Raw genomic sequence first — 144179 nt, 5'->3', positions numbered from 1 at the left:
CCGTCACAGCTCCAACTTTAGCCTCTACTTAATCGTGTCTCTAGGCGCTATCTCCTTAACATTTCTAGTGGCTATCATCGTCATTGTTACTGTGAGGAGGCTGAAGGACAGCGTATCCAACAAAGAGTCCAACTTCCCCTCCACCAACATCTGCTGCTGCTGCTGCTGTCGCTCGGTTTCACCCAGCAGCGCTGACATCTTCAAAAAGTCCAATTTGAGCATCAGGATGTCAACAGACTCAGCGGGATGCGCCGAGGCAAGCGGCAATGGCGCGCTGCCACAAGCTTACTGCTACAAAATGTGTCTGACGCCAGAATCCTCCAAAAGCGACTTCATGTTCCTCAAGCCCTGCAGCCCGGTGTTGTCTGTTCGACAGAATAATGCCAAGAGCACAGACTACCTGACGTCTGGTTGGAGCGCGCTGGACCGTAATGAGCTGGCCAACAACACAAGTTCGACCCAAAAAGAGGTAACAACTACTGCGCACAAAATACACTCACTTCATCCAGTGACACAGAATACAAGACATTTTCGATACTGCTTATCTTGTTCGGAGTTATGGTAATGGCTAGTCACTGCATGGTCACCAGTCAATCATGGTAGAGTGTGTTGAGTGGGAATTCCAAAGTCACCTATTTTCCAACGCCATAGTAGAAGTGTCTCTAATAAGTCCCTGTCAAGTTGATCTTTTTTTTTTCTTTGGAGAGCTCAGTATTGTTCATTCGGTAATTTTACCGATTTAACATATCATCATCATTGCTCTTTTTTTATTTTTTATTTTTATTTTTTTTGTATGTGGGTGAGAATCTGTATGTGCGTGTGTGCGTGCGAGTGTGTGTGTATTCATTAGTTCACCTAAAACCTATTAAAAAATTCCATACCGTTCACCTAAACCGAACACTTCCAGCCAGAGTCGTGAGGCCGTCAGGAGACCCGAGGAAGGACCAAAGAAAAGAAGTTGATCATTATCTCTTTGACTGCCAAAAACGTTAAATAACGTTTCGTAAAATCCTATGGAGGAGTGCCAAAGACGTTAAAAGACGTTTTTTTTTTTTTTCAAAACAGGTGAAACTAAGCATTTTCTATTGTTGATTACTCAAAAACGGAATAAGGTAGAAACAAACTTTTTTTTTTCTGATGAAAGATGAGAGTCCAATCTTGTTTTGGCAGTATGTGTGTTTCCATAGTCCAAACACATAATTTTCTATGGACCTTGAAAGATCAGTCAAAATGCTTAAAATCGACTGGCACCCACGGCATCCCTTTTCTGAAAACGTCTGGCAGTCAAAGAGTTAACTCTATGTGATTAGACTGTGTTGATTGAATTTATAAATATAAGTAAGTTAAATATATATCCCGTATTTTTTCACTTAAGAGACAGTGTGTAGAACTATTTGCCACCTAGGGGTGAACTAAGAGAATGCAATGACCTAAGTTGCATGAATTTTGACGCAAGCGCACCGCGGTGACCAGAGAGACCACACTTTGCAAATCTAACACGTTCGCTAAGTTTGTCTCCCTCGGGTAGCCGTAGCAGAAAGATGGTGGCGAAACATGTTAGGCTTCTGTAAGGTGTGGCGTGACCAATTTAATATAATTAGTAGTTACTGGACCTACGATTATAGGTTTAAAAAAAAAAAAAGTATGTTGATGTGATACACAATATTTTTTTTGCATCTTATTGAAACTAAGAGTGGGATTTTAAAATGAATGAACATTAAAAAAATATATATGCAGCCATACTAATGTATACACGACATTCTGATTAATATTTTGTTTGTGGAATATGAATTAAGCAGCAACTGTGATGTCATTTTCAGTTGACAGCAAATGGCAAAATGTTTTTTTTCTTGATCAATACTTTATTAGTATTTTTTTTTTTGTAAACATTGTAAACAGTGAAATATATGGTGACAACAAAAAATAATTAACACAAAACAGACCTTACAACATATAAACACCTGCCCCCAATCCAAACCCAACAACTGGACCGTAAAAATTCAAATAATGTAGCAAAATGTGTTTTTAAAGTTATTAATTGTACATGTAACATAATGACGTTATCACGAAATAATTATGGACAAAATGTTGTCTTTTTATTTGTAAAAATGGTTAAATGAGTCAAGTATGACTTCAAGGCCTTCAAAGTGCTTTTATGTGACATAACATTCTCCTACTGATGGCGCAGCATCGGGTCCAAATGGGGGTTCCGTATCTTACTCAAAAACACTTCTATTTAGTCAGAAGGGTGTGGGATTGAACCCTCTTGGTTGGAAGATAAGCACTCTACCAGTGAGCCATGCTGCTCCCGGAATGATCATTTTTGGGTTGAGTTCCGCTTTAAAAGTGCATGAAATTAATGGCAATTTTCAATTATTCAAAAAAAAAAAATTTTTTTTTTTTTAAATAAGGCTGGATATTGGCCTGATTCCGTCAAAGTTTTGTGCACTTGATGATAAGCTTAAAGATGCATAAACGTTTATGGTCCTGGCAGACATTGAATCTCTTACCTTGAAGCTCATCAACGTGTCCTCTGTATGGAATACTTAGTATTGGTGCTTATCTTGGGGAACTGGATTTAGAAAGCGCGGGGGGGGGGGGGGGGGGGTCTACATGGTGAGGCGACAAAATTACAGTATGACTCAGAGTTTAACAACGATATGGCTGAAGTAGGGGAAAAAAAAAAACCTAATTGTTGTTGGATCTGCGCATACCTCATATACAGCACTGTGTATAATGAACTTCCATGTGTGTGTGTGTAAATGTCATCAGCGGGATGCATCACATTGTTGAATTGTCGCTGATTAGCTGCTAACTGCTAAATTTGCAACAACATTCATTATTCATTCCATTAGTCATTCCATGCACCCCAAGTAGTGCGATACTTCACACTGAATCAATTTGTCCCTCATTACCTCATGATGATCTCGTTAGGGTTTGTTTTTTTCCTGACTCCTCAGGCGTGTACGGCAAATTATAAACCTGGAAAAAGTTTTGGCCTTTTTTTTTCTCCTTCAACTCAATTCTAGAGCAGATTGCTATCAAATTGTAATTTACATATTTGTAGTTGGGCATGCAGCCACGGAATTAACTTTTTTTATGATTTAGAAGTTCCCAATATCATAAACGGAGTTAGTAATAGGTAATACGACCCACATAAGCTATTGAATGTCAATGTAAACAAAGGAGAAAAAGGCACACCAGTCAAGCAGAAAACGCATTCGCTCTACATGAGCAAGTTATTGATTTGCATTTGGTATGTTTCGTCCATGCAGCTTAAGTATTCTAGCAAGGACTGGACTTGGACCAAGAATCAACGGAATTCGGCATACAAGAGGTGAATAGGGCATTAGAAAATCAAAAAATACACATGCCAGCATGTATACATTTACACTGAACTTGCATTTTTAACTCTTCAGGTACAGTTCTGGAAACATGGAAGGCACACTATCACGTCCACAGTACGACGCTGATGAGTATTTCTGCTCTGTGGCACCACAGTATTGGACCTGGGGAAACCATATGAGGGGTGAGTGTCAATTCTTAAAGTGGAAGTCAATAATAACTCATTCACTGCCATTGACGGGTAAAGACGTCAAAAAATCATTTTAACTATTTCTATTAGTTTCACATTTTTTCCCACTTTTGTTAACAAGAGTATGAAAACCTATAAAAAATATATATATTGTACATTTAGAACATGTATAACATTTTTGATTAATCGTGAGTTAACTATTGAAGTCATGCGATTAATTACAATTAAAAAAATTTAATCGTTTGACGCCCCTAATTTTTAATAATCTTTTTGAATTAGGGGCATCAGGCGATTAAAAATTTTAATTGTAATTAATGACATGACTTCACTAGTTAACTCATGATTAATGACAACTTTTATCTGTTCTAAAGCCACAATTAAAAAAAAGGTTTTCATACTCATTTTTTACGTCTATAGCCGTCAATGGCAGTGAATGAGTTAATAATAAATTAATTAATTAATTAAATTTAATAGATATTTCTTGACAGTAATATGCTATATGTGACCTCACTAGTCTAAACATGACATTCTGATTAATATTACATTTGTGAAATATGAGCTATGAAGCAAAATCCAGCTGTTTTCATCCATCTCGGGCAACGACCAATCACAGCTCACCCGTTTTCTGAAGCTGCTCTGTGATTGGTTGTTATCTGAGACCTGAGCAACTGTTATGTCATCTTCAGTCGACAGCAAGTGGCAAAATGGCCGCCCCCCTGAGATGGGGAAAAAAAAAAGGCTGGATTTTGACTGCCAAAAACGTTAAATAACGTTTAGTAAAATCCTATGGAGGAGTGCCAAAGACGTTAAAAGACGTTTGTTTCAAAACAGAGGTGAAACTAACCATTTTCTATTGTTGATTACTGAAAAATGGAATAAGGTAGAAACAAACTTTTTTTTTCTAATGAAAGATGAGAGTCCAATCTTTCATTTGGTAGTATGTGTGTTTCCATAGTCCAAACACAAAATTTTCTGTGGACCTTGAAAGATCAGTCAAAATGCTTAAATCGGCTGGCACTGGCGACATCCCGTTTCTGAAAACGTCTGGCAGTCAAAGAGTTAACTAGCGCAATATTAACCAGAATGGCATATTTAGACTTGTGAGGCTGCATAGAACATATTATTGTCACAAAAAAAAAAAGAAGTACGGTTGACTTCCCTTTTAAGTCAGTTCCCTCCCATAAGTGTATATTTGGGCAAACACTCACTACCCATTTTTTCCAGAATGCAAGATGTCTCTTCAAGACGAAACCACTCCCAACTTCGCTTGGACCGCAAAGTACGCACAGCCCCAGACTGAGGCACCAGAATACCAGCACAATGTGTATATTCCCTCTGAGGCGGCAGACTACCAGCACAACGTTTACATTCCCGGCACCACATCTGGATACAGCACACTCAAGCTTGCGCCTCGAGGTGACCTGGATGTCTACAACACCTTTTCAACTTTTGGCAAGAAAAAGAAATTAATTTCTAGATATGAACAGCCGTATGACAAAGATGATGGGCTCATAAGCGCTGGTATTTTTAAATAAGACTCCAAGCATTCTGTTCACACTGTGTATGATGTACAGGATGAGATATTCGTAATTAAATTATTGAGAACTTTGTACAGAGCTTCAAAAAGCAATTAGTGGAAAATAGGCTTATATTCGGGGTTACTTCAAAATGTGTTGTTTTCCCAATTAGTGTCCAAAACCTACAAACCCCAAATTCATTGATATTTTTGGTAAAATACAGTATATTACTTCCTCTTTTCATATGATTTCCTACTCATTTCTCATGACACATTTATCAACTAAGTCATCCATTAGTAACTGTTGATTCCCGTGGTAGAAAGATTGTTTCTAAATAGTTTTGACTGTTTTTTTTTTTTGTTTTTTTTATCTTATGGAACTAATGATACATTTCAGATGGACAACACAGCTTTTAGACATGCTAGATTAAATGTGATGGTTATATGATACAATACATGATTTCTTAAATATGTTATCAAATCCAGATTGTAATGTGATCTGTACTTATCCACAATTCATCATTATTCTAGTACATGTTCATACATGGTAGAAATATTCACTTTCTAAGTATGTATAGCATATATATTGTATAATAAAATTCACGTTAAACCTGTTAAAAATGTTTTTATGAAGTGTTGTTTTTTTTATGTTGTTTTCTTTAAATAGACACATCAATTGAGAAGAGTGCAGTGTGTTTTACAGGAAAGCATGACAGCATGAATAGTGTGATCAAATGTAAACTTGAATAATGCAGAGAACGGTAAATAATATGTGTCAAGGGCTTGTTAAATTTAAAGCTGCCTAAAATTGATAACGTTATGTGATCAAACCTTCATAGTGTGCATGTAACAGCAAAATGCATATTGGTATAGTTTCATATCCTATTTATCCTTAAGTTGCTGAAATCCCCTCAGCGTTTAAAGACAACTGGAATAATATCCAAACAAATGCTGAATGCCAACATGTATCCTGCCAAACCTTACAGAGAAAACAGGCAATATTAAAAAAAATTAATGTATCACAACCAGTGCCAAAACACCCTGGCTTCACAGGTAAGCAGAACACATGCCCTATTTTGGGGCCAGGGGACATATATGCTAAATAATGGATAAATCTAGTTTTGCTTCATTATTTTTTTAATTGAGTTCCAACTGGGTGAGCATGCATCATTTCGCCACTAGAGGGTAGTCCTCCATCACAGATGTTGTACCTCTGTTAAACCAAAGCGGATTTTGAATAGAATAGAAATTAATAGAACATGTATTCGTAGCTTTGTTTTCGCACCAACATACCAGGGCAAATTCATTGTTTGTGTTGGCAATACATGTTATTGTGATTCTATTATTTTCAATACACTCTATATCTTCACGGGCTTCTCTGTGTGATGTGGTGTGGTTCTAATAATCATTATTATTAGTGTCAGAAAGGCTAGAGTTTTGTGGAGGACCCAAATGCAGGGAGTAAAAGCAGCCAGGCAAGGATGCAAAAAAAGAGTAAAGGGGATTTAATTAAGAAAAAGGCAAACAAGGTACTTGGCGAAAATAACAAAGTCAACAATAGCCAAAAACAAACAGGAACACTGCGAAGCAAGGACATGATGACGACAGGACATGGCATGGGTGTGACAGCGACAATGACACCACAAGGACTGACCAAAACCAGGGAACTAAACGCACACACACTAACGAGACAACGAGACACACCTGGGGCAAGACACAAGTGGCTGAGGGCACGGATTGGTTGACACCGGGATGACAAGCACAGGAGGACATGATAAAACTTGACGAGACATCGACAAAGGGAGACACACTAGGAAAACATGACCAATAAAACAAACCGAAACACAGACCATGACAATTAGCAACAAGCACAATGCATACATTGTTAATTATTATTATTGTACTTTCATGTGATTCAAAACTGAGCAAGACTATTTGATTTCATACAGCGTATTGATCTCATTGAAATGTGCAGCAGTACCTAATGCAGTTCCATATTATTCTGTCTGCTATTGATGAGAGAGGAGTGGATGAAGCACATGAGGACAATTGCTCCTTGGGGACTATAGGACTCTAGGACATAAAACGTGGTACTCAGTGTGTATGTGATTTTGGTTGAGGACGACGTAATACAGGATGGTCCTGTATTTTTTTAAATGCATCACTAGGTGGCGGTAAATTACAGACAAATGGAGGCACATGCCCCAGAACCCCTCACAAACCATTCCAGTCACTCATGCATACGCACACAATGGCAAGAAATAATGGTTGCTATGGTTACCCCAAAAGAAAAATCAATGTATTAAATTGTGTGTAATGTGGCTACATTTGAGCACTTTATAGTTGATGTGAAAACAGGCTTGTAAGAGAGGAAAATGTGCAGTTTTGATTGAATAAAAATGTGTGTCTTAAAATGTTGACTTGCTTTATGCTGGCTTTATTGAAATTTTAATAAATGTTGGACTGAAGATGGTCAAATAAATTCCATTTAGTAAATTAATCCCTTTTACATTTTTTTTTTTGTTGCGCCCCCCCCCCCCCCCTCCTCCTACTTCATGTGAGCTGGCCCACTCGAGGCCAGCCTACACAAACGCTGCACACGCCCCTGCAGGAAACGGCGCTGCTGCGCGTACATGGACCGCTTGCTGCTGCAGCTCCCACGCGTGGATGCAAGAATGACACCGGTGCCTCCTCGCATTAAGACAGCCTAAACACTCGGAAGAATTTGCTCGATAGCTCTATTTGAAAGGCGGCATAATGGCTTCCCTCGTGGCGCATTTACGGACACATCTGCCGATCGCCGCTTTTGCATTCGTTGCATTATGGGGATCCGCGCTTTCCATCACTCGCTACTCTATTCCGGAGGAGATGGAAGAGGGTTCCTTTGTTGCCAACCTCGCCACCGATTTGGGTCTAGATGTTCGAAGCATGGTGGAACGGAAAGCAAAGCTGGACGTCATTCACAGCAAAAATTATCTTGACATCAACAAAGAAACCGGGGAGCTCATCATCCGTGAGAAGATCGACCGGGAAAACATCTGCATGACTAAAACAGCCTCATGCTTTCTGAAAATGGATGTCATTCTAGAAAACCCAATTCGCATTTTTAACATCGAGTTGGAGATCATGGACATTAATGACAACGCGCCTGTGTTCCGGAGAAAGACCATTTATTTGGATGTTTCCGAGGCAACCCCTCCCGGTGAGAGATTTTCCTTAACAAATGCTGTAGATGCAGATGTTGGTGCTAATTCAATCAAGACTTACTATCTAAGTGAGAGCAAATACTTTAACATTGACATCCAAACTGGCAGCGATGGCTCCAAATATGTCGACTTGGTTCTTAATGGCAATTTGGACCGGGAGACAGATGCGGTGCATCATCTGATTTTAACGGCGGTGGATGGAGGGGTTCCTCCCCGATCAGGCACCGCCAGTATTATTATCAATGTCCTGGATATCAATGACAACGCCCCCCTGTTCACTCAGCCGGTATTTGAAGTGAATGTTTCAGAAAATTCGGGCGCAGGGACTGTTGTCATGATCTTAAACGCGACCGATTTGGATGAAGGCACAAACGCGCGGCTGTTATATTCTTACACTCTCTACACTTCTGAGAAGACACAGGAGCTCTTTTCTCTTGACCGACATTCGGGCGAGATCAAGGTGAAGGGTGCTGTTGATTTTGAGGAGAATCGGAATTTTGAGATGCACATACAAGCTCAGGATGAAGGGGCGACCCCGTTGTTAGGACACTGCAAAGTGATGGTGTCCATCACGGATTTGAACGATAACTACCCCGAGCTGACCATCCAGTCTCTAAAAAGCGCCGTGGGTGAGAATACCGCCGTGGGGACGCTGATTGCGGTGGTCAGCGTCGGCGACCGGGATTCCGGAGTCAACGGGGAAGTGGAGCTCACGTTAAGTCAGCAGGAAACCTTACCCTTCGTCCTCAATCAGTCCTCCGAGGGTTATTTTGAGCTCTTGGTTTCAAGGCCACTGGACAGAGAGATGAAGAGCAAATATGAAATAACGCTGAAGGTGACAGACAAAGGCACGCCGCCGCTAACTGAAAGCGAGACCTTCACTTTGGAGATTCATGATATCAATGACAATGCGCCCGCGTTCCCTCGGTCTTTTTACACAATCCACGTTCTGGAGAATAATCTGCCGGGAGCTTTGCTGACATCTCTAAGTGCGTTTGACCCAGATTTGAATGAAAACCAATACTTGGTGTATTTCATAATGGAGAAAGAGATAGCGAACACATCCATGTCAATGCTATTCTCCATCAATCCGGAAAATGGCGACCTTTATGCCTTGAAGACCTTTGATTTTGAGCGAGAGAGGGAGTATCTTTTCCACATTGAGGCGAGGGACTCCGGCGTCCCCCCACTGAGCAGCAACGTTACCGTTCATATCATCATTCTGGACCAAAACGACAACACCCCCGTCATCGTGTCGCCGTGGCGGGCGCAAGGCTCTGTCGTCGAGCAGGTGATACCGAGGTCAACAGATAAGGGACATTTAGTGGCCAAAGTGATCGCCATCGACGCCGACTCGGAGCAGAATGGCAGGGTCACGTATCAGCTCTTACAAATCACCGACACGACCCTCTTCAGTCTCGATCAATACAACGGCGAGATCCGAACCACCAGAATGTTCAGCTACAGAGACCCGCGGCAACAACGTCTGGTCATCGTTGCAAAAGACAACGGCAACCCCGCGCTCTCCACCACCGTCACCATCAAAATATCCACCGTCGAACACTCCATGGCGTTTTCGGAGACGACGGAGTTGCCGCTAGAATACGACGTCTTCACAGACCTGAACTTATATTTAGTCATCGGTTTAGGGGCCGTTTCCTTCATGCTGCTCATTACCATATTGGTTATTATTGTGCTGAAGTGTCAAAAACCAAAGCCAAAGCCCATCAAAATCCCCCCGGCGAATCGGAACAGTGTGATCAGCAGGAACAGCGTGATCAGCCAACGGAGCTCCACCATCGCAGACTCCACCCTGATCTCCAGCGACGCTTATTGGTACAGCCTCTTTTTGGCAGAGACCAGGAAAGGCAAAGTGGTCGTAAGGCAGCCCATCATTCCCAAAGGCGCCGGCTACTTTGTGTCCAGTATACCCAGGAGCATAGGGCCGAGTGAGACCACAGGGTCCAGAGCATCCACACTGGAGGTAAGTAGTGCACAAAAGTTTACAGTGAAATGTCAGATAACTAACATTACTACTAAAAAAAAAAAAATCAGATAAATGCAGCTTAAATTAAAGCTCAAAAGTGACTACAGTCATTGTGGTGACAACTGCTATTTTGAAAGGCACTAGCAGTGCACACAAAAAAATGAAAATAATACTTAATAAATACCATTTTGTCTTTAAGTACTTACTAAGAACAAATGAATTATTTCCAGGTCTCAATTTCCTAAACTATACTTGTAAGTTAGGAACACAATTTGGAGTCAAACAAATATGAAATGACTACGATACCACTCTTTTTTCAGACCGATACCACCACTACTCGAGTACTCTTTTCAAGTAATCACCGATACACCGATACATCTCGTACTTTTGATACATAAAATTTCCATATAAAATGACAAATAATTTTAAAGATATACATATATATCCCAATATATATCCCAGTATTTTTACTTAAATTTCCGTTAAATTATATGATACCAAGTAATAATACCACTAGTACTTTTCATTCTTAAAATAAAATAAAAAAGTGACATCATTTTTAAAGACCTACGTATATATCCCGATATAACATTTTTCCTTCAAATTGCATAAAATTAATGGCAATTTTCTATTCTTCTCATTTCTAATTTCTAGTTCCTGACCGTAAAATGGCCACAATTTGGAATCAATCTTACACACGACTTGACTCCACCAGATACATTAATGATTAGAAATGTCTGATACCACTCTTTTCAGACCGATACCAGGAGGAGTAATCAACTCGAGTGATCACCGATAGGATACAAAGTACCGATACCACCAGTACTTTTAATACATACTAAAATTAGGAAAGAAAACAATTACAGATATTAAAAAAATATATATATATTTTTTTTTTATTTTTTTCCCCTTACATTTGCATAAAATTTATGGCATTTTCTATTCTTGTCATTTCAAATTTCCAGTTCCTGATCGTAAAATGGCCACCAATTGTTGGCCTATGCTGGTATTGACTGCACAATTAGAAATCAATCTTACACAAATAAGAAATGGCTACCATATATTTAATGATTATAAATGTAGAATAGCACTTTTTTCCCCAAATCGATACCAGTACGAGTCCTCAACTTGAGTAATCACCAAGTACAGATACCACTAGTACTTTTAATTCTTAAAATAAAAATTTTAAAAAGACAAATTATTTTAAATATATCCCCATATTTTTCTATTTTTCTTTCAAATTCCAAGAAATTATTTTTTAGATTTTATATGTTTATATTAAAATTTCAAATTTCTAGTTCCTGGCCATAAAACGGCCATAAAAGGGTACTGGTATCGGCTTCCGTCGTGAGTACCGATGCCTGATACTGATACTCGTCCATCCCTATTAATGATAAAGAACACAATAATCATTGCAATAAATGTGAATCAAAAAGAAATAAAAGGTTTGCTAATAAAGGCCTACCTTGAATTTGGGAGGTTTGGGTTAAATAATAATCCTTAATCCCTCAAAAAATTAAAATAAAATAATGTGCTAAATATCGCTATATTAACAGTCCATCTTTAGTTTTAACATAGCAATCATTTGAAATACATGACACTTTAAACAGCAATTAAAATAAAATAGCTAAATTCACACAAACCACATTAATTCCAACAATGGAGGAGCCATAACCATCTCATGGATCTGACCACAAATCATTATTAAAAATAGAATAATTGCGAGATAATGGTAATTCTGTATAAGAATATGTGGTGCACTGAATCCAGAGCTGATATAAATGATAACAAACAAAGAATGGCAAATTAAAGCACCAAATTTCCAGCTAAAATACATTTGTGACCATGTGACCAAGCAGAAAAAAAGTGGTCATAGGTGAAATGATGCAATGATTAACTTAAAGACCCGGCGAGGCTTTTAATTATTAGAGTACTGAAAAAAGCCAACAAGCAATCACATTGAATAATTAGGTCAAACAAATACACCACCCCCTCCTCATCTCGCACATGCACAATGTTCCACCGTTCAATGTCTAATGTAGTATGTAGGTCATTTATCCCAGATGCATATCACAATAGCGGATGGCGGAAGCGCGGGAATACTTCAAAGAGCGCACTTCAAGGACAAGATGTGCTAAATGAGCTGTATCATGCAAGGGAGTCTGGCGAATTAGGAGCACTTCATGCTCAGTGGAACTTCTAAGGTCAAAGACCACACCTTTCCGAAATTGGAAGAATCGGTTCCAGGGACAAACCCGTCCCAACGCCTTTATTAACTCATTTTGCCATTGACGACTATAGACGTCAAAAATTCATGCAATCTATTTCTATTAGTTTAACTTTTTTTTTTCATTTAATTTCATTTTTTATGAAAACCTAGGGGATTTTTTTATTGTACATTTATAACAGATATAAAATTTTGTCATTTGTGGAAAAAAAATAATAATCACACTTACGATGAAATAAAGTGAAACACATTACCAGAATTGATTTGACAGCTTGCAAACTAAACTTTAGCAATGGACATGTGAAATATATATATTACTACACATACATAGTAGTATGTACTAATTGGATGGACATTATTCATGTTTGTGCATTTTGTTTGACCTTCACACTCATTGTGCAACTTGTCTCTTTCTTCTGTTCTTAAGTTCTCAAAATGAAAAGAAGTCCAATCTACAACTGGAGGTATGGTTGCTATAAACCGTACATATTTACACACACACACACATATATATATATATATATATATACAGTATGCCGTAAATTTGTTTCAACATTTCTTCATATTATTCTTTTTGACATAAAAATCACATGTATATTTTGACTGAAAAAATACAGAAGCGTATTGCATTCACTTGAGAGTGAAAAAGTCCTGTTTTTCTGACCAAATTTTTTTTTTGTTTTTTTGAGTATTTTTTTCTGTTTTGAAAAATACATATTTTCCTCTTGTTTTTCTGAGTATTTTTTCCCCGTTTTATAAAATAATATTTTTTCTGTTTTCTGAATATTTGTTTCTGTTTTTCTGAAAATCTTTTTCTGTCAAAAAAATAATTTCGAAGAACAGGCTGAAAAAAATCTTTTTTTGACGGAAAAAAAAATCTGTAAAACAGAAAAAAAATATTCAGAAAATAAAAATAAAAATACTCAAAAAACAAAGCTCCCCCCAAAAAATTGTCAGAAAAACAGGGAAAAAAAATTCAAGTGAATGCAATACGCTTCCTTAAAAAAAAAATTTTTTTTTAATATGTTAAATAATTTTATTTGGTTTAAAATCCTTTGATTGACATTTTCCTGGATGAACTGTTGCCCATGTTTGTACACATGGGCACAACACTGTGCTCGTTTAAATGCTACATTCGAATTGGCCGGGCTCTCAAGTAAGAAAAAAGAAAAACTGTCAGTTTACTGAGGTCACAGATTGGAATGAAATTGGCTGCTGGTCAGGGTCGTGTTGTGCACATCTGGCCGTCCTAAATATTTTTTTTAACGACCGCCCCTTACTTGGAAAGCCTGTACTGGGGGAATTCCAACCACGCAGCAGACACATCCATGTTGAAATTTAGCAGTCACGACCCACCGTTGCCTGAGTGAGGACTTTCTGTAATCTTCAGCATGTTCGTGTCAGGACTAATTCTGTGTTCTGTCTCTCAGCAGGCAACCAGAAGAGAACTGCCGTGATCTAATCATCTCTTCCTGGCAGTCATTGACTCTTACACAAATGTAAAAACAGTTTCTTTGGGTCCTTCCAAGCCAACTCTTCTATCCTTCAATCCTGCAAACATCGTCATTAGCTAGATAGGCAGATAGATACTGTACACGTCATTAATCTTATGAGAGAAGTCAAGGAATCATCCTCGGTGAATTCAGCGTCTTTATCCCAGACTTTCTATTTTCAGCATGAATCTGCATGATTCTAAAATATGTCGTATTCGGACAAAGAATTGACATCATTATTCCGAACATGAGTTAAGTAGCCTAATGCCATTTCCCTTTCAATGCAACTCAACGGGTTCCGTAACACGCCTAATCAATAATAGTCAGGGTGAACGCGATTCTTCCATAAGACTGCATTTGCATACTGAAATCTATCGGGTGATCTCATTCATTCATTTAAATGCTGTGTGGTTTCCTTTCTTAAATGACATTTTGACTGTTTTATGTGCGGAGCTGTTGCGGAGTAAGGCTCCCGCCGTCACCTGATAATTGTACTCAATAGTGACAAGTGTGTAAAAATGAAAGATCACGGGTGAGAAAAGGTTTTGTTGGGTTTTTTTGTGTCTGTAGTCTACTGTACTTGATAACATTTTGAAAGCTTTGAGTATCGAGTGGATAATTTCTTGGCATCGGTGCTGTTAGTTAGTATTCATCTGTATATTAGGGACAAATTACATGGCAGAATCTTTATTGGTTTTAGAAAAACTTAAAATGTGGTATGAGGGAGTGTAGCACCCTATAATATAATAAATTCCTGAACATATAATAAGGCCTGAAAATTTTATAAAATTTGCATTTAATTGGACTAAAAATATAATAAAACAAAAAATTGAATCTAATGATTTGACCAATAATGTAATCTGGTTGATATTGTAATAACATTTTAACAGATTTATCTTTTTACATTTTCAGGACGGTCACTTTCTCCTCAAACCTGATAATGTAATATATATGTTGATTTTCACTCCAAAGTTCTATATTTTGTGTTTTGAGAATCTGCGACTTATATACATTCACAGTAGAAAAATTTAGTGCAAAAATGTTGGTGTTAAATGTTTCAGAGTTGATTTCAATTCCGAAAGTGTATTTTTAACATTGTCTGCTTTAAATTGAGGTCAGTGTTGGAGTCATTTGACAGAGTCGATTTATTTAGTGTTAAACCAACTGTGCAGAGAGTTCATCAAAACAAGCTCCGCCCACTTGTTTAGAAGTTTTTCCCCGCAAAAACTTCTGGGATATAACATAATTTATTAAGGTGTTACGTTAAATGATATGACAATATCAATCAGGATTTTTTTTATTACGTTTTTGGTGAAATTATTACATTCTTGGGTTTTACTACATTTTTAGTCGAGCTAAGTGACAATTTTATCACATTTTCAGGCGTTTTTATACTTCCAGGAAATGATGACATTATAGGGAGCATAGGAGTTAAAAGTGCCCTCAAACCTGAGGAAATATGACATTGCAAACTCTAATGTGATGAAAGTGAATTGTACATTCAAATATGCTGACTCATACCACTGCTTAAAAAATGGCTGTTCATCTTTTTTCTGTTAATAATATAAGCTGACAAAACTGGCAATAAAAAAAATTATCTAAAAAAAAAAAAGAAGACATTTAAAATACAGCAGAAAATCTATATTAATATTTCAATTTTAATATGAAGCTATCAATTTATGTAAAAAGAATATTGAAATGTTTTAATCTTGGTCAACTGAAGTTCATACAAGGTTTATTATTTTTAGTTTTATTGCTGTGTCTTAACTTTTAATGCTGCTTCTGTGGGCTTTTTCAAGGGCATTTTGTGTTGCATACGTGTCGTTTAGTGGATTTGATGTTTTGATATTCTGTAGTTTTTAACTGACGTTTGACGATGCTCTCCTTTTCTTGACCTTTTTGACCTCCAAAATAGCGCCATCGCAGCTCCAGCGAGGCCCGTGAATTTCATTTCACAGAAACAAGTGGCCGATTAAAGCAACTTATTTGGGTGCTCCGTCATAAAATCTATTAGAGTTAGAGGAAGTGGTTCAAATTGCAGTGTTCAAGTAGTGAATTAAATTTATGCACAAATGAGTACTACGCTAAATACCGTGACCGTTTTAAAATATGCACTCTCAACAATGCAATTAAGAGGACGATGTATCCAGGACTAGAATGATACTGAGCAAGATAGCGAAGCCTAAAATGTTTTGTTTCTTATATAGACAACAAACTATAGATGACAAGGGATCCATTGCTGTGGACAACACACATATGTGCAATCAATGTTTAAACCAGTCACTTCTTCGAGTGTATAATTGCACATCTAAAAAGCTTTTTGTGTGCCTTCTGCATTATTAACTCATTTACTGCCATAAATTAATAAAAAAAAAAAGATTATTAAAAATTAGGGGTGACAGCCGATTTTTTTTATTTATTGTAATTAATCGCACGACTTCACTAGTCAACTCACGATTAATCACAAATTGTATAACAGTTCTATATGTACAATAAAAAAAATCTATGTTTTCATACTTTTGCTAACAAAAGTGGAAAAAACATGTTAAATTAATAGAAATAGTTCAAATGAATTTTTGACGTTTATAGCCGTCAATGGCAGTAAATGGAAGGGAAAAAAAACATAATAAAAAATTTGGGGCGTCAGGCGATTAAAATTTGTAATTGTAATTAATCGTATGTCTTCAATAGTTAACTCACGATTAATCACAAATGTTATATCTGTTCTAAATATACACTTTTTTTTTAGGTTTTCATACCCTTGTTAACAAAAGTGGGAACAAATGTTAAACTAATAGAAATAGTCCAAATGAATTTTTGACGTCTATAGCCGTCAATGGCAGTGAATGAGTTAAAAAATATATATTTCGCATGTGACTTTTGACGAATGACTCCGTTACGAGCAGTATTGTATACAAAAAGTTTGAAATGGTGTCACATGGCATCGTAAGCACATGAAAAATATGCTGTGAACATTAAACAAAAATTAAAAGTGTTATAATTGACCAAAGAAATATTCTTATGATCAGACTAAATTGTTGTTGGAATTTGCTTAGCAAAATTACAGTTCCTGTTATAAAAAAAAAAACACACACACATTATATTGCTCATACAGTGTAGACATTGATAGATAGCAAGTCAGCTATTTGTTTTCCAGAACGAGAATAGATGCATTTACTGTAAATTGGAACACTTTCTACATGTGTTTTTTATAAAGTTTTGATATCTTCTGTAAGTTCACTGTGATCTAATAATGGCACAGGGGTGCTCGTTCTCGCTTGGTGTTGTGTCACTCCGCTTTTTCTTCATCTAATCACCAGACCGATTGTACAGTATACTTGAGAGTTACATCAAATGTATTAAACTTCCATTCCACTTAGTGGATCAAACACCGAATGGGAGAGAATGGCCTTGCTTTCTTTTCAAGTCCGGTTAAATTGTCAGGTTTTGATGTTGCTTATTTGGCTTTAATGTGCTGCTTGATCATGATAATTTGAATAAACTTTTTTTTTTTTTTTTTATAAATCTGTCTCGCTGTTGTGCCTCTGATGGATGAGAAAGAAGACAAATCTGAAGTTATCAAAAGTGACTTGTCGGGTGTCAAAGACATGCACTCGCTCCCTGAACTCCCTCTCACACACACATTCTGACCCAGTTTCTCTATTAAACTCTGCGTGCTCATTCTTAGAAACCAAATAATGGAGTTGTGCTTCCACTTGGACTCGCAGAGGCGCAAATAAATGCTTTGTCAGGCTGTATTAAAGCCTGAAGAGCTGTATATTTGCATGGTTTGATCCTTCATTACCGTACATTAATTCATGTCTAGTCTTGCACAAAAGTGATGCGGGGGGTCTTTCATGTATTTTCTGTTATAATTGAGTTGCTCTATAAATTAAACACTAATATACCTAATACCAGATGGAACATAACCTGAGCTGAATTTATAATAATAATAAAAATAATAATTATATATATATATATATATATATATATATATATATATATATATATATATATATATATATATATATATATATATTTATTTATTTATTTTTAAAATATACAGTTCCTTTTATTTTATTTTATTTTTGCTGATTTTATTATGTTTTGGGCAGTAATTAACACAGAAATTATTTAATAAATTAAACACTAATATACCTAATACCAGATGGAACATTACCTGAGCTGAATTTATAATAATAATAAAAATAATAATAATTATATATATATATATATATATATATATATATATATATATATATATTTTATTTTTTTTTTTAAATATACAGTTCCTTTTATTTTATTTTATTTTTGCTGATTTTATTATGTTTTGGGCAGTAATTAACACAGAAATTATTTAATTCCACTGGCACTGTAATAGGAAGCAATTTTGTTGATGTTGCGGCATAAAGACAATAAAACAATATTTGATGGTTGTACACAGTTTTTTCATGCTACACAATAAGCAACGTATAAATACTGGGTGAATGATGACCCCACACTGTTTAATCGCAATTAAACAAAATAAGTTAACATAACTTAGACCTTTAAAATCCCTTTCCAAAAACGTAACTATTTCCATGTTAGCTCCACCCACCCGATTAAGCAGTCAAGGAGAGAGAAATGAGATGATCAGATGATGTCACTTCACTAACACGTTACAAATTAATCTTCTTTCTCAATATTGAAAAATAATACTTGACGAGGTTAAAAACATTTGATCGGGTCAAATCATAATTATTACAGTCTTTCATTGCATAGCAGAAGTTAAATTCCAGTTCTTAATATAATACTGCCTAAAAAATAAATGACAAAAACGAAATATTAACGACTGTGCAGGTATCAACAAACTTTAAACTAGAATGTGCTGCACATATGGTGGATAAAATGTTACAGCCCTCAGCAGTACTTTGCTTCCATTCCATCCTCATTTGTGATCTAGGGTGGACTGCTTTTGTAACCCAGCTGCGAGGAGCCAAGGCATGATTTTATCTTGCATGCCAGCCTGATAGCAAGTCCTCAAATGACCCTGCAAAGAGACTATTTGCCGCTCAAACATTAACAAGTAATATGTTGATCGTGTATAATGTTGATGAATGGATGTACAGTAATTATGTTAGATGGGGGAAGGCTTTGGATAAAACTGCCTTGAGAAATTTGTGCAATCACGATGAATCACCTCTAAATTCACATTTATGTATTTGTTTATCAGTTGGATTAAGGTGGAATAAGAGCATACCAGATGAAAATGATCAGTAACACATATAAGCGACGACAGAAGCCGCTTGGCTTCTGTATCGGTTTCACTGTGTTTTTTCCCCCTGTGGATTAGTTTATTAAAAGATGTAGCTTTTCAGATTTGGATACAAGCGGTTTAGGGGATTTTAAACAGATTATGTTCATTTGCCAAGTTTTTTTTTTTTTTCTTAATAACTATTACAAAGTGAACATGGAGCTGTTTATACACACTCATAGCAATCCTTTGCAGAATTGAAATTCAGCTCTTCACATATCCCATGTCAAATTTTTATAAAGTTTATAACTGTGCAGAGTGTCTAGAGACAAACTCACTGCTTAAGGCTGCAGATGGCAACAATCAATTCAAGCCCCTTTTTTTTTTTTGCACGGGCCGGTTTTGGAGCAGAAACATGCTCTCTGGCGCCATCTGTCTGTGTCTTTAAACACTGAGAGTGTGAGATCAGGGTGTTCGTCAGTCATCCTCTCGTGTCAGCAAGAGAGTCTGGCACGTTCATATTTAATGCACACACTTGCTATTATTACACACGTCAAATATTTAACGATTGCAAGTTTGAAAAAAACGTTCCAATAATGCAAAGTGGTTTTTTTTATATTTATTTATTTATTTTTCAAATATTTTATTTATTTATTATTTATTTTAAAAATATTATTTCTTCATGTATTTATTTATTACATAGTTGACCTTAAGCGTAAAAAAAAAAGAAAAAAATCTGGTTGAACAGTATTGAGAATAAAGCAGGACTTGGACATGCATGTGACTCAATTGTACGAGGTAGTCAGAACGGCAGGGAGCCCATGCACAATGGGGTCATGAGTCCTTTTACCTAAAGCCTTGTTTTCCATCATCACTGGAAGGGACAGTGAAAAGGAATCCAGTTCAGTTCAGCTGTGTGATGCATAGCTCGGCCTTAACTCAAAGGAGGAATAAGGATTTTTCTTCCCCCGCCCCCTTTTTTTTTTTTATGAGGAGGTTCTGTGTGAAGAGATAAGTCAGTGAGTGCAAAGCTGCAGAAACAGATATGAACAGATTGTCACTCCGATTTGAAAACACACAGAGAGCGAGACAGGAATACAAATGTGTTATTGCATCTGTAAAAAGAATGTCATGTGAAATGCCAGACCTCCAAAGACAACTTCTGTCGTGTTGCATTTATGATATACGTCAGGAAGTCTTGTTTGCTGTAGATTAGAGAGAATTTCTATTGTAATTAATGGATTATTTATAAACTCAAGTTTATACTTCAACAAGGAAGATGCCTCATATTTTTAAAGGAACAAGTGACTGAAGTAGTGTGTTTATCTTGCGGACAGTCAGGATGGAGCACTATGATAGAGCTAAGTGCAGTGCAGCCTGGACTCCATCTTGAGTGATGCCCGTGGCAGATTATTTATGTGTGTCTGCCCTTGCCAAAGGGTCAGTGTTGCATTATGATGTTGGCCATTATGATTTTTTTTTTTGCCCTCAAATCGCCACATCAAAACTAAAATTCAAAAAACAAGTCACATACGCTACCTGGACATTTCACACAGGTAAACCTAGATGCTCTGTCATTAGATATTTTCGACGCTAGGGAAGTTAATCCAAAAGATTTCTTTACAATAATATCTATTATGCGCCGACATTAGTCTAAACACGGCATTGTGATTACTATTACATTTGTGGAATATGCATTAAAGAGGAAGTCAAAAAAAAAAATCATGACAATAATATGTTCTATGCAGCACCACTAGTCTAAATACGGTATTCTGATTAATAATGCGTTAGTCGAATATGAGTTAAGCAGCATAAACCAGCAGGTTTTATCAATATCAGGAGGCGGCCATTTTGCTACTTGCTGTCGAGTGAAAATGACATCCCAGTTGCTCAGGTCTCAGGTAACAACCAATCACAGCTCAGCTTCAGAAAACAGGTGATGTCATCTTCAGTCGACAGCAAGTCACAATATTGGCCGCCCCCTGAGATGGATCAAAACGGTTGGATTTTGCAGCATAACTCATATTCCATAATTGTAATATTAATCAGAATGTCAAGTTTAAACTAGTGAAATCACATATAACATATTATTGCCAAGAAATGTTTAAAGTTGACTTCCCTTTTTAAGCAGCCAAATCCACCTGTTTTGATCCATCTCAGGGGGGGCGGCCATTTTGCCACTTGCTGTCGACTGAAAATGACATCACAGTTGCTCAGATAACGACCAATCGTAGCTCGCCTATTTTCTGAGTTTAGTCACGTGATGTTCACATACTGAGCTGTGATTGGCCGTTACCCAAGCCCTGAACAACTGTGATGTCATTTTCAGTTGACAGTATGTGGCAAAATGTCCGCCTCCTGAGATGGATAAAAATGGGTGAATTTTATTCATATTCCACAAACACAATATTAATCAGAATACCGTCACACTAGTCAGGTTGCATAGAACATATTATTGTGAAGAAAATTTTTGGTTTGGCTTTTCAACAACAATAATGCTGTGGTTTGATTGACTGTAAGTACTGTTTGGTTGCCCCCTAACAAAGTAACCCAAATAATAATAATCTATGCACTGCATTTCTATACTACACTAGTCGATAGATATAAATATATCATATTGCTACCTCTGATTTTTTTTTAACAGAAAGTGTACATACATCTCAATACAACAAGCAGGTGTGGTCAGTGACAGGAAGAAATAAAAAAAACAACGCTATGCACATAAATATAGATTCATTAGACACGCGTCAGTGGTGCAGTACCGTCACTTATAACGCAGGGTTTTGGCAAATGACATGTTGAGAGTTCTATGTGGGGGGATGTACATCAGATTTAGGACAGTGATCACAACTGGCACTGCAACATGCACCAAACTGCGGTTGTCATGGAAACACAATGTTCTGATCTTATGCAACGGATCCCAAAATGATTTCTACCAGCAGGAAGCAACGCTCAACGATACACCTTTGAACAGGGGGACGGCTTTTGAATATGGAGCTATTTTAACAACGCTAGTAACATGGCTACCATTTTTTAGAGGAACACTGTCCTACTTTGAGTGACATGCAATTGCTGATGCTCTAATTGTGATGTGAAATGAACTGGCCCACATGTGCTTGTGATCAATTCAAACGTTGTACAGATGCTATGCTGTAGCTTCCAAGCTAAACTGCCAAAGTGAAGTAAACAGTGTTGACTGGGAAATGTTTTTTTTTTCCAAATATGTAAATACGTTCGAACATACTTGCAAATACGTTCTTCAGTATTCAAATGTGATTAAATGTACATTTGCAAATATGTTTAAACATATTCGAACCTGTTTGTAATTTTTTATTTATTTTTTTTAGCATTTGGCCGACACTATACCAATACGTTTGATAATCAAGAAAGTAATGTTATGTTAACCATTTCCCCCATAATGACACAAAGTAGGCTATTATGGGGAAAAAAAATGCCATCCCAGCGTACTTAAATATGCAATTAGGCTGCACTTTATTTAAATAACTTTGAATGTATTTGCAAATACGTTTGAACGCATTTGCCAGTCCAAAAATGTTTACTCCGCATTGGCAGTTCCGTATATGGTTATTCATGTTACCCTGTTAAATATACAAACATGCAACAGTCACAGATAGAGCACATCATAAAATTAAGGCGATAACTTCATTTATTACGTGGTGTGACCGTGTAATTCATTTTAATTAATCTAATTTGGTGTACAGGAACAAGGACTGTTTTTCTCTCTCTCTCTCTCTCATGGCGCTAACGGAAGCTGTCTTTGGTGCTGTAGGGAATTTTGCCTCCTACTTCCACTAAAGGGGGCAGGGCAACATATTCTACTAAACATTCGTCGGCCATAAGATTAGGTACACTCACAAACTAATGTAAAGCAGTACAACAAATCGGTTATCATTGCAATTTGCAATATGTTTAATGTTAGGCAAAAATGTCATCTAAAATTAATAATGCACTCCTTCTTTGTAAATGAAGACGTTTTCATGCAAATCCCGTAATTGATCTTATTGGAATGTGCAGGTGGACCCAATCTTGTGGTTGGTTAGTAACCTATATAATCAGAGTATACATCACTTTCACTTCCATTAGCTGCATATCTAAACTTACGTAATATTTTTTTTTTTTTTTTGCGGCAGAGCATCAGACAAGAAACTCTGTCAGGTTATGATGTAACACAGATAGACAAGCTCATTCACACCTGTAGGCAAGATAAGCAGTCTAATGCACCATGGGTAAAATATGTGGGAGAATATGTGATATTCTAGGTTCATGTGAATCATTAATGATTCGATTTTTTTATTTTTTTGCACATAGTATGCAAATGAGCTCTATCAATTGATAAGGCGTTTAATTGCCTTTGGTCAAATTCCCCTTCAACACGTATGCTGCCTAATTAGGCTGTTTGCGAAATGATCAGCCTCGGTATATGTTTTTAAAAAAAAACAACAACAACTATATCATGTTTCTGCCTGGCAAATGGACCAGAGGGAACATGATACTTCTGCTTTCCGGGGTCCACCACGGGCGTTTCCAATGCGATGATGTGACCTGACAGTCTGGGGTCTACCACTGACAGTGATCCATGTGGAGGGAAGGTTGTGATTGTCAGTGCAATGTTTTCTCCCTGCTGCGCCTTGCCCAAATGATCGTCATGCGGTAGGATGCACCACAGAATCGCTACCGGCAAATTAAGCATCCTTGCGACTCCAATGCAGACAATGGGAGACAAACATAAGGCGGTCTCCGTTGCATGTGTCTGCGTTGCACATTTTCATTCATTATGGTAATTTCGCTTCAACGGACAACACCCCATAGTGGCAGTTGATCAAATGCATTAATTGCGTGTGTACGTGTTGCTTGCACGACATTGCGTGTGTAAAATGGGACATAATTGTCATTAATATAACTGTAAAATGAATATATTTCTGGCTGTAATTTATAGCAGCTTTTATAATTGGCCGTGTAAAAGGCTAGCCCCCCCCCAGAACCGACATCGCATTGGGTCTTTGGGAGGAGAGAGATGGGTGGTGATGGGGGGGACCGGAGTCTGAGTGCGCGCAAGGGTGGGATGAAGCACTAGAAAAGTGAAGCCATCTGTATTCATTACACTGTTTTCCGGTTTAGGATTTCAAAATAAAACCAAATAAGGGTATTCCACACTGGAAATACACGTTGATGTGACAAAGATTAGATTAACTCTCTCAATTCAAAACGCAATTTAGTAGGTTTGATTGAGCGGCACCTGAGCATACTTGTGCGTCTTCCACAAACAGTGTTGTCGTTTTATTTTGAAAGAATACTCGGGGACATTGTGGCTGCTTTGACAGATCTCACAGCTCCAGTGGCGAGGAAACACACCCGTCAGCAGCGCGCATTGGAGACGAGGGAAAAAAAAGAAAGCGCATCGCGGACAAAGGAAATATGGGTGAGCTGGAGAGGATTTGCCACCGCCGGGTCCAACAATGGATGAGCGACGTCTGTTTCATTCAGCCGGAGACCATTTAGCCCACCTTAATGAGGTGCTGGGACGCATGGTACTGCAAGCTAAAAAGGCGGAAGGCTGCGTTTAATCCGTCTGCGGATCCTATGAGTTTGCAATGGCTGTTGCGGGGATACGCAACCGGCTAGGGAGCAATGTGCCTTTTTATTATTTTGTGATATTCTCCTTATTTTGTGGCCTTTCGTTTGGACAGTTGCGCTATTCTGTAACGGAAGAACTCGAAAATGGGGCACTGGTCGGTGATCTGGCGCATGACTTGGGGCTGGATATTCGAAAGCTGGCCAGCCGAAAAATCAAGGTAACCTCCAGCAGCAGCAGTAGACGCTACGTGATTGTCAACCCTAAAAATGGCAAATTGCTTGTTAATGAAAGGATCGACAGGGAGGCGCTGTGTGATTTATCCAGCAGCTGCCTCATCAATCTGGAGGTCCTGGTGGAAAATCCAACCGAGGTGCACCATATTGTGGTGGAAATAGTGGATGTCAATGATAATGCACCACAGTTCCCTCGGGATGAGTATCAAGTTGAGATCACAGAATCGGCATTACCGGGGTCTCGGTATCCAATTGAAAATGCCCAGGACCCGGACATCGGCTCCAATTCTGTTCGTATATATCAGCTGAGCACAAATGACCATTTTGCGCTGGTGTCCAACAAACCCTCTTTAAATACTAAGCACATCGAGCTTGTGCTCAAGAAGCCTCTTGATAGGGAGCAAACGCCTTACCACCAGTTAATTCTAAGTGCTGTTGATGGCGGGACACCTGAGAAAACAGGCACGGCTATCATCAATGTGCGAGTCCTGGATTCAAATGACAACGTTCCCATGTTCGACAATTCCGTGTACAAGGTGAAACTGTTGGAGAATTCGCCCAAAAACACCCTGGTCATCAAACTGAATGCTACTGATTTGGATGAGGGCACGAACGGGGAAGTATATTACTCTTTTAGCAGCTACACCCCTGAGAGAGTGAGACAGATGTTCAGCATGGACACCAACACGGGCGAAATAAGAGTAAGCAGCAATGTTGACTACGAAGAGACCAACTCTTACGAGATGTACATCCAAGCGATGGACAAAGGCCCCGGGGCAGTGGCGGCTCACTGCAAGGTGGTGGTAGAAGTGGTGGACGTGAACGACAACGTCCCTCAGATTGTGCTGTCATCCCTGTCGAGCCCCGTGAGGGAGGACGCCCGCGCCGACACGGTGGTGGCCCTCATTAGCGTCACCGATCGCGACTCCGGCACCAACAAGCAGGTGACTTTAGAGATCCCAGCAGGCCTTCCTTTCAAGATCAAATCCTTCCGAAACTACTACACCCTGGTTACCTCAGCGTTCTTGGACCGCGAGACCACCGATGCCTACAATGTCACTCTGAGTGCCACCGACGGAGGAAACCCCCCTCTTTCCTCTCAGAAGACCATCCAGGTAGACGTGGCGGACGTCAACGACAACCCGCCGCGATTTGAGCAGACGTCGTATACGGTCTACGTGACCGAGAACAACGGCCCCGGGGCCTCGTTGTGTACGGTGAAAGCTCAAGACGCGGACATCAAGGAAAACGCACGCATCACCTACACGGTGCTCAACGACAATAACCACGGCATCCCCGTCACGTCGTATGTGTCTGTGAAGGCCGATACTGGGGAGGCTTATGCCCTGCGAGCCTTCGACTATGAGTCACTTAGAGAGTTTCACTTCCAGGTCAAAGCCCAAGATGGGGGCATCCCTCCGCTTAGTCGCGTCGCCACCGTCTACATCTACGTAATGGATCAGAATGACCACGCACCGCTCATCGTCAACCCTCCGGGTAACGGCACGCGCTCCTTGGAGACGGTTCAAAAGAACGCAGATCCTGGTGCTTTGGTGACCAAAGTGGTGGCGTATGACGCAGATGCCGGTCCGAACGCCTGGCTGGTGTATGTACTGGAGACGGCTACGGACCTGGACTTGTTCAAGGTGCACGAACACACGGGTGAGATCAGGACCACTCGTAGGATCCTGGAGGACAACTCCACCTCGTTTGCGCTAACGGTCTTGGTGAAAGACCACGGGCAGCCTGCGCTCTCCTCCACCGCCACCATCAATGTGGCCGTCATGGAGGTGCCCCCCAAGGTTGTCCCGGACCCCAAGAGGATCATCAGACCCCACAGTACGCTGCTTTTCTCAAACGTCACCCTCTACTTGATTGTCGCTTTGAGCGCCACCACTTTTGTTTTCCTGGTCACCGTGGTGGTTCTGGCCATTGTCCGCTGCCATGCCTATTGCACGCAACCCGGCTCCTGCTCCCCTTGCTGCGGGTCACAGAAACCCCCTCCGGATGGCGGGAACAGTAGTGTGAGTGCCGGTGGAGGCGGGGCCGTTGGTGGAGCCGCGGGGCAACCTAATAACAATGTGGTACTCCGGAGGGACCTAAAAGTTGAGCCTCACTACATTGAAGTGCGTGGGAACGGCTCGCTAACAAAGACTTACTGCTATAAGACCTGCTTGACGGCCACCTCTGGCAGTGACACCTTCATGTTCTACAACACGGGACGGCCCATCAGCGGCACCTGGGGCAGCGGTGCTGATCGCTTCTTCACAAGTGGAAGCGGATTTGTGCGCAGGTTGAGCATGCCGGATGCCTCACTTCAAATCTGCCCAGAGGTATGTTTTATTTATATTGATTAATGATCGGCTCTTACTTCGGAAGCCTGCATTGGGGGAAATCCAGACACGTCCGCGTCAAAATTTAGCAGTAATAAATTGAATACTAATACATTTATTCGTGGAGGCTGGGGTCAAGTTGTATTTTACAATTTTAAAAAATGTGCAGAAGTTACTTCATGTCAAAGATTAGATAGCTCTTAATATGAAAAGAAAAATGCACTAAGCTGTCACCAACGTCTTACAAATGCAATTGTGCCATCTAGTGGCAGAAAAAGGACCTCAACACAAATCAATATCACACCGATTTTTTTTTTTATAGTACAATACATCTTTTTAATTTTAACTCAATTTTATTATCAAATTACTGTGCAATGACTAAAATATGCAGCCATATTTCTACTAGTTTAACATTTTTTCCACTTTTATGTTAAAAAGAGTATGAAAACTTGAACAGATATAAAATTTGCGATTTTGAGTTAGCTATTGAATTCATGGGATTAATTACGATTAGAAATTTTACTCGCCTGACACCCCTACTATAAATATATACTACAAACCTTGAAGAACGTTAGAGCTGTCAAAACGAATCGATTAATCGACAAGTAATCGATTACCAACTACTGTAATAATCGAGTAATCGTTTAGAGCCATTTTTTTATTTAAAATTATTCAAATCCTCTGATTTTAGTATATCAAAAGTAATTGTTCACTAATTTCTGTAGTCATTCATGAAAGACGACAGATTATCTTATGTGTTTAAGACATTTGCAAGCATCTGTTTTTACTTTGGAAAGTAATGACCGAACCGGTAACATAGTACAACATCCATCCCGCTTTTTTTTAAATCACTATATGAAAAACAAAGTACGAAATAGACACCCAACACTGGTTAATAACCAAAAATGCGTTTGTAATGGGAAATTAAAAGGAATCTGATTAGTTAATTAATCGATTGAATAATCGATAGAGTAATCGATTCTAAAAATATTTGATAGTGATAGCACTAAAATACATACTCAACTTTAGTCCTTATAAAGGTGCAACCGTTTATTACTGGTAAAGCTGCTGGTATTTCATTTTCGATGGCCAATATTACTTTCCCCATTTGAGACCCATTCATATTGTTCCCCTCTGGCATGGAAGCCAACAACTGAATCAGTGCTGGGCGTCGTCGGCTTTGGTTCAGTTCGCCGCTTATACCGTGCAGTCTCTCAGCCGAGCCCAGCTCAGCACTCACACTGCATTATCGTCAGTCCTGATGCTTTTCTACATCCCTGTGTGATTTCTGATGATTCAGAGATTTGTGTCTCCATTTGAGGTTGTCATCACATCCACTCTCAGAGCGGGTCATGACGTCTTTACCTCTTTGCTCTTGATATCTGACCAAGCGGGCTTGAACTAAGCGTGCATGTGTGTGTCTGAATGAGATGAAGATTTTACAGTTGGATTGGTGCAGTTGATTGAGTCAGTAAAAGTTACTACAAGGCGAGTTGTCAAGCAAAGTTAACGTCAGGCCTTCGGGTTGGGCTAATTTGCACTAAGGATGTAAAATGTAATTTAAAAACTAATGATGATTACAACAGGCACATTCTGAAGTTCTGTGTCCACTGAAAAATTGCATTATGATGATTTAAAACTCCTGTAGTCTTTTATACAGTTTGTTGTATGTTGTATGAAAATGACATGGTTACATCTAATCATAGCTCAGCTGTTTTCTGGGCTTGGTCATGTGACATTCGCAAGCTAACCCTGAGCAATTGTGATGTCATATTCAGTCGACAGCAAATGGCAAAATGGCCGCCCTGAGATGGATAAAAAACAGTGGATTTTACTGGATAATTAATATTCCACAAATACAATTTTAATCAGAATACTGTGTTTAGACTAGTGGGTCAATTGGAAAATATTGTACAGAAAATGTTTGGGTTGACCCGTTAATTGTAAAACTGACTCAAACATAGAGTTAACTTCCCTCCATGTTTTACTGTTAGATCGAATACAATAAGAAGAAATTCACTTGACTTGCTAATTTTAATTAACACACATTAAAATTTTAATTTTAATTTTTTATTGGATTTTCCTAATTATACTTGAATTCCAAGAAGAAATACATCCCCCCGTAAAATGATTATATTAAAGGGGGGAAAAAATCCTGACAATAATACAGTGAACAAAGCCTTCTGTATGCTCTAGCATAAAAAAACATATAAATATGTCTTTGGGACACTGGTAATATTTAAAATAGAACGTATTTATACGTTTTTGTTAGCAAATGAGGTTAATGAGATGTTATAAATGGATGTATCATGAACATCTGTATATAAACATCTTACATTTTGGAAAGTTATGGAGATTTAGGTTTTTAATCTTTCGGATCTCTATAAATTTCCATTTGCTTCCCACTGAGTCAAGCAAAGCAAAGGAAATTTGATTAACCTCCAGCCTCTGTTGCTCAGCCCTGCAAATTAGATTTAGGCAAAGAGGCTGTGTCTATGGGCACAGAAATACTCCCCTATGAATTGTAGCGATAGAACATTATGGCTCATTTTTATCTGACACACTTGCTACTGCCTGAGCAGTTGTATCGCTAAACAAGGTGTTCTTGAGGTCCAATGTTGCAATCCGGGAAGAGTTGACCCATGACAAGCTTAACTCATTTACTGCCATTGACGGCTATAGACGTAAAAAAAAAAATCCACTTTTGCTAACAAGAGTATGAAAACCTAGAAAAAAAAATATTGTAAATTTAGAAAAAATATAAAATTTGTGATTAATCGTTAGTTAACTCTTTGACTGCCAGACGTTTTCAGAAAAGGGATGCTGTGGGTGCCAGCCGATTTAAGCATTTTTGACTGATCTTTCAAGGTCCACAGAAAATTATGTGTTTGGACTATGGAAACACACATACTACCAAATGAAAGATTGGACTCTCATCTTTCATCAGAAAAAAAAGTTTGTTTCTACCTTATTCCGTTTTTCAGTAATCAACAATAGAAAATGGTTAGTTTCACCTCTGTTTTGAAAAAAAAACGTCTTTTAACGTCTTTGGCACTCATCCATAGGGTTTTACTAAACGTTATTTAACATTTTTGGCAGTCAAAGAGTTAACTAGTGAAGTCATGTGATTCATTACAATTAAAAAATAGAATTGCCTGACGGGCCTAATTAAAAATATATATATTAAAATAAGGGGTGTTTAATCGTAATTAATCGCATGATAATTTTATATGTTATTAATGTACAATTAAAAAAAAAAGGTTTTCATAAAAAAATAAAATGAAATGGAAAAATTGTTAAACTAATAAAAATAGTTCACATGAATTTTTGACGTCTATAGTCGTCAATGGCAGTGAATGAGTTAATAGTGGCATACAGTCATGAATGTGTACAATTCCTCACACACTTGTATCACATCACACCCCGCCGAAGCCCTCTCTTCAGATCAGAGGCAAAGGGTGTGGTTACCGTAGCACTGATGTCGCTTGCTTATTAGTTTTATGGGTAATAATTTACCGCAAGTCTGCCGGGAACATTGCATACTCGCAAAAAAAATGGCACGAGCAGAGCAAGCCTGTCTCTCATTTATAGCACTTTGGAGTGAAAAAACAAAAGCTCCAAAAGGCAATCATTAACCTTATTTAGCACATGCGCGTGCGTTAGCGTCTGTGCTCTCGTGGATATCAATATATAAGCCCATGTGTGCGTGCGTGCGTGTCTTTATGTGTGTGCTCCGATCACATCCAGAGCAGGGATGTATCATTATTAATTGATGAGGCTGTAGCCTGGCCTGGCTCTGCACTGTATGAGATTGAACTAAACTCTCTTTGGTGTTTTCTCTCTCTCTCTCTCTCTCTCTCTCTACCCATGTCTCTCGATGGCCTCTCTCTATCTCCCGCTCATCTGCTTTCCCGCTCACCTCTTGCACGCTCAGCCAAAAGCCCCGAACGCTGACTGGCGATATTCTGCGTCTTTGAGGGCCGGGATGCAGAGGTAAGTAACAGTTTTGCAACTTGGAGTCCGTCACCTTATATAAGAAGGAGATTTACATTCCTTTTTTGTTCCATAATACCTCTCAATAAAAAAGATCTAATGTGAATAGATTGTTTACACGTGTATGTTATCTCCCTATCCAAAATAACAACAAAATTATTGTTGAAGAAAATAATATTTTTCTTCACGTGTTCGTTTTCTTTCGGGTGGTAGTGAGAATGTTGATTATCTGAATACAGGCTGGAGATCGGTGAACAGTTCCTTCGAAGGGTTTATTTTTTTACTGAATATTCCGGACACAAGCAAGTTTACAAACAAATGGCTGCATTCTTCTCATAAGTGTGTCGATTACAGACACTTACAACCTTCTTATACTATCTTGAAGGGGCGGTACCACAACGCCCCCCTCCAAACAGCCCACCTGGAGTTCACCGGACATAAGATGAGACTTGAAGAGGAATCTAGAAATTTGTCCTCTTTGCGTGTTCCAAAAATGAAGATAGATTTAATGTAAGAAAAATACACCTTTGCAAAAATGATTTTTAATCAATCAGAGATCTCTGGACAGATAACAGCCTCTATCATCACTTAAACATCGTGGGATTCAGAGCGTCAAATGTGTCTCTTCCGGGTGGCGGACGGCTTTTATTGTTTAAGGACCTCCTCTCTTTTATTTGTAGACAAAACATATCTCTGAGTACTTTTCCAGAGCAGATGGCGTAAACAAGGTCAGATTTGGGTGTGTGTTCGGGACTGAATATGTTATATAGTTGAAGGTTCTATTTTTCCCCATAACAAAATCTCACAAACAAGTTGAACCAAATTTACGGTGGCCGTGACTGATGAAGAAAGTAAAGAGTGTGTGTGTGTGTTATTTCAAAGCAAATTTTGTTTTCAAGACCGAAATGTGCGTGTACAAAATAAAACAAGGAATTTTGTACCAGCCTAAGGTCAGACCATACGAGATCAACATCATCTGCTCTGCTCAGGACACAAAACATTTCGACAAGGTTAATATGAAGAATTAAAATGTTCATAATGTGTAACAATAGTTGATATATGAAATTAGGTATTAAAAATGTTATAATATCTTTCAGACTTTAAACACATCATTGATTACAGACACTTGGCAGAAATTGCGACATCACTCACAAAGACACATCCACACATAAAAGTTCTACTGAGGAAATAAATAAATTAAAACAGTTATGACTAAATCTGGGCAGAAGACCCTCTTCAGTATCTATTTTGACTCAAAACGCCTCCAACTCCTTTAAGGCATCACTCATCAGCGAATGCAGTGAATCTTGTCTGCATTGTAACACTATATAGGCCATTTACATTCTGAGCGTCACATCCCCCAGTTCCAGTCTTTAAGCAGGAAGCATGAAGGACAAATGAGTTATGACCTTTTCGCAGATTAGCTGATGTACGCACACATCAGTGTCTGCACGTACAACTGCCCTGCACGCTCTGTGTTTTATTTATACACGTTTTTTTTTTTCCTGGAGGTGTGAAGTTGTTAACACAGACAACGTAGGACGTTTTGGACTACAGTTATACTTAGTGCTACACTGTATGGACGGAATAATGTTACACAACACCCAATTGCAAAATGTGAATAATTGCAATTTCCAGTGGTTCCACTAGTACCACTTAAAAAATACTTTTGATTTGCCTCACTTGTGTGTTCACCCATGTTTTTTTGTTTTTTTTTTGTCCTCTTAAGGCAGTGGTCCTCAACCCTGATCCTCAGGGACCGGTATCCAGCCTGTTTTCCATGTCTCCCACAGCCAACACAGGTGGAGATTGTTATCAGCCTTCTCCAGAGATTGCTGATTAGCTGATGATATGAATCACCCGTGTTGGCTGTGGGAGGCATGGAAAACAGGCTGGATACCGGTCCCTGAGGACCAGGGTTGGGGAACTCTGCTCTAAGGATCTTTCCAGTTTCCTCTTTTTTTTTTTTGTTGCTAACTGGGGATTGATAACATGTGATAATGTTAGAAAATCTCCTATAGTCATGGCCAAATTAACTTTCACTGGTGTTAAAAAAAAATAGGAAAAAAAGACAGTGTTCAAGGGGGTTGGGGAGGGGGTCAAGGTATAAATAGTTAATCAACAAAGTACTCCCGGAAAAAATAAAAATAAAGTGACAGCAAATTGCAAATAAACAAAACCCTCACTACAATATGACACATGACAAAACAAGGGAAACGTGATTTGCACCAACAATAAGCCAACAGACTAACAGAAACCAGGGAACATAAATGTACACAAACTAATTATTGGGACACTTCACCTAAAGGGAGTAAAAAGTGAAGTCTTGAACAACACAGTTTTTTTTTATTTTAATTTAAAAAGCTCCAGGTCAGTGAAATGTCTTAATTCAAGCAGAGATTCAAGGATGTTAAAATAAAAACACTTGAAGTACCACTGGTGTGAGAAAATCAATTGCTGTGGGTCTACATAGAACACTGATAACCTCTGTTTATTTAGAGTATTTGGAAAAAGACATTCTAATTATTCACTCTGAAAACAGCCCCGAACTGGGTCAATGTTATGATTGATGTTTTGTTTGCACCTGTACTCGTCATCCTGTTCCCTTGTGTCAGCCAATCATCTCCCCCAGCCACTTGTGTCTTGTCCAGGTGTCTCTCGTTGCCTCGTCAGTTGGCTTGTATTTAGTTCCCCGGTTTCGTTCAGTCTTGGTGGGATCATTGTCGCTGTCACCACTCGGGTGTTTTGTTGTTTCTTTGATTTTTTTTGGTCTTTTCATAACTTTGTTGGTTTTGTTTATTTAGAGTTTTACGCAGTTCCTCTGTTAGTGTTTTTTGTTAACTAAATCGTTTTCAGTATTACATGCATCACTGCATTTGGGTCCTCCAACCCCACCGTGACCGGGACCAATCAAACTTTTTCAGTAATTCATTGAACCCAAAAAATTGGTTAACAAAAATGAAACATAAACAAACCCCCCAAAATGGCGTCTTTTGGAGAAAAAAAACTCCCCAAAATGTGTCTGCTTTGTTTTAAACAACTCAAAATCACCCAAAAAAATTGGTTATGTGGATTATTCTTTTTCTTATAAATGTTTGTGTTAGATAAAAAACCCTAAAAGTTGGGTTGGTTCCTTTTCGAGTCAACTCGGTTATTTTTGACCCAACTGTTTATAGAGTGGACACCCATAAAAGTTCTGGGTCAAAAATTATACTGACCTGCTAAGTTCAATCAATTTTGGGTCAATTTTACCCAACGTTGGATTGTTTGGTACAAAACAACACATTTTTTAGATTGTTTTGGACCACCGCTTCCCGACCCCCAATTTTTTTTGTACAAAAATATTGGGTTGTTTTGTACAATCCCCCCCCCCCAAATGGTAGTTTTGTACTAAACATGCCACAAAATTTGGTTGTTTTATGGGTTATTCATTTGACCAAACTTACTGGGTTAATAAATAAACAACCGAAAAAATGGTGTCCAACCCATTTCTGTTATTTTTTACCCAATTAGTGTTTTTAGAGTGTACAAACCTAAAACTTTGGGGTCCAAAATTATACTGACCCACTTGGGTTAATTTTACCCAATTTTGTATTATTTTGTACAAAACGACCCAATTTTTAGGTTGTCTTGTACACACAAATTGAGTTGTTTTGTACAATAAAAAAAGGTTGTTTTGTGTTAAACAACCCACAAATTTGGGTTGTTTTGTGGGTTATTCATTTGACCAACCTTATTGGGTTAAATCAACAACTCAAAAAGTTGGATTCATTTTTTGACCCAATTTTGGTTATTTTTGACCCAACTGTTTTTAGAGTGTTCGGAAGGATTTGTGAGGTCAGATATCACCGATGTTTCATCTGAGAATGGCTAAAGTATTTAATTGAGTTGAGATCGGGGCTCTCAGATTCATCCAAGCCAAAATTCCAGCTACCTTCACTTTACTACTAACAGAACAGAATTTAAATTCTGGGAGAATTAAGGAGCATAGTCCAAGTCGAGATTGATGAAATAATGGATAAAATGTGATTGTCAATACTCACCGTTGGCTACAACATTATTTTTATTTTATTATTTATTTTTAAATAATGTTCTTAGTTTTGCTTTTGAACTGCAACAAATGGCAACACGAGATTAATTAAATACAAGTCGACAAAAACATTGGGTAGGGCGCAGCATCATCAAAATATTTTAATTAGGCGCTCTTATTTCGAAATATTTTCAACAAACATGTTTCCAAGACTGTTGTTATGAGTTTATATAAGGACTGAATTTAGAACAGGACATTGTTCATCTTTGTCTGAGTAATGAAGGAATTTTCATGGAAGCATGGAACTCATTAGCATTGAACCAAAGCATTTCGAATACAAATCAAGTTGTTTTCATCCGCGTCTGGCCCTCGAATTTCGTAATAATCAGGCTACAAAAATCTAGGTAATCAAATGCTGCGCTAGGACAACTGGAACTTCAGACTAGTGAGTTGTACTGAATTTTCATAATTTCATGCTCACGATGCCGACTGCTCTTTTGCACACTCTTCGACTCCATCCAAGTTTACTTTAATTGGAAATTAGTGTTAATTTCTATGGTGTGGAAGCATCCTAATGTGCATCATGTCACCAGTGACTGCAACATGATGTGGATTAACAGAAACCATCACTGCAATTTGCCGCCGCCGTCTCGAAAATGTCACAGCCTGTAATGTTCACGGACAGAGGAGACGCTCTCATTAACACTTAACCCCAACACAGGCGTACTGTAATCTTCTACTCTTTACACATTTTGCATGTAGCACTAAATGCACTGACCCACATTCCTGGAATAATCAGTAGGGGGGGGGGGGGGGGGAGACACCAGTTTTGTTGGTGCCATACCCTGACACAGTAAAGCAGCATTTTAGCAAGTAAAAGTGTGAACGTAGCCATTTTGTATTCATGCCTGCATCCATCTCCAACATAAGTGTTGCACTTAAAAGATACTGGATTTACTGCATTGCAGATGACCCTGAAACAGAAGGTCTTTTTTTTGTCTGATAACTTTACCAACTGTGTCGATGTGCAAGGGAATGTTGTGTTTTGACCCCTTTTGTCACAGTAAACTCACTCTACAAGTTTGAACTATTTTTAAAGATCAACACAAAACATTTCACTGGAAGAACCATAATCACAAACTGCTGCATTATAATCATGCTGCATCCTTTAAATTCAACATGACATTTACAGCCAATAAAACAACTGAAATGTATTTGCTAATGTAGCAGGAATTTTGCTGTTTGAAATCCAATATGCTAAAGCAACGGAACACACAAATGACTTGCCCAAAGCTGGACTGTCATGAGTAAATGATCCTTGTATCGGAGCAGTTTGCACGTGTAGTAACATATAAAGGCATTTGGCCTTTTCAGTTGTCACACCATGGTCATCAGGAATGATAATTATGGCAGCATAAGTGCCTTGAAACATGCACGTTACAAAACATCAGTGTTTGTGTTTTATGAAATATTGTAATGTAATTCTGTAATTCTGTTCCTGGGTAGCTTGCGCTAATTAATTTTTCATTTAATTTTTTTATTTATTTTTTTACATAATGAGAAGAGTATTTTATTTTTACAGACAAGACATAATAATATATTGCACATCCACTGGACGCTTCATGGGGATACCTGCACTATTAATACGATGCAACAATTCATTTAAGGAATTTATAACAAGTTGTTTTCAGTGACGCTATTTTTTACTAGAATTGGATTATTGCGCATTATTGTGGCTCGCTATGTTGCAAAATTGGGTCACTGTATTGGAAACAGTGTTACACAACACCCAATTGCAAAACGGGAATAATTGCAATTTTCCAGTGGTTCTTTAATTTTTTACATAAAGTACCACTTAAAAAATACTTTTGGTTTGCCTCACTTGTGTGTTCACCCATGTTTTTTTTTTGTTTTTTTTTTGTCGTCTAAGGATCTTTCCAATTTCTTCTTTTTTTTTTTGTTGCTAACTGGGGATTGACAACATGTGATAATGTCAGAAAATCTCCTATAGTCATGGCCAAATTAACTTTCACTGGTGTTAAAAAAAATGAGAAAAAAAGACAGTGTTCAAGGGGGTTGGGGAGGGGGAGGGGGTCAAGGTATAAATAGTTAATCAACAAAGTACCCCTGGGAAAAAAATAAAATAAAGTGACAGCAAATTGCAAATAAACAAAACCCTCACTACAATATGAAACATGACAAAACAAGGGAAACGTGATTTGCACCAACAATAAGCCAACAGACTAACAGAAACCAGGGAACATAAATGTACATAAACGAATTGACGAGACAACGAGGCACATCTTGACAAGACACAAGTGAGTGGAGGGAGCTGATTGGTTTACTAATGTACGACTGTCAACTTTTTTACTGACAGTTTTAACAACAATGGCAAAAAAATGATTGTTTTTTCATTACAAACATTCCCTTTAAATGGTGATGAATAAAAATAACTATTTTTGAATGCAGCTCTATTGTAGTTCAACTCTACTTTTTTTGTCATTCCGAGTGAAAATCAGTTGGTCAAATGTTTACATGTGACGTGTTAACTGCCGTTTCACAATATACAACACCAATATCAAACAAAGATCTTCTATATCCGCATGCCTCTCACTTATAATATGTTTTGCTTTTCAGTTCGGTCCACATGGAGGAGGCCTCTGTGATGCAGGGAGCCCAAGGAATGCTGGTCCAGAACTGGCCCACTGTGTCCAGTGCTGCAGGTGTGAAACAATAAGTTAAGATGGAAACGCATTCAAAAGTGTTCATTGTTACATTTGCATGGAAACCAAATGACTTTCACATCGCTAAAACTGACCTGAAATTGAATAAATATTGGGGCATTTGTTGCGGACGTAATTTTTCAACTAAACACCCAAGGAAGTTAATTGTTGGGTAAGAATTTTTTTTTTTTATCATATTGAAACAAAAGAGCAATTGAGTGCAACCTTTTAACATAATCAATATCATTATGTTTATTTTGTAATACGCTGCTTTTGCTAAGCACGCAAATTACTGGCATTTGTAATTTCATATATTTCCTAATTGTTTAGTACACCATAGAAAATTGCATAAAAATGTTATTGTGCTAAAAAAAAAAATTGCAAACTTGCATTATAATGGATTTCTCTTCCGTGCATTCTGTTTATGGAGATTATATATAGTAGGCCAGTATGTCATATTATTAGTGTGAATGGTGTTGATTATTATCTTCATTATATTACATTTGACAATAAATTGTATTCAGTGGTTAGCTTAGCATCCAAAAACCCGAGGGACTTGTTCTGTTGCATCAATATTTGCAAACCGACACAGATGTTTTTGCTTTTTTTAAAAAAAATTTTTAATCCAAATAGGAAATGATTTGCACTGTGTGGGTGGTAAAGTTGAGCATCTGTGGCAACACAAGCAATGTAAATAATGCTGACCCCAAACATGACCTGTGCTTCATTATTTACACACACTGGCTCAGCGCTAATGACCGAGAAACAGCTTTTGTTGGCTCCAAAGAGGATTTTTAGGCTTTTTTTTTTTTTTCTTGGTACACTGTGATCTGTTTCACTTCTTACTTCGGCCTATTACGCATTGATTTTCTGTCTGACGTTAGGAATTAGAGCATAGACATTTTCAAAGTCACTCAATCTGCCTTGCTTATTAAAGGCATACATATTTATGTGTATTTTTTGATTTGTCATTTTATTTGTTAAATGTATATCTGCCTTAAATGTTATCCATTCAAATACTTAAATATTGCCTTCAAGAAGAGTGCACAGTTTGCGTATCAGGAGTGCTTTGTTGCATGAGGAGACTATTTTGTTAGTGGTGGTTCAGTGCGGAGGCATATTCATGCACCGGCTTGCAGGTTGATCCTTTTTAATATGCATCAAAAGGCAAAGCTTTTTTTTTTTTTTGTATGAAAAGTCTGCAGTGAATTGTTATCGTGATGAATTTGTCCAACATGGTGTGATGAATTTTAATTGCAGCCTCCTTCAGAACTGTGTTTATGTAACTGGCCCAGTGGCCCAAAAGAGGAGACATTTGTCTAATCTCCTGAAGTCAATGACAAAAAAGCTATTATCAGTAATAAGAGACTGCAGTGAGAGAGAAAAAAACAGAGCCCTTAATATGGGAAGTAATTTAGGAGCGGAAGAGCTAAGGAGAGGTACAAAAGAGAGGTGGGGGGGGGGGGGGGTGTTGTGGGGTGCTGATGGGATGGAGAATGAGAAAGGTTAAGAGGATTGGCAAGTTCCTGCAGTAGTGTTGTTGCTAGGGAACACCATGTGACCTGTTGCCTGGCAACACTGTCTAACGGAGATTGCTGCAGCAGCCGCACCCTCCATCAGCGGGGAGTGGGTGAAGGCTGTTCCCATGGCAACCAGCCATACCTCTGAATGGAAGAATTAGAGACCTAAAAAGAGGAGGATGACAAGGGCAGGAGAAAATGAAGAATATACATCTGGCGTGACACCTTATATTATCACAACGGATGCCGTTTGATTTGGACAGAAATGTGTGACGGATTGGGGAGGAAACTAACATCTGATTTTCAAATGTAGGACATCAGGTTACAATACTTTAATCTACCGCTCATCAACATCAGGTGTCATGGCAACCACCTCGAGGACTCATATAGCCCGGCTTAGCTGCAGCGTCTCCTTAATCCATTCCTGATGTACATTTGCTGTGAAATATAGGCACACATGAACGGTGGCAGAATTACAAATACTCGCTTTCTAAGCACACGCACAGCAAGATCTCTTAATCATACCTGTGCCAGCTTTGCATGGATACTGAAAAAGATTTGTTACAGCCACCAATGGAAGCACAGGGGAACGTCTCAAGACGCTTAGACAACATTCACTTGATTAAACTCAGCCACTTGACATTTTGCCTCAGTTGGTCAAGCGTTAGAATATAAATTGCTGCAGCAGACGCATCAGAGGAAAATTGCTGATAGAGCTGCAGAAACAGAAGAATTACTGTGTTGGGTGGTTGCTAGTGTCGCGACACAGCAAAATCAGCGCACTAAAAATAAAGTGTTACGTTTTTAAGATGGAGTTAAAAAACAAGTTGAAATTTAACAGTAGTCAACTATGGTCAGTGTTGATTTTACACTATAAAGTGTGTAGTGTTAAAATATTACAGTACACCACTATATAAAAAAAAATCATACTGTAATTAGAAAACATCAGATTTTTATTTTATTTTTTTAAATATATCTCTTCAAGGGGGGAGCAAGTTATTCCTTAGCCAAAATCAGCAGTATTAATTCAACACCTACAAAGTTAAATTTAATACTTCAAAAGTCTCTATATTGGTCCACACTATATATATATATATATATATATATATATATTTTTTTTTTTTTTTTAATTATTTATTTATTTATTTTTTTTTTACACTGAGATGGAGTTAAAACAACTTTGATGTTAGTTGAAATTGAAGATAGTCAATCCTGGTCAATGTTGATTTTACACAACACTAGTGTGTCGTGTTAAAATATTACACCACCATTAAAAAGTCATACTGTAATTAAAAAAAAACAGCAGACTTTTTTTTTTGTGTGTGAAAAACATTTCTCTTCAAGGGGAGAGCAAATTATTCCCTGGCCTTTGAATAGCAGTTGAAGAAGATCTACAATGTTTTAGTGCCACTTCCGTGGATTAATAGCTGGATTAAAGGCATACCGTCAAATGTCATAATCCTCAAAAACAGAGCAGCATTACAGTTTTACGGGATTTACTCGACTAATGGTGAGATAAAATCATCTAATCTGACACTGATGTATCATTAACAAGATCGTTTACATGGAGTAATTAACTTACTTGCTCTTCTTTTTAGCACATTGTGAAAAAATAAATCCAAATGCTCCATACTGTATTTTTATTTTTTTAAATATAAATTTGATTTATTTTCAAATAATAAATTATTCATGTACTGCACTAAAAACGTACCTAATTATGTAAAAAAAATTCTTGAAAATAATTCTTATTGACTTCTTTTGTCCACATGTCCCTGTCATGAAGTTTTTATAACTGACACTTCCTATTTCATCATAAATATCAGCAAAACATGTTTATGTGAATAGTGATTGGTACAAATTGCTGTCTACTATTGTTGGGATGCTTTTTGTAGCAACGTTTTGACTGGTCAACAATGCCAAGTTGTCTCCTGTTGGCCGCTGGGACGAGTGCATGCACGTAATTGACTTGATGAACTCGTTAAAAATGTGGACCGAGATTTGTACCAGACCATGTGTAAAAGCGTACTTCCCACAGGGAGAGTAGTTGAAACCATTTCAGCATTCCAGTAATGTCATAAATAGCCTACAAAGAAAAATCAAAAAGAATCTTTTGGCAAGGGCCTGTTTGATCTAAATAAAATCCTGCCGGAAAGTAGGTCAGAGCAGAGAGAGAACTGGTGTGGGCCTGAGAGCACCGTGTCTGCAATGCCGCCCCCCCCCCCCCCCCGCCCCCATCTTCCTTACTGCTTTGCTTCTTGCTGTCTACATCTCACTGGATCTCATCAAACATTCCCTTTCCTTTTTCATTTGTGCTTTTGTGACCTTTTGACCTCACTATCTTATTCGTCGCGTATGATCCTTTTCTATTTTGGATATGTGTTTCTGTTAAAGGTCTATCTGATCATCCCAGTCATTTGAACAGACTTCCAAGCAAAAGTGGCGGTCTTGTTTTTATGTAGGGATGGATGCTAATAAAGAAAACAACAGAACTTTACAATAATCAGCAATTACAATAACAACAAGACATCATTATTTGATTTCTTCCAAGGTTCATTTTATCAATCTTGCATACTGAACACAACTGAAATGCAATATTAAAGGCGAAGCTAAACTGAAAACGGCTCTTTACAATAATATATTCTTTGCACCCCAAAGATATCAGTGAAATCAAATGCATATAGGTTTAAAAGGGTGGTATGGAAAAGGTCAGAAGGTGCTGCATTGTGTCTTTGTAGATGTAGAGCAGGGGTGTCAAAGACATTTTAATTTAGGGGCCACTTTTACCCAAATGTGATCTCAAGTGGGCCGGACCAGTTAGTCTAATGAGTTATAAATAACATCCATCCATCCTTTCATCCATCTTCCAAACCTCTTATTCCTGACAATGGTCGCATCAGGTCAAAAACACTTTCAGTTTTTTGTGTGTAATTATACGTACATTCTGAAAATATTCCCATTTATTATCGTATTACAGAATAATCTGAAATGTATTGAAAGAAATGAGCACACAATTTTTGCATCAAATCCTGCGTAACAAGCCATAATTCAGAATGCCATTTAAGTGGTTGTCAGTGTGCTCTCCAGTGGCCAAAATTTGCAACAACAAGTTAATTTTAGTGAAAAACTGCAGTTTGTCTTCTGTCCTTACAGGTCAGATTGGACCTCTTGATGAGCCAATTCTGGCCCGTAGGATATATGTTTTGACACCCCTGATCTAGCAAAAGCCTATGACAGGGTACCTAGAGAGGAACTGTGGTACTGAATGAAGAAGTCTGGAGTGGCAGAGACGTATGTTACAATAGTACAAGACATGTATGAGGGTAGCAGAACAGTGGTACAGTGTGCTGTGAGCGTGACAACGGAGTTTTAGGTGCAAGTGGGAACGCATCAGGGATCAATTATAAGCCCTTACGTCTTTGCAACCGTGATGGCTGTGCTGGCAGATGAGGTTAGACTAAAATCCCCATGGACCATGATGTTCGCAGATGATGTTCGCTGGAGTGAAAGCAAGGAACGGGTTGAGCATTTAGAAAGGTGGAGGCATGTGCTGGAAAGGAGATAAATAAACATTTGCTGAAGTAGGATGGATGGATGATGGGTGGATGTAAGAGGGATGGATGGATATAAGATGGATGGATAAAAGATGGATGAATGAAAGATGGATGGTGGATGCAGGATGGATGAAGGAAAGATGGATGATGGATACAAGATGGCTGGATGGATGGATGATGGATGAATGAAAAATGTAGGATGGATGTAGGATGGATGGATGAAAGATGCAGGATGGATGAATGAAAGATAGAGGATGGATGCAAGATTGCTGGCTGGATGGATGCAAGATGGATGATGGCTGCAAGATGGATGGATGGATGCAAGATAGATGGATGGATGTAAGAGGGATGGATGGAAATAAGATGGATGGATGAATGAAAGATGTATGATGGGTGTAGGATGGATGGATGAAAGATGCAGGAAGGATGATGGATGCAAGATGGATGATGGCTGCAAGATGGATGGATGGATGGATGTAAGAGGGATGGATGTATACAAGGTGGATGGATGAAAGATGGATTAATGAAAGATGTATGGTGGATGCAGGATGGATGAAGGAAAGATGGATGATGGATGCAAGATGGATGGATGGATGATGGATGAATGAAAAATGTATGATGGATGTAGGATGGATGGATGAAAGATGGATGAATGAAAGATGCAGGATGGATGGATGAAAGATGGAGGATGGATGCAAGATGGCTGGCTGGATGGATGCAAGATGGATGATGGCTGCAAGATGGATGGATGGATGCAAGATAGATGGATGGATGGAAATAAGATGGATGGATGAAAGATGGATGAATGAAAGATGTATGATGGATGTAGGATGGATGGATGAAAGATGCAGGATGGATGATGGATGCAAGATGGCTGGCTGGATGGATGCAAGATGGATGATGGCTGCAAGATGGATGGATGGATGCAAGATGGATGGATGTAAGAGGGATGGATGTATACAAGGTGGATGAATGAAAGATGGATCAATGAAAGATGGATGGTGGATGCAGGATGGATGAAGGAAAGATGGATGATGAATGCAAGATGGATGGATGGATGAATGAAAAATGTATGATGGATGTAGGATGGATGGATGCGAGATGGAAGGATGTCGGAAGAGGAATGGATTGATGCAAGATGAATGGAAGATGAATGGATGGATGGGAGATGGGTGGATGGATAAAATTGATTAGTCATTGCTACTATTAAACACCAGGTAGGGGTTGGTCGCCATTTTAATAAAAGAGATTCCTGCAAACCATCCAACCATTTTTGGGGAGTAAAATCACTCCATACCATAACATGCAATGAAATTGCAAATACAGCTGATTTCACATCTTGTATTTGTTCTTTTTATAGATGGAGAGGGTGGCGGAGAGCTCTCCCCTCCAGTAGGCGCCGGTGTCGACAGCAACAGCTGGCACTTCCGATACGGAGCCGGACAAAGCTACTGCCCGCCGCAGGGCCTGAAGCCTGGCGAGATTCCTCCCGAAGCCTTCATCATCCCCGGATCCCCAGCCATCATTTCTATCCGTCATGACGCCGGCCCTGTCGACGATAAAGGGGACTTCATAAGCTTCGGCAAGAAGGAGGACGCCAAGAAGAAGAAGAAGAAGAAGAAGGATAAGAAAGAAAAGAAGGGTAAAGGAAAGGATGATGGAGATGATTAAAGAGGGGCGAATTGAAGCTATTCAGATGCCATCATGATTACAGGGCCAGAAGAAAAAAAAAAGCCAAATCAATATCAATGAGGGAGTCTCTTTGCAGCATATGCATTACATTACATACTATATTTACATTGTAGAGTCTGGCTCTCTGCACAAAGCAAACCTGCTCAACAAATGCTCCTCTCTTCCATGGCTCATTTGGCCTTCAACTTTGACCCCGTAGTAGTTAATTCTATTCAAATGTGCTTTCAAAAGGCGTTTTATGGGGTAGGTATAGCTTGTAAATTTCATCACCACCCCCAAGTTTGTATAATGAAAACCAAAATGCCATAAATAAATAAAAACGTGATTTGTATCCGACTATTATCAGCAAAGGATGCCGAACCTCACCTTCTTCATACCGTCTCACCTAAATAGGTACAAAGTGAAAGCCAAACTGAAAAATGTGATTTTTTTTTTTTCTTCTTCTTCGGGATTACAGTGAATAGGCATCGTAGAGATTCAGCAAATGTGAACTTTTCTATACAAAAAAAAAAAAAAAGTCATGAAAACCTTGAAAATAAATAATTGATTTGCAGACAGTGAGATTATTACCGTAGGAGAATAAGTTATATGAGGGAAGCAGGACATCAACAAAGAAATACATACAGCAATCTGTCAGTATAACAGCACATTGTCAAGGTTAAGGGCTGACACTTGGTTGCACCAACTGTATCAAATTTGTCCCAGGTTAAAGTCGCAACTTGTTTGGAACTTACTACGTTGAATTGTACTATTGTATATTTACTAAGAGTCATTATAAGGCCTGTTTTACTATTACAATGTTAACGTCAAACAACGAAGGATAAAACTGTATTATAGTCCCCCCCCCCCCCCTCTTAATCCATCCTCTACAAACCCAACCCTGATGACCATAGGCCTAAACCATTGTGCATTTAAAATTAGATATTCATCATACATTCTTATAAATTCACATTCATTCTGTGAGTCAACTTTTCATTCGTGCCATTGGCTCTACCAGAACAGCGGTGATGTCCACTGTTGCCATGACAGAGGAGTTTACAGTAAAGTGCAGGTGGGCATGCATCAGGGATCACCTCTGAGCCCCTTGTAATTTGCTTGAGTGATGGCTGGGCTGGATTCTCCACGGATCATGATGTTTTCTGCAGTGAAAGCAGTTTTCACATTACAAGTAAACTTAAAAATTTACCTAATTTTAACTTAAATATTAAAGTTAAAATTAACTTAAAAATAACCAATTAGGAAACTAGAATCAGTTTTCTGCATGGTCAAAGTCACTGTAAGGACATTTGATTATGGGTTTATCAATGGTCTGTTTTTGCCTAACAAAGGATTGGGGATGGGCAAGTACCGATACCAGTTGAAGGTGGCCGATACCAGTACCGTCTGCCCTCTTGGGGCAGTTTTACAATCAGGAACTTGAAATTAGAAACTAGAGAAATAGAAATTTGAAATTAATTTAATAAAATTTTGGGGGAAAATACTATACTGGGATTTATAGGTCTTTCTGTAAAATTATCTGTCATTTTTTGGGTGGGAATTTTATGTACAAGTGGTATCAGTATCTGGTATCGGTATCTGTGACTACTCAAAAGTTGAGTATCAGTATCGCATTGGTCTAAAAAAAAAAAAAAGCCGAAAAAAAGTGGTATTGAACATCCCTACAAAGGATAAAACCATATTACAAGTTTTCTAGTTTATTTTTCCCCCTCGATCCACTCTGTACGAATCTCAATTCTGATGACCTTTGGCCTAAACCATTATTTAAAAATTCATGTTCACTATCAAAGTTAACTAAGTTTGTTCCATTGGCTGTTTAAATCACACAATTTGGTAATGAGGGTACATTTATTTACCCATATTACCCATACCATGTATAGCCATTTAAAAAACCCTTTTAAATTAAGATTACTTTGGGAAAACAAAATATTTGTTGATGCCAAAATAATTCAATAGAAGATGTGCGCCAGGATGTTCATTCTGTATGAATTCTGAAATGGAAATTTGAAATTCTGAATGGAACTGAATAAGACCTTTGGGTTGGAAACATTCAAAATGACCGCTCGTCATTTTCGAAATACCGGTACAGTATTATGTACATTCAAAATCACGTACTTTAATTTTGGTGAGTGCAATCAATTATGTGACTCGGTATCATTTGCACCGGCTTTCGTGTTGGCTTAACTATTTTGTTGTTGCCTCTTGTACTCTCGTGACGCAGTGTAACATAAGTGCAGCTGATGCAACCGCCACCTGACCTTTGCCTCTTTTCATGGAATACAGCACAACCTTAAAGGGATACGTAGTCTTAGTCCAGTTGACATCAGAAACGCACATTATTATTATAAACACCGACTCCCCAGCATAAACAGTTTTTTCTACTCAGTGCTGCATATACAAAAACATAGAATATGCGCCCTATACTTGAAGTGTGAGGGTCAACGGCATCCCTAATGATGAGAGTATCTTCTAAGGCGATAAAGCAGGAACGTTGCTTGTTCAAGCTTGATCCCTCTTCTTCTGTCTTTGAATGTTAAGTAGATGTTCTTCGAGCTCATCAACATCGCTTCGACTGTTCCAGTGCTTGTAGGACGTGCTTGCCCGCTGCTTGTTTCCCCTCCCCTTCGCCCGTCTACCCCACAATCGACATAACATCTGTAAACTCATCCCCCCCCCCCCCCCTTAAATGGACTGTGCAGTCGTGTCATGTTGTTGCATATTCATAAACGGAGGACACTTTGCTACCTAATGTCGAACATTCGCATCGTTCCCTCACCATGTCATCAGAGGAAGTTGTGTTGAATACTTGTGTAGAATCCATTGCAATGTGTTACTAGAACATGGGAAAAGTTGGAAGATATTTACCATTAGCGGCAACAAGAGTTTTACATTTGCTTAATTACTGCAAATAAGCAGTAGTTTTATATGAGCTGTTTTGCTAGTGTATAAAAAATGTATAAAAAAGATTCACTTTATTTTGCCCTTACTTGAGGAAGCTAGCATGGGAGGAAAATGTGGAGTTTGAGCTGAAGGCAATGCAACTGGAAGTGTTTCATCTCCGCTAGCGTTACTTTTCTGGAACCTTCCTATTTCCAGTCATAGCTGCTAGGCGCTGCTATCATGCTCAAAACCAACCATGCTCACGTTTCCTTGCCCCCCGCCCGTCCGTCAGGTGTACGTCCGTGCTGTCAGATCACCAAGTGTTTGCATGTTATAAGCAAAGGAAACAGATATTATTTAAAAAAAAACAATAAAAAAAATGAAAAAAAATATATAACTATACCTTTTTTTCACTGGAAAATGTGTATTGGAAACCACAAAGCTGAATACACGTCCATGCACACACAACACAATACAAACAGTACTGCAATTTGTGTCAAAACCTAAAAGTATCACCTTTTTTTTTTTAATCCTATAAAAAAAATTAGCATTGGATCGTCTATATACAGTATTCATGATGCTATTGTGTTATGCTTTGAAATACCTTTTTTTTTGCATATGGTTTTCATTGGTAAGAAATTTGACCCATAAACTTGTGATAACCTTTGAAATGATCAAACAAACACTGTTGTGAACTCATGTACACACCCTCCATAACTATTCCTTGCTTAATGATGACAAAAAGGTTAAAAAAAAAAAGAGGACCAAAAAAAAATCTAAAAAAGATAAAATGTCCAAAAAAAAGTTGATGTATTCTCTGCTCGTGTATAGTGAATATTTGTCAGTCACTGGATGTGACAGTGGTCGGCACATGCGAGTCGACTGTGACAGTGCAGATCTGTTCATAAACTTATTTTGTACACCTGCTTATTGTTAAGGTGATAATAGTGGTTCTATTGAGTTCATCAACCTGGTAATGTGTTTTGTTAATAAGTCACAAATAAAGTTTTTTCTTAAATATCTCAAACTCTGTTTTGACTTGAGTTTTGATTCCGTCTTCTGTCCAGTTTGTTGTTTGGGGTGAATCTCAGATTGGATTAGCCCACATGAAATGACAGCCCCACAACACCTCCTGCATTTGAGGTGCATTTTCTTTTGTTTAACGCTAATACTTATATATATATAACACTAATACTTTTTGTATCTGAGGTTACAGTGGCAATGACAGATATGTTAGTATCGCATGAAAAAAAAAGTTTGCTCTGCATGTACCCCCATAATGTTCTACATTTTATCAAAGTTTTTATTCATATTTATACAGGTTTAATTCCTAAAAGGTATATGTAATATCATTGTAACATTATGCACACCTTGAAAATTAAAAATGTGCTTTAAAATAGGATTGTACATAAAGCTCCTCTATTCATTTCAACATAGCTCCTTTGAGATATTACAAGGGGGGGTGCCCCAAAAAAAACTTTGGGCCTGAGCTCTAAAACAGCTAATAGGTGAGTTTTCCAAGGGGGGATGGGGGGGGATAGGTGAATATGTGAAATAGTGTCTCATAATCCTAAATATATTTTAGAATAATTTAACCCATAGAAATTATTTCATGTTCTTTTGTAAAGCTTGACTGTCGCCTACATTAACACAGTTATTATGCATATGCATTTTTTCAACATTATTAAAAAAAAAGGTAGATGTTTAATTTCACACTCAAAAAAAAAAAAAAAAAAAAAAAAAAAAAGTCCAAACCCTTGTAATAATAAGCCTCCCAATCAAAATAATTAATTGTAAAAGCATGGCATTCAAATATAGTATCAGCGCGTGTGTGTATCAGTACAAGCTAGTGGGTATTCAAGGACGCATGTGGTCACATGGGAGACTAATCTGCTTCTCCATTTGAACAATGAGGTTTCATGTTAATTGCCGTCTGTGAGGGGGCGTCTACTAATGTGTGTGTTGTGGGCGCCATCTGGATGTAGACTGAAGAACATTCCCAGCCTTCATTTTATTGCATTGTTTCCCCCAATGCACGCCTCCTCCTCCATTTCTCCTACAATGCTGACATCTACTGGTGTTAAGTATTATTACAATATTATTTGTATTCTATATATATATATATATATATATATATATATATATATATATATATATATATATATATATATATATATATATATATATATATTAGTGCTACACAAAATACCAACAACAACAAAAAGACAGAATCACAGTTAGAATCACAATTATGTTGCAATGAAAGATGAAAGTTTCAGAATCCCACTGCCTGCCTTATCAGTACAGCTCTTTTGCCTTAAAGTTTTACTTTACAGCTAAAATTGAATCTTATCCGCACTATCCCTGTCTTCCAAGACCAAGTATGTCAATCATTATATTCTGGTATAATGTATCACAAAGAACAAAAACAAAGGCTGAACATATAGCCTACTTCTCTCAGTAAAGAACAAGCTATTAGGATGATTAATTGTGATCCACATAAACAATTACAGACAGTAAACATTTACAACACACAGTTGTACCCGGGAAATTATGCCTGGCTAAACATTTTCCGTGTTACATTATTACTGTATGTGTTCACCTTGGGGCTAAGGAACAATCTTCTACGCACGAAGGAAGCTTCATTGCTTCCCACATCGGCAGTAATAGAAGATGAGGGCGCTCTAATGAAGACAACACTCATAGGCGTCATATAAAAACCTTGTTCAGCGCAGTCTGTTTTAATCATTTCGGTGACAGGAGGAGTAACTGCTAGCAACGGCTAACCCTTAGGCGGGCGCAGAGCTAACGTGTACATCAGTTGAGGGACGAATATGAGGGACCCCCCCCCCCACCCCCCTTTTTTTATAATGGACTTTGTGGGTCTATGTTCTTGTTTATATTAGTTTCTTGTGAAAGCATTTCCCTTCTTTTATGCATGGTAATTTAGACACGGTCCCTAACTCACTTCCCTCCCCCTTCCCTCTCTTTCTCTCTCTCTCTCTCTCTCCCTGTAAATCTCCACCCAGCTGTAGATCAGGATGCTGGGAGGTGAGAGGACTGTGATGGAAATAACAGCGAGGGAGTGAAAGAGAGAGAAGACACAAGCCACTGGAGAGCAGGAGGGATCGGGATTAGGACGCGAGCAAAGCGCAGGACCAACATCAAGTCAGGGAAGATTATATTTGGAAATGACTTGGTCTGATCAATGTGAGGTCAATCAGAATTGGAATGTTTGAAAACAGGGGTCACGTTGTAGAAGTGGACTATAAACTCCTTTGAGTTGGATTTTTTTTTTCAAGCTTTTAGCTCCGGCACACCTCGGGGGACTCTGGAGGACACCGAAAAGAAAGTGCAAACTTGGTATATGGACATCAATCAGGTATGATATTGAAGCCGAATTTGCGAGCTTTATAAAATGATTCTGATTCAGCTCGCTAACTTTTTTTTTTTTTTTTAGTTATTCAATCACAACAACACATGCATGTCACCTCACTGAGTTCAAGTAACGGCCACCCAAATTAATAGTCCCTACGGGGATAACTGACTACGTGTTGTTTCTGCAGTTTTGACATGTCTGGATGGCAGTCAGTGATGAGGATGAAGAGGAGGGTGAGGCTGAGAAGAGCCTTGTCAAAATGTATTTATGTTTAAGTTATGACAACTCATGCAAGCCAACGTTCTGTTTACATGTTATATTTCACAGACAAATCCACGTTTGTATGCAAACAGTTGTGAAAGGTTGTCAACTTGAAGGCTACCGGTACTTGGGTTGTCTGGACAGCTGCGGTTCACAGCCTGCCATGTGTACATGTCAAGAATTATATATCACTTTAACGCTTCAGTCCAAATATTCCGATTTTCTCAATTTAGCTCGTTAGGGTTTAGCACTTTTTTGACATATTTAAATGTTCATCCGTCGTCATTAGCTAGAAATGTTGCATTCCAAGTGATACTCAAGTAAATATACTGATGCAGGAATGCCACATTTAAATAATCGGCCAAAAATCATGTCAGAGGTTTGAATTGGCTCAAAGCTAAGGTAATGGGTTTAGTCTGTTTGTTTTTATTGGGGCTTATGGACTTATTGAAAATTATTTGTGACCGCCAAGCTACGGCTCGTAGACCCCCCTGGGTTCCCTGGACCACAGTTTGAGAACCCACTCTAGAGAGCTCATTAAAATAAAAAAAATATCTGACATGATGATCTAGCATGATGACACAAGAAGACACGCTCAGTTAGCACCATACTTATTATTTCGCATTAGGTTATTTTAAATCTGTTTATCTATTGTGCTGGTGAACTGGTGGAGATATGTATGAACAATACCAACCCTGACCACCTGACTTATAATCAAGTGCATTTCTATATATATATTGTAATATATATATTTATATATATATATATATATATATATATATATGTATTGTATATATATATATATATATCTTCTACTTATTGCTGCACTTCTTATTTATTTAATTTTAATTTTATCTCTTTCTATTCTGTTGTTTTCTCTTTACTGTAAACTGCAGCTGGACGGAGTCCAGGAAAAAGTTCCCCACGGGGAAAATAAAAGTATATCGTATCGTATCGTATCGTATCATATCGTATCGTAACCCTAAATTATTATCCCTATGGGGTCCTGATTTCTTGATAAATAATGGAACAAATTAATCTAATGAAACAATTACAGGGGGAAAAAAACTGGTTTAATGCTATATTAGCATTTCAGACTAATGCACAGATCTCGATTTTGTGTCTGACACCAAACGGAATAATTTATTGGCAAAATCAACTACTGGCACTCACGTAGCCCGTATGGAGAACTCACTCGCCTTCATGGTTGGCTGCCTGCATGCAACATCCAGTTCATCTTGGAATGGGGCCCACAGTGATGCCAACAGTACAAACTCAGTGAGAATTTAATAGGAAGTAACCTTTCACAGAGATTAGGCAGTTTTTGTATGCAGTCCATGACATCTATCTTTACACTGGGGGACACTCAGAAAGAGTTAGATTTGTATACTGATTAAAACAAAAATCGGCAGATTGATTCCAAAATTGCAGTCAGTTTTTTTTCTAGCATGTCAGTACTGCAGTATCTGCAAAGAGACAACTTGGGGTACTGTATCCTTTGTAAAAACAATAATGTTAAATTAACATTGCAGTACTGCCTTGTTTCCTTCTATGCGAATATTTGAACATTTTATAGACTAATTGTCATGTTTGGGTTCTGGTTTTGGTTGTGTGTCTCCCTTGGTCTTGAGTGTTATCCCGCCCTTCCTCGTGTCAACCAATCCGTGCCCTCAGCCACTTGTGTCTTGCCCCAGGTGTGTCTTGTTGTGTCGTTAGTGTGTGTGTATTTAGTTCCCTGGGTTTGGTCAGTCCTTGTTGGGTCGTTGTCGCTGTCACTACTGGTGTTTTGTTGTTCCTTTGATTTTTGGTCTTTTCAGATCTTTGTTGGTTTTGTTTTCCCAGTACCCTGCCTTGTTAGTGTTTTTGTAAAATAAATTATGTTTAGTAGAACATGCATCCCTGCATTTGGGTCCTCCACTCCGCAACCGTGACAATAATTACATATCTGTCAATGCACAGTATTTTTCATATATTTTTTAAAGAAAACTGTTATACTTCAAAAATTTGATGTGACCAAGAAAAACTGAGATCAGTTTTGGATTCTGCACCCAAAAAATAGTTGAAAAGTCAAACCTAGCTAAAAAAAAAATGATGTTCCGCAGTGCAATTAATGTTCATAAGTTTGAAATATTGAACGTTGGTTCCGTGTTAATTACTTGATCAACAAGTTTTTTTTTTTTACTACCAGTGCGTGACCCAATATGCATAGGGGGACCAGATTTTCAAAATAAAAAACTGAGACATAACAATTTTGCTGAAAATCAAAAATGCAAAAAATTCTCACCAGGAACTACTTATACCAAATTGAATTACTAGTCAATCTAGTTACTGGTGATTGTTTAGCTGTTAAATGATATTGTAAACAAGCAATGGACTCACCATTATCCGACCTTTTTGTTCTCGGTCTCGGCAGCTATAGGAGGTGGCTGTGCCGTTTTCCACATTGTAACTTTGGAAATAAGCCCCAGAAAAGCTCAGCTTTGCGTTGGGTCTGGCCGGCGGCCGCAGCATTAGTAGCCTAATGCTACAGGACTACATTTCCCATGATTCTTAGACCCGGAAGCAGGAAGTAGCTCTAGTTCTAGTATGCCGAAAACAAAACATGCCTGCTAGCGATTACATGTGGATAAGAATGACAAAGCAAACATAAATGCGAATATAATAAGGAAGGAATTTAATTGGTTGATTGTATGAATTGCTATGACAACTGTGTGATTGACATACACATGACCCAAACAATTGGCTTGCTGACTGGACAAAAACAAAACAAAAAAACAAGAAGAAGCCATGGCGGGACCTGCATAAAAGTGCGACATCTGGTCACCTTAACTATGGGTCTATTACCTAGCAGTTGGGTGGCATGGATCAGTGGTAGAGTGGTCCCATCCGTGAGGTTGTGGGTTCAATCCTCACCCCCGGTGACCATATCGAAGTGTCCTTGAGCAAGACAATGGACCCCAATTTGCCTTGTCCACTGGTGTGTGAATGGGTGAATGTGAGGCATTGTAAAGCGCTTTGGACACCATATGGTGTAGATAAAGTGCTATATTAAAAAATCAGTCCATTTTCCAGTAAAGGTATGCAGTATCTTAGTCATATTTTGTGAAGTTTTTTGGGGGGCTGTAAGCACACTGGAGAGCTTTGTCTTTTGTGTTTTTCCACAAAAAAAGGCAATTTATTTCCAAAGTTCAAAGTCGATCAAATTCATTGTCAAATGTTCTACCCCGAAAGTTTCACTGCCTTGGATGACTTTGTTCATAATAGTTGTCTAGCGTTGTGCAATCCTTCACATTCACTTCTTCAGAACTCTAAGTGTCTTACTCTTGTACTTGCAGATGTATTAGACGTTCCGGAAACGATCCTTTGAATTGTGAAACGTTGGAAGCAATCAGCCTGAGGATGGGGAGACGAGCGGCTGACCTGACCACTCCCGTACCAGTTTTGGGCATCCCAGCCCTGGTTGGAACGCGTAACTGGAGGACAACTGGAGGCGACGCAACCGGAGGAGCGCAGCTGCAAACGTGGGGTCTTCAGAGTAGCAGCGTTGGCGTGCAAACATCCCCAGGGATAGCGAGAGCACCTTCCGAGCAGTGCGCACAGCTCGTGTGTAAACTCCACACGCAATCAGATCATAGTGCCGGCATTACCAAGGAGTACAAAGAGATACTGTTGCTAACAAACAGTGGTAAGGAAAACGGGGCAAAGAGTGGCGACTTGAAGAGTAAAAAGGAAGTGACTTTTCAAGAGCTTGTAGGTGAGACCTTAGGGCACGTTGTGTGCAGTCAGGATCGTAGCTACGGCACTCCTAGAACAGTCAAGGCAACCCCATGTTTTGGAAGGACTGTAACCAAAGTGGGCCCAAGAATAAAACCTACCGTCCGCTATGCTAACGGTAGTGTGGTTGACTCAGAGGCAATGGGTGGCATTAGCATTGATAATGGCGAATCGACCCCAACTCACAGAGGGTACCAAAAAAGACTGCACACACATTGCACCGATTCACGGAGTATGCTGCTGTTTGGATCACAAAAAATATGCAACCAGTGTGGAGGCAGACAAACTACCGGAGTAGAGATTTCAGGGAAGAAAGTTTGTGCTGCTCCTGCTTGCCAAACAGAGAAACGATTTAATTCAGCCCACGACTCGCTCTACTCCAGCAAACATCTTCAGTTGCCCCATAATGAGACCGATATCCAACCAAGCAACCATCAACTGCCTGAGAATTCCCTTAACAGAGAAAAAGAGACAAGCCCTCAACAAGGATCGCATCTTCAAGAAACAGCGAGACGTGGAATAACACGACACCCTGCATGTCCAGTCCATTCAATTAAAGGACCGTTTTTCACGCACGCACATGCCGCCGCCTCATCCGATTCTCAGACCATCTGCACTAATGCAATCCCTACCACTAAACCCACCATTGAGACAAAAAATGGTCATAGTTTAGACACTTTCACAAACATGCCCCTTGACAATAAAATCCCCCAAACAGGAAGTCTCCCATCGACTCCTCTTATGGCCACAGCTACTAAATCAAACCAACCACACACACAGACCCATTCTAAATCCCACCATAAAGCCATGCAAAAGGTGTGTGTATCTGTGCATGCCACACAAGAAAACACTCCATCTCATTTGTACACAACATCCAAAGGAAACACATCCGGCACCATCCCTGAAACCGTCCAAACGTTCAAAAATACGATCATGTCCACAAAAAGTACACTAACTAACACGGTGTTTCTGCGCCATGGAACCATACCGCAGAATTCAACACAGCAAATAAAAATAAATAAAGTATCCAAAACGCAACCCACACCATTAAATCCGACTCATACATCAGTCGATGTAGCGCAGACCCGGCAGGAAAAAAAAGTTGTAACTAGCCCTGTCAAACATTATGCTAATTTAAAAGGAAATACCAACACAAGTGACAAACATAATTCTAAATCTCTGGATGCAAAAAAACAGCCAGCGTCCTCAGATTCTGAATTAACACATTGTGGAAAGACACCATCTCTAAATGCATGGTGTGCAACCCTTGATTCTAAACTGGGGATGTCAGCTCCCATCTCCACAACTACTAATTATGCTTTGTACAGAAACACAGCCCTGAGGAGCTCTTCAAATATTCACCCTTCATCTACTTTAAAAGAAAACCAAAAGAACGCTAGCGTGTCGTACAATTCCTTGCTTAAAACAAGCAATGTGTCAGACGAACGCAACAAATCAATTAATCATAATACGTTTCCCAGTACTAACAAGCCTTGCCAAGCACAAACAACCGACATCACATGTGAACCCGCTGTTTCAAATCAGAAAAACGTATCAAAAACAGCTTCGACTCCACTGCATGGGCTGTCAAAAGTGTCCAAAAGCGGTCACGTATCAAATCTGTTACAAACAAGTCCAAACAAAACGAACAATTCAAGAAAGCTTGATAGTGAATTGTATACTGACGTAAAGCTAATCAATTATTTACTTTGGAATCAGTCCAAGCAACATTCAGCTCTATCGCAGGATGCAACCCCTCAAAATAGCCTTTGCCCAATTAAGTCAAACAGTTCTTGTCTGCGGGGTTGCATGAACGCAAAACAACAAACGGGTGAACATCATCAAGGAAGCGCGGCAATAGAACACGAGGGACAACGCGCCGCATGCCCAAAAGGAATAACAGCCCAGCAGATGGATTCAAACACAGAAGAGTTAGCCTTGGGCACATCACCCATGCACGCAAACAGTACGACTGAATCAAATGCAGATAAACAGACCCATCCAAATGATCCAACAACCTCTGTCACAGCAAAAGGAAAATATCAGCCCGTTATCTCGACGCCGGCAAACAGAAATGTACGTTATCTTCTCAAGTCAAACAAATCACCCGTTCAACAATCTTCGTCTTTAATTGCACCAGCGCTACGCTTCAGCGAGGGAGAACTTTGTACGCATTGCAATTCCGCATCCCTCCAACGCCTCAGGTCCAGCGAGGCTGAGGCAATCGTCAGCCGGGATTCCGAACTCGCCCCCGAGCAGCGAACGGCGGACCTCATCCTGTCCCATTCCCACCCTACTGAAGCGGCGCTGCTTCTGCCAACTTCCCCTCAGTGCTGTAAATCGGCAACCGTACAACACAGGCTTGAAAGTGTGGAGGCCAGTCTGGCAGCCAACAAGGACAGAATCGCTACTCTGCTGAACATCATCCATGACCTGGAGGCGAGCCACACTCCTGCCGCTGGGTAAGAGTATGTGTGTGTGCATCATGCTGGCATGGTTTATTTCTGACAAATAATTCATGAGATTTTAACACAATATTATCTCTTTGACTGCCAAAAACGTTAAATAACGTTTAGTAAAATCCTATGGAGGAGTGCCAAAGACGTTAAAAAACGTTTGTTTCAAAACAGAGGTGAAACTAACCATTTTCTATTGTTGATTACTGAAAAACGGAATAAGGTAGAAACAAGCTTTTTTTTTCTGATGAAAGATGAGAGTCCAATCTTTCATTTGGTAGTATGCGTGTTTCCATAGTCTAAACACATAATTTTCTGTGGACCTTGAAAGATCAGTCAAAAATGCTTAAATCGGCTGGCACCCACGGCATCCCTTTTCTGAAAACGTCTGGCAGTCAAAGAGTTAATGTTTATGCAGATTCAAATCTGCTAGGTACCCTCTGAGTCTAACAAATATTTTGAGAATGTCCAACAGGCCTGTTCTTGTCAAGTGAGTCATCATTTGCACTGGCCTGAATTCTGACGAGACTCTTCTTTATTCAGATGCCCGACAACATATTCCTCCAGTTGAAGAAATGTTCGTGAGCTGTGTATGTGATTGCCAAATTCGACCGAAATGATAAACATAATCGACGTGGATAAGAATACACTACACTACAAAGTGAAACAAATTTTCGAGTTCGATTTTTATGCTGATTAACACTAAAATTAGAACGCTGATTCCAAAATTGGATTATGTTTTTTTTTCTAGCACGCCAAGTTTTTTTTTCTCCACAGCTTAACCTCCAAGATAAGCAAAATTGTGTTGATTCGCTGTAGAAAGACTGTAGTAAGAAGGTCTGATTACAATTGGACCCATCTACAGCTACGTGGCAACTTGTTTGTGCAGTCACAATTGAGACAGGTGAGAGGTGTGTCAGTACAATCATTAATCGGTATCTGCAATCAGAACGCTAGAGTAGTTTAGCATAGCTAGCATAGTGTAGAGCTCATTACAAACAAAAAACAAGTGTTTGGATCTAAGTATAATACAGCATAAAGAAATTTCAATAAAATTTTCATACAGTCTCTTTCAAAATTCATTTGGGCATGTTTCTTTATTATTTAAATAGGACAAAACAAAGCTTAAAATGTGCTTCCAGCAATGTGTCTCTGTCAATCATTTTCGTCCAACATGGAGTAGTAATATGTTGTGACTGTCTGAGGTCGTTTTAGATGAGAGTCGGTTTTATGACAAGCATAATGTGTGTTTGACCATTCCTTGTCTACCATCAGCACTTCTTACCAGACAAAATCGTCCCAAAATCTTCTCTGCATTTGCTTTCTTGTTTCTTTTACAGTTATCAATGCTGCAAAATAGGACAGGACCTCAAAAACAGTTGGACCTGCCAAAAGACTGCTTGTATTGTCTACAGGTTGGTGATGTTTAGAACTTTTAAGTGACTGGTTGCTCGTAAATGCAACAAATGAGTTACAAAACCATGCTAATAGGGTACATTTGAAAATATCACATATGACCAATATAAAATATGCAAGTATGTTAGATTTAATTTAATTTAATTTAATTTAATTTAATTTAATTTAATTTAATTTAATTTAATTATATTTCACCCTTACATGGAACATTGCGTCAGGTGGAGGCAATAGAATGATCAATTGTAACCCCCTGAGCCAGCAATTGTTTTTTTGGAAAGGAAGTTAAGAAAGGCTCGGATGTCTACAATTCTTCTGATCTCTTAAAAAAAAAAAAATGCTGTGTGCTTTACAAAGCAAAGTCTGAGACACCTTTATGATGACGATGATGATGAAGATGAAAAGGCCAGCTATTTCTCTTGATCTGCTCTATCTTCAAAATGAAGATGGTAGACGAAGTTGTTTACTGGCGTCTGATTGTATCTTGCCCCCAAAAGGGGAGTTTGCAATTAAAAAAAAAAAAAAAAGAGTCACATGTGTTAAAAATATTAGCATATTATGTAATGCTACGTCGTAATGAAAAAAAAAGTGTTGTAAATGCAAAATGGTGAGGTTTTTTGTTTTTGTTGTTTTTGTTCTTGCTGAATTGTCTAATGTTTTTATTTAATATGTATCCTTTCAACATGTTTGTCTCTTCAGCGTGGAGTATGACTTCAGACAGCAAGAAAGGCGCTTCTTGGAGGTTCTTAATCTACACTCAACTAAGAGAAATAATGCTAACCACTATTCCCAATCTTTTGCGCTGAACTTCAGTCTTCTCAGAAAAGCCGTGAAGAATGTGAAAAGGTCAACGAAGAAAAGCAAAAAGCTCTACAAAGTTCTCATAAAGTGGCTGCCCAGGAAAATGCAGCAGGTTTAGAACTCTCAACTCAAACACTGGTAATGGACAGACGACTTGCAGGACTTTCAAGTTATTTACGACTAACTGAAGAGTGAAATAATATTTTACCCGTGTTGTCTCTGTTATGTCTAAGATGGAGTTTGTACACTCTAAAAACAGTTGGGTCAAAAGTAACCCAATTATGGACCAAAAATGGACTGATCTACTTTATGGGTCAATTTGACCCAACTTTCTGGGTTGTTTTATACAAAATGACCTCTGAACCTCAAAACTGTATATTTATGAATATTTATGAATTAAAAAAAATAATAATAATATTTATGAATTATTTTACACTAAAAGACCCGTTTCTTGACGCTCTTGATCTACTTTATGGGTCATATTGACCCAAATAGTGGATCGGTCCATTTTTGACCCATAGTTGGGTTATTTTTTGACCCAACTGTTTTTAGAGCGTACCTGAATTTGCTTCAGCACTTTATGACTTTAATTTGGATATATTGAATAAGTTTTCTTTAAAGCACAAACTAATACTGTATGTAATAGTTTCATAACATACAACAAGAAATAAAAAGATGCAAATTTGAAATTGTGATACATACAATATAAGCATTTAATAAGCTCTTTTTAACTCATTCACTGCCATTGACGTCAAAAATTCATTTGAACTATTTCTAGTTTAACATTTTTTCCCACTTTTGTTAACAAAAGTATGAAAATCTAGAATTTCTTTTTTGCATTAGAACAGATATAAAATTTGTGACTAATCGTAAGTTAACTAGTGAAGTCATGCGATTAATTACGTTTAAAAATTGTAATCACCTGACACCCCCAATTTTTTATAAATTCTTAAAAAAATAAACATTATAACAAATTTAAAATAAAATAAAACATTTAAGAAAAGGTTATTAAAAATTAGGTGCATCAGGCGATTAAAATTAATTGCATGAATTCACTAGTTAACTCATGATTAATCACAAATGTTGTATCTGTTCTAAAGGTACAAAAAAAATCTAGGTTTTAATACTCTTGTTAACCAAAATGGGGGGGAAAATGTTAAACTAATAGAAATAGTTCAAATTAATTTTTTACGTCTATTGCCGTCAATGGCAGTGAATGAGTTAATAAAAGCCTTGGACCTAAACATCTACTTTTTTTTGTAAACGTTGTAGTATATGGTGTTGAAATCTTACTAAAACTCCTAGGAGTCTTATTCTTTACAGCATATTGAAAGTATAAGTTAAGATGAATTTACATTGAAGATGAGAGCTGCAGAGCAGTAGCTACTGACAACATAAAAAAAGCCTCAGCATTTAGATTTGTTTTCTTTTCTTTTCCTAGCAGCTCCAAAAAAAAAAAAAGAGAATCCTTTTGTGGCCCAAATATACACTGCAGTTATGTGTTAATTACAAATTTGCAGTTCACATCATATGTGAAAAGTAAAATGATGAAGATAAGGGAACTTCCAAATATGACAACAGCAATAAAAAGAATAGTCATTGTTTAAAATCCCTTTGCTTTTCATGTGCATGTCAGCACTTTTTGCTGAGGCTTATTAACTTTTTTGGGGGGCACACCCATTAAATATATATATTTTTTTAAACTGTAAAAGATTTACCCTCTTACTCCTCTATTTATGGGAACGCTGCTGCTGGTTTGATACGTAGACGCGACTAATGAGTCATTTTGACGTAGAGACTCACTGGCAGTGTTCCCTGGGGACGAGGAAGGCAAAGAAGGGCATTTGGGGTTTACTGTCACTCCTCCTCCCAGGGTCAAGTGTCCTCTAGGGGGGGCTTTGGAGGAGCAGTAATCCACCGGAGATGTGAGAGATCAGCTTCTGTGGGATGAAAATGTGATATGACAGGTCGCAAAAGAAGAGACACGATGGAGGGAATTTTCAGACAGAGAAAGTGCTTGCCTTGGGCATTTTTGCTAAACTATAGACTTGCTTAATTTTGTTGTAATGTGTTGTATGAATAATGCAATCACAGATTTATTCATGAATATCTTAATTATTGGGGGGTTCAGTGTATTGTTGTCTCAGTCTTGTTATGTTATTTCATCCATCTCAGTGGGCTGCCATTTTGCCACTTACGAGCAGCTGAACATGACATCACAGTTGCTCAAAGCTCAGGTAACAACCAATCACAACTCACCTGTTTTCAAAGTGTGGTCATGTGATGTTCGCAAGTTGATTACCTGAGCCCCGAGGAACTGTGATTTCATTTTCAGTCGACACCAAGTGGTAAAATGGCCACCCCTGAGATGGATGGACACGGACAGATTTGGCTGCTTTTTCATATTCCACAAACACGATATTAATCAGAATAATGTGTAGACGTGTAGGGGTGCACAGAAAATATTATTGTAAAGAAAAAAATTTCGACTTACCCTTCAAAAAGGTACGGAAGAAGATTAGGGCCAGTGAAGAGAGAAAAAAAATAGTTTGGCAGGATTCTCACTTTATTCTCAGAATTCTCACTTTATTCTCAGAATTCTCACTTTAAAGTGAGAATAATAGTAGCATTAATAAAGTCAGAATTCAGTGAAAAGAGAAAAAAAGTTTGGCAGGATTCTGACTTCACAGATTTCATTCTCACTTTAAAGTCAGAATTCTGTGAAGTCAGAATTCTGTGAAGTCAGAATCCTGCCAAACTTTTTTTCCTCTTTTCACTGGACCTAATCCTCTTATGTAAAAAGGTAAGCCTCCTTATTATATATAATCATTATGCACATATAAAAATATGTTTGCATATATATATATATATATATATAAATACAATCATTAAAATTTTATTTTTCTCTGTGTGTGGTGAATCTATAGTGAAATCAAAATACTAATATTAATTAGTTTTCCACAATATTCTAATGTAATGAAATGAACTTAGGTTTTCATCAAATGACCAAGTTTTAGTCCCTTCATTCACCAGTCCTTTCATTCACAGTAGAATTGCATATATGTGAAAATGCCTGTTAGGTCTTAGGGAAACATGAGCACTTTTCATCCCTTTTTTTCCACTCTGCTAATTCACTTTTATTTGATTGCGATGTTAAAGGCACAATTGCTAATGAAAGGCCGCTTAAATGCTGAAGTGCAGCCAAAACATCAAGCAGCTCAGGCCAGCATCCTTGAAAGGCTGAGAATTAGCTTGTTAGTCACAAACATCACCTGAGGCGCTCTCACGGCTCTCTCAACAGAGGATGACTGACAGTCAGCACAGTTTGGAGGCTCCTTTAATTACTGTTGCTGGCTTATAATCAGCTATAGTCTGCAACCACAACAACTTTAATAATCATGATAAGCAACTTTAATGAAGTGTCATTAACAGCAGAATACTTTATACACGAGAGGTTTCAAAATGTGTGTTATATAAAGTACTTTAATTTAAACTAATCTCAATATTTGGCTGGGCTGCATTAATATAAATTGGACTGAGGATTTATTGTATGGTTTGCATAGTCACATCACATTATTAGTCATCCATCTAACCCTCCATTTAATGAACCGCTTGTCCTCATTAAGGTCGCAGGTGAGATGAGGCCTGCACACCCTGCAGATGCCTCGTCCTTTACAGTGCGCCCACGCAGTACTCGCTCATGTCCAGCAGGTGGTGTAGTCGCTTGAAATGCAATGATGACAGAACCTAGAATGACAATGGGCTCCTTTTTTACACAAATCGAAGTTCTTCTGGGGTAAATATGTTAATTTTATGGCTTTCTCTTGGACAAAGGGTCAACATCTCAAGCTTGCGTGTTTGCGTTCTTTTTAAAACACATTTTAATCATCTATTGTCCATTATAACTTGGGATGAATGTGTACACAGTGAGCGTTGTTATGCCACATGCCCAAATTTGGATTGGGAGGAGGACTTCATCCCACATTAATACAAACTGCAGGTTAGTCATTGTATTGTTTATACATTATCCATTTTATATGTCAACATTTTTGGTTCGCTGCTATGCCAGTCAACAAGCCTGAAAAAAAAATAAAAATACGTAGCAGGTGAGGTTTAGGGTCAGAAGCGGCATGAAATTGAGGGGGAAGGAAGAAAGAGAGAAAGAGCACATGAACTGCATTTGGCCGGCATCAGACATTATTTATGATCTGGGAAGAAGTTTTCAGAACAATATTAGGTGAGTCACCCCCACTTTTTTTTTTTTTTTTTTGTAGATTTGGATATGGAGAATGAAGATAAACGAAATAGCCTATGCTATATGCATTACATAGTGACATTGCAAATATGGCCACCAGACAACAACAAACATGTTAGTAATGCATGTGCTGGTTACATATTGGCAAGATGACCTCGTATGGAAGCGGATGTTTACTTCTTTGAATGATTTATTTACAGCATGTTTGGTGTGTTTTCATTGCTGTTTTCAATTTACTATACATGTTTTTTTTTTCATTGTGGGTCAGACTGAAACACTAAAGGAATTTTTTTTTGGGGGGGGGGGGGAGTGAAAAAATACAGTCAGTCACGAGCATCTCTAGTCACAATGGAAACACGAGTTTAACCCTGAAACGAAAGAAAAAACAGAAAAAACAATAGAGTGTTGTACTTTGAGGAAATAGCCAGATTTGTTTTACTGTATAGCTGGAGGATGTCTACTTATTCTAAATGTGCATTTTACAGTAAACGAGAATGCAATGTGAAAACGAACATTTGCTTTTACACCCTGATCTAATTCAAATAAATAAATGAACTAAAGTAAAATTAAATTTATGCAAACTTAAGTTAATTGATAGCATTATTAGTCCAGCTACGGTGTTTCTCGCTCCAAAAAGATCACTGAGACATTCAAGCTTCCAAAATGCGCCTATTCAGTCATTTTAAAAGCATGGGATTGCACTGACAAATCCCTCCATTTTTTTTCTATCTATTTCTTTTCCTGGTAGGTTGTGTGGGGACTTTTGAATCAGGATGTCCTTAAACAGCTTGAGTATGTTTATTTTACTCCTCAGGCTTTAACTGGATGTTTTATGGTTGCTGTTTTGGTATGCATTGAACGAGCCCACACTCAGGCAAATGCATTTGAGCTCTTGTAAAAAAAATAAATAATAATCCATCACGAGGTATCTGATTTCAACGCTCAGTGAGTATACAAACATCAGTTTAATAGCTCTCTGTTTATTTCTGATGGTCATCACATCATGCATGTACAAAAAGTAAAGCGTCTCCATTTTGGTGTTTGATTTTTAAGAAGTACACATAAAATGCAATTTTGTGATTTTATTTATGAATGAAAAAGTATACAGTTGTACACAGCTAACCGGCACTGTGTTGCGCCCTATTGAAAATCATGAATTAACTGTGGCTAATCAAATTTTTGGGAAAGCTGAGTTCATTTTCACTCTCCAGAGTGCAAGAGTGGTTCAAAATATGTCCATAGAGATTAGAACGATTCAGTGCCAGTTATCAAAAATGCTTGATTAGGCAAGTATCACAATCACAATCCGTTTAATGGTGTGATAAGACTTCTTTCTTTTTTTTTGCATATTATTGAAATCAGTAGTCGGTATTTAAAATTAATGAATTATTAGTTGACCACTAAATGGCGTTAATTATTGCACACTATGCCTTTATTAAAAACAAAACTATAAAGGCACTCTATGTTCAATCCAATAACCCAACTTGGATGCATTACAGTAAATGGTACACCATCACAAAACCTGCCCGAACATACAAGGTGACCAACAAAGTCTCTCACATGTAAAAAAAAAAAAAATTGTAAAATTGATGCTATATGTTAATTAGATTTGTCTATGTACTCAATGGTTATCAAAAGTTCTCAAACTTTGTAATCACATTACATTTATGTACTTCAGTTACTAAGTTGATATAATTGGTTGTGTTAAAGAAACCCCTATTTAGCGATTAAGATTCATTTATTCACTCCCTTATTGGTAGAAAATGGATGAATTGATGAATGGATAAATGTTGCATTGCAACATTATTTTTTTTTTGCTGCCATTTTGCATCAGTTGCACCATTCTTGGTGCTTTCTGCTGCAAGTGCAATGATAATATAAGTTGTTTTCTTCCTTCATCAGGGATTTGGTGACCTCAGAGAGTCTTACTTAGCAAGGAAAAGAAAAAAAAAATGCCCGTGCCTGGGAAGATTTTTCCATTGCGTGACCTATGAACTTGACACACAAGAGCAAGCTACTCCGAAACTTCATCGTTTGTTTCAGTGACTCAGCGCAGGACATCATGACGATTTCTACAGCTCTTCAATGGCTTCTTCTGGTGTCACTCATCATCCTAACCATTGTCGGGAACGTGCTGGTATGTTTGGCCGTGGGCCTCAGCCGCCGACTGTGGCGCATCGCTAACTGCTTTGTGGTGTCACTGGCGGTGACAGATCTCCTGTTGGGCCTGCTGGTGCTGCCCTTTTCCGCCACTCTGGAGATACGCAGCGGCAAGTGGCCCCTGGGAGGCACCATGTGTAACATCTACGTCTCGTTGGATGTCATGCTGTGCGCTGCCTCCATCCTCAGCCTGTTGGCTATCAGCGTGGACCGATACCTTGCCATCTCGGCACCCCTCAGTTACTCGTCCAGGATTACACCCCCCAGGGTGACGGTGGCCATCATCGCCATCTGGGCCTTGTCCCTTGCTGTGTCTTTTGTGCCCATCCACCTGGGCTGGAACACAGTGGACTACAGGGTGCAGCACTTGGACTGGCACGTGGGGCAAGACCACAAGGAGGGACGCTATTGCCAGTTTGAATGGAATAACAACTATATCATTTTCTATGTCCTGTGCTCGTTTTACCTTCCTCTGCTGATTATGTGTGGGATGTACCTATGCATATTCAGAGTGGCACGACAACAGGTGAGTCCTTAGACAGATTGGAAGAAGAAGCCTGATGTTTAATACCTCTTTTTTTCATACCAATACAAATACTCAATTCTTGAATAGTTACTGATACCGATACCAAGTACAGATACCAATTTTTTTTTTGATACATTTAATTTCTAACCTCCACCCCAAAAAAAATTGACAGATAATTTTTAATAACGATATAGCATTTCTCCTTAAAATTGCATGAAATTAATGACATTTTTCTATTCTTCAAATTTCTAGTTCCTGATCAGAAAATGACCACAAAAAGGTGGCCGAAACCGGTATCCGCCTCGTCATGAGTACAATCCCTTAGTACTCCCCCATCCCTATTCATGATATAATTTGCGTCTTGGTAATTTATTTATTTTTAAGAAAAAAAACTGAAGTTTGCATTTTAACTCATTCACTCCCAGCCATTTTCACTGAAGCAACCCCCTTCGCTCCCGGCTGTTTTACTGGAATTTGACTGATTTTGCAAGGCCCATAGAATATTGTGTTCTATTGCTATAAAAACATGGAACCTATCAAAAGAAAAATTAGAGTCTCTTATTTGTTTTCTCTTCTTTCTCTCTATCTGAAAAATATATATATTTGTACCTGTTTCTGTTTTGCAGCAATTAGCATCAGAATATAGCTAAATTTCATCATTATTCAGAAACCTGTTCAAAACACTGGGGAAAAGAGCTCGTTGCAACATGGAACTGGTTGATCTCTTATACTCTGCTGCCACCTGCTGGCCGTTTTTATAGTAATTACCATTGCTTTCAATGACCTCTTCATGTCAGAGGCTGCATCAAAGCCTTCTTTCTGTATGCTTTAGCATTAAAAAAAAAAAAAACTATTAAAAAAACAAAAACAAAAAACATTTTTGGGATCATGGCGATATTTAAAATAGAACGTGTTTTTGGGAGCAAATGAGTTAATAACATTAAAAAGAGTTACTCGATCATAATGTCAGCCTGATAATATAGGCTCAATGGTGACACAAATCCGCTACTTTAGCTTCTTTTAAAAGTCTAAAAAAATATAATCAATTCTTGTCCCCAGTCAGGTGGCAGTATACAGTTCTTGAAAAAAAAGACCATATCAAAACGATCAGTTTCTACAATTTTGTTATTTAAATATTTTACTGAAATGATCTCGATGTGTTATTCTATAAACTACTGAAAACACAACTCTCACATTTCAAACACTATATTGTAATTGCAAGCATTTATTTGCAGAAAATGAAAAATGGTTGAAAGAAAGGTCTATTGTTTTGTTATTGTTGTTTGTTGGTTTAAACACAGCTGTATTGACGCCTGATATGCATCTAGAGAAAATGACATAAGAGACGAAGAGAGGTCATGGTGTTCTGTGAATTTAGGTCAACATGAAGCCTTTTCTTGCTGGGGTGTCTCATTAAAAAAAAAAAAAAGAGGAAAAAAAGTGTCAGACTTCCAGGTGATCTTAACAAATGAAATTAAAGTCTAGTTTTGATGAAATGTTTCAGGTGCAACGAATCCGTGCCGCCACGCCATCATTCGCCCGCATGCCATCAACGGCGGCCATAGCCAGAGAACACAAAGCCACCATAACACTGGGCGCCGTGCTGGGGGCCTTTGTCATCTGCTGGTTCCCCTACTTCACCTTCTTCACCCGGACGGGAATCAAGGAACAGATGAACCCCCCGTCCACACTTCACTCGGTACTCCTGTGGCTTGGCTACTTTAACTCAGTCCTGAATCCCATCTTGTATCCCGCTTTGAACAGGGACTTTAGAAAGTCCTATGCAGAGCTGCTTTTCTGCAGGGGATCATCAAGAAGAAAATTTCAAGTGCACAAAAGATCAACCCTCTCTAATGGGCAAAGGCATTCCCAAGTGTCTGATGACACAGTTAGAAAAGAAAATGAGATGAAGAACTTGAATATCCATAACAAAAATGGGCTCCAGATTTGCTAGCCAGTATCAATTTATATCAGACAAAAAAAGCTTCATTACCATCTTATTATTTACAAATTCACAACACAATTATTCCATAAGTAAAATTCACAGTGATGCTCATCCTCAAAATCACAACAGCGAAGACGACGGAAATTAATTTATAACTGTATTTTTTCCCCAAGCAGGCTTCTAGGAGACATGAGCAGTTCAAAGTTTGCAACTTTGTTCTCTTCACTCCTCACCTCTGCCAGCCATTGTGAATGAGTGACCAACAAGTTGTTTTTGTGTGTGGTATATTCAAGTCAACTTCACATCGACAGTATCAATGACTGAAGGGATTAACTGCAGATTACAAGTAGGTAAAATATTTCATTATTTATTCACCACCACGTTACAGTAACTGGATCATCAAATAATCAGCTTTTATATATCTCTACCTTCATAATGTAAAATACTGTAATAACTTTCTGGTACAGAATAAAATTACATGTCTTATTGAATAGACAATTGGTGATTGCTTACTCACAAAATGACCACAAATTGTTCTTGGATTCCTATTAATGTTAATGACTAAGAATATTTTCGTCTCCTGGAGACAAATAAGGATGCTTCCTTCCTTATTTGAATGAAGAATTACAAACACAGTACCATATCTGTCCACTAGATGGCAGTAACATGATAACCCTCCAAGTAAAAGCGGTTGTGCAGTTAGTCTCATTACTTGAATGTTTCAGACTTTCAGTAAAACTATTTACAATACAATCTAAAACACGGTTTCAAAACAAGATTTTTGTTATTATTATTTTCTATAAATGAACAGTGCTATATGACAAAAATCATCTTGCAAAAAATAAAAAATAAAATAAAAAATACTAAAAGGAAAATACTTTCATTCAACAAAATATATTTTTTAAATTTCAAAAAAGGGAATATTCCAATAAGATTTTTTTTATATATAAAAAAAAAAGAAGCTAAATCTTCATACCACCTTTGTTAATTTGTATATATGCAGTGCAAATGGTGTTATATGTATTCACACATTATCCAACCATTTACAGTAGGCGTATTTGTGTAGGTGGTGTAGGAGGGAAAAAAAAATGTTTTTAATTTCCCTACAGCTATTTTGGTTGCAAAAGGAGAGTGTAAATACTTACTAACCACTTTTGTGCTTGTGGAGCCCAAGCAAAGCACACATGACAGCAAATGCAAAGGATGACAAATTCCTTCCTGAGATGTATAAGGAAGACAGTGGCTGATAAGAAGTTAACATTAAACACCAGAGGTCATTTAAGTATGCATGCCTGTGAGAAGAATTTGATCCAACAATAGGAAATCAAATATATAATTGCAAACAAGATCAAATATGGAATTTTACACATTATATAACAAATGCAACACTGAGCAAAAAAATGGAAATGCAACTAACTACTACTTATTATTATTATTATTATTATTATTATTATTATGAGGAGTTAAAAAAAATAAAGGGCCAGCTGTTTTGACACTACCTTAAACTCAATAAAGTTGACTTTGTGTTGAAAAGTTCCTTCAATTCACAATGGCATCTAAATCTAATCTAAATCCAAATATAATCCATCACCACTAAATAAAAAAGAAGGGAGAGAAATTCAGGGAGTTTTGCATCCATCTCTCTCCCCCCTAGCATTTCTTACTTCATTGGAGAGAGAGAAAAACTCTCTCCTGTCTCCACAAGCAACCTGCAAGATTACATAACCTGTTTTGGAATCTCTCCCTGGTAGAACAGACTGTGTTTTTGGTCACTCGAATATAGCACTTTACCAGTCACAAATTTAGGTACACCTACACATCTAATGGCATCTAATGCAAAAGAAAAGCTTCATCAAAATTGTTGTCTTCATACTGTAGATGCTCAGTTTGGTTGAATGTATTTGCCAGTTTCATCCCGCTCTGATCCAACGACTTGTATCACAAAGGCTAAAGAAAGGTGTTATAAAGGTTAAGAGCTGCTTCGGGGATCATTTTTTTTTGTCACATGCTCAAAAGTGAAGGTGCTAATTGGACAAAGAGATCTGTGTAGGCCTATGTGACTTCTTTTTTTTATTTTTTTTAATGAAACAGAATTTTAAACTTTTTTTGTCGCATGGTGTTCCACAGGATTCAATTCTGGGGCCTTTGGCGTTTTCAATGTAGGCCTATCTGTTGCCCCTGGGTTCCATCTTAAGAAAACACAGTATTTCCTTCCACTGCTATGCGAATGATTGTCAGATCTATGTAACACTGAGCAAAAAAGAAGAGTTCTCATTGAGGCCACTTTTGTCCTCCTGTCTGGATGAAATAAAGGCTTAGTTTTTTTTGTATTTCAACAAGAACACAGAAGTTACAGTGTTTAGTCCCAGTGGCCGTACTTTGTACGCAGCGGTGTTTGTTTGCAGCGGTGTTTGTTTTTAGTGTGCTCCACAGTTGGGTTGAGTTGAGCTGAGTTGAGTTAACTTGAGTTAAGTTGAAATTGATGGCTATTCCTGAAGTACCGGGATGTCTCGTCACAGCTAATTTGAATTTGGAGAACTGAATCTGCTTTGAATGAGGTCAAAGTGAAAATATATAGTGTTGCATTTTCAGAGAAAATGAAATATATTCCATCATTTTAAATTCAGTTTCAAGTTGATTGGAATTCAGTTCCAATCTAATAAATACTCAATTTGTACGATTCAGATTCAGTTTTTCCAGTTTATCAATTTAAATGAAAATTTCTGTATGGTACATATTTCATACCATAAATGTGACTCCATCACTGACATTTTGTAGAAAATAATTTGACTGTTAAGACGCAATAATTAAAATTAGCTTGCATATATGTAACCAACTGGCTACTGGATATTATAAAAGCAGACATGAGCAAACGGAGGGAGGAGATCAGATGTATGAGAGGAGGAGGGAGCATGCAGAGGTAGAGGGGGCGGTTAAGTGCTGTTGGCACTCTGAAGTCCGAATCTGTTACATGCACCAGAGGAGAGATCTTCCACAGACCTCTATCGAGCCTCTTCCAAGCTCCAGACTACAGTTCAAATATCTTGGAGATAAACAAGAAAATGAGAAGAGAAAACAGAAGGAATATCAGGGGTAGTCTTAAAACTACAAACATTTTACAGATTTTTTGGGGGTCCGAGAGCAGAACTGCCTGCCCGGAACTTTTTACCTGCAGTTGCTGGGGACATTGAAGTTTCAAGTGATTTTTCATTGTTTCTTCCGAGCAATTGGAGCACTTTCTTTTCCTTCCCATTTTGTCTCCTTGACTTACTCAGCAACTTTAACTATGCGCAGTTTGTTTGGGTGACCTTTTTTTTTTTCCTTGCAGTGGATTTTACAGATGGAACTTCAAGAGTAAAACTATTGCAACTGCATGCCTGCATTTTCAAGTGTTGAATTTGCAAAGTAACAGTATTTGGTCCGTTTTTTATTTATTTATTTAAGTAACTAAAAAAGACTGTGCCAGCCCAAATCCATTTTTGAGATACAGTGGAGGAAGCGGATCTTTTCCAGGCAATCCTCAAGCCCATCTGCTTGTACTTCTATCCAAGGATGGCTGGTTGTACCACCCGCTGTCGACAGGGGGTGCTCAAGTTGATCCAGTCTGTTCAGAGATTGCTTTCAGGAAGCCTTGCAAAAGGTACTGCCGCAATGTATCGCTTAAAACATTCTGGACATGTATCTGTAAACTTGATTAAATATGCATAGTTTACCCCTAGTAAACTAAATCTTAAGGTGGGGGGGAAATAGAAAATTAACAAGAGCAAGAAATCTTAATGTTTGCTTTTAAAATATGTAGGCCGATATTTTGTTTTTATAATATAATAACAGTACATATTTGCTGTCTGTGGTCCTGTTCCACATCTTTGAACAATCCACCCATGCAGATCATCTCTTAGTGCAAGCCCTTGCATTTCAACTAGAATATGCATGGAGCAAAAACATGAATACATTGCCTACACAAATGTATCTTCACGCATGCACGCAAGCTTGTCAGGCAAAGCATTAACTGTAAAGACTCCTCTCCCACGCATCGAGCCCCCCCTCACACACACATACACACACACACACACACACCCCTGGGCCCTTCCACATACTAAACATGCAGTGACGTGAACCATGAAACTTGGCTTAGTCACCTTTAAAATGCTCCACTTGCAAATGCAAGCATCCATATTCATCTTCATCATTTAAACATTCACGCCTAAAAAGAGCCGGGCTGAGGGAGTCTGTCTCACTGATATACTTCATGACCCTGAAAGCCTCATCTCTATTTTGCACCCCTGTTTCAATATTGTTCTGTTTCGGGATGGACCACAATGAAGCTTTCAAAGTGTTGCATTTAATACATTATATTTATATATTAACATACTATTTAAATGGCAAATATATAATTTGTAGGTTTGATGTAGTATCATAATATCCTGCTTAATTCAACACATTACTTGTATTTACAAACTGCGTGTTTTTTTGAAATTTCTTATTCAATTATGTGAACAGAGTGCAGACAGAACAAAAACAATGCTGAGAAAAAAGAGAATTCTTTCTTTTGTTATTTTCTATATTATATTCTTTTGTTATTTTTCTTGACGAGTGTAGATAGAAGATGTCGTTTGTGCCGTTTTGGGATGGAACACCCGTGACTCCTGACCAATCGAAGCGGCTCCCCTCGTTCTCTTTAAAATCAGGGCGTTAGAGGTGCACACCGTGCTTGACATTGCAGAAGCAGAAATTGACTCACCGGGGGCCGTCCTTGCGTGGGATTGGCACGTGCAAACCTTGATCCATAGTTATGCAGTGCTATTAAAATATTTTAAGATGATAATTATACAATTTTGTTCAATGAATTTAATTCTGCAATGATTCAGAGGGATTGGCCGATGCTGTTGTCATCAATCTGTCTGCCTGTGCAAATCTATTATAATCCCGGTACACCACCTGCGCCACCACTTAGACTTGATTTTTGCGAGTCTAAAAACAAGTCTACTTTTCTCTGTCTCCCCAAACACACACAAAAAAAAAACAGGGAAAGGTCTACGAAAATAGGGCCCTGAAAGTGTATAGACTTGGAATTGAGTCTACATGCAAAATTTATACAAGCCACCACAAGCAAGTGACGCTGTTCCGAATGCACTGCTAATAAATTGAGGCCTCAATCATTTTTTGAAAAAAAAAAAAAAAAAACTGCACCTGGTTGCCCGTGTTTTGTAATAGACCCTTTTCAATAACAAGACTAGAGCATATATGGCTGGGCTCAGTGTGCATGTACTGACCCCACAATAATGAACACCAACAGTGGTGAGTCATGCAGAAGCATCGCACTCCTCAAACATGGTGAGCAATAATGAGCTGAAACACACCACCAGGCAGAACTAAGCATCGCAGGGTACAACTACAGGGCAGGAGAACTCACACAGGGTAACCCATTTATAATAATAACTCATAAAGTGCCTTTCAAGGGACCCAAGGACACTAAACTTGAAATGGGAACCATCATTCAAAATGAAGGCTGTAAAGAAAAAAAAACTCTCCGGCCTGTTTTTTTTACACTAATTATCTACTATGCCTAAGGTTATTTGAGAGCTTGTACTGTAGTCTTTATTATTTTATTATTGCTCTTTTTTTTTCCTGGCTCTGGTTATGAAGGCAGTGAACCGGAGCCGTGTCTCACGGCTTTTAATTTTTTACATCACCTCTCGGCCTACTTTTATGTAACTGCCATCATTGAGATTTATTTTTATCTTTGTCTTTCTCACTCTCTATTCATTGCAACACTCTGTTCCCAATTTGCAAACGTTCATATGGATTTGTTGCATGTTGTTTTATTGCCATTGCACACTACCAGCCACGACTTTAGCTTCACATTCGAATGAGGCATACTCCTTTTCAATGGTCGTTTTTATTTTTTTTGCAGTTTTGCAGTGGAGTAAAAGGGAACTGCATTATATTGCGAACTGTTTGTAATATCTTATTTACCTTTAGCTGCAGTGCAGTATTACACTACAGTAGTAACAGAATTGAAGTGTACAGAACGCACAGCTCTCAGTATAATGCTGTGCTCTGCTGCCACCCCCTGTTCATACAGTGACACTACATCTTTAATTGTACAGTGCAAGGAAAACATTTGAGTGATTCGGTTTGAACGGAGACTATGAAAATAAATTAAATTTTAAAAAAAAGTATCAAATAAATCCTAAATTATTCCATAAATTCATACTTGTTAAATGCACTGCATTGTGAAATACGTATGTCGGTTGTAGTTGTAGCAGTAAAATTATCATTTACATCATATGTACAATATTAGTAGCAAAACAAAGTAAAAATAAAGTGCATGATGGGCATCATTTTCTTTATTAAGTGCTTATATAGGATCTTATTAGAATGTGTATGTACAGTATAACGACTGCTGTGGCTTCTGAGAGCACATATGGCAAAAACATACTTTTTAAAATTTTAATTATTTATTTTGGTGTCATTTAATTTCAGTTTTACTCATGTAATTGTTTTACAATTGATATAGTTGCTGCTATGTGAAAAACACTTATGTCCATTTTTTTCCCCGGTTTTTATTTTTTCATTTTTAGGTTTTTTGGGATGTCTGCATTCAGTTTCATCCCAAAAGCATAAAAATAAAAAGTGAAAAAAATGGGGGGGAAATGGACATAAGTGTTTTTCACATAACAGCGACAATATGAGTAATTTACTAAAGAGGACATGTTGAAACTAGACCTGTGTGTATATATTGTCATGAAATTAACTACTTTTAAAAGTTCCAGACAAGTGTTAAGTCTTTTGTTCTCTTTTTTAAGTTCAAATTGAGGCACAAACACACACACACACACGCACACACAGTCACACACACATATGTACACACATTCCGGTATGTGTGTGTCATGTGGACTGCAAGAGCTCTTCAGTACAGTGAACGTTTCCTTCCACTATATGTCACATTTCATTGCCTCTTTGGGTACATTACAATAAATTCTGGTCATTAAGAAGAGCCGTCCTCTTTTCACGGGACACTTTGCTCGCTACCTTCACTGGCGTGAACCGCATAATGGCCAATTGTGGTCATCACGAATCCCCGGTGCAAATTTAACCGCCAATAAAATGCCACTTTTAATCATCAGTGGAGCACTACAGGGCTTCTTTTTCTTTTCTTTTTTACTCTGTATTCATTATTAATGTATTTTTTTCTTTCACTGCCTATGATTCTCCATGGCTCCACTGTGTTTTCCTCTTGTGCGGTGTTGAGGGAAGTGCCTTGCTAGCTGTCCAGCTGACACCAGTAGCTCAATCATCCTTGGCTATATTAGTGTTATCATTCCATGGTCCCGTATTGTTTTATCACTTGTGTCAATAACTTTTCACTCTTTGCAAAATGTTGAATTGAGTCTTTGAAATGACACGGATGTTTCCTAATCAAGACTTATTTCCAGTATGCGGACACCAAAGCTCGGACTTGCGCCCATAAACTGCTTCACTGTTTGTGTTCATGCGAGTGTTGAATGTTACTTATTGTAGCTACTTTTCACCAAAAAATGCTATAGTCCAATAAATGAACAATCAAATTTGATAAAATGCTAAATGTTTTTTTCTCTCTCTCTCTCTCTCTTATTTTTTTCCCTTTTTTTTGTTTTTTTCCCTTTTTCTTGTCTTTTTTCTTTTCTTTTTATTTTTTTTAAGAAAAAAACAATAAAAAGCAAATGCTAAATGTTAAATGGAGTGAACTTAGGTGACGCTTTATCCCCACGTCTTTTCAAGATTCCTTTTTGACAATAGATGCGACAATGCTATGACCGATGCCGACCTGAATCTGAAAATTTCGATTTGGCCTTTGCTTAATGGCAAAGTCACATATCGTACTGGCCGCATACTACAAGTAGTCCCCATTATAAGTACTGTACCTTAGTGCAAAAGGTCCCCATGGTTGACAGTGGAAACAGACCAAAACGTGATGAATACAAACACACTCGCATACCCAATCCTGTAGCTACATAAAATAATACAAGCACATTACAAAATATTAAGCAGTAAATATACATCATTATTCTCGCTTATCAGTGCCAGAGTTGACGTGCGCAAATTTTGATCTACTTGTCTGGATTCTTATGTACAATCCTGCCTCATCTACTTAGCGCTTTCGAAGAAGGGCTGGGGTGAGTGAAGTAGTGCCCAGGTCGCCTGCGTGTTGGTGCTGTGTTGCAGCTCATGAGCTGTTGAGAAGCTAATGAAAAGATAATGAAGTTATAAACTGCAGTGCCGCAACCTTGGCACATCCCTGTGCAGGGTGTAATGCAGTTGGAGATGGCAAACATCTGTCAAGGGAATTGCAACAGTCTCTGCTAGTCTTCTGAATGCAGAACTTGATTTCCCTCCAGAGCGAAGGACATAAGCTATAAAAATGGAGAATCAACAATGTCATGCAAACACAATGGATGCGATCCTTATCTGGTCTATTTTCTACTGCCTTCAGCTAAACGCAGGCACCCAGAATACCCCACAGTGGCATCACTTTGTGTTTTGCCTTCCTCAAATAAGCACGTCTCAAGGCTTGAATAGGAAATTAGATGGTTTAATCCTTTCACAAGGTGACAATTTTGCCGTTTTCAAAACTCACACGGCATGACTTTTGAAGAAATAGAAACAGCTAAAACATCGAAGAATTAAAAAAAAAAACATGTCCACATTATTTTTATATTTTATATTTTTATATATTAAGGGAGGTCTTCTGAAGATGTTATTCACTCAGGCATACATAATAGTATAGTACGGTAATGAGATAGAGAGGGGGTTTATTATTATTATTATTATATTTTTTTTATGCAGACAAACCAGGTGTGGCTGGTAGTAATTAACAGTACGGCATATTTCTTTCAGTGGTTACTTTAGTAGGGGAAAAAAACTGTGATTGAATTGCAAACTGTTAAGGGTGTAAAATGCCTCACCCCCAAAGTCAGATGGGTTACTTTAGGTCACCCAGAGCTGGACTGGCACACACAAAAAAAATCGGACCTGGTATTTTACTTAAGCCTCCTTCCTGACCTCCCTGCCTAAAACATATTGTAGTTCTGCAACTGATATTGACTGACGTGGCTCAGTTTGCTGTCTACAGTCCAAAGGGATTAATAGACTAGTCCCTCTAGATTGTGGGCCAGTCTAAAATGGAGGAAAATATTCATTAAGAAGCACTGCATCGTCCCCAAAAGACGCCGGCCCACCGTCACCCATTGTCAATATGAGCACAGGCGGTATAGAAAATGGATAGATTATAGAAAGATCAGGATCATTCACAGCTTTCATTCCCTCAAAGCAGTTAAAATGTTAATTAAATGAACAATATGTAACATAAATATTATTAATAGCCCTCTAATCCTGCGTGCGACAACATGCAGCATCAAAACAAATGGATTAATTTTATGCGAAATTAACTGGTTGGCAGTTGTTCTCTTGCGCACACACGACTGCAGTAAAAGAGTTGTGATGACTCGTACCCTTTGGCCCTTTTTTTGACTCATACATATTCATATGAGTTCAGCTGTCCTTCACCTGCTGCCTTTCACTTAGCAGTGATGTTATTAGTGCGGACTGCATCAGTATAGCAGCACGCCACAACAACATGAGGAGGCGGGGAACTGGAAAGAGGGGGGGGGGGGACAGACTGACAGAGCCACAGAAAAGAGGGAGTGGCACAGGGAGGCAGGAGCAGCTCATGTGTGTATTTGAGAATGAGCTCAGAAATCCAAGAGAATTATCACTTAGAGGAGAGTAGACCCTCGGTGAAAACCTGTGAGAGGAAATCCCCTGTAAGATCCGTATCTGTGAAAGGAGACAAAGAGGGAGCCACGGACTGACAACGTGGGACCACAAAAAAACAAATAAAAGGACTACTACAATCTGGGCTGTTTGGCCAGGCTGGTTACTACGGTGACAACATGGGTGCAGTGGTGGGAACTTTGACCATGCAAACCAAGCAGAGAAGACCGGCAAGAGGTATGTCAATATTAGGCAAAAACAGAACGCAGAGAGGGAAATTTATGGAAGTCACGCTGTTGTTTTTGCCGCACAAGTTCAACATGTGCTTACTGACCATAACAGCAACAATTTACACTTACTGTGCTTCCATGCGCAGGACTTAAAATTCAAAACAGCAACAGAATTTTGTTAATTTGTGTGGTGACACAAATACATTTGCATATCAAATCATAGCACCATTTTTCTTTGTACTGGAAAAGCAAGATGAAGTCAAATGAAAAGAATAAAAATAAATTGATGACGGGATGCTTCAGTATGAGCCACCCTTGCTGATTCTGTAACGAGTCATTTCTCATGCACCGTGGTTATGATGGAGAGATGACAGAGTGCCATCAAGTAGGCAGCCCTTGTAGATAAGTAGAGAGCAAAATCACAGTCCCTGACTCTTTAATGATACGTGTGCACGTGTACGCGTGGGCACCTCCATTTAAAAGAGAGCGAAAGAGAGAAACAAGCGTTGCATGTGAATTAACATCCAGCTCACATATCATACCTCTCTCTGCAGCCTCATGCTTGAGAAGCCTGTTGTCATGGAGACTAGGTTGAAGGGGCATGAGAGAGCGAACAATAATGTGACAGGATTAATGATAAATTTGTAGCAGTAGACCAGAGAGACATTGTAAAGATGCGTAATGACAACTTGTGTGATTAAAGTCTGACACATGCCGTTTGTTTACATTGAGACGCTCATAGAGTTTATTGTGAAAATATTTCTGAAAAGAAAAATCTTCAGTGTGCAATCTGCCTAGAACAAAACAAAGTCGATATCAATATAATACTCACAAAAGATAATATAGAGATCAGTTTTGAATGACAAAAGTTTAACTTATTTAAAGTAAACCCAAACATTTGTTTACAATAATATGTTCAATGTGCCCCCACCAGTCTAAACACGGTATTATGATTAATATCGTGTTTGTGGAATATGAATTAAGCAGCAAAATTCACCCACTTTTAGCCATCTCAGGGGGCGGCCATTTTGCCACTCGCTGTCGACTGAAAATAACATCATAGCTGCTCAGGGCTCAGGCAACAGCCAATCGCTGCTCACCTGTTTTCTGAGTTTGGTCATGTGACAATCGCAATTGGTCGTTACCTCAGCCCAGAACAACTATGATGCCATTTTCAGTCGGCAGCAAGTGGCAAAATGGTTGCCCCCTGAAATGGATAAAAATGGGTGGATTTTTTTTTTTTTTTTCATATTCCGCAAACGCTAGACTAGTTCGGTTAGTGCTGCATATACTGTACTTTGGAGACCAAATTGATCATAAATATTAATGCAGTGCAGTTATACACTACTATATTACACTATTTTACACGATCACAAATAATGCAGTTGGTTAGTTATAGGTTCAGGCCGTCAGGGTGTACCCAAGGTCAGCTGGGATAGGCTCCATCACAACCGTGACCCCCCGTAAGGATTCCCCGTACATGATTAGCTTTTTTCGTGTGTATGATTTTCCACTATACTGTCACGAAATCTTTCTAATTAGAACATTGTAAAGCATTATCTTTCCACATACAGAATTGTGTGTACTGTACATCTCTTAGGGTGGATTAATATTGGTTTAGCAACTACTGCAGAGGCGCCCAAGGTCAGTCCTTGAGAGCCTCTATCCGGCCAGTTTTCCATATCTCCCTCCTCCAATGCAGATGAGTCCAATGATCAGCTCATTAGCAAGCTTTGCAGAAGCCAAATAACGATCCTGATCATGAATCAGGCGTGTTGGCGGTGGAGAGAAACATGGAATACAGGCTGGATAGGGGCTCTTGGGGACCGAATCATTTTCTTCTCTCAAGAGACGGTTCACCACCTGTTTCATCTGGCTGCAGGTGGTATCAGTCAGAAGACAACAGAAACAGATGTGTTGCTCGCTAGGTCGAACGATTTTAACCTCATAGCTGGACCAAAGGGAGCAGGCAGCACTCAGGCAAACACTCGCTCATTTTGTTTGCGCAAACAGTGCAAGCTGGTGTCATTAACAAGTGATGCCGTTTCCTCTGGGCCTTTATCACCACCTGACACATCTCTAATTATCTCCATCACTTTCCTCCAAGCACATGCTCCATGAGCAATCCTTCGCAGTCAGACTCTTTGTAAAAGAACTGGTAATTATGATTGCTAATTGCGTTTTTATTTTTTGCTTTTGGCAAATGAAGTTATTTCAAGATGTAATATCCTCAAGGCGGTTTGACAGGAAATAACTCATCATGCTTCTGACATCACTACAGGGTTTGTCACATAACCCTCAAGCTGCTATGTTTTCCTATTCGATCACACCCTCATCTAATCAACACCTGCCAATTTCAATTCTCACTGTTTTTAAAAATCACATGACATGGTTGTGTTAGCGTTAGCATGAGTTAGCTGCCTTGGTGAAGAGAATATATATAGCGCTAATTTAAACCTAACCCTACTGACATTTACCCACAGGCCATCCTGAGCCATCTTGTCTTCATAATATTAACCACCGTCTTTTTCAACAGTAGGCCTAATGGATACTGAGAACCTTGTTACCGTTAATAAATTCCCTCAACTCCTTGGAGGGAATCAAATTTGTCAAGTACATGCAGTAAGACTATTTTTTCTTCCCCCCTCAGTAAGCATTCTCTTCTTTCCCGCCAAATCAGATTGAATTTGTGTTCACTGAGCCATAGCTGTACCATGTATTACAATTTCCACGGTTCTACAAATTCTTTAAGCACATCAGGGATACACTTTGTCTTGTATTGTGTTATTCTCTGCAGATAATACAGACGATGAGCTTGAGATGACGACAGTGTGTCACAGGCCGGAGGCTCTCGAACAACTGGAATCGCAAACTAACTTCTGCAAGCAGGAGCTCCAGATTCTCTATCGCGGTTTCAAGAATGTAATCGCATCTTACTTATATCAATTCAGAGGCATTCATATGTCTTACTGCTTCTTTTTTATTTATTTTTTTTAATTAATTTTTTTTTTTTTTTACAGGAATGTCCGAGTGGAGTGGTAAATGAGGAGACATTTAAACATATATACGCACAGTTTTTCCCCCATGGAGGTAAATTTCTGCATCATCACATGTGTTTTTCAGAACAGATCTCACACGGATTTGTTTCTTGTGTTGCAGACGCAAGTATGTACGCACATTATCTTTTTAACGCTTTTGACACAACTAACAACGGCTCCATTAAGTTTAAGGTAACAGCTGCAAAAGAGAAGAAATTGCACGAGGTACAAGATTTAGCTGCTGTATGTACAATGACACTTTGTTTGTTTTTTTCGTTGTCAGGATTTTGTGACGGGCTTGTCTATCCTGCTGAGGGGAACCTTGAGGGAAAAACTTGAATGGACGTTTCACCTTTATGATATTAACAAAGATGGCTACATAAACAGGGAGGTGAGTATTGCGTAACTTTGTGGCCATAGATCAAAGATCATAGGCGAAGTTGTATGTCATCAAGCTAGTGTGTGTCCTTTCCTGGAGTGACCTTGCTGTGTTATATAGTCCTGACAGGTATTTTATTTTTATACCTCTATCATATCGCCGCGGGGTCGACAGTAGGTCAGAGGGAGAGCAAGTATCTTCATGGGCGGTCTGTTACGACATGTCATTGAGTATCTAGCTATCAGCTTAGCATCTCTTCTCTGGACTGCTTCAGTAGCTTTAATATCACACAGGTGGTGCGGGGTTTATACAGCAGTAACATCCGATGTTGTGGATCAAATTTTCACTGAAAAAAAAGGGGGGAAAAAAAATGGTCTTATTTTTGGATTCACCAATGGGGGGAATTGCTGTTCACCTAATTCAAAGTCTATTTGTGCATCATCTTTTCTTGTAGGAAATGACAGAGATTGTGAAGGCCATTTATGACATGATGGGCAAGTACACTCATCCTGCGCTAAAAGGAGATGTACCACAGCAGCACGTGGATGCTTTTTTCCAGGTGAGTTCAGCAATACATTTGCTTTGAGAAGAGCTCATACACGCAAGATTCAGTAGTCAGCCAACCAAATTTGATCTCAACTGTCTATCAGTGTTTACAGTTTTGAAACGAGGCTTTTATTTTATTATTAGCTAAATAAATACTGGAGTGAATGTTTTTTTTTGTCATTATGACCTTATGATGTTTTGTAGTGTATAAAACGGATGTCCACACAAGCTTACTTGAGTCTCATTTTGTACTTTTGCCACAGAAAATGGACAAAAACAAAGATGGAGTGGTAACTTTAGAGGAGTTTGTAATAGCCTGCCAGGAGGTATGTGTTTTCCCAGAAGGGATTTTATTTTCTTTTATAATCACACATTCACATAGCCTCATGACAAGAGCTGCATATGACAAAAATTCTGCCTTAACATGTACACTAAAGTTCAATTTAATTGACACTGTCAAAGATGTATTATGTATAGTGTATATATATTATTGGGATTGCCTCCATTATAGATCTGCATCACTGAAATACACTTATGTTAAGATCCAGTTATATCAATTTTGTGGATGACTGGTACATATTGATATACAGAACAATAGTCATATGTTCTCTCTCTCCTCCCAGGATGAAATCATGATGAGATCCATGCAGCTCTTTGAGAATGTGATGTAGGGTAGGAGAAGATGAAATTGTCATACTATAAATCAGAGGGCTATGTTGTGTGGATGCATATGTGCAGACAAGGCAGTGGATCCAATCTCTCCTCTTGCCCTTGTATCCAGCTGTGTAATGAATGCAGACGGGCTCCCTGCAAAGACTTGGATGACAGAAATGGACTTGAATTCTTGTTGCAGTTTCGGTGTCCCAAAGTAACCCCTGAGAAAGGCATGGGAGTACAACTGTCTTGCGTTTTACAGATGGACCAGTCAAAGATAATGACATGAGTAACTGCTTGTCTTTATGTATTCTTTTTGCCCAAAGATGCTCTTGAAATGTAAAAGATCTTGATTTATCTGCAAATACTTTGTCAAAGTTTTCATTGTCCTGCATATGTCTTAGTCTGACTGTAATGTGCTTGTTTAATATGTTGTATGCTTTTTGTTGGTCAATATAAAGCTTGCAGTTTAAAGTGAAACAATCTTGGATTTGTATGTGGGTCTTCGAGTCATGTTAGATATTTTTTTATATGCTTGTCTTAATGTCTATTTGTGAATTCCATCTATTATTTAAATACTGTATTTTTTTCATGCTTTGATTTTAGCGTGTTTCTATGTATTTTGAAAATGTAAAAAAAAAAAAAGGTATTGTGGAACATGCAAATCATGTACAGTACATGCTGTATATTGAAAAGATGATGATAACTTTATTTGCACAATTATCTTATAACAACATGACGGCTGCAATGTTGCCTATGTATATACATCAACATTGGTATTCAAACGTTCAATGGTGAAGCTAAACTATACAACTGAGTGGCAGCTTTAGGATGGATTGTTTTAATCCAGCTTCACTGGCAAATATCGGCACTGCCTCCTCCATCAAAAAGTTAACCTGTGATGTAACGCTAATGCAAATGCATGAGCGAGTAGCCTATGGTGATTTCTCTACTTGCCTGCAATTTTAGTCTATTGCGGTGTTAAAGGTGTCAGTTTCATAGAAAATGCACAGGCCATTTAGTGGGTGGCGCACTAAAATATTAATCATGGTTGTTTCTGCAGGCAATGCAGCTTTTTAATCCATGTTGTACAGTATAAATGGGATGTCATATCCTCAGGTTTTAGTTTGAAATTGAGTTGTCTCATCATCACAAATAGAATTTTAAGCCATACAAATAAAAATTTAAATTCTTAAATTGAGTGTGTTTTATTTCATACAAAGTACTACTGGAATCTGGGCAGCCAAAACCATGATATGAAATGAAGATAACCTGATGGAAATAAATGAATAAGATTTTTTTTTTAATTATTTAATCTACTCTGTGCTTCCATTTGTTTTTATAGTTTTTGGTACTGTGTACATTGCGATTTATTTTATAAATGAAAAGTACATTATAAATAGAATCTATTGATAATATAATTAGAAAATGTACCATTTAATTGGCTGGCAATCAGCTCAAGGTGTACTCTCTCTCAAAAGTCCAATAGGCTCCAGCATATTTGGAGCTACCACACTAACATAACCTAGTGATGACAAGTTTCACAGAGAATGGATGGATGTGAGGATGGATGAATGAATGGCAAATGAGGATAATTTGGTCGTAAATAAGGAAAATTGTCTATTGTTTACTGTCGAAGTGATCGATTGTACATAACAAGCTGAATAAATAGCCATTATTGTGAATAGTGACACAAAGTATCTTGAAGTCAAATGAATAACTTGATGAACTAAGGAATAGGGGAAAAAGAGAGAGAATATCATTCCCAAAAGGAAAAATGTATATATTTTTTTATTCTGTATTTATTTACGAGTTAGTGTATGCCTGTAGTTTTTATTTATTTGGTCAAAATGAAAGAACTAATCTAAATTTTATTGTAAGCCAAAGCAGTAATTAATAAAGATCTATAGGTGGCGATAATGCGCCATTTCAGTATGCTAGCTGCCGTTAAACAGTAAAAGAAAAAGAAGAGGCGAGGGGGTGGAGTTAACACGTCAGTTAGCTCACTAGTGCAGAAGTGTAGCATTTCTCTGTCTGTCTGTCTGTAGATATTACCTATCTTCTTTTAAATTCCTTAACTCCACGGTCATCGTCTATTAATTTTACAAAATGAACGGTTTAGATGAAGTACCAATGCCTCCACAGACCTTTCTTTACGGTGAGTCACTTTGTGAATGCGAACAATGCCGAATATTGTCATGCGTTTGTGGGAGACAACATTAAATTTATAAAGAAAATGAAGTAATAAGTGGCTTTAATACGTAGAGCTGTATTGCGAATTGATCATGACATGTATTCAAGTAGCACGTTTAGTCACAATGGGGGAATGTATGTTTGCGCTACTCTGCTCCAGCGCTGCTACACACGTGTTTGGCCCAAAGCATGGCGTCTCCTGTAATTCAGCGAGCATTATTGATACTAAAACTTGTCCTCTGGATTTATTTTTATTTAGCGTCTTCTTCAGGTCGTCTTACAGTATCTTGTACCGTATTTTTACTTTTTGTGGCGAGGGGTTAATTCGGTTGTTTCGGGTAGTTGTAGCCTCAACGTCGGCTCTCACATGTGGTCCACGGGGCTTTTCCCCCCCACCCTCTAATGATCGTTTTCTTTGATGATTCGCGATTTCGTCGTACAACTCTCTCACCCATCTATTATAGATATTAATAACTCGGTGACGACGTTGATGTTTTTTTTGTTTAAAAAAAATAATTTACGTTTCGCAGTGGTCCATGCACTCAACAAAGGAGTACTCGAATTGTCATGTTTTAAGTTTGTTGTTCTTGCAAACATAGATTGTGCAACGTAAGCATTCTTATTGACGTATTTATATGTTCCCAGATTATTAGAATTTTTGCTTTTCGGTAAAGGTTAGGCCAGGCCATGTGGAAATATCCACCTTGGTTTTTCTGTAGCGCCCCCATGTGTTCCTGCGAGGAAGTACTGATTAAGTCATGGCGCACATTAGCAATCAATGTAAAGGGCAAGCAAGGTCGAGCCAGTAGTTCGGTGGTCCACAAGTCTCAAAAGTCCCGACTTTTACAGACGTTAAGAGTGGTTAAAAAATTGTACTGCTCAAAATTACCATCTACATGGGTGAGCGCCACTGCAACTGGACCAGTATTTCTTAATGCAGGTTGAAATGTGTTATTTGTGTCTCAACTCATGATATTTAACTTCTGTCTTCATCAGGTTGTGTGCTTGAATCTGGAAAGGACGTGCTGTTCAATCCTGACGACGATGGCTTTGACCATCAGCTGGATTTGCGGATGGTAACCCTCCGTGCATTTTGTTTACATCTAAATTGCAGGTGTTCTAAAAAGCAACTCCTCGTTTAAAGTTTCAAACTGAATTGTATTTTTGTCCGCACAGGCATGTACCGACCCCGCCACCAAAGATGAGCTTCATCTTGTTGAGGTGGAAGGAAAAGACACCGAGGGTCAGAAGGCAGCAGCAGTGCTGGTTTCTCTGAAGCCCTCCACCCTGCCGAGTGTGAGTGTGTGAGCGGATGCAGTTTTTAGTCAGAACTGCCAACTGTCAGGGATTGTCTGTTAAGAATATGAGAGAAAAAAAAAAATGTTTTATAGATATGTTGCGAAAGATGTTTGTTGAGAACTACTATCCTAAATAGCTAAAAACATGTCCTCACTTGGAAGAACATCCACAAGTGCAAACACAAGCACGCGAGGTGTTTTTACTGATTGTGCTGTTTTTCGCAGGTGTGTCTCGGTGGTTTCACCATTTCACCACCCGCAATCTTCCGTCTGAAATCTGGTTCTGGTCCGATCCATATCAGCGGGCAGCATCTAGTGAGTAAGTGCATTTGGATGAGTTTCTAGAATAAAATAGCCTAAATACAATTAGTGCTTTGTTAAACACGAACGCTAACTCTTCCCGCTGAAGTGATGGAATCCGATCAGTCGTTTGAAGATGATGACGACGACGACGATGATGATGATGATGAAGAAGAGGAGGAGGAGGAGGAAGAGGAAGATGTGAAAGTGTCCAAGAAAAGACCCGCCCTCTCTCCTGCTTCCAAGTCTCAGGTTTGTTAACGATAACATTGACTATGACACATGCTCCCGTTGTATGGACTCGGCTTGAATATTACCACACGCCAAAATTATTATTTTTTGAGGCAGCCATTTTGGGGTGAAGTCAGTGCTCAAACTTTGACCCATTCCTACGAGGAATTCTGAATCAGTTATACTAGAAAGCTAAATTAGCTAGCTTTTTGTGTCAATGCATGAATTGAGAAGGCAGCGTGTTCAGCGCCACTTGCACCTTTTTAATGTTCAATGCTTTTTTTATAGTTTATTGTTGACTGAAATGTGCCGTTGATCACATTTTCCAGAGTGTGCAGAAAAAAATGAAGCTGGACGCCGTGGATGAAGATGACGATGAGTGCGTATTCAGCGAGTTTATTGCATTATGTTTTACTCTGAGTGGAGTTTAAATCTCATCGGCTAATTGAAAAATAAGGATTTTCAAACAAGCGTTTACTTAAACGCAATGTTTTTTTGCCACTATTTCCTGAGGACTGACATACATGTTTAATTTAGTGATGATGATGACGACGACGATGAAGAGGAGGAAAAAACCCCCGTCAAGGTGAGCATTTAGAATATCCAGTTGAGTTTGGTCTGGTCTTCTTTTCTCACTAACTGCTGCATATTTAACAGGCAAAGCCCACACCAAAATCCACTCAGAATGGCAAAAGCTTAAAAGCCAGCACTCCGGCCACAAAGCAGGTAACTGATACACACTATCCCCACCACGATTCATCATGCGGCACAAGAAGTCGCGCTCGATTACGGCCGTAATTGCATTTTTTTTTTTGTGGCTTTTTGTTCCCTTTTCTGTTTTTGACTTAAAAACAGAATTAGCATTGGTTTGTTTATGGTCTGATTCATTTTCTGTATCATTTGTCTTCTGAAAATCATGAACTGATAAATGTAGACATTTTACAAGATACTGGACAACTTAACAAGCGCCTGAGTTGGTAATAATTGGTTAGGCATGTTTCCCAGTTAAACTAAAAGCTGAAAAAAATTAGACATTTATGGTGATGAATTGCTCCCTTGCGGCAATTTTTTTTTGTGCCTTTAAACGCAAATTGCAACTTTGTCATCGGAAAGAGGATCTCTCTCTTGGGGGTTATTTGGTCGTGTTGCTGCCAAACGATGCAGTATATTCCTTTCAGGAATAGAAGCATCATCAATAAATATGCGCACATTGTTTAAAAAAATAAATAAATAAATTATTTTAAAAGTTATCAAATGTGTATGAACACTCACCATTTATCCAGATTTAATTATTGCAAAAATAAGGGATTGGCGAGTACTCATGGTAGCCGTTTTACGACCAGTACCTATAAATTAGAAGAATAGGAAATTGCCATTAATTTTATGCAATTTTAAGGAAAATTGGGATATGTGGGCTTTTGTTTAAAATTATCTGTCATTGTCTGGTATCAGTTTGGGGAAAAAAGTGATGTCTAACATACCTAACAAAAATACTGCTGTAGGGATTTTTTTTCTCTCCCAACGTGTACCTTTTAATGGTTATTCGGTCATCCACGGTCAGATGAATCCTTTTGAAAATTAACAGAATCCCAACAAAATGACCAATATCATCTCCTGCTCTTTGAAGGTGAAGACTCCCAAACAAAAAGAAAAATCACCCAAATCACCCAAAACCCCAACAACCCCCAAGGAAACGTTGACGCTCCCTGAGATCCAGGCAAAAATGACTGAGGTCGTGAAGAAGGTTGGTGATGTGATTTTCTACTACACCATCAGCCAATGTCTTTGCACTGTATGTAAATTTTGATTCTGTTTTAGGGAGTAACGCTGCCCAAAGCCCAGCCCAAATTTGAGAACTTTGTGAAGAATTCGTATAGAATCTCTGATGCTAAGGTAGTGTGTGCATATTTGGCATGTCTATGTTCATTGTTAATGCAGGTTTTAAGTCGGATATTATTAATATTGTGCTTTTTCCGTCATCTTCAGGTTATCGCCGAGCTGTGGAAGTGGAGACAAACCGTGGCAGACCCCAAATAAACTTTTTTTTTCGGTATATTTTCTTTTCTTTTCGTTTTTTTTAATAGTTATACCCAAAAACCCCTCTGTGCTTCACACAGTCTCATCTAATACGCTACTATCAAGAGGTTAGGTTACACATTGTCATGCCCATCTTTTGCACATTCATACTGGAACTGTTGAATAAGTCATTAAGGACTGGCTTGGAAAGTTGGCATATATGTAAATATAAGATCCTGTAGATTGACACCTGAAGCTTTGTGATATCAAGGAGTTGATCTTCTGGAATAACAATAACACGCATTGTAGCAAAGGCTAAAGTCTACATCGATGTTGGCTCACACAAAAATTGAGGCCATTTGGGAAACCAAGTTGATGTTATGATGTTGGATTTTTGTAGCTTAAATTGCCTTTCTTTGTGTTTCTTTCTGGCCGTCCATTAGCAATAGTTTTGTTTACTTCAAAGGGAAAAAACACTTCAGGAAATCATATTAGCTTTCTCATGACATTACCTTATCAGCCATTGGTCAGTTTTTCCACAATTTGTATCAAAGGTTTGAAAGCTAATGTGACAACTGAGTTAAGACCTGTTCAAGTGAAGACCATTCCAAGCTTTCAATAAAGATGGTTAACTAACTTGTGGCTGTCAACTTTGCAGATTTTATTATGGCAATTAAAATGCATGTTTGTGGTTGTGAATTTTGGTTTTAGAAGTAAGTATGGCGCAAAAAGTGGTTTTAATCAAAATTTTGGGATGCGATACCCATTTTGAGCCATGTTGATATCGCGTAACTACTGTTATACATAAACTATTCTGCAAATTTGAGATAGGTGACTAACATAATTCGGTGTATTCCAGAATCTATGAGATTTGATTGACACTGGAAGTGTTATTTTGATAGGGAGAAATTTTAATGCCCCTCACGTGTAAAACGGTTACAAAACCGGGCTAAGACTTTTTTTGTCATGTTTCACACCGTTTTTTCTTCCACTCATTTTGCTTTACTTTAAACAGTGCATTATTTCATCTGGTAAGATTTTTTTTTTTTCTTTAACGTTCTGTCATGAATAATTCATAAATCACTCAGGTGCATGCTGGGATATGGCCCACATTTAATGGAATGACAAAGCAGTGTACCCCGAGCCGATTTATATATATATATATATAATAGAATACTGAAAAGCAGTAGAAATAGTGACATTAATTATACCCGATTTTGTTTATTTGAGCCCCGTGGTTCTAAAATGTGACTTAAGTTGAAAAGCAAACAAGCACATTGGGGTCACTTGGGGTGATCACTTTGGAACCCTGCCATTTATTACTTTCACGGTCGGCCTGGGGGGGATGAAGAAAGAATAACTGAGTCCGCCAGAATCAGGGCAGAGGAGGAAAAAAATGATAAGCGTTGAGTCGTTTCATAAAATCCCAGGGCACTCGATGACAAATTGAAGGGAATGATTGGACAGCGCAAATACATCTTGGAATCATTGAAGAGAAATGATCTAAAAAAATGGTCCTTTTATAGTGACTTTATACTAAAAACATCCCATGCCAACCGGCTTTATTTTGTTGAAGCATGAAAGATTTTGCCCAGTTTATCAGCAATAGAACACATACTTGGACTGAGTTAATTTATTGCGCCACGAGGTGGCAGTAAAATCAAAGCTACTGACTTTTTATTTCTAATGTGATGCAGTGAGAAAAGTGTCTCTAAAACTTGAAAGTGAGGCCCTGGACATACATATACTGAAACACCATGTAGCTACCGTAAGTCAGAAAACAAGTGGGAATAAATTAAAACTTGTTTACTCGGAAGATCCTCCCCCATTACTAAATGATTCATCAAGTAATACCCTACATTTAGATTTTTTTTTTTTTACATCGATTTGTTTATGATGCGGAATTAGAGCATGTCCACTGTTCCAGTTTCAAACCACAAAGTTGACAGTTTTCTGGTTGTGCATGTTTAATATTTTAAAGTTGTGTTGACACTACAAATGGTGACCCATTCTGAAAGACTAGTAGAAATTCTTTCATACTTCCCATCCCAACATTACGAGATATACTCTTCTATAAAGGACTTCTATTTGTGAACGGAGACGAGGCAATTGCGTGTTGAGTTTAGGCTTTTTTTCCTTGACAGCTCAAAATTTCATTCATCTCCAAGTGTCAAGTAACAATTGTTTATTTTCGCTTTATGTACAACACAAACTTTATCACAAATAATAATAAAAAAAGACTTTAAAAAAAAGGGAGTGCAACATTAATGACTAAAAACAGGAGTACAAGCCTAAGCCATTAACATACAACAGTATTTATCCCACTGAACATCTTCACTGATTTGTTATGAGTGACAAACAAAATTGGCAATCTTGCTGAAAGAAATCATTAGTGTAAAATTAATCATTTCACTCTGGCACTTGATTAAAAGGAGACAACTGTGTTAATCATTTGTCTTCATATAAATAAAAGGCACACACCCAAAAAAAATTGTTGTCTTGCTTTTCAGGTGCCAGATGATTGACGACGTGTAAGCTTTCAGCCTGAAAGTTGTGAAAGGTTTTAAGTGTTTCCTGCTTTATGCTGTCTCAGTCCAGTGCATTTATATTACTCATGAACGCCGTATTTTTTTTAAAGCGCTGGTCAAAGTCCACAGTTGTTTTAAGCATGTCCAATGGTATAACGGCTTTTTACATTCATATAAAAGTTAAATGTTTAAGTGTCAATAGTATACAAGTCTAAGATTTTGACTGCATGGTCCCAGACAGTACAATGTCGATGTGGTCTCTTGAGTAGCTCACAACTTTAACGTGGCTGAAACGTTACAGTAACATTTGAACATTGCCTTGAATAAACTAAAACACAGGTATGTATTGCCTTCTTGACCATTTCTGAGATAAATGATGCTGCATGTAAAAAGGTTCCTAAAGCTGTTTCCTTTCATCGTCACCCTGCTCAAACATATTCCTTGGTGCTGCTAGGCGGTCTGGAGATGGGATACTTTGGTGAAGGTTTGCCTCTGGGGCAAGACGCCGCCAGCATGCCACCGCCAATTACAACCAAGAAGGCTCCAGCCCAGGCAATGAAAACGGCCGACCCAAACTCATACCTTCAAAAAAGAAGACAAACCAAGTCAGAAAAGCAAAGCAGAGTATATGACCCCCAATTGATATCATTTAGATATATAATGATTCTAAATTGACAAGTACTCACTTAGTATTGACTGGAGTGAAAGGGTTGTAAAAGGCTTGGATGATGTCATGAGCGTACCAAGAGCAGGCAACAATGGCGCACAAAGCTGTGGGCAACCAAAAAATGCCATTAAAATTTTTTTTTTTATAAATGTTCATGTGTGCGAGTATTAAACTCCTTACCTCCAATCAGTAAGATAATGCCCCCCGCCATGGCAATGCGAGACTTGCGCGTTTTGTCATCGCCGCCACAGTTGGTGCACTTCATTCCCATGCAGGCCGCGCCCAAGCCGGCCACCGTTACGATAATGCTCACAATCATGAGGGCGCGCGTTGCCTGGAGGGCACCTGTTTAAAAAGGTCAAACATAAGTCTAGTTAGTTAATGAATGCTTAATTCCTGTGGCAAAAAAAAAGGAAGGATTTTATTTTATTATAGACTTCCGGTGTTCACCCTCTACAACACATTTATAGAAACGGGGGACTTCAAGTGTTAGAGTGCGACAGCATAAGCGACTCAAACAGGTCTGACCAGGTTTCAGGTTACAAAATGGAGGACACTCGTAATTTCACATGCTGGCTACAGGTTAACATTTTACGGCTAGTGACCTCTAGCCACAAACAAAGAGATTCTCTGTGCATTCAGACATGCAGTGCTCATTGTGTTGGCAATTTTGAACATCAAACCACTCACCACTTGATTTCTGAAATGAACTTTAGTCGACCAATGTTTATGAATGGCGGGTGCACATATTTGTTAAGATTGGGAAAATGTGTCTGGAGTTGAATATAGCAATAATATAAACGACCCATTTATCCTCCGCTTTTAACCTCAGACATTTACGAATCATAAAAGGCAGTTAATAGAGTCAACTTAAATTCACCCGTTTCAGATTGTGCCACTTCCTTGAATGCGAGGCCAACAGTCATTTTTCAACTAGATGATTTTAAAAACACAGCGCGTGTTGGGGGTTTAAGAAATAACGTGAAAGAAAGAAAAGTTTATCATTCGGACCTCAACGTGTGGTGAAGGGGACGACATTCTTGTTTTTCGTCGGGGAGAATTAAAGTCAATAAGTGACTAAACCGGTTCGGTCGAGCAACAGGAATCCGAGTGTAGTTTACAGTTGCAAATATATGCGGCAGGTATAACGGTGGCTTAAAGAGTGATTTGGTAGCTTCCCCATTACAGGTGTGGTTCATTTGCTGACTTTTGTTCCTGTTACTCGAATGGGCACATTTAAGACAAATTATCTATATTAGAAAAGCCGTTTCGGGAGATTGTTATTACAAATCTCAAGTATAAATCTAATCAACAGAATAACAAAGCATTACTTACTGTTGAGTTGGAGGATGGAGTCGTAGACTTTGCATTGGATCTGGCCTGTGCTTTGGAAGGCACAGGACATCCAAAGGCCTTCGTACATGGCCACTGCTGTGATGATGTTGTCCCCGACATACGCTGACATCTTCCACTGGGGCAAAATTGTGCCCACTATCAAGCCAATTAAGCCCAGAAGCGCCAGGGCGAATCCGAACATCTGCAAACCCGAGTTGGCCATTTTGTCTTCTTTCTCTTCGACGACGAGCTGACTTCAAAAAAAGGAGGGAGGCGATGTCCGCACCTGCTCAAAATATTCCAAAATCGAAAGGTAAAAAACCCAAAACAAAACTATTTTAATTAAAAATTTGTGAAAACAATTCCAGTCTTTCTTAAAAAGTGTAAAGAAAAAGTATATATATAATGGCGGTACTTCTGTGGGCGACGATGTCACCTTGCGCACCTGTTGCTTTGCCGCACCTTGAATGGGGAGGGGACAACGGGAGCGAGCTTTTTAGGCGGTTTCTGTAGCAGGTGGGCGGGTACGCGCACGTAGTTTCGACGCGTGCGCCGCTTGAAGGAACGCCTCAAGTTTCATGACGTAGGCATTTCCGGAAATATTCTGCTGAACCGCGACAAGGCAAACGAGGGTTGGTAGATACTGTTGTTAAAGGCTCGGCTTTTGGGGGTATTTCTTTCCAATTTTTCATGTCATTGTAGAAGTTCTCTTATTTAATTTTTTTTACATCCGCTAATCATGTAATCATGTGTGTGTGTGCCTGCCGAACGTTCATGTGTCGTCACGTCAGGTATTGTACACACTGGAGTTCTGAAATCACACAAGCCAATTTATTCCCCACACACGCAAGCTTTACTTATCTATTGACATTTTTAGCATTACTACTTTATATATTTTGCTCTTGTTTCCAACATGTACACAATCACATTTTTAGCATAAGTAATTTATATGAATATAATTTGAATATTCTGCTTCAAAACATGATCCCCCCCCCCAAAAAAAAAATCACATAAAATACATTTAAGGCTATATTGCATTTAATTAATAGGAGCTATAATTTTACATATTCACGTTTAGACCACAATGCTGCCATTTACTTATTTCCCCAGCATACTTGTGTTATTTAATCAATGACAAAGTTAGATACAACACCGATACAACTGTGTTGACATTTTGGCATATTCTGTATACATTGATACTGGCTAGACTTTGCCCACTGGCTCTATGAGTCACACTGCAGAGGCTGTAATTTAGTTTTTCAACTGTCACAAGTAGATGACCAAAATAATTACTCACTTGAAGAGAAACAATTGAAACTATTACAAAGAGTATCAATCTGTTTACTACTACAGGGGCTGTGTCTGTTCTGGGTCCACTGTCTGCTGCTGCTTCCTGGTTGGTGACAATTAACGCTCCCAAGCTTAATGTGTGCTGGATCTTTAATTTCTTATGAAGTGAGTCACCATCTTTGACATATTATTTAAATATCAAAGCGTTTCTTCGAAATCCAAAATAATGACATGAATTAGCTAAGTATCTTAATTCTGCTAAATACTGGGCAAAAGTTTTGTAATTAAGATTCAACCTTGTCATCTGACAAATATGACAGGAGCTGATGACTCATCACCTCGATGAAACTTTGTTGTCAAGGCTTTTGTTTACACTAGAGCGAGAGCCAACGTTTTCCATCGAGTGGCAAGTAAAGTGGCCTGCCAAGTGTTGGATTTAAAGGAACCACACAAACAATCAGACCATTGACCAAATTAAAATCTGAATCTAAAAAAGAAATCCAGCATATCTAAAACGTTTCTTACCTCCAAACTTTTCCAAATGTTTGTTGGAATTCATAGTCACAGGCACACTTTGAAGTTATTTTGCGAATGTGAGAGCTATGTTTGGCCAAATGCGTTAATCCTTATGAAAAGCTGTATTCAGTTTGAGCTCAGACTGTTTTGCTTTGCATGCTTTAAACTGTGAATTATCTTATCTTTGTACTGGAAAACCACAGAACTTTTTTTTTAGATGCTCTGGCTTGACGGATTAGAGTCATAAAGAGAAATTGTGTACGTTTTTATAGATTTTTTTAAATATTTTTAAACTCTGTTTTAGGTCACATCCAAAAAGGGGAACGTGTTGTGAAAGTGAGTGTCAGCCTGGGACACATGCACAGTAATCTACCGGATCGGATGCTGCTCAGCTTGATCATGACTATGAGTTGTAAGTTAATTACCCTAATCCGAGCTACATGAGCTATCCATTTAGCATGGTAATCATTCTGACATTGTACTGTCTAATTGACTGCTGGGCTGTGAACTAGTTGTAATTGCATCTATTCATCTATCTGATATATTCTGGGTTAATCCTGGCTCTTTACAAAGACAGTTGACTTCACCATTGATCATACAGAGGAATATTTTGGAATCAGGGATTTTTATTTTATTTGATGGTTTCCCCTTTTCATCATACTAATACACTCATATCATGCCGTATTATATTTGTTACATATTTTAAAAGAATGAAATATATGACTGACACTACTTTGACACACTATGGAGTTGTATTCGAAAATAAGTAAGATGATGAAGGTGTCCATTTTGCACAGTCCCAGCTTATTTGTCAATATTTTGGACCTGATGGATAGCCTGATGGCTCGCCAGCTCTGATCTAGTTGATCCCAAAGGTGTCTCATGGTCTTGATGTCAAGGTTCTGTACAGGTTCTGTCACACCAAACTCATCCAAGCATGCCTTTATGTACTTTGTACAGGGACACAGTCAAGCTTGAATGAAAAATGGCCTTCTCCAAATTGTTCCCACAAAGTTGGAAGGTTGCAGTTATCCAGAAAGTCTTAAAAAACATTGAATCAAGTTTCAGGGGAAATACAACGTCTAATCAACTTCCTTATTGATCAGTTATTTTTGGATTATTAAGAAGTATGTCTAGATACTTGTCTATAAAGTATAGTTAAGCAAAAGCGTGGCTATAGCACAATTCACAACAGGTGTCACTTGAGAACAGCAGGTTGTGCAAAAGTCAGTTAAGGTCAAATTAAATTCACCTGTAACAGCATTTTATTCATCATGAAAGTTCACACAGAAGCCGCAGATCTTGAACTTATTTGTGACTAGTGTATGCCAGCTCTCGTTTGAGTTCTGTAGAGAAATGTCATTGAGCTTGCTTGTCATCGAGATTTCTTCTAGATTCCTCAAATGCTTTGAATCGTTCAGGGCAAAGTATTCAAATTCCTTTAGGCTTTCTCAGGCTATTCCAACCTATTTTTTGGCAAATGGACAACCGTTGTCCCATTTTTGTGCTATAATTCACGTTATATAAAATTAAATGACATTAAATCATATCAAATTAAATTAACGAGACACGTGTGTACTTTTTTTTTTGACAGGTGTAAATTACTCGCTAGCATTTAGTGACATTGCATGTGTGATTTTCACTAACTGAATTCTTAATTCAACAAGAAACAATTTAACACATTAGTGAGGGATTTTGTACTGCCGCCTTGTGGAAGTTGACACAAATTGCAGTCATTGAGTAAACACATGATGGCTGACATCTTGGCTAAGTTTTAACTATCCTGGTTGGCTACATTAACGTTTATTATTGCTATAGAGCCTCTACATTTTACTCTGAGTCGCATGAATTGCACATCTTTTGGTAAAATGATTTTGGTATGACACTCGATTGCTCATATCAAGTGGAAATGCTAGATTTACTAATTTGTTGACAAGTAGTTAAACATTTGAAAACGCTGTACAGTTTTCGTTTAGTTTTAGATTTTGTAGTGCATTTTAAATGTGCTAAAGTATGTTCTTATGCTAGCAATCTAGTGTTTGCGCACCAGCGTTTCAATCAACGTTGTTGATCTGGTGACAATGGTGGGTGGTAAAAAAATACAATGTCAAAGTGAGGGTCAATGTTTTTCCATTGTATTCCCTTCATATAGTAGGCTATGTGTGCATATGTTTTTTTGGGGGGAGGAGGGGGGGGGGGGGTGACAAAACAACAACAGCACTGCTTACAACAATACAAATATATGCAGTTTTATTGAATAATATTCCAGAATAGCACATCTCCTTTCAATTCAGTTATAGGAGTTGTTGTAGAAATATACACAGGTATGATGGAACATCAGGTTACTCGAGAGGGTAAATCGAGGGCTTGTGTCTGTAGATACTGAGAGGGAGTCATCCCCAAAGAGTCAAACCACAGAGACATACGTACATTGAAGGAAAAAACAAAAACGTTTGTCAGTCTAGACACGTAATAATTATTATTGCAGATCAAAGATTGCCATAGCAAATCCATTGCAGTTCAATCCCCTGTTGAATATTCACATCCTTGATTTCAAACGGGTAAAAAAGTTCCATTGCATATTGCCAGTTTTCATTCCAATGGAATTGAAAGAAAAAAAAGCCAGTTTTTGTTGCTTTATTTTGGCTCTTTTGGAGTCCACCATGTGTTTAAATCCGTAGGGGCCTGCACATCCAGACCAGCTCTATTTGGCCAATCAATGCCAATGCCCATGTTCCTTTATGGCTTTAAATCAGCTCTCTTCTTTTTCTGAAAAGGTTATTTTTTTTTGGAAGACAAGAAGATTGTGAGATTGACACACACACAGAGTCCAGAAAAGAGAAAGAGCGATCGAGCGAGCAAGAGAGAGTTTAAGGAAACTTTTTGGAAGACGTGCGTGACCAGAACTCTGAGCCCACAAAGGTCATTGTTGGTTTTGACAGGACACATGTGAGCTTTGGTCATTTTTCTTCTCTCTGTTTTCACTTGAGTACATCTTTCACAAACATATAACTTAGTCACACAGTAGGATTCAGCTGGGATGAAGGTCACACAAAGGAGGGGGGCCACATTTGTAAAGATGCGTCAGTGCAAACAAAAGGAAAAAAAAAAAAACAGACCAAAAAGAGATAATATTTGAAGAGGAAGAACCATTCTGTTTTTGCATTGGAAATTATTAAACACAATAACCAAAACCAAAAACTGACAACATATATTGAGAGCTATAAACGGAATAAAAAGGGCTTGACATATAGTACACTACTCATACACTTTACTAAATGTATAATCGACATAGCATACACTTAATATGATATAAATCTGACACAGTCACATTTTTATAATATAGCACACTGCTAAATAGCTTATAAAGACCACTTAGAATCTCTCCATTTGTTGTCAGAAATACTCCATTTAAAGAAAAATCTGCAAAACTGTAAGTGTGAGATAAAGGGCTGCTGAGCAGTATTCTTTATAAAGATGGTTAATTTCAAGATATGAAGCCTGTGAAAGTTATGAGTAGTTTTTTTACTATCATCGGTCATAATCCGTGCTCATATTCTCTTTTCCCGCTGGAGTGAATATAATTAGTGACTCATCCTTACCATTTGCATAAATTAGGAAGACAAAATGGAGCAACACTTCTGGGCGGAACCTACCTTGAACTGCAAATCAATCAAAAATAAATCAACATCTTCCTCAAACAGCATTATCATATTCTCAGATGGATGATTAATTGATTTTGTAGCTCAGTCAGTAGTAAAATTATCAGTTTGTATACACATAGCTTCAACATACTGACTGTAGAACATTGTCAAGTGCAAGTAAATAACCTTTATGTTGTCATTGACAATTATTCAGTGGGGGTGTACACAGATGTTCTATAGACTGATTACTTGTATGTTCACGTTTCAACATGCATGTCTTGCAAAGAGAAAGAACATGGAAATACTGCAACGTTGTACTGGCTCCTAATGCAAAGCAAAACAGACATTTTGTGTTTTTGGGGTAGTGATAGCGAGAGCTGTTGTTTGTGGTTGCGTTTGAATTACTTATGTTACTGAAAAAAAGAAAAACAATAATTTCACATTGTCATGGATTTATTCTGCGCCACCAATTTTAAACATTGTGATTAGTTACAGCAATCCGGATCCCCTAGTGTTTTGTTGAAGTGCTTATTTCAAGATCGAACGAGTTTTATTAGTGTCTCTTCGTTAGTGGAAAATGTAGCGATGATTTCTTTTTACCACAGCGGCTTAAAAGTCCATCAACTCAATTGTTCCTCACTGCTACTTTTACAGCACTTTAATATTCTTTATTGTGTGTAAGCCTCACCAATGCTTTGTGGGTTGTCATCCTTTGGGAGAGGAAGGTAATGTTTTAATGTTTCAGGCAATGTCCAGGGCTTGCATAGTGAATTACTCTACAAGGGATCCTAGTGGCGTGGGTGGTTTGTTTGAGGAATCTAGTCTCAACTTAAACGTATAGCATAAATGAGAGTCGGTCTTCTCAAGCTGTTTTTAACCAGAGGAAACCGTTAGTCAGGACAGAAGCATGTTTTTAATTGCTCTGCAGAAACGAAGAACGTCTGTTTTACAAACACCTGGCCTCTGAGTTCTTTGAGAACAAATGGATTTTGCTGTCTCTGCCAGACCTTCAAGTAATTTTTGCAACCATCACAAGTCTCTTGTTTGTGTTTCATTGAATCTATCGATCATTGTTTCCCATGCCCTTTGTTTCTCTCCTCCACTCTGTCTTGTCTTACCCAACTCTTAATTAATGACGCACATGCACACACTTTAGACATTTCTTGAATTGTTCCACAACTTACTGTTTTCTTCCTGTTTTGTTTTACTCCTAAACAAATCCATTCTTTACTTCACATTCAATAGCAGTCTCTCTTTTTCTTTTTCTTTTTTACACATTCTTTTTTCCTCTCTGTCTACATGTTGCATTGCTGTCTTGACAACTTGCGGGGGCATTCTTCAGCATTATGAGCACTCGGGGCTTTTTTTTCAGTGCTTCATAAAGAGCATAGGGATATGAATGTCTTGATATTTTAAAATATAAACTCATAAAATGTGCCATCTTTGTCAGGCTGACAGCTAAACAAATCCATTAAAGAGACATTATGGAATACTCCCTACTCTCACTTAGATATTATACAATATTTCTATGCAGGGATCATTGGCTTTTCCCTTTTCTATCTGCACATTTCCCCTTGAAACTCACAGAAAAAAACAGAGGACTTTGTTAAAATATGTAATTTCATCCTTAAACTCCCTGTCATAAATAACTCACCGTGCCACACACGCTCATATATCCCTGGCAAACATCTTGCATACCTTACTGAAAAGAAGATTCCTGAAGAATCCATGTGACCTATTTCTTCATAAACAGCTTCCTTTATGCATCTATTGTATGTATACAAATTCTTTACAATCTAACATTCAATTCCTGACTCTGTACAACACAATTGTAAGGCCTCCAATTCACTTTCACGTTCTGTTCTAAGAATATATAAAACCTAGTCGACAATTGCACAACAACGATGTCAAGTCCTGCCACAGCCCAATCTGAAAATGTATTGAACATATAAAGTGCACAAAATATTATCTTTTGCCACAGGAAGCCACAAAAATCTATTGCCATTATTTCCAAGTGGTTAGGGGAGTATAGGAAACAGATTATGCTGCTTTTTATATAAAAACAAACTTAATTTTAGTTAGAACGAGCGCAAAAGTATGTATTTTTTTGTGGCCACTATTATTATATCATCATTCATTTCGATTTCTCATCATTGCAGTTTATGTTTTGCTGGTGTTCTTTCTGAATGACATGGTTACGGTTACCTGCAGTATCTCTTTCCCTTACACACTCCTCCACAAGCATAAAGTGTATCCTTAGCGTGGAAGACATCGACACACAAGGGTTACGGCGCAGTCCCACCAAGACATCCACTCAGACAGCTACATTTTTGAGGGTGATTCTTCCAAGGTGATTTGATAAAGCGAGCGGCTGGATAAGCTGCCAGACATCGTCAGAATAACAAGTGCTCCTGCTCAGAGGCTCCTCTGGCTTTGATGTTTGCCTTCAAACCCCGGCTTTATGCTGACAGCAGATGCTGAGTGAAGTATACACCTCCGCTCGTTTTCAGATGACTAGGTTCTGATCCACACTGGATTGAAAATATGACCCAGTTGTTCATGTGTAGCCTTTGAGGTAGCTCTCTAATGATAAATGATCACCTGATGGGTAGAGAGGCTCGAACAAGAATGTCACTTATTCTCTTTTAGTGTCTCAATCATTTTTTTATTTCTTTTTTTGTGGGATGTATCCCCCGGTGGCTTGACGCAGATGGATATTTTTTTTGTCCCTGTCCAAAACCTTATTGATTTATAGTGGTAATGTTACTAAAATTTAAGATCACATGAGTAACATTTGGAAGATTAGTGAATGTTTTTTTGTATTTTAGTATCGGAATATGAAGAAGTTATGGATTTTTATTTGTATTCTGGGACTATAGTCACATAAATTTTGGTTTCTTCAAAACGATGGCTACTAAGTATTGGTGGCTATTGAGTGGTTTAAGTAATAGACTTTCTGATATTGTATCATCCCTTTTTCCCCAGATCCTCATCTTGCTCTGACCTGATTTGACCCGGGATTCCATTTGACATTTTGACTCTTTGAGCTTTTTCATCTCTTGTTGAGCTTTAGTTGACCTTGATGATTAGCTGAGCTGGTTGGCAGATGGTGTGGGGAAATCCGGCAGGGCGACACAGTCACCAACTTTAGGGATCAAGAGTGGGCTCGTGGGTGAGGATTATCAAGTCGAGACTGCTTTGTAAATGAGCGAATACAATAGAGAGAATACTGCATAGGCATGTGAGAAAAGACAAGACTGTCACAGTGAAAATGACGCATGACGATAACAGAGAAATGAAGGAGCCCGTGTGTTAGGAAATTTGAAGGGGCTGAGTTGGAGACAAACATTGGCACAGGGGGTGAAAGTTGTTACGGCCAGGGGCCAGGTCTGTCATTCTGTGGTGACAAGGGTCTGTGGTGAAGGGTGGGGGTGGGGGGACTCCTCTCGCATCCCGTTGTCTGCTGATGGACTGCTCACCCTTCATCCCTCAGCATCTTATCGCGCACTTCTGGAATAGTGGACCATGAGGGCCATTCACCCAGCCGTCCTCCGTGCATGATGGGTGACTTTGTTCCAAGTGTCACTGTTGCCCTCTGACCCACCCTCTGTCTCCTGTGCTATGAGGCATCAGCCTTGGGAGCTTCTTTCCGTCCATTTTTTAAGGACGGGGAATCTGATGTTTTGGTTGTCTTCCGCGGAGGACTCACAGGCTCAATCGTGAGCTCATGTAGCGATGGCTCCTTATACATTGCAACTGTATAGCAAAGAAATAATCACTACAATTACTGGAAAACATATTCTCTTTCTTGTTATACTTAACTCTTTGACTGCCAGACGTTTTCAGAAAAGGGATGCCGTGGGTGCCAGCCGATTTTAAGCATTTTGACTGATCTTTCAAGGTCCACAGAAAATTATGTGTTTGGACTATGGAAACACACATACTACCAAATGAAAGATTGGACTCTCATCTTTCATCAGAAAAAAAAGTTTGTTTCTACCTTATTCCGTTTTTCAGTAATCAACAATAGAAAATGGTTAGTTTCACCTCTGTTTTGAAAAAAAAACCGTCTTTTAACGTCTTTGGCACTCCTCCATAGGATTTTACTAAACGTTATTTAACGTTTTTGGCAGTCAAAGAGTTATTAATATAAAATAGGGATGGGCATTAAAAATCCACCAATCAGTAGTTGAGAATTTTAGAGATGAGATAAAACTTTATTTTATCAGTATCAACACTGTCTCAAAGCAAGAGGCTAAACTGAACACCCTTCTTGACAACAACCAAAAGAAAGTGCAGTTCATCGGGTCAAGACGGGATTGCAAGTTAAAATGAAGGGCTGCAGTCACGCAGACGTGTGCGCACTCACTAGTAATTGGAGATGATGAACCTGCTTAACAAGACAATGGAATTGAAACAGAAGTCTTAAAAACTTTTTTGAGGGAGAGTTGCTCATCCTTTGATTTCAACCCAAAGCTGGTGGAAAGACATTTCACTGTAATGAGATGAGCGTAGGGCTAGGCAATACTCTGAAAAATGTATGACGACATAAGTATTTTTTTATCAGTCGATATCTATAAATAAGGGGTGTCAGGTGATAATTTTTTTTTAATCCTAATTAATCACATGACTTCAATAGTTAACTCACGGTTATTTGGAAATGTTATATCTGTTCTAAATATACAATAAAATATATTTTTCAAATTTTTCATACTTTCAACATGAAAGTGAAAAAATGTTAAACTAATAGAAACATGTCTACATCTTGTAGTGATTGATACAATAATTTCATAATAATTCATAAAAATTAAAAACATGTGTGAGTGTGATATTGATTTGTGTTGAGGTCATTTTTTTCTGCCACTAGATGGCATAATTGCATTTGGAAGACGTTGGTGACAGCTCAGTGCATTTTTTTTTCATATTAACATGAAGTAACTTGCAAAATTCTGGACATTTTTTAAGTTTTGAAACACAACTTGACTCCAATCTCCACATATATATGCGTTATTACGTGTCAGGAACTTTAAATTAACTCTAAATTAACACACTAATTTTGACATGCCTACTATAAATAACTTTAGATTTTTTTTAACCTAATCAAAATAAGAAGAAAAAAAATCAACAGGTAAAGATAAGCTACAGTAAAACGCAAATCCAGAGAAAAAATACTGTTCAAAATATCTGGTAGAAAAACAAAATTTCAAGGAATGTACACAGTAATGGACTCTATGTGTAATGTTTACATCCATGCCGTAAATGCGTATTTGTGGATAATTTCAGTACATCTCGTTCACCGTCCATACAACAGAAACCTCATGATTTTCTATTGATATTGATCTCATGTCACGATACATATTGATATTAGCCCTAGGTCTGCGTGTCAACATCTCACGGAAAATCATTTTAAATTTTACATATCTAAAATCACTATAGTAAATGAGAACTAAAGATTCATTGATTGTCTGATCATTAATTCTACTTGCAGTTTATTACTGAATGCCCATCCCTAATAACTGACCAAGCTCATAAAAATGGAAACTGACCCTCGATAACTTTAGGCAGGAAATGTGCGGCTCCTTTGTTCTTCTTCACCCGGTTGCCCTTCATGACCTGGCCATCACGGTTGATACCGATATACCAAGCGCGACCAGACTGGGTCTGCCGATAGAGCATGGAGGAGTATGTGACGTAGTAGTTCTCAAACACACTCTCCTTGAACTTACACTCTGGAGTGAAGTGATCCTAGAAATAAACATGAAAAGGGAGAATGGGGCAGAGGTGCATTCACATTAGCAACTGTTGCAAAGTAACCAAAATGATGTGCAATTGTCATGAGAGCATTGAAGCATCATACGAGTCTTTGAACATGTTCAAAAAGCATGCTTGAGAGCATGGACATCCTTATCCTTGGGGTATAAAAACATGAACATTTATGCTGTCCATGGCAAAACAACACTAACAACTCTGCTAATTATTACGCATTCCACAGGGAAAAGAAGATGAAAAGCACAACAATCATAATACCCACAACAATGGGCACACATTGTTTCATCAAATAAATAATTACATAAATGAAATTATACAAAAGTAACAACCTGATATGACAAAAAGTAACCAAAATATAGAAGACTGAACATGTTAAATTTAATTTAAATATACATTTCTGCCAAATAAAGCAATCTGCATGATGCATCAGACCTGGATGAAACTTCGGGAAAATTAACTTCAAAGTTGATATATTGTTCAGAGTAATTGCACACACACACACACACACCAAATCAAACAAACAAACAAAAAAAATCAATGAAAATAATCAAATACATAATGTGTGCAGAGGAATGGTGACTTAATGAAACAATACTTTCTTATTTAGTTATCTTAGGTTCTGAAACTACTATTGCAATATTCCGTTATTATTAGTAACACTCAAGATCAGTCTTACAATATGTTTAGGGATCATTTCAATAGTTCTTGGGGTGGCATGGCTCAGTGGTAGAGTGCTTATCTCTCCACCCAGCGGTTGTGGGTTCAATCCCCAGAGATTGTTAGTTCATACATTCCACCAACATAAAAACAAAGTGTACTTATGGCATCTTGGGTGTTCTGTCATTGAGTCATAGCTTCTTTAAAACCATAATAAAACCAGAGGAGCAAAACATGAATCAAATCCTTCCATTCAGCTCCCCCTCGGCCCCAAACTCACAGGACACCACACCACGGGTGTGTTCTTTTACATAAGGACAACTGGACCATGTATAGTGTTGGCTGGTGTTATTAAGCAATCGAGACATATACATCTTCCTTAGTCTCTATCAGTCTTGTCAGGGTCCTTCTCCTGTCAGACTGCAAAGCCAATCTGGTGAATTGATTAATCACCATCAGCATTGCAGAAATGGCTGAGTGGCGACTTTCTCCGAGACTTTGAGGAGAAGAACAAGAGCTAGAGGACCACCGCTTGGCATAAACAGACGCCAAAGGTAGATAGAGACGGTATACAAGACCTCCAGTTTCACACTTATCATAGATCATCACCTTTCTCCTTCTCTGGGAGGCATCATCCTTTAGCTGACAAGGCAATTCAGGACTTTGTGACCTTTCTCTGTCCACTCGGCTGCTCGAAGAGTTTATGCCCATTTAACGCCTGCTGCCTGACCGGAGCAAAACAAGCCCTGGCTCCTACTTCAACAAACTTACCCACTAGTATGACCATCGCAGCATGTAGCTATTTTAGGACAGGTTTGATACCCTCTGCTTTGGCTAATGCAAAGAGGATAGGATCGATAGGTGATGCACTTCATTCATTATTAATCAGATCAGAGAGCAGAGGGCAGGAGGTGTCCGAGACAAAAAAAAAGTGTGTGTGTGTGTGTGTGGGGGGGGGGGGGGGGTAGTAGAGTAACTAAAAAAAGATAAGATAAGTACACAGACAAATAGATGCTCATTAACATCTCTCCTAAGACCAAACACATTTTTTTGGGGGGGGGGGGGGGGGGGGGGTAACAGCCCCTCTGCCACTTGATCTGACAAACCATCATTCTAACAAAATGCCCTTCAGTGCAACCTCTGAAATAACACCAGGGATAACCCCTCTTCCAAGTAATCCCTTTAATTACCCTTCATAATCACTTCCCTGAAAATAACCAAACTATAGAAACCACATCAGCTGCCTTTCATTCATATGAAATCCCCAAAAATCCAGGCACGGCTATGCAATCATTATTCAGTAAAGTGATTGTTCTTGGCCATTTAGCGCAAGGGTGCAAATTGTTGTCATGTTATTACATCTATTTTTGAAACCCCCTTGAAGTAACCTCTAGATCCGAGCAGAAAACAGAAACCAACCAGCGGGTACTTCCTTCCTCACCAAATTAACCCACGTAACCTGATTATTATTGAGGATGTGTTCTATTGTTGTTGTTGTGACGAAAACAGTACACATTTATTTTGTATAAAGCATACGGGGACTATTCCTACATATCTGAATGATGTGCCCTGTATTGTATGCTGTATATTTATTTTTTCAGTTAAATAAAAACGTTTAACCTTCCATAAGTCTTTGCCTCCCTCGTACATCTGATGCCAAAATGAATTTAAATGAAATCAGATGAGAGAGGTACAATATGTGGCATCCGTGCTTAGAATGCGCAAGATGGGACGAAACCATTTTATGATGCAGGAATGCACCCGCCCCTCCTCCTCCACCAATACACAGCCCTCCTTTCTGATTACATCTCTCCTATACCTCCTTCAGAAAGCTTAACTCTCCTTGCCATCATAGACTCGGCTTGCTATTAAAGCTCCAAACAGGACAAGTACACTGCTTAGTTATAACACTTCAGCTCATGTTGCAAAATCACAAATTTATAGCCAAAGTGCAAATAATTAACATGTAAAGAATAGAGAATGATCTGAATCTTATTTGTGCTTGTGTCCTCACGTGTGTAATTGTGCATTATGAATTCTCCACTGGCATGCAATTATTTGCATTCTCCTTTTTAGACAGCAGGGGTCACAGCGTCATACAGTGCTCCCCGTGCCTATTGACTAGCCCATCAGCTCCCATGGTACACCGTGGAAAGCACTAGTTTGCCCGGCCTCAGAAACATCACCATATTCCCATAATGCCACTACAGCAATCCCAGCTCACATAAAACCACGCAATGGAAACTTCACATTCACAAGACAAATTATTTAACCCACAAGCAGCAGAAAAGAATGCAAACGCCAGCAGCAGTGCAAGTTGCTGATGTTGTTTTGTAGCCAGATGTAGCAGCTCTTTGGCGCACCATGTTACGTAAGTCAATGGGTCACGGATGTGCACATTAAAAGAGGTTTAACAGCACATGAGACAGTCAATAGTGTCTCGTGCCATGTATGGCCGGCTTTATGGTAACTTATGTAAAGCGTGCGGATGATAATGTGGTGATGTGATGATTTGTGTCCCGTGATGTTCTGATTGGCAGATGGTACGTAGCTGAGAGGGGAGGGGCGGCTTCCATTCTCTCTCCAACCTTCTGTGACACCTGCTGCCTTTAGTAATCACTCAGCTTTTAATTATCCACGCTACCCAGGAAACAAGTAACGCTTGGTTGTGTTATTATCGCCAGAGGCATTTTATATCCAAGCAAATTACTACAGATCACTACTACAAATAACCACATGCATTTCAATGTGCATGGAACAATTCAAAGAACTGCTAGTATAATGGTCGAAGTTGATTGCTTGGAAATATTTTTTTTCTTACTGTATATTCCCGCATTGAATCTAATATATTAGATTAAATAACATTTTTGCTTTCAGTCGATGTTGTCCGTTAAGGATAAACATCTTCTTCGTCTTTGTAAATTTGGCGCAACACAGATAAGGGTGTTGTTAACAACCATGTGAAATTTAACAATTTAAACAAACCGTGAAGCAATCATAAAATAATCAAAATCGTAAAATATCAAACATTTGTGTCTGTTCTCAAATGTTGTAGGGGTGTCCGCTAAAAGTGTTAACTGCCAATCAGATATCACTACAGTAGATAGCTAATGTATAATGCAATATAAAAATGATGGTCGCTTACACAATTACGTAAAATCACGTTATGGGCTCTGCACACGGGAGGCGAGCTCTCAATTCATTTCCATTGGAAGCAGGGCGACAAGGCAAAAATCGCCTTTCCCCCAACCCTTGGCGACACATTTTCAATTGACGCTCGTACACGTAGACGTGCATGCGTAGGCCCGCGACGCAATACGAGAAAGTTGAAACATGTTTGACTTTTATCGCTGTCGCCAGGGCTTCGACCATTCAGCAAATGGATGAGCCAATGAACTCAGGGCATGCTACACAGTGGACTATCCAGCAAAATGGAGGAGATCATTTTAGCAGCGTCCGACTATCATTTTGTAAAAAAAATTGCAGCGTTCGACTATCGTTGAAAAAAAAACAAACAAAAAACTCCAAAACATTTTGTACGATACTTCACGCAATCATTTCCGTGACAAAAAAGCAGGTGCATGAGAGCTTGTTGGTACAGGGTTAATTTGTCCGTTGAGTTTTCTTTACCGTTTTTTTAACAGTTAATATTAATAATAATGATAATAGGAATTGGATGGATCTTCATAATGGAATTACGTACGGTAGTGAAACTTCTGTTTACAATGAAAATGTTTAGATTCCCTCCAATTTTAATAGACAATCAAATCTGTCGTAACAGGAGAGACGTATGTTGCTGCCGCCGTCCCGCGTGTCGAGTTTGACATGGGAGGCAACGAGGTACGTAATTGGCTGCCGCTTGTCGCCTCCCGTGTGCAGAGCCTATTAGAAGGCTGACCTTCACAATTTAATAGTTACTGTGGACCAAGGTTGGGGAACCCAAGTCCTGAAAGAACAAACCCTGAAACAGTTTGACTTTAGCTACAGGAGCTTCTACTCAACAGGTGGAGACAAGCTCGTTTACTTGACAGTTAACTCTTTGACTGCCAGACGTTTTCAGAAAAGGGATGCCGTGGGTGCCAGCCGATTTTAAGCATTTTGACTGATCTTTCAAGGTCCATAGAAAATTATGTGTTTGGACTATGGAAACACACATACTGCCAAAACAAGATTGGACTCTCATCTTCCATCAGAAAAAAAAGTTTGTTTCTACCTTATTCCGTTTTTGAGTAATCAACAATAGAAAATGGTTAGTTTCACCTGTTTTGGAAAAAAAACGTCTTTTAACGTCTTTGGCACTCCATAGGATTTTACGAAACGTTATTTAACGTTTTTGGCAGTCAAAGAGTTAAGTAAAACACCTGTGGCTAAAGACAATCTGTGGCAGGGTTTTTAATTTCTGGACCTGGATTCCCCAACCCTGCTGTGGACTATATTCATAAATAAACACACAAGCTTATTTATACTCATTTGTGGGGAGCTGTTTTAGTCCCCCCCCCCCCCCCCCCAAAAAAAAACAGAAAAACTTAAATGGTGAACCTGCATTTAAATGCTATTTTATGTCAACCATCGAGTACTACTAATTTCTCGGTCTTTGCACGTTTTCAGCAATTATCTTACAACTTGTACTGTATAATACATTTAGAAACAAATCTCCAAATTCACTTAATAAGCACATGGGAAAGTGTAAGTCTAGACAGGGAGATAAAAAGAGCAGAGGTGATGAACCCAAGAACCCAATGAGATTTTTTTTGAAGTAAAAGAGAGTCATTGTAAGCACTTGTCTCTTTTGATTTTGATAGAATGCTTCACAATAGAAAAAGTACTATTGTATACTTACACTATATAAGTGGATGAAGACATTTTGGCAAGAAAACATTTGTTTGTTGCCTCCCAGATGGAAGAAAATGTGTCTAAATGTTTTTTTTTTTTTTTTTTTTACAGTCTTGGGATTCTTGTGAATGTAAAAGCAAAGTACAGCAGAGCATGGCCTTTGAGCAGGAATACGCAGAGAAGTGTGCCATTCTACCTTCAATCTCTTCCCGCACCATTAAATCGCTGCGTTAGACACACTTGAGAGGAAAATATGGGGTCATAAAATCAAATATGCATGATATTACACCAAAAGACAGGTGTTCCGTTGTAAAGCACCTACATACGAGTGTGTGCGTGCATGCATGTATGTAAACGTGTGTTTCTCTGAACGAAATGTGGGCTGCCTGCGCTACAGCTATTGTCTGCAGCAGAGGAAATCCCCACTCCGTTCACAGAGGAAAAGGATAATAAGCAGTGGCTCAGAGGATAATAAGAGCTTGTGCATTTACCATATTCCACATGATTTTTCACATAATTGTTCTCCTATCCTCCACTAAAACCAACACATAAAACGATACCTTGCCTAGAACATAAATAGTATGCATCAAAAGTGCCATGAATGTTCTTCCAGTTCCTGAAAAATAAATAAATAAATAGAAATACAAAATAAGCTTTAGAAAAATGACCAAAAAAATAATACTTATATGGTCCCAATTGAGTCATAATTGATTTCGAAACCAACAGTTAGGCTAGGTCAATTGTTGATCACTTGCATAAAGATAAAAGACAATTAATTATTTTAGTAAATATTATTAATAATAATTACATTCTTATTTGATCATGTTATGTCAAATTAATTCAATTATAATTAACCAATTATTTTACAAAATTAAGAAATGCTTGTAACAGGTATTTCAAGGTATAGGTACTCATGACGGCCATTTTATGATCAGGAACTAGAAATTAGAAGAATAGGAAAAAAATGACATTAATTTATGCAATTTTAGGAAACATGCTGCGATTGGCTGGCAACCAGTTCAGGGTGTACCCCGCCTACTGCCCGAAGCCAGCTGGGATAGGCTCCAGCACCCCCTGTGACCCTTGTGAGGACAAGTGGTTAAGAAAATGGATGGATGGATGGATGGATGGATGGATTAAGAAAAATGCTGTGTTGGGGTGTGTAAGTCTTTGTGACTATTGGTCTATTGGGTATTGGTCTGAAAAAAGTGGTATTGAATATGTTTTAAGTCAAATGTATGCCACAATTCACATGCATATTTTTTTAAAAGGACAATATGATCAATTATCAATATTTTCTATCCAAAAATAAAGACTTAATTCCTTGTGACAAAAGAGCAATTCTAAACATGTAACTAACAAGCGGCAAAATGAATTCCATGTATTCCCTCTTAATATGATTACACAGAGAATTGCTTATCGGTGACCACTAAAAAGCTTTGGAGTGATCAGGATCATGCATAGCAGCGTGTGAAGCTTACCTCCCCAAATCACAAACTCGAGCAGCAATATTTTGGGCTTTCTGATTTGCACAGCATACTTACAGAAGTATAGAGGTATCCGTCACTATTCATGGCAAGATACAGCCCCGTCTTCGCACCCTGGATTGCCACAATCCGCAGCCCCACAGGAATTAGGTTAAACTGCGCTAAATTGGATAAAACAGTTTAGGGAAGATAGAAAAAGAGAAAATAGAAAGTCAGACAACTCTGAGTTGAAGCTACAAAATCATACAGCTCAAAACGTCTGTTTTCTCTCTCTACATTGTCGCAGTCTTGGAGGCTGCAGTCCTTCTACTGCATGCTACATTTCCCTTTTTGCCCAAATGCTGTGACCTCTCAGAGTTTATGTTGCAGCAAACTCTACACCGTGTCACCTTCACTAAGCTTAACACACCCTCTAAAACGGGGTAATAGCGGGATGCTCTACCTCAGCAAATGGAGCTTGGAGCAGAGCTAAAAGTGAATAGTTAGATACAGCGCCTGAGCAGTTCTCTGCTTCAAAGCTAAGACAGTAGAAAAGTACTATATGTGGAACATTTTACAAATTGGCTGAATCAACTGCTACTGCAGTGTGAATATACGCCTTTGTGTGGAGGGTCAGACCTCCAAATTCAATTACACCTGCAGGGAAATTGCCGTAATTTGGGGCTGAATGAAAAGATAAAAATTTGACTTCTAGAGGTTAGGATAACATTCACATAATGTCAGCAGCAGGATTGAGAATTTTCAAAGTTCACATGTTGATTGACTGAAATATCAAAACTGATTTGACAGATCCGTACACACACACACTTACAAAATAAGCTGCTCTCATCTCTCGTACTGTCCATGGTCCCATCAGGCTGCATCTGTAGGTAGTATCCATGTTGGCTGTACAGGCGGGATACAATGCCTTTCAGTTGTGGCTCTGCAAATCAACGCAAGGGCACATCTCTATTACATCACTTAGCAACCTCAGACCACTAATTAAAGGAGTTTTGTCTAATTCTGTTATGACAATTCTTCCACTTTTATGTTGTGCGTTTTCAAGTCAGTATAGACAAATCTAACCTGCATTAGCTGATTGTATTATATGATCATTTCAAGATACACTATCGACAGTATCACATTTCTCAACTGTTTGTTTTGTTTCACAGATTTGTTAGCACGCTTATAAATTAGCTATGATATTAGCTGTGGCAAACCAACATCAATATGTCAACATTATTGCAAGCATGTTAGCAAGATGACAATAATTTTGCTCGTTTGTGCATTACAGAATCACCACATAGAAAATTATACTCTCCAATTCCAATATTTAAATGGGGTTGCACACAGTCCTACCATTTAAAAAAATATATTTAACAAGAAAACACATTCAAAACAATATGTTCTTGTAGCACTCTCAATTTTTAGTTAAAACATTTCCCAAGAATGCATTAAGCACTCATACCAAAAACCCTTGTAATACATGACAAAACACACTTTAAATGTGCATAGTAGTGAACCAAGTGATTAAAAATACATTTTGTTCTTGCCATCGTATGAATGCAATAGTTTGCTATCACATGCACTTTTAGCTAATGCTTGGGTCATCAGAGGCTAAATTTAGAAAGCGAGTTGGATAGTTAGCAAAATAAAAGATGCAATCAGGAACCTGGGTGGTGGAGAACAGGAAGGGAGGGCGAAAAGAGTGAATGTTTAATGAGCAAAAGCCCCACAGCTCATTTTAATTTAAGAAACAGACATAACCTCACCTCCTGTTTCTTGGTAATTCAAACAGTGAGGAGAACCCTGCAGGTCCACTATGACTCATCTCATTTTTTTTCCCCACTGCTCACACTTGCTAATCTCACTATTGCTTTTCAATGTATGTCTAATGAGGGAGTTGAACATGGATGAAAAAGCAGTCTTGCGGGAGTTCCTCTAACGCCAAACTCCGCCCTTGCCCTCAAACACGGCCCCCAGGGAGTGTCCTGGTACACTGCGCAATATGTCTGTCTTCTGGTGACTAGCGCAAGGGATGAGATCTGGAGTACCGTCTCCCTCAGGAAGTGTTCCGGGGTCGAGACATAAGTGAAATTGTGGCCTATCCCCATCGTTGCATGCATGCTGCTGCAGCACTTCCCATCTAATGACTTTCAAATCTGCTTGTCAAAATATGCCATTTTCTCCCCACACCCCACACCCATTTGTGTAGTTAATATTCTTTTTTTTTTAATAATATACTGTACTGTATTTGAACCTCCAACTACATCGTATATAATCCAGTCACAGTGTACATTTACATTCAAGACAGAGATGAGAGAAGGGAAGATAAAGAAATAGGGGAATTAAGCAGGCACGAGATAAATAAAGAGATGGCGCCGCGACATGCAATGAAGCTGTCAATTCATTAAGAGTGGCAGCTCCGTGCGCCACAAAATAGCCTAGATGGCTCATGCAGGCTTGCTACAATCAAAACGTCCATTTTACTCTGAGAACATACTTGAACTAATGTTTCAATTAGCATGACTACAGAGCCAGTCTCAAACCATTCGCCCTTCAACGGACAATAAATTCCATTCCAGTAACATACTGTGTATTCCCCTTGCAGAAGCAAAATCATAAACATGTTTTACAGCCTCCGGAATAAAGATTCATGATAGGTAAAAGCAGTGCCCGGCTGCCCGCCAACTACTGACACCGTATTAGCATACACATATTACAATTTATACTTGTCAAGTTCAAAGTTATTTTAAAAAATTGGTTTATTGTATTTTTTTTTAAGTACCGTATTTTTCACACTTTAAATTGCATTTTTTTTTTTCCATTGTTTAGCTGGCGCTGGTGCTGACTCAGGCGCGACTTGTACATATTAAAATTAGAGCTTGGAATGGCACCCCAAATACCGTGTTGACTTTCTTTTGGTGGTTGGCAAATACTTTTGGTGCATTACACTGATGGCCACCTTCTTTAGCATGCTAATGGTAGAAGGAGAAGAAGAAGTCGAAGAAAAAAAACAAGTCGAAGAAGAAGCAGAAGAAATCTGTTAGCACAGCCCACTATGTTATCAACCAATCAGAAGCTTGTGTTGAATACTGTCCATCTGTATTAACTGTAACCGGACAGCACACTTGAGTTTCCGAACGGTCAAAGTGAAGCAGTGCATACTCAGAGCGTATTTCCCTACACACCCACGATTGAGGAGCAGGGATTTAGTTTTTTTGTTAAATAGATTTCAGACCAAAAATGGTAGTACTATGAGGTAACTTGTGACTTATACTTTGCAGTGACTTTTAGACCGAAAACTACAATAATTCCGAAAATAAATTCAGTGGTAAGAAGGTAGATGTCTACTCATATAAATGTCAAACATGCATATAACCCTAATGATGTGATTTGAATTTGGTGTTAGTAGTTATTGACGATGCAAAATTATGGCTCGGTGGTTTCCAAGTCTATCTCACAGTCAGTGTAATTTGGAGTTTAGCATCTTGCTCAAGATATACTACGACATAATGTATGGGGAATATTTTAAGAGTTAATCTGTTAGACACTTGTAAAAAGATAAGGATAGTTAACACCAGCAAGGACGTTATGTACCGTAGTAGGATTGGGAAAACATAACATAAAAATAGCCAATGCTGATTGAATCATTTATTTTTTACTCGTCATCACTTGTTACAATTGGCTGGCAACCAATCCAGAGCGTACCCCGCCTTTCACCCAAAGCGGGCTGGGATCGGCTCCAGCTCACCTGTGACCCTTAATGAGGATAAGTGGGATAGATAATGGACATATAAATAATTGTGATAGCAGTGGTCTGGAGTAAGTAGACTTCTATACGGGCCCAGATTCACCAGAGTCTTTTTAGGTCATCACTGTAGTAAATGCAAGCAGATAGAAAATGCACAGACCAATCACGTGCATTCAGTTGTTTGTACAGAGCATCTTTATGACTGGAACAGTGTGTAGGAAGCTGGCCAGGCAAGGGGTGAGGAAGAAAATACAGGGTAAACACATCATGTGCTTGAAGATAACAGCAAAAAAAACAGGAGCTTAGTGCTTATTTTTGTCGTTATTAATAGTTCGTATTGATTACACCTGAATTGTTTGGTGGTGAGTGCAGCGGTCAGCGGCTTGTTTCTACTAATGGAAGCAGAGCCCAGAGAGCATGGAAAACAAGCAACTGCCTTTGTGAAAAAACAACAACAATAAAAGCTTTTTAACTCGCTGATGGAACAGGTGACTGTCTGTGTGGCGCACAGACACGTCGCCATATGCAGTACAGTCAACACACTAAGCTAACATTGCTACTAATCTGTTATGACAGTTTCTCGACCAACATTCATTGTGCCTCTAATTCTTATTTAACAAGGGTTGCACTGATACCACTTTTTTTCAGACCAAGTACAAGTCCCAATTCTTGATAATGACATTATGTTTTGGAATTTTGATGAAAATGTGTTTTATTCTAATACAATATTGTTCAAAAACACAATCATTTATTCGTAAATAGAGGCAAATTTCTACCGTAATTTTTTTACCCTAACCCAAATTGTTTGTAGGGAAGTTTGAGTATTTTTGAAGCTGACAAAATATTTGGATATTACAATAACTGTGTATGTAGTATAATTATGATCTTCTTGACCTAGGCTTTAAGATTTCTCATTAACTTTTAATTGAGAAACCCTTGACTGTTTTGAATGGTCTGTCCCAGAATCATTGGCCTGGCACCTGACACTGCATTTCTCATAAACACAAATTTGTGTTCTTAACGAAATAAACCCTTACGTTAAAATCTCAACTTTGTGGAAGTGCTATTTTTATTTGAACATGGCGCTCAACTTGTTTTACTGTCCTTCTGCTAAGCAAGGCTAACCAGATGTTTCCAGTAACGATTGCATGTATCTTGCAAGTATGCGACATCCTTATTCAACTCCAGCTTTAATAGTCTGTGTTCTGCTTACCGTCATACCCCCCCCCCCCACCCCCCACTGCTCCCAAAAGTCCTGAAGTAGTGCACACACTGACGGAAAGTAACGTGTTGTGACAGCAGTCTACCTCCGGTCGGATTAGCAAAGCACACAGTTGTTTACAAGAGCAGAAACTCTGTGTTTCTGTCACAGTGATGCAAATGTAGCCTCTGTTGCGCCACACTGTAGGTAGAAGAGAGGATAACTATCTAGAAAAGAAAGTGACTGTTTTGTGTTTTGGGTATTACGGAAATATTCAAACAAACGCAAAAGCATCCACACTTGTTCCATTTGCAAGGAAGACAACTTAAAATATAAAACATAGAACAATAGCTGTCATTGGCAGTCATCTGGGATTTTGATTTTGAGGACAAGTGGATAGAAAATAGATGGATGCATCGATATACAATAGTACGATAAATGATTGACGATATTGATCACTAGTGATTCGATGTTACAATATGAAATATTCATTTGACACTTTCTGTCGAGATGAGCCTGTCCTTAAGGGTTCACACAGTCACAGGCACAGCAACTCTAGCAATGGTATCATTCTACCATATTCTTGGACACCATTATCTCAGCCATAATTGATGAAAGAACAATAGTTGTGACATTTTAGTGAGATGTTTTACTTTTTTTAAGTAGCTCTCTTTTATAACTGGATTTGTCATTCGCTATTGTTAAAATCTTTCACTTTTAAATGATAAGACTAAATATATCAGGGCTGTACAGTACGTTTGTCTAATCTTGTAAGTCACTTAAACATCTTTTTTTTGTTGAAAATTTCTTGGGAATGACAGCCTAGATGTTAGAGATACTAAGTTATCTTTTGGGGTGTGAAACGATTACAATTTTGTAACTAATTAATGGCGCATTCTTCCGTAATTAATCACGATTAATCGCGATTAATCATATTTTTCTACTTCTGCTTCTACCAACACCCCCCCCTTCAACGCTAGTTATAGATATTTACTTGAGTAAAATCTTGGAATGAATGTAAAATCATCAAACAGAAACAGCTGTTAGACAAAATGATCAAAATGGACTCAGCTTTACATGCCATCTATTTTGTCATACAAACGAGCCCCAAGACATAAACTCGAGCAGGGAATTTTTCTCTGAGGTGAGAACAACGATGCTATTTGACTGCAAAGTGTGCAAATTGCTTTAGAATTCTCCAACAAACATCAAGCAAGTAAATTCGAAAGCAAAACTACCTTTAGTCCACGATGATTCATCTTTCCGCCAGCGACTCCTCCAAGTTTGCTTTACCTTCAACACATGCGTCTGACTTGTAAAACTTTACAAAAATATGCCCGGGGCGCATTCCGCTGCCCTGGACTGTGCATATTTCCCATGCAAGGGCTGCGTATGATGTTGTTCATCACTCACGGGACCCATGTGGGCTTGAGTGACAGAAAACATTAGCTGATCCAGGTCAGTGGAGTGTGGGTCACGAAAGAGACCTCCCTGTCTGTTTGTGTACATCACTGGCGCAAGTAGTACCCACAACATTGTGGAGTCATCAGCAGGCCCGTTTCCCGAGTGACCTTCATCACATATGAACGTGAACAACAATGGCAGTTGGCAGGTAGAATAAGCATGCGAGCAGCTGCTTGCGATTAAAAGGAAATGCTTTGTAAGTTTCACTGTCAACAATATTTCAGAAACAAATATTGTATCAAGTCACAAGTATTGTAACAAGATCCCGGATACAAGCGGCCGAAATGAGTTTCCTCCGCAGGGTAGCCGGGCTCTCCCTTAGAGATAGGGTGAGAAGCTCGGTCATCCGGGAGGGACTCAGCGTCAAGCCGCTACTCCTCCACGTTGAGAGGAACCAGTTGAGGTGGCTCGGGCATCTGGTTCGGATGCCTCCTGGACGCCCCCCCCCCCCCCCCCCCCCCCGGGGAGGTGTTCCGGGCATGTCCTACCGGCGGGAATCCCCGGGGACGACCCAGGACACGCTGGAGAGACTACGTCTCTCGGCTGGCCTGGGAACGCCTTGGGATCCCGTCGGAGGAGCTGGCTGAAGTGGCTGGGGAGAGGGAAGTCTGGGCTTCCCTGCTAAAGCTGCTGCCCCCGCCACCCGATATAAGCGGAATTGAAGACGGACAAATATTGTATAGGCAAGTCATTGTTCTGTTTATTAAACTGAGCATGTCTTCAACCCCACACGGTCTACACATGCAGGGACGCCCCTCATCAATTTACATTCAACACCAATAATCGTATTGAAAACCCCATGGGAGGAATGAGGCCTCGTCCTAATAGTACCACCATTCACCAAGCAATTAGATGTGTGTCTGTATAAATGAGTTCAATGCGCATTAGAAGCCAAGGCAATCACTTCATGCATCACTGCAGCCATCAAGGACGTTTAAAACCCGTATCTGCAATTTAATTGCTCGGGAAAAATAAGCAGTAGTTGTGGTTGATCACTAATCAGTGTTGGGTATGTGTTAGTTATCATGGCGCTAATGTATTTATCTGGCTTGCTCAGTATGTTGCTTGCTAATACTCCGATAGCTGAGCTTCTATTGAGAGGGCTGGAGGTAATTACTACGAACTGCATGACTGAACAGCCAAGGACATTTGATCGTCTACTCTGACCGAATCAAACAATGGGGGTTTTCCTTGACTACTATTTTTAAGACTTACAGTTTCTCACCTTCCTGCTCGTCACCCTCTTCTGCGCTCTTATTCTTTCCCTCCCTTCATGCATCTGTACAGACCTCTAATACATCTATCAAATATTTGGCCTTTCCCGAGTTAATTATAAGAACATCTTAAGAGCGCTTAAAATGTCTGATTTGACTGATTTCCACTTCCGGACACACACACACACACACACTAGAGTGAGAGAAAAAAAAGCTTGGAGCTTTGGAGCACAGTAAGGATGGACTTTATATGTGAAATCCGGTTACGGTTAAGAAAAAAACGGATGATGGCATGACAATACATGATAAAGTGGGGGTGATGATGGTATACCAGATATACAGAGAGACATAAGGATATTGAGGGCAAAGAGGTAAAAGGGATTGACAGGTTGAGAAGGATGTTTAGATAAGCAGAGTGTAGGTTAGCGCCAAGGGACTAAGTTGTAAAGGAAATTCATCTGAACGAGGTGTATCACATCACCTGTAACTCCAAAAATTGCCTCTTGATTTAAATTCAAGACTCCATAAATCATGTGTTATGACAATGGTTTCTGAGGAAGACAACGTTATTGCTTCCTATGAATGATATTGCCAAAGCATGTCACACACAAACAGGCTTTTTCTCATTGACGGACCCAGCAAAGTTGCGATTCTCTCATCTCTCGTAAAGAACGTTTGTCCACTGTCTTATCATTCTACAATCTTTGCCAAACAGCACATTTTACATTTACAGTATATTGATTTTGTTTCACACCTGTTGAAATAGTCTGTTTCAGAAGCCAAGAAAAGAAAACTTGATTCCGGGTGAGGGTCTTAAGAGCAGAGAGCATCTATTATATATTTGAGCCAAACTAGAGCTGTCAAAATTAATCGACAAGCAATTGATTATCAAATTAATCGACAACAATTGTAATGATCGAGTAATCGTTTGGAGCCATTTTTTAATTTATTTAAAATGGTCAAAATCCTCTGATTTTGGCATATCAGCAGTAATTGTTAACTGATTTCTGTAGTCCTTCATGAAAGAAGACTGATTATCTTCTGAGTTTAATCAAAATAAGACATTTGCAAATATCTGTTCTTACGTTGGAAAACAATGACCGAAATTCTGTTGAGTAATTTTTTTTAAAATTTGAGTGGTACCAAATAGACTCAGTTTTAGAGTAATATTTACAATTGGAAGAGAGAGTAAAATAAAGATTTGAATAAAAATAAAAGGAACAAACTCACGATCTAAGGCTTGGGAGACAACGATCTACTCCCTGAGCCTGCTGTTTGTTAGTAAATCACTCGTGTCAGCTGGAATCTTCCTTACTCTAAGAACCCCCCCAAGTTTTTGGTCTCCTCTTGTAGATAGGCAAACAGTAGGAGGGGCATATCTTAGGTGATAGTGTGGTAACCTCCCAAGCTGAAGGTCGCGAGTTCGTTCCTCAACCCTGCAGTAACTTTGATTTTTGATTTTTTTTCTTTCCAATTCTTTATTTAACTCTCTTCCAGGTGTAAATATTAGCCTATACTCTAAAACTGTGCCTATTTGGTCCCACTCTAAATAGAGTCAAATTTACTCAACATAATTTACTGTGTAGTACATCATCAATAATTTAAAAAATAAATAAATCAGTATACGAATAAGATAACGAGTAATCAGGGAAAAATGCTTTTGTAATGCACTTTAAAATTAAAATAAATATATGTATATATATTTAAAAAAAAAAACATTTATTAAATTTTTTTAATTTATTTGTTTTTTAAAAAAAAGGAGAGCAATGATGATGTCAAATCGAATGAACAATACTGAGCTCTCCTGGAAAAATAAATAAATAAATAAATAAATAAAATAAAATTAAAATAAACCCGATTAGTCGATTAATTAATTGAATAATCGATAGATTAATCAATTCTAAAAAAATATTCAATAATAATGTTTGGCTTAGTGCTAAACATTATCTGAGATTTTTGTGAGACAATGTTTCACTATGCATACAGCTTCCCTTGAATATAAGTGTACAGACACATTCATTTGCTAATTTCCTTCAAATTTCATGCTGCTTGCGATGCATTGTAGTAAGCAAACATTTGAAAACTACCAAAGGGTGTATATTTATTTGCATCCATAAAATATTCATGCAAGTGCACCCCCCAGACACATTACATAATTCTAGTCATGTGAGAACTTTTACGGATACTTCAAGCCCATTCTTGTTCCCACGTTCTTTCCTTCTTCCTTGTGTTCTCATCAGCACCCCAATAGGTGTCCTACATCTTCACTGTCTTGCTTTTGTCGGAGGTAAGTTCAGGCTGTCCCTGTCAGGTTTAATCAAAGCGCCCACTGATTCCACTTAGCAAGAATGTGTGGGAGGTGAAGGTGCTACCTTCAGGACGACAGGAAACAAACGGATGCTCTCTGCATACACATCCCTCAGCTGCCTCACTTTTAAATACGACTTAAGAGCTTTGTCAACAGCTTCTCCACAGCGAAATATCAAGCCCACTCTAAATTCAGAAAGCCGCACAGACAATCCGCTCATGTCCGTTGCCTTTTTTTTTTTTTTTTTTTTTTCAAGTGATGAGAAGCTTCTGCAATCAAGAGACGAGGAATTAGATAAGACATGAAATGAAAGTAAACGCATAAATACAACTCTTAATCTTGTGCAGATTTCCACTTTTATTAAGAGACGCCTAAAAGATTTGGGTAGGAAACTTTATTGCTTTGCTTAGATCTAATCTGACAAGGTTTAAAGGATGGAATAGATTATGATTTTTTTTAACATCATCACTGATGTCATTTCACACCATTTGGTTCCAGATATTTTTTGATTCTTCTGATGTTCAAGAGTTAAAGTTCATATTTCAAGCACATTGGGGGTTGTTGTTTTTGGCACTCGTCACACAAGTCAGTAATGTCAGTAAGTCTTTGTCTCTTTCATAAAAAAATGAACAGTGTTTTTTCTTCCATATTTCCACTTAGTTTAGTATTGACACTTTCTTAAAATAATCGCCTGAGTCATTTTTTTCCCTATTTTTCAGGAAACACCCAAAATTTATGATTTAGGCAAAAGACAAATTTTTTTTGCAAAAAAAAAATGACATCGGCAATTATTTTAAGAGGGTGCCGATATGCACACTAATCGTTTTCCTTCAAAGCACATTTGCAGGCACGTCTCTAGCATGTACTCGCAGTTTCCAGGAGGATTGGTAATACTACAAGTCGAACAACAGGCAATCATATCCTCCCAACTTTTGGAGAATAAAATAAAGTATAACAACAGAAACAGCTCCCTAGACAGAGATAGAGACAAAAAAAAAGGGACAAGTGAAAAGTTCATGTTGAAGGGAGCTTTCTGCAGTGACAGTTAATATCCAGCCTAGTGGTTTCCTATCTCGCATTTTCGGTACGGCAGGCTGATTCACAGCTCTTTTCACTTCCACCCACCTTCTTTTTTTAATCTCCTCTGCTATCTCTCTTTTCTCCTCTTCCTGCATGTTTGATTACCCCCTTTATCTGTCTTTTTCCTCGGCGTTCCCATCCAGCCCCACTCCCAAACACGATTTTTCTCCCACATCGCTAAGATCTCGACTTTTCCTGCTATTAGTATCTGTTTACCTTCGCCAGACTCCTCCTCCTCCTCCCTCCCCGTCTCGTCCGCTTTCCCTCCGCCTTGCTCTGACCCCTGTCACAGTCAGTAAAGTTCTGATGAGAAGCTACCCAACACTGCATCGTCTGATCAGGTGTTGTCGAGTAAGCGACTTTGCTCGGCCCTGATCTCTTGGGGTCAGCTTAATGCCATCCTCGGCTGGATCTCTCCTTGTAACTCGGTCTGCTGCTCCCCAGCCGTGGCCTAACGCTTGTGCTCAAAGCGTCCTCAGATACTTCATCAACTGCATCGCTTTTCCATGCAAACAGATGCAGCAATGAAAAAAAAAAAAGTTTCAAATACTGGTATGTTTCGGAATTTTTTTAATTTGGATGACTCAGCACTTGTGGGATTTACTGTACATTATTTGTCAGATAGTGACAATTTGTTTCAAGACAAGGAAACCGGTCTTCGGACAGCAAAAGAGTAATCGGGGGAAGACATTTTATGTATATATATATATATATATATATATATATGTATATATATATATATATATATATATATATATATATATATATATATATATATATATTAGGGGTGTGAATTTCCTAGTACCTGGCGATTTCGATTCGTATCACGTTCCATAGGTCACGATTCGATTCGAGACCGATTAATCCCGATACAAATCTAGAAATTGATTATTGCGATTTTTTTTTTTACATTTGTACATTATTTGTCAGATAGTGACAATTTGTTTCAAGACAAGGAAACCGGTCTTCAGACAGCAAAAGAGTAATCGGGGGAAGACATTTTATGTATATATATATATATATTAGGGGTGTGAATTGCCTAGTACCTGGCGATTCGATTCGTATCACGATCCATAGGTCACGATTCGATTCGATACCGATTAATCCCGATACAAATCTAGAAATTGATTATTGCGATTTTTTTTTTTTATCTCAAATTTCAAAAATACTAATCAGTAAACTTGTACATTGTACACTGTAAGATTTGTATGAAAATGCATTTATTTATCTGAAAATTCAGGTTGCAGTCTGTTTCATGTTTGAACAGCACTGAAATAAAATATTAAGGCTTAATGTTCCATTAATATAACATTCTTCCATGCTTAATGTGTAAATCCTAACCCTAAGTAAGACATTTTGTTAAATATTCCCATAAAAAAATGTATGTTTAAAGATAGATTCGGCCGCACATTGAATCGATTCGATTATATATATATATATATATATATATTATATATATATATATTATAATATATATATTATAATATATATATATATAATATATATATATATATATATATATATATATATTATAATATATATATATATAATATATATTTTTTTTTTCTTTCTCCCCCAATCTAGGCCATGTCCTTTTTCTTCGTTTTTCATGCGGTGTGAGAAAATATGATGCTATGGTTTGATCAATTGCAGAGACAACTCTCCCCATTTAAAAAAAAAAAGATAAGAGAGTTTGAGATTAGAGAAAAGATTAAATAATCCACAGTGCCCCTGGTTGTTTTGTGGAAATACGGCTCTAGTTATAGCCACGCAAAGAGGAAACTATTGTGTGTGCAAGTGACATGCAGCTGAGTTGTATAAATGTAGAAGGTTAATCTTTAATCGGTTTTCCCTTCCACAGGGTATTTATTGTAAAGTCAACATATCCTGTAAACATGCAATTTATTGTCATGGACTTTGACTCCAGTATTGTTGGCCCAAACTATGTGAAGTAGAGTACAGTAGACCAAACACTAATAATTATTAATAATGATTTTCAATTAGATCGGATCTGTGTTGCAGTACACACATTGTAAAACGGCCTCACCTGTATTTGTTTATTGAAAATCTATTTGTTTAAACAATCTGGAGTTATTCTGTATTATTAAAATGTTTTTGCTGATTGATTTAATTGAAATTTATGTAGGTTCTTCACACCCATGCTACCCCAAGACATCAACTTCGACATATGGATGGACGCGCCAACCTGCTTTTGGGACAAGCAACTATTCCAGGTAAAGCACCTCTGGCTGTCCATGTCAAATGGTAATAATAATAATACCAGGTCAATATCAGGCACATATTTGTCTTGCTAGCCCGTCTCGTCATGAATTTCAGTTTTGTGACAAAACACATTTCATTACATTGGAAATAAGAACCCCCCTCAAACTTTTGTGTGGATAAACAAGATGTTGCTGAGAAAAATGACAAAAAAAGGAATAAACTCAGCGCTGATTTTTATACATCGCAGCATATCATAGCAATCCCCAGATACCATGAAATATTATGTTTCCTGGGGCTATGCGCCAAATCCCATTGAAGGGCTTGTAAGTGGATTGAAGCGATGCCAAGGCATCATTTCCACATCATTTCTTTTCTGGCCGCGATATCACCTTTGATCTTCTTGTAGGAAAAAAAAAACGTCCAATATTTTGACCTCAATAACTGGTTGGGCTAAGACATATTTACATCGATTATTCAATGAATGAGATGCTGCTTTCTTTATGAAGCTTCTGGTTTGAGCAACAGCCCATAAAAGGAGGGATGGATTATATTATGATATTGTGTGAATGCTTCCTTTCTGTGCCTTGAATTCCTTGAAAACGTTTTTTATTTGCGTCTATATATGGTGAATGTACAAAAATCTGCTTGAAAACACACATATACTTGCGGGTCCTTCATACAATATTCGAATCAATCCATTTTCACTTTAGCCTATCCCAGTTGACTTTAGGCGAGAGCCGGGTTCCACCCTGGACTAGTTGCCAGCCAATTCAAAAAATCTTTACAATTGCAAACCACAATCTGCTTTTGCACGTCACACCGCGCATCATTTCTTAAACAGCATGCAGGGAAGCCGAACAGTGTCTCATGCAATCAAAATGATAATAACGGCAACTCTGGGTAAGAAAAGGGAACTTCGACGTCCCCGTTTCACCTTTTTTGTCACCGCGACATCAAACCTGGTGCAAATGTGGCAGCCTTATCCTTATGTGAGCAAGCGACTGTATGTTGGTTTATTGTCCAGGCTACATAAAATAAATACAGGACACAATGATCACAAAGCTGTAATCTTGCGGCGAGTTACCGTATTATTATGTAATGGCTTCATGGACGATCACTGGAATGGGTGAAATGATACTTCACAATGTCATCAATTACAAAATCTACCGTGCGACCGTCTTGTGCCCATTGAATGAACTTCACATCATTTGAAGTAAAATGCTGTTTGATGTCGAGCAGACATATGTTAGTGGTGCAGAATGATAGAAAGTCCACCTCATCATCATTATCATCGCTCATCATGCTCCACATTAAAACTGCTAAGAAACAGCTTTTTGGCTCTGCAGGCGAAGAAACACTTCCAACTTTCACTGTCTTCCCCAATCAACTGTGACAGTATGTGGCCTGTTCATCGGAGGATATTTGTTCAGCAACATGTCTAGAACTTGCATTGTGAGCCTTAAGCATACTTATTGTAGCTCGGTAAAGCAAAAACAATTGCCCTCATGAATGGGAACTTCACCATTGGAGAATTATAATTATAGAACTACGTGTTGTTCTCTCTCCCAAGTTGATGGAATAGTGTCGGGAAGAAGCAATTATTTAGGGTGTACCATACACAGGGGTCTTGTGACGATGATATACATATATATATTTATATATATATATATACAGTATATACATATATATATTTAGATTTAGTGTGTCAACTATAATATGAATAGTAGAATATAACCATCGTTATTCGTATTTGGTAGCCTTTTTATTCTTTCCATTGAGAAGTTGCAGAGCTCAATCCATCATTCAGGGACTCGTGTTTTCAAAGAGAAAGACGATCAAAGAATATGACTGTTACACAGCTCACATTTTTTTTTGTTCCTGTTGTGCTTGTTTTGCACTTGTGAAAAGCATCACTGGTTGGGTAATTTTACATTAAATTTGGCATCTGAAGCTCAATTGAAACCTCCCGTTGTTACATATGTTGAGTAATCGAGGAGCTGTTTATTTATAATAACAGACACTAACTATATTGTTACCCGTTTGTTTCTATGACTGCATGTTGGATGGCAAACACGCCAACTTAATAAAAAAACTAAAAACATTTCATCAGGATGAGGGGCTGGATTCAGTCCTAAGAAAGCCATTCAGTAATTGTGTCCACATTATGAACAAATTGTAATTGGATTAGTAATTTAATATGACATATTTCCGTGGTGGGAGGGGCATATTTCCCGGGAAATAAATAAATTATTACCTAAAGATTTAATGGAAACGACTTATGTAGTAGTTTATCCACACCATAAAGTGTCCAAAGCATTTTATAAATCCCAACATTCAATGACTTGAAAATGTATTATAATCAGCAAATGCATTGCTGCCGCGTTGTTCTAACAATTGAATAGTTTGGCTTACCCGAAGTACAATCTCGCGTTGCATTGTGGCCAACGGTAGAATCTGCCGGGTTGGTTAAGCACACTTTGGTGTTGTAAAAACTGTAGTATATGGTCTTCGCAGCAAACGTCCTGAATGCCGCATGGGTTAGCGTGCATGATGCTAGCTAGCGGCGCAGCCGATTGCTATGTTAGCAATAGAGCGAGACTTATCTTATTGATCGCATGCTGAAAGAGGAATAAATTATTATGTCCTCTTTGCGTATTCCAAAAATGAAGATAGATTTAATGCAAGAAAAATACACCTTTGCAAAAATGATTTAATAAAAAACAGAGAATCTCTGGACAAATAACTGCCTCTAATTCATCACTTAAACAGGTGGAATTCAGAGCGTCAAATGTAGCTCTTCCGCGTGCACAACGGTTTCTTATAGTTAAAAAGACCTCCTCTCTTTCATTTGTAGACAAAACATACTCTCTGGTACTTTTCCGTGAGCGATGGCGAAAACAGAGTCAGGTGTGGGTGTTCAAAACAGATTCTGTTCTCAAGGACCAAATGTGTTTTCGCACAAAGCGCTGAGAAGGAACTTTTTTAGACTAAATAGTATGTCCCAGCTTAAGGTCAGCCTATACGAAGTCAACACCATCTGCTCTGCACAGGACACAAAACATTTCGACAAGGTTAATATAAAGAATTAAAATGTTAATAATGTGTAACAATGGTTAATAAAACAAAATGAAGTATTAAAAATGTTATAATATCTATCAGTGCATATAGCCACCATCTTGCGTGTTTGGCTCCATTAAGTTTATTGGAACTCATTGAATACGATTTTGATCTTTGAGTGGTTTGTTAAAAATCAGACATGCAGCTATGATACAAGCCGCGGGTGTCATTTTATAATCGGGGCTTCAACAGAGATCGCGAGACTTCCTGTTCAACACAACACTGTAGGCATTGACAGTGAAGGATCTTTGTATTGATGTGTATGCCTGAGCCGCTTGCCTGGAACGTACTTGTTTTGTTTGCTTTTTCTAAACGCTAGCGTAGCATTTCAAAATGTCTTGCGCAGCTTGGCAACATGTTGCTCTGTTGAACTAACAACCGTGAAGAATAAAAAGCGCGGTAGTGTTTGTGTTACGTCAAATCACTGGAGACAATTTGCAGGATGTGGCATGAAAAGATTCAGAGCATTGTTAAAAGAGCATCAGGTGTCATTTTATGTGGATCCTCCCACATTCCAACATGGCCGGTTAATTGAGTGCTTTGAATTGTCCCTAAGTGTGTTTGTGAGTGTAGATGGTTGTTCGTATCTGTGTGCCCTGCGATTGGCTGGCAACCAGTTCAGGGTGTACCCCACATACTGTTTGAAGCCAGCTTGGATAGGCTCCAGCAACCCTTTTGAGGAATAAGTGGTAAAGAAAATGGATGGATGGATTTTGCAACGGCATACTGTATTTGTTGTATTTACAGGAATTTACTGGCAAGAATACAAGAAACAGTTGTAAACTGAATCACAGTGAATTGCTGTAAAATAAATAAACAAATACAGTAAGTAACTGTAATTTATGTACAGTAAATACTTGTAAAAAAAATACAGTAATGTACTGAGATTTTACAAGAATTAGCTGGCAATTTTTTTGCCATCTATTTCTTGTAAATTCTACAGTCAATTTGTTACAGCGTGTATATCAATCCGTGTTCTTTGCATTTCATTGATCCAATGCGGATCTGTAATTTGGGCTGAATTGAATTTACTGGGGGCAAAGCTCTCATATTTTTTCACGATCTATATAAACCAAGTTCATAGCAAATAGGGGCAAATAAAATGCCACATAAAATGTTAATGCTATGCACAGTAGATTAGTTTTACGGTGGCAATGACTCACCTGGTCTCTTCTCGTTGCGACCTTTGCGACCCCCACACAGTCTTACTTTGGAGATGAGAACCAAGATCTGTTTCTGGCACAAGGACTTGTTGCTCTTTGGACAGGGCTTACGCTTGTTGGCTACCGGTCGATTGGTTTGGTCGTCCTTGACTGCCCGTTTCTGTCTGATGAGTGAGCTAGCAAGAGCTGCCATCTTCCCACCCCCCTCTCAACTTTGGGAGGGGGGTGTCTTCCTTCCCAGTTCCCCTTTTACCGCTGTGGCTATTGCTTTGCGCAGAATCTGGAGTAGGACGAAAGGTTGTAGAGAAGCCCCCGCAGGGGAACCCTAAGTGGGTTAACAGGGAACAGTTTAGTGGGAGGGTTCCCTTAGAGATGGAAGAACTGGGAGAGATGCAAGTTCACCCGCAGTCCGATGTACACTCTCCACACTGACACTTATATATCACAGTGGGAAAGTGCTACAGTCACATTTTGATCATAGTAAGATGGCTGGATGGCTTTTGAAAAGGGTGAAAATGCTTTTCTTCACACATCTTTAACGCCAAAAAGAATCCCTCCATGGACAAGTTCAAAATCGAATATTGCCAAAAACTAGTCCTACTTTCAAGCATTACAAAAAAATGATTCCACATATAAAAAGACTTTCACTCAAGGAAAGTGAAATCATTTTTAATGCTAGGAAGCTATTAAAGAAGCAAGAAAAATCAAGGTGTTTGTCACCATTTGTGCAGTCCACGGAGGAACTTTGCCTCCCATTTAAATGTGGCAGCCTCCAACAATGATGTGGGAGTCCGAGCGGTAATCCGGCGGACTTAAATCCAGAGGTAGAACAGCAGACGGCACGCTGACGACGCTTGTGGGAACAGTGAAGAGACATGGACTCAGATAGATCGAGACTCCTCTTCTGCCTCTGGATGGCATTGCTCTGTTCCCACAGTCCTCGCCGAATTCCCTCACCCCCGACTCCCCCTCTCCCTCCTTTCCCCGCTTCCTCCTCCTCCTCATCCAAAGTCAGCGAGTGGTTTTGAGAGGATGTGTGTGTGAATTCCGGCAGCCACCATCAGTAGAGGTGACATTCATGAGTGTGAGAGAGAGAGAGAGAGAGAAAGAGAGAGAGAGTGAGTGAGGGGGGGGGGGGGGGGGGGTAGTGAGAAGCTGCGATGTGTGAGAATCAGCTTGACTGGCAAAAAATCAACTGTAAAGTGACCAATTCACAAACTGGCAGCTTTGAAGAGGCTGCTGGTTGTCTGTTTGTTAATGTTGGGGGGGGGGGGGGGGGGGTAATCATTGTTGAGGAGAACTGATGGTGAAAGGAACAGATTGTGGCAGTTCACCATCTCTTCTGGAAGAACAACATCACCATGTGAAACCTTCCTTCCTTCCGCACACACAAGACACACGCACACACACACACGACGAGTGTATTTTGTAGTGAAAGTCTTCCCTGCTGCTGCGTCTCAGTATTCCGCTCCCACAGCAGCAACCGCCTAATCTAGTCATCATTGCTGCTCTACTTGTGATTTACCTGCTTCATCTCCAATCCTAAATTAAAGCAAGAAATACATATATTAATTCATATAGGCGATATCGCTGATACAGGCATCCAAGTCTCATTACTCGCATCTGAACATGGGATTAATCTAGAGTAAACTTAATGATTCTTTTTTCCCTAAATCATGAATCCTTAATCATTTAGCATTTCGAACAGTGTCGTCTTCCATCATAAGTGGACATTGCGCCTCGTTGGATCTGTTAACAGCCACTAGTAGACTTCGATTTTAGACTCACACAAAGCACGTCTAAGTGGTGGCGCAGGTGGTGTAATGTGATTTTGTTGGTTTGATAGCGGTGCAGGCAGTCAGATTTGGCGCTCTGCGTGGTGGCTTTTATTGTATTTCCTTCATAAATTTGACAAGTGAATGAGAAAGTCACTCTGAATCATTTCAGAAATCAAACTCTATCTAAGTATAGGTTACAGTTAGTATAATTTGCGCTAGACTTTTAGTGGGCAAGATAATAGTACCTATTGTCTTGACCTCATCCCCATCATACACCTTTGGGATCAACTAGAGCAGAGATTGTGTGACAGACCTTCTCACCCAGCATCAGTGACCTCTAACCTCTCAGTTGTTCTGGATGAGTGGACAAAAATCCACATACACAGCCCACAAAGTCATCCCAGAAGAGTAAAATCTGTTGAGGCTGGAAAGGGGGAGAGCACCTCCAGATTTCATTTCATGTCTCAATTCCTGTAAGTGTGCCAGGTGCTCCAGATTTTTTATTCAATTAAGTCAAAGTTAATTTTGACGATGCTGATAGCTGTGATTTTAAACAAGCTATTTGATTTATTTCCAATTTGCGAAACAAGTCTGTCTGAAAGCAAATATTATATTTGGATTAATATGATATTAATCACCTCTGTTAAAACCAAACATTTGCTTGCTGTCTGCTGAGTCATAAATAGAAATGATGACCCTATATAACATTTTCAGCTGTGCGTGTGAGAAAATCATTTTTAGAAATACATGTTTATTTTAGCTGGTTAAAGAACGACATGTGCATGATGCAAAAGGCCAATTAATAGCAACGACACCATTATGCTATGCTGTGATCGAACATAGAAATCCTAGGAAAATCTTCCTGGCAACTGAGGTTTAAAATCCACCAAAGCAACTGATCTGAGGGCTAATCAATCTTGCTATTTTTTTTCTTGGCACCTCTTTTGCAAGCCAATTTTCCCAGGAAACCAGGAACAGAAGCAAAAGCCAAGGTCAATTCAAATCGTTTCTAACAATGCCATGCAAGGTCACCGTACGTCACGACTTGAGTGACAGTTGACAGCGGGTGTTTGGTCTCAGTGGGGGGACAAGGGCATGGCACGGCGGAAGCACAGATGAGATAATGTCGTTTGTATTGACAAGTAAAGAGAAGTACACATTTTCTTCCCATTTCTAAAATAATCTCCCATTCGAAAGCACACTCTTGTATTCTGGGTTAAGAACCAATCTTCTAATGGACATGATAGTCGTTGCCAAAGGTTAGTCTTTGTGTTGCTTGCGTCACTACTCACACCAAGAAATGGCTTTGCGTGTATTCTTGGGATGTTTTCCTTTCTATGTTATAAAAACATCCCATTTTTATTAGACTCTAATTGATGAATTGATGTCTTATGTCAGGATACGAAATGTCAAGTCTTACCTCCTTACTATGGGGACCTGTTTATTTATTGAACACATAAGGAAATTGTAATGGAAAGTACACCTTCTAAATTATATTTCTATTTCATTTGACTTGGTGTTTGATTTGTTTAGTGCCAAAGACGATAAAAGGAACCCCCGATTGTAATGACAAGTTTGCTCTATATTATTTATTTGATCAGTACTAATATATCTGTGAGATTCATTTTTCAAAAATCAGTTCTAGTTTAATACATTGTTTAGAAACTTTATTTGGACGTACGCCGCCATTATTATTTACGGCGCAACACATTCAGTGCATAGTGACGTAGAATGGGCAGCTGGCTCTCATGCCCAGCAATGTGAAATGCGTATAAAGAAAGCAAGGTAAGCCTCGTAGCGTTCCTAAAGAAACAACATGTGATCGGGAGATTCACCCTCCACCACGCCGTGCTCGCGTGATTCACCAGACGCATTCAAGAGTTTTGATCGTCCCTTTAGGAACGCTACGGAGATTTACTTTGCTTTCTTTTATAGGAGTTTCACATTGCAAATAAAGTTTCTACAAAATGTATTAAACTGGAAATTATTTTTGAAAAATTTATCTCATAGTTATGTTAGTAACAACCAAATCAATAATAATATAATAGTCCTGTCATTGGCAAATAGGACACTTTAAAGCAATTTTAAGATGCAACATATATCATTTATTTACAATATGAATCGTTTAGGAATGAGCACAGACCCTTGGGGAACCCCATGAGTGATCTTCAATTGTTTTGATTATATCTTGTTGAACTGCAAATACAGACGCTCCCCTACTTACAAACATTCGAGTTGCGAACAACGGTACATACGAACATTTCTGCTCGTACAGTATGTCGAAAAATGTTCGGAAAGAAATGCTGTAAGTTAGATTTTGTATTGCGCGTAGTGCTTCTTTCCGCCGCTAATACCGACGATTGGCGCTGTGAGAGCTCATTGGAGGCTGAGCAACGTGGCGAGGAGGAGGAGGAAGAAAACGCCGGTCCCCATGAAGCAGGAAATAACTTTTGAAGCCGATTCCAGCGACGATGAAGAATCTCTCATGATATAAAATCCTCCTCTTCCTCCTCCTCCATCATCTCCTTAAGCATCGAGTACATCTTCCAAAAGTAAGTTAAACTTCATTTTATTTATCTTATTACGTACATGTACATACTGTGTGTGCGTCTCGCTCTCTCTCTCTAACATACGTAGTACAGTACAGTACTGTACGTATTCTCTCCATTTTATTAATTTTTTTCCGTACAAACCAATGCAGGTTACTTGTACAAGCCTTAAACATACTTATATAAACCTTCAATATACTTATATAGGCTTTAAACATAAATTATAATACAAAATATAGCACTGAAGCAACTTACGAACAAATTCACCTTACGAACGATCGTCCGGAACGTAACTCGTTCGTAAGGTGGGGAGCGTCTGTACTGATGTCTGTTATCTAAATAACTCTTTATCCATTTACAGTATATGCTAAACCTCTTATGCCATATCCCTCTATTATGATCTATAGTATCGTGTTTTTTGTTTTTTGAGATCCATAAAAATCCTTATTTAAAAAAAATCGTATTTTGTCCCAAACAAGTGCTTTTGTTAATCATAATTTTTGCTTGGTGTATTCTTACCAAAACTTAATGACTGCACATTCCTGAATATCCACCACATTTTGTGAATTTCAACAAACTAATCGTATTCCAGCATTTATAAACAGCAGCCCTCCACCCTACAAATTCACCAATTTTGGACTGTCGGACCATCACATGGCCCATTTCTAATTGCTAACACTGTCGTTGTAGTGACTCAGAAGGAGCAAACACCTCCCAGTAGGCCAGAAGGTGCAGCTCATCTATTATTATCACTGGTAAAGACTCAGTAACCTAGATCGACTCTCACTGCCGGCCGGGTTCATAGTTTTGGAAACACATGTACTCCCTTTCAAAAGAATTAGAACAGACAAGCCAATTCAATAGTGAAGCAGTGGTATTCTGATATTAAACCACAACATATCCTTCCAGGATTCCTTCATCAAAAATGTTCAACACAACATCAGCTAAAGTTGGTTGATTTTTCTTTCTTCTTACATACACCAACTGGCTCGAACATTACGGCCACGTTTACATTTTTGATTGCTTAAGCAATGAAGAAAGTGCTACCATTTTGGGCCCATGTTGTGGCCTGCAGAGCTGTTGCAAATATGCTAAATTTTTTACGTGATCAGAATAAAATGTAATCTAGTTCCCAGGTTCCCCCAGGGAGGATGCAATAAATATAAAATATGTGTTCTTTATTACATGGCGTTCCCATATACCGTAGTCCCACCATCTGAATAATGCACACATGCGTATTAAATGGAAAAGTCTTGCTAAAATGATGCAGGCCACAATCCTTACATGTGAATCAAGTGGAACCAGAATGTATTAACAACCAATCTTCACGTACAGATGGACGTTAAAAGTGTTGAATAGTGTACTGTATGGTTTAAGAGTGTCAAATGCTAAATCTCATACAGGTTGAGTTTTTTTTATTTTTATTATTATTCTAAAGAGGGTCATGCAATTCTGGGTCATGACAGCATAAACAAGAGGAGAAAAAAACTGCATGAAATCGGATATTTTCAGATTGAAATCAGGCCTCTCCAAATATCATCTATGAATGAAACACAATGACATCCACGAAACATGTCCGCAGAGTTGAAGATCTGTTTGCGCCACAACTTAGACCTGCTATTTATTATCTGGTCTAATGTCTAGTCTACTTTCTGTCAACAAATATCAGGTGGACCGGAGGTGTGTCCTCGAAAACGCCCACCAGTCCGCCAAAACGCCCAGCGAGGTGCCAAATTCCCAAACACAGTAAACTAGACTTCCCCCCGGCACGAAAATGACGAAGCACCAGTTTTTACGCGGAGCGCACATACGCCTGTCTAGGAAAATATGGCGCACAGTGTCAATCGCGCAAAAGACGCCACCTTAACCTAAGTGATGTTTGTCAGGATTTTCTGATAAGCGTTACGTCATCGTAATCAAGTTAACTGAAATAATTGGCAGATTTAACAATTAACACAAGTTCATTTACATATATAATTAAACTGCATGTCACTCTAGCTCATAGAGCTGGATAATGAGCATCTCGATGCTTTGTTCTATGATACACAATGGCGGCGGTGACGTATAAGTATGTTTACATAAGAATACAAATGCATGCACAAACACACGCAAAGCCAGAAAGAGTTAAGCGCATCAAAACAATTGGCCTAGTTCTGTCTTTGTCTCCCTCCTCCCGTTATCGCTCTCTCTCTCTCCTTCAATCCCCCCTCAGCTCATCACGCCGTCCGCAGATGACAGGAGGCATTCTTTGCTAATCCCCCTCCATTATGCATCCATGTGGAATCTGAAGCTTGCTTCTTGCATGCAGAAATCATACTTTCAATGTCCGTGACCCACGGGCGGGTTGCTCATTAGCTCGGAGCTGTACATATCAGTCTCCATTTTGCTCTTTATTTTTGCTCGATTTGTATCGTTATACGGTAATTAGGTTTTAAACATGAACATTTCTTGGCACGTGAGATGCATTTTTTCCCCCCCTTTCATGTACCTTCAAATAACACAGTGAGCCTCATTCACTAATCCAAATTACAACCCAAGAAAGTGAAATCAGATATGGGTCACTTTAAAGTAGAAATCAGAAGGTGTGTAGAAATCGGACGTAAAAAGCAGTCCACGTCAAATCTAACCTAATTTATATTTTTGGAACCAAAAGGATCCAAGTGATATTAAATGAAGAATTACATCATTGTAAAGAAGTTAATTGACCAAGAACGTTTTTCTACTTCTGTTTAAATTCTCATTTTCTCACTTACTTCCTTCTTGACTTTTGCCTCAGGTTAACGTCTGAGCAGGTAAATCTGCAGGATTAACTTTGCCTTTCACTAAGAAAGTAAAGATCGCTTGATGCTCAGATTCCGCCAACACCCAAATATCTTACTGACTGAAGATGGGACAATTGTATTTTCACAAGCATGAAAGAAACCTCACCCTCGTGAAAATAAATTGGAGATCATTTTGAAAGTATATTTTTGAAATGATCCCAAACAAAAATCACAGTAAGGCATAAAAAGCAGAGCCATTAGAGTTTATTGTAGTGTAAACCACACAGACTTTGGGCTCCATATTAAAAGATAGCAAATTGTGAACATTACAAAATAATTCAATGACTTGGGAAGTTTTGTGGTATGCTATAGGGGGGTTTGTCAAGTCCTTGTGTGTCCCCTGTCAAATCCTTGACATCAGCTTTAATCTCAAATTCAATCTCAAATATCTGAATGAAGCAACCGAACGCCTGCTATTAAGAAGAACACAATTTTTTTTTTAAATATATATACATATATATACATATACACACATATATATATATATATATATATATTTTATTTTTTTTGTATTTGGGTGAGCATGTGCGTGCGTGCGTGTGTGCGTGTGTGTATTCATCAGTTCACCTAAAGCCCATTTAAAAAAAAATCCCATACTAATAATATAATATAATAATAAATTGCCAAATGCAGAAACATCAATGTAAGTTATCACGATGTGGTGGCTCTTGCTAGCAGGCAGAATTAAGTAACCAGTTTATTTGAGTTTGTTTATTTTTCCAGTTAACAAGAATTGTTTTTTTTGCGATAGTAAGGGCTACAAGTGTAGATTGAAATTGTTTATGTGGTAAGTCAGTTGTTGTTAGGTCACCTAGCAAACACAAGTTTGGAGATAAAGGTATCCTACAGTCCAAAATAGCGGAAAGTTTTTCTAAGACTTTAAAAAAAAAAAAAAAAGAGAAAAAAACCATTTTTATTATTTTTTTATTTATTTATTTGTTTTTTAAAAAAAAGGAGAGCAATGATGATGTCAAATCGAATGAACAATACTGAGCTCTAGAAAAAAAAAAAACACAATTTAGGGTGAAGAGAGTAAAGATGAAACTCAGATTTGGGTGATAGATTTGGATGGAGCTGAAAGCTGAGGAGTCTTTTGGGGGATCAGATGAGCACCTCCCATCACAGATGTTGTGCTGATTTAGCATCATAACATCTCTAGAAGGCTTAAAGCTAACTTTTAGCACCAAAACCTCTGCTAGATTTCCTGCAACATCACAACTGTTTATTGATCCTCAGCCAGCTATTTTGGTGATGCATTTAAAAAAAAATGATGTTGTTGTATTACTGAAGACATTTTAGTGTTCTTAGATTAATGCAAGAATAATATTTTTGGGGACAAAAAAAACTCAATCAAAAATCATTCAAGGGTTTTACTCGACCCCTTACATCCTGCATCCCATTGAATCGTAATTATCACACCAAGGCTTTATACTTAATCCTATGCTTCCAACATCACAGAAACAGTTTGGGAGGGAAATTTTATGTCCCGGGCTGACTCTGCCCTAGTGCAGAAAGCAAAGGGATGTGGACTTGGAGAACTTGGAGAGCATATTTTATGTATGTTATTTCTCCACAGTACAAAATGTAGCACATTACTTATGATCTCTTCCACTCAAATACTCTAAATGGACGTCATCAACACCACAATTACGTGGCTCAGTGAATCAATGAAACGACAATCACAAATTCCATCTGTTCTCATATATAATGAAAAATGTGCAACATTTGTCTCGCTTTTAACTCATTCACTGCCATTGACGGCTACAGACGTCAAAAATTCATTTGAACTATTTCCATTAGTTTAACATTTTTTTCCCACTTTTGTTAACAAGAGTATGAAAACCTAGAAAAAAAAAATGGACGCGACTTAAAGATAATTAAAAATTCGGGGCATCAGGCGATTTTTCATCGTAATTTATTGCATGACTTCACTAATTAACTCTCAATTAATCACAAATTTTATATCTGTTCTAAATGTACAATAAAATAAATACTCTTGTTAACAAAAGTAGAAAAAAATGTTAAACTAATAGAATTAGTTAAAAGGATTTTTTTGACGTCTATAGCCGTCAGTGGCAGTGAATGAGTTAATGTCCATACTGTACCTCAAAAACAAATATTGTGAAAGACATTTGGAAGGAACCAAATGTGCAGTTACAGATTTCTGCTTCATGCGTTCACTCCAGTTATAACAAGCATAGCGACGGTACCCTTGACAAAGATGACTTTGTTTATGAAAATGTATTATATTGCTGTCAATAAGGTCTTCACTCACGGAGAAACTTAGCGCGTTGTCTTCGGCGCGGTTCGGTCTTGACATGGGTTGATTTGTCATCGCTCATCTCCTTGCAAGGTGCACAAAATATATGTATCATTGAGCTAGCATGCTTTTCTGTTTGGAGGTGTCATCTATTTGCAGCTGTCAGACATACCAGGTGGTCGTACCAGGGCACAGTAAGAGCCCCCCCCCCCCCCCAAAAAAAAATCCCGCTCACTTTAACAGCTGCAGACACGGGACAGTAGAGGGTGGTAGGATTTATGTATTTGTTTATGTGTTTATGTGATCCCCAATGTCAGTCAAAATGCATTGAGAGCTTTTATATGAAAGCATGGTTACGGGGGTTTAAACCAGTGGACATTTTTAGTCAGATTACAGCTGGAGACATAATGTGTTTACACCGAGACGGCACGTTCGGGATTATGGTACGGCCCGAGTGGCGTGAACAGATTAAAAAGAGTTTCAATGACACCCAACATGACTTTTACAGATGTGGAGAGCAGTAACAGATGATGAAATCAGTGCAATCGACAAATAAAACCCCAACTTTATGATAATGTTTTTTTTTTGTTGTGATATTTTGTAGGCTGCTTCAAAATTCTGAGAATAGAAGATAATATTGTTTAGCTTTCTTGATTTTGCAGTGTGTTTGTTTGTTATTTGATGTAAACCAAGCTTGTCGACACAACCGGCCCCTCGGGGAGTCCAATCTGACCCAATGGGGACAAAACTAACATTAACTGTTCTTGTAAAAAAATTTCCACTGAAGAGTACATAGGCAACCATTTAAATGACATTCAGAAATTTAGGCTTACTCAGGATATGAACAATTTTGGACTCATTTTCAGATTGTGTTGCAATAATTAATATAATTAATTATTTATTGAATATTTAATTATTTTTAAATTAAGTATTAATTAAATAGTTAATGCTTATTAATTAAGTAATTATTCACACCCAAAAAAAGGTAATATTTTTACCTGTCGTTATTTTTACATTATGAATGAATGAAAATGTATTCGGTTCATTGGCAAAAATTCAACATGGTCAAAAAAATTATTAAATCATGGACATACTGGTCCGGCCCACTTTAGATCAAATTTGGGTTTAAGTGGCCCCTGTATTAATACAAGTTTGATACCCCCTATGTAAATATTTAACAGTGTAATTTTTAAAGTGAAAATGAATACTGTATGCATTTATCTTTGGATGCAGCTATACAGTCATTATATTTTGTTCTCAATGAAGTGTTAGATGGGAAGAAAATCAATATATTGAGGTTTTGCTAAAAAGACTGACATTTTTTCTATGGCCCAATTTCTTGTATGAATTTACCTTTTTTTTTTCTTCAAATGTGTAGTGGATGTGAGAATATAAATAATTTGTTGGTGTAATGATTGTGATGCTGCGGCTGCTGCTGATTATTATGATAGAAATGGCTGATAAAATAAAACGGTGGTCTGTTTGCCTGGTCTCACTCTCACTTTTTCTTGTTTTCAAAATTGATAATTCTAATATGATAATGCCAGTTACACAATCACATACATGTTGGATATCAATTACGATTTGCATGATCATCCAGCTGCAGCATGTATAGGCTGCTTGAATCAATATATTCTCTACTGTGCCTCATTGTAAAAATCAAAGCTACTATTGCAGTATGCATAGCTGAGCTGAAGCTTCCACATTCCACTGTCCCCTTCAAGTCAGTTCTGTTTGATGTTGCGCAGCTCTGCTGCAGGACAGCCTTTGAACCACTGGGAAACTGCAATGGATTACTGTAATGGATATTGCAGTCAAGTCTCTCTGGGCTTGCTTGTACTACTGTGAGAAGACCATCCAAATCTAAGATGTTTCAGAAGACAGTTTGCTTGCGGTCCAAGTTAGATTGTAACGGCAAGACATGCCATTGACATTTTTGAATATTTTCTATTTTTCAAAGCTATTTTGAATCTATTTCGCCGAAAGGCATCCAGGAATAAGTTCAATGCAGAGGCAGAGGAAGCAGCGAAGTTCATGTGTGCTTAAATCCGGCTTTAGGTGTATTGAGGTATGCCTGGGTGCAAATTGAACCTCCGTGTGTCTGTGTGTGTGTGTGTGTGCATCTGTCTGGGGAGCTCTGCCAATCTCTGTTGTGAAACCTAAGTTGGCCAAGGGAATGCATTTTGGATGATTCAGTCCTTGGACTACAGAGGACTCAAGGTTAGGTTAAAAAGACACGGTGATTCACGCCAAACAAAATTAATTCATTTATTCAATTCGATTAGGTTTTTTTTCCCATTCTGTTCATAAAATTTGATGAAACTGGATGATTTCATTTTGCCGTAAAAGGTAATTCATAGTATGAATGAAGCCGTTTCCCCACCATGCGGGTTTGCCATATATTGTTTAAAGTGGATGAGAAAGCAATAAAGACAAACTGGACAGAAACTAGCCTCTACATTACAAAGATTTACTAAAATGCTGCACAAGTTGTCAGACTTTGAGAAAAAAAAAAAACTTCTCGCAAGGCTGGGGTAGAAGTGAGTAATCATTTTCTCCATAGATCACTTGATGATGTGTCTGGCACATTTTCCATTTTGTCGTGACCTTTTGATTTTAAGGCAAATTATCCCAGCTCAGCCACTACACAAAAGAGCGGTGACAAAGACTTTACTTACATTTAAAATAGATACAAGGTTAATCAGGAGAAGGGTGTTCTGTTCTGGCATTTCGTTCATTCGTTCATTCATCTTGCATTAATCACACATCGAATGGGGATCAGGGTTCTAATTGTTTGAGATTTTTCATTGTAGTGATTTTTTTTAGATTACGTTTTAATTAGTTTTATTTTTATTAGATTTTATTTTTTCAAAAATGTTTCATTTTTATTAGTCTTTTATTTTTTATTTATTCATATGAAGTATTTGTGAGTGCAAGATAAAAAAAAAAGGTCACTAAGTATTGATTAATAAAATAAATTCTCAATTGATTGTTCAACCTTCCATCTTCTGTTAGGATGTTAAACAATACCGAAATAAATACATTTAAAATGAAACTCATGTATAATATTAATTGACAAAAATAAAATAGAGCTTTTTCATCATTTTTGCTTGTTTTTGTTTAAAAAAAAAAAAAGTTTTAACATTTTTGTCTGAGTTATTTCATTAGTTCTCGATAACTTTGATGTGATAAACTATAATGCTAAATTAGAAAAACAGGGGGGAAAATCGAACCTGTCACAGTAGAAAAAAAAAAATAGCGGTGAAAATGACTCCTGTCCCGTCCTGCTCCTGTTCAGAATGACTCCCATTCCCGTATCGCTGCCATTTTGGTGGTCAGCATTTTTTCCTCCTACTGGATAATCCTGTTCCCGTCTGCTCCCCTTTTTCTTTTTCTTTTTTCATCCTGTCCTGTCCCAATCCTGTAATCAAAGGTAAAGTTGACTTCCATCCGGCAGGAATCCTGGAAAATAATCAACCTCTACGCTACATATCAGATCTCACACGTCAACTGTTACATCGGGTCCAATACTCATGTCCGCGGTAGGTCGTCCATGTACTTGCAACCATCGCCACCGCAGGCCGGGTGATTTTCTAGCCAAAACTGCTTGCTTTAATCCACCAACTCTGTCCTCTCAGTTCCCTTGGAGGTCAGCCAAATCCTTGTTTACCCCAAACCCTCATCTGTTACCACATTAAGCTCGTCTCCCAACCAGAGCCCTGACTCTGTCTGCAATTAATTTAATATGATACCTTTTGCGCTCACCATGCTGAAATCTCAACAGATGCCACTCTATTGGTGGGACAGTGTCAGAGCACACAGATGTGTTCCCGCGCACACACGCAGGTCTGGGCAGCCAATCTAGATCTGATTAACAGAGTATCGCAGTTTCTTCATAATGTTTTTTTACTGAAACATTTCCTGTGGCTTTTTTTGTGCTCTCGTTGTCTGATAATTAATTGTAACCTATTGGAGTGCATTGAATTTTTTTATCAAGATGCAGAACTCTCTAATTTGGACAATTTACTCACTTTGCGTTTCCACCAGTATTTGAGACCTCAACATTGGTAATAATTTGTTTCATCATTTGTGTCAACTTTGTTTTATGTCAAAAGGGCACTGAAACTAATTGATTAACTTACTGCAGTTCTGCTCTAAATGTGCTTTTGCTGCTTGAGTGTTGGATTGCATGAAATATGACTCGTGATTTATATTTGCTGAATATCATCTGGACCTGTTGTCCTTTCATGCCCCTGCCTTTCAGCCAAGTGCTTTTGTCTTCTACCAGCTTTGAAACTGAGTCTATTTATTTCCCCTGTTTGTGTTCAAGTCTTGGGTAAACTTCTTTCCCTTCAGTCTATTTATGATTTCTGGTTTGTTGTTCCCAAACTTTTCTTGTGGTTCCTGCCTCCCAACGTTTCCCTGCTTTCCTTTCCCCCCTGCTTGCACTCGTTGTGTGTTTTCTTTCTGGATACTGCTCCATGCATAGCTAGAATATATGCATCTTACATCCCCTTTACTAAATATAACAATATTCATGTTCATATGAAATCTATCACTGGGTCATATTTAATGTGCAGCTATTAACAAACGACCACCACCCAATTGATTTCCACTTTAAGGATCAATAAAGGATTAGTGTTTTGCTTGTTTCTGTTATGGTTGATACTAGTGTTTTTCCGATACCACTTTTTGGCTTCTGATACCATGCCCAGCTGTGCTGTATCAGCCGATGCCAATACCGTACCAATACCACTTCGTTTGGGGAAAAAAAACGGAGTTTTTTTTTTTTTTGAATTATTATCATTCTAAAGAACTGCATACTCATTTCATCTAAAATCATTACTATCTTGGCGAAACAGGAAATGCATGCACCGAATACCTGTGATCACACATCAGTGTAATGTAATTTCTTTACTAGTATCGGTAAATGGCATCGGCCTATTTTTTGTTAGTACTCACCGATACCGATGCCAGCGTTTTAATGCAATATCGAGGCCCCTCCTGATACTGGTAGCGGTATCAGTACAACACTAGTTGATACAGCTATATAAGCTCTTTTTTTCCTCCTCTTTAATGTATGTTTAAATCCCAAAATGAACATAATTGTTATTGAGTACAATGCGATTTTGTGGTCAAATGTAGCAAACTCTCTAAAATTGGAACAAGTCTGTATCGTATTAAC

The 144179-nt window shown here is 38.3% G+C and overlaps 9 protein-coding genes and 1 long non-coding RNA gene across 18 annotated transcripts in view; 8 read left to right on the top strand and 2 right to left on the bottom strand.

The window, feature by feature from the left end:
* Positions 1 to 5666, top strand: part of LOC144035952 (protocadherin-10-like) — a 9282-nt gene extending 3616 nt beyond the window's left edge. Inside the window, exons 1-4 of the mRNA XM_077546089.1 lie at positions 1 to 469; positions 3276 to 3337; positions 3420 to 3529; positions 4760 to 5666. The exon at positions 1 to 469 is cut by the window's left edge and continues 3616 nt beyond it. Of these exons, the coding sequence (XP_077402215.1) occupies positions 1 to 469; positions 3276 to 3337; positions 3420 to 3529; positions 4760 to 5070 (952 nt within the window). The 3' untranslated portion in view covers positions 5071 to 5666. The remainder of the gene's footprint in view (positions 470 to 3275; positions 3338 to 3419; positions 3530 to 4759) is intronic.
* Positions 5667 to 7640: 1974 nt separating this feature from the next.
* LOC144036606 (protocadherin alpha-C2-like) lies at positions 7641 to 17747 on the top strand. Of its 2 annotated transcripts, none has more exons than XM_077547371.1 (3): positions 7641 to 10241; positions 12899 to 12935; positions 13905 to 17747. In XM_077547371.1, the coding sequence occupies exons 1-2, from the start codon at positions 7809 to 7811 to the stop codon at positions 12908 to 12910; spliced, it is 2445 nt and encodes an 814-aa protein (XP_077403497.1). In that variant the 5' UTR covers positions 7641 to 7808; the 3' UTR covers positions 12911 to 12935; positions 13905 to 17747. The 2 variants fall into 2 exon arrangements, with proteins under 2 accessions (XP_077403497.1, XP_077403494.1); XM_077547368.1 differs by having other exon boundaries at positions 13902 to 17747.
* A 6788-nt stretch (positions 17748 to 24535) lies between these two features.
* On the top strand, positions 24536 to 48772 carry LOC144036206 (protocadherin alpha-C2-like). 2 transcript variants are annotated; one of them, XM_077546659.1, is made up of 4 exons: positions 24536 to 27359; positions 31294 to 31352; positions 38020 to 38120; positions 44537 to 44684. In XM_077546659.1, exons 1-3 carry the CDS (start codon positions 24810 to 24812, stop codon positions 38117 to 38119), a joined length of 2709 nt encoding a protein of 902 aa, XP_077402785.1. In that variant the 5' UTR covers positions 24536 to 24809; the 3' UTR covers position 38120; positions 44537 to 44684. The 2 variants fall into 2 exon arrangements, with proteins under 2 accessions (XP_077402785.1, XP_077402784.1); XM_077546658.1 differs by having other exon boundaries at positions 24537 to 27359; positions 38020 to 38105; positions 44537 to 48772.
* Positions 48773 to 50802: 2030 nt separating this feature from the next.
* On the top strand, positions 50803 to 60518 carry LOC144035771 (uncharacterized). Of its 2 annotated transcripts, XM_077545699.1 has the most exons (4): positions 50803 to 51127; positions 54721 to 57621; positions 58956 to 59030; positions 59728 to 60518. In XM_077545699.1, exons 2-4 carry the CDS (start codon positions 54785 to 54787, stop codon positions 59945 to 59947), a joined length of 3132 nt encoding a protein of 1043 aa, XP_077401825.1. In that variant the 5' UTR covers positions 50803 to 51127; positions 54721 to 54784; the 3' UTR covers positions 59948 to 60518. The 2 variants fall into 2 exon arrangements, 1 of the variants encoding a protein (XP_077401825.1); XR_013288503.1 differs by lacking the exon at positions 59728 to 60518 and having other exon boundaries at positions 54721 to 58519; positions 58956 to 59026.
* A 5628-nt stretch (positions 60519 to 66146) lies between these two features.
* hrh2b (histamine receptor H2b) lies at positions 66147 to 68724 on the top strand. The gene is made up of 2 exons (XM_077547208.1): positions 66147 to 66770; positions 68275 to 68724. The coding sequence occupies exons 1-2, from the start codon at positions 66147 to 66149 to the stop codon at positions 68722 to 68724; spliced, it is 1074 nt and encodes a 357-aa protein (XP_077403334.1).
* A 2899-nt stretch (positions 68725 to 71623) lies between these two features.
* On the top strand, positions 71624 to 84515 carry kcnip1b (Kv channel interacting protein 1 b). 4 transcript variants are annotated; one of them, XM_077547374.1, is made up of 8 exons: positions 71629 to 72355; positions 81499 to 81623; positions 81722 to 81791; positions 81861 to 81931; positions 82023 to 82130; positions 82573 to 82677; positions 82928 to 82990; positions 83288 to 84515. In XM_077547374.1, the coding sequence occupies exons 1-8, from the start codon at positions 72268 to 72270 to the stop codon at positions 83333 to 83335; spliced, it is 678 nt and encodes a 225-aa protein (XP_077403500.1). In that variant the 5' UTR covers positions 71629 to 72267; the 3' UTR covers positions 83336 to 84515. The 4 variants fall into 4 exon arrangements, with proteins under 4 accessions (XP_077403498.1, XP_077403500.1, XP_077403501.1 ...); XM_077547375.1 differs by lacking the exon at positions 71629 to 72355 and adding an exon at positions 78395 to 78708; XM_077547372.1 differs by having other exon boundaries at positions 71624 to 72355; positions 81722 to 81931.
* Positions 84516 to 85278: 763 nt separating this feature from the next.
* Positions 85279 to 89992, top strand: npm1a (nucleophosmin 1a). The gene is made up of 11 exons (XM_077546060.1): positions 85279 to 85476; positions 86508 to 86587; positions 86688 to 86807; positions 87035 to 87128; positions 87219 to 87361; positions 87670 to 87719; positions 87878 to 87926; positions 87998 to 88066; positions 88968 to 89084; positions 89159 to 89233; positions 89327 to 89992. The coding sequence occupies exons 1-11, from the start codon at positions 85428 to 85430 to the stop codon at positions 89375 to 89377; spliced, it is 897 nt and encodes a 298-aa protein (XP_077402186.1). The 5' UTR covers positions 85279 to 85427; the 3' UTR covers positions 89378 to 89992.
* A 1534-nt stretch (positions 89993 to 91526) lies between these two features.
* LOC144035941 (claudin-7-B-like) lies at positions 91527 to 94287 on the bottom strand. Its single transcript, XM_077546062.1, has 4 exons — positions 93887 to 94287; positions 92732 to 92896; positions 92571 to 92655; positions 91527 to 92466 (listed from the first exon to the last, which is right to left on the bottom strand). Exons 1-4 carry the CDS (start codon positions 94107 to 94109, stop codon positions 92313 to 92315), a joined length of 627 nt encoding a protein of 208 aa, XP_077402188.1. The 5' UTR covers positions 94110 to 94287; the 3' UTR covers positions 91527 to 92312.
* Positions 94288 to 94408: 121 nt separating this feature from the next.
* LOC144035942 (uncharacterized) lies at positions 94409 to 125311 on the top strand. 3 transcript variants are annotated; one of them, XR_013288536.1, is made up of 4 exons: positions 94409 to 94518; positions 95240 to 95341; positions 95997 to 96104; positions 125229 to 125311. It is a non-coding gene; the product is annotated as an uncharacterized LOC144035942 (long non-coding RNA). The 3 variants fall into 3 exon arrangements; XR_013288538.1 differs by lacking the exon at positions 125229 to 125311 and adding an exon at positions 111585 to 111747; XR_013288537.1 differs by lacking the exon at positions 125229 to 125311 and adding an exon at positions 96653 to 97045.
* On the bottom strand, positions 97921 to 130591 carry fgf11b (fibroblast growth factor 11b). The gene is made up of 5 exons (XM_077546061.1): positions 129586 to 130591; positions 112894 to 113004; positions 112140 to 112243; positions 104883 to 105081; positions 97921 to 103092 (listed from the first exon to the last, which is right to left on the bottom strand). Exons 1-5 carry the CDS (start codon positions 129776 to 129778, stop codon positions 102956 to 102958), a joined length of 744 nt encoding a protein of 247 aa, XP_077402187.1. The 5' UTR covers positions 129779 to 130591; the 3' UTR covers positions 97921 to 102955.
* Between the last annotated feature and the right edge of the window lie 13588 nt (positions 130592 to 144179).

This window comes from Vanacampus margaritifer, chromosome 16, assembly GCF_051991255.1.
Source record: "Vanacampus margaritifer isolate UIUO_Vmar chromosome 16, RoL_Vmar_1.0, whole genome shotgun sequence".
In the NCBI taxonomy this organism is placed as follows: domain Eukaryota; kingdom Metazoa; phylum Chordata; class Actinopteri; order Syngnathiformes; family Syngnathidae; genus Vanacampus; species Vanacampus margaritifer.
Note: the sequence above shows the minus strand (reverse complement) of the source record. Positions and strands in the feature narration are given on the sequence as shown.

Coding starts and splice junctions, on each gene's coding strand:
- LOC144036606 (XM_077547371.1), top strand. CDS start 7,809: ATGGCTTCCCTCGTGGCGCATTTACGGACACATCTGCCGATCGCCGCT.
- LOC144036206 (XM_077546658.1), top strand. CDS start 24,810: ATGGCTGTTGCGGGGATACGCAACCGGCTAGGGAGCAATGTGCCTTTT. Junction 31,353..38,019: donor TTGAGGGCCGGGATGCAGAG/GTAAGTAACAGT, acceptor TTTGCTTTTCAG/TTCGGTCCACATGGAGGAGG. Junction 38,106..44,536: donor CACTGTGTCCAGTGCTGCAG/GTGTGAAACAAT, acceptor TTCTTTTTATAG/ATGGAGAGGGTGGCGGAGAG.
- LOC144035771 (XM_077545699.1), top strand. CDS start 54,785: ATGGGGAGACGAGCGGCTGACCTGACCACTCCCGTACCAGTTTTGGGC. Junction 57,622..58,955: donor AGCCACACTCCTGCCGCTGG/GTAAGAGTATGT, acceptor TTTCTTTTACAG/TTATCAATGCTGCAAAATAG. Junction 59,031..59,727: donor ACTGCTTGTATTGTCTACAG/GTTGGTGATGTT, acceptor TTGTCTCTTCAG/CGTGGAGTATGACTTCAGAC.
- hrh2b (XM_077547208.1), top strand. CDS start 66,147: ATGACGATTTCTACAGCTCTTCAATGGCTTCTTCTGGTGTCACTCATC. Junction 66,771..68,274: donor TCAGAGTGGCACGACAACAG/GTGAGTCCTTAG, acceptor GAAATGTTTCAG/GTGCAACGAATCCGTGCCGC.
- kcnip1b (XM_077547372.1), top strand. CDS start 72,268: ATGGCTGGTTGTACCACCCGCTGTCGACAGGGGGTGCTCAAGTTGATC. Junction 72,356..81,498: donor TTCAGGAAGCCTTGCAAAAG/GTACTGCCGCAA, acceptor TATTCTCTGCAG/ATAATACAGACGATGAGCTT. Junction 81,624..81,721: donor TCTATCGCGGTTTCAAGAAT/GTAATCGCATCT, acceptor TTTTTTTTACAG/GAATGTCCGAGTGGAGTGGT.
- npm1a (XM_077546060.1), top strand. CDS start 85,428: ATGAACGGTTTAGATGAAGTACCAATGCCTCCACAGACCTTTCTTTAC. Junction 86,588..86,687: donor ATCAGCTGGATTTGCGGATG/GTAACCCTCCGT, acceptor TTGTCCGCACAG/GCATGTACCGACCCCGCCAC. Junction 87,720..87,877: donor GTGGATGAAGATGACGATGA/GTGCGTATTCAG, acceptor TGTTTAATTTAG/TGATGATGATGACGACGACG.
- LOC144035941 (XM_077546062.1), bottom strand. CDS start 94,109: ATGGCCAACTCGGGTTTGCAGATGTTCGGATTCGCCCTGGCGCTTCTG. Junction 92,897..93,886: donor CTCCATCCTCCAACTCAACA/GTAAGTAATGCT, acceptor CTTTTTAAACAG/GTGCCCTCCAGGCAACGCGC. Junction 92,467..92,570: donor TTCACTCCAGTCAATACTAA/GTGAGTACTTGT, acceptor TCTTTTTTGAAG/GTATGAGTTTGGGTCGGCCG.
- fgf11b (XM_077546061.1), bottom strand. CDS start 129,778: ATGGCAGCTCTTGCTAGCTCACTCATCAGACAGAAACGGGCAGTCAAG. Junction 113,005..129,585: donor TCGCAACGAGAAGAGACCAG/GTGAGTCATTGC, acceptor GTTGATTTGCAG/AGCCACAACTGAAAGGCATT. Junction 112,244..112,893: donor AGATGAGAGCAGCTTATTTT/GTAAGTGTGTGT, acceptor TATCCAATTTAG/CGCAGTTTAACCTAATTCCT.